Here is a 144,179-nt window from a genome sequence, read left to right on the forward strand (position 1 = left end):
AGGATATTGGCAAATTAGACTTTCATGAAATAACATACTTTGGCTTTGCAGAAAGTTTTGTTTAAAAACTGAAAATTAGCCAAGCATGGTAGTGTACAGTTGTAATCCCATCCCCTTAGGCAAGAGGATGATGTGTTCAAGGCTAGCCTTGGCTGCACAGTAAAATCTTTTCACAGAATCTTTTAGAAAAAATGCAAATAACCTTCTTCCCCAGATGCATATGGACTTCATTTATTTATATTAAATTACATACAGTAAGAACAGTTATGAAACAATCAGGCAAGCCATATGTAAGAGTTACATTCAAAATGTTTAGCTCATTTGTATTTGGCAACCTTGAAGAAAGCACTAGGTATCCTATTTAGGGGAGTCTAAAGTTTTGTACCTAAATCATTCTTTGTCATATCTTGTATTTATCAATTTTTTAAAAGTCTTTCTAGGGCTGAAGAGATGGCTCAGAGGTTAAGAGCTCTGACTGCTCCTCCAGCTGGCCAGCTAGGTTAACCAAATTTGTGGGCTCTGTGTTCAATAGGAGACATTCTTCTCAAAAGAAGGTGAAGAGGGGTTGATGAAGACATCTAGTGTTGGCCTGGAGAGGTTGGGCTCAGAGGTTAAGAGCACTGACTGCTCTTCCAGAGGTCCTGAGTTCAATTCCCAGCAACCACATGGTGGCTCACAACCATCTATAATGTGATCTGATGCCCTCTTCTGGCCTGCAGGTGTACATGCAGGCAGAGCACTGTATACATAGTAATAAATAAATAAATCTTTAAAAAAAAGAAGAAAGATGTCAACATCATAATCTCACAAACAAGGATGCTGGATAGATTTTCCACATTGCGTTAGAGTTTGCAGGTCTAGAAAAGAGTTTGCAAGTTTTCATGTGATGCTTTTTAGAGATTTATTCCTATTAAATTTATTTGTGAGCAGAGGCCCACAAACCACAAAACTGAAAAGTCATCAGATCTCAGATGGAGCTAGAGATACAAGTAGTTAAGCCCCACAATGTGGGTCCTGAAAATTGAATTCAGAACGTCTACAAGAGCAGCATGTGTTTAGGTGAAAAGCCATCTTTCCAGCCTTCAACGGGGAGCTATGTATGGATGTTTGTAAAAGAAAAAAATGCAAGTTTTTCTATGCCTACCCTTGCTCTTAATAATGACATGGCGACCTTTATATTCAAAAAAGCTTTAGGCAGCTGGGCGTGGTGGCACATGCCTTTAATCCCAGCACTTAAGAGGTAGAGGCTGTGAGTTCAAGGCCAGCCTGGTCTACAAAGCTAGTCCAGGACAGCCAAGGCTACACAGAGAAACTCTGTCTCAAAAAAAAAAAAAAAAAAAAAAAAAGTGATGCCAAAGTCCGGACTGCAATCAGATCTCTGGGTACAGAAATCAGCATCTGAGTACTCCATGCCTTGAGCTACATTCCTAGCCCTGCTTTGCTGTTTTGTGCACATTGTCACATAGGTGATGAGTGGCAGAGACTGTTCTTTGAAGTTCACGGCGGATCTGACTGCTCTCATCCCTTGCTCCTCCCTCCCCAACTCTCCCTGCTTCCTGTGGTTGATAAAACATTCTGTCCAAAGGAACTTGAGGAGGAAAAAGTTTATTTGTCTTACCAGTTACAGTCCACCGTCAAGGGAAACCAAGGAAGAAAGTCAAGGTGGGTCCTGGGGATCAAATTCAGGCCGTCCAGCATGGTGGCGGGGGTCCGTATTTCTCCATTCTTGTGACCCTCCATAGGTCGCTCTGCAAGTGCAGACCCTTCATCCTACCTGCCGAGTATATATTGGCACCAAAGAACCCTTTCCGAAGCTATTTTAAAACAGGAAATCTACAGCATTACATAATGTTTTTATCAATATGATATGACCCTTAAATTTGTTTGTTTTTTTGTTTTGTTTTGTTTTGTTTTTCGAGACAGTGTTTCTCTGTGTGGCCTTGACTGCCCTAGAGTTGCTTTTGTAACCCAGGCTAGCCTCGAACTCACAGAGATCCACCTGCCTCTGCCTCCCAAGTGCTGGCATTAAAGGTGTGCGCCACCACCGCCGCCACCACCACCAACCAGCCTGACCTTTAAATATTTTATTACATTTATTTCTTAACATGTTGGGGGAGGTGTGCATGCGTGGAGGTCAGAGCAAAAGTTTCAGAGTCTGAGTCTCTCCTTCAATCATGCATATTTCAAGGACTGAGCTCCCATCAGGAGGCTTGGCAGCAGGTGCCCCTACCTGCTGAGCCATCTTGCAAGTCCTTGTATGATGTTTTAATTATAGAAAACAATATCATATCCTCCCGAAAATGGGCAATTTGTATAATCAAAGCAGCTGAGCTGATGCAAAAATAGGGTAGGCAGAATTATCCAGCAAGGCTTCAGCTTGGCATCTGTTTCATTAAAAATATCTTTTTAACTGATTAAGGCACCAATGATATAATGGTTTATTTGAAGCACAAACAAGATTTCTGAGTCCTATTCCATTGGGGTTGTCAATGTGCTACCTAACCACATTTTAAAATGAATCTTTAGACATGTCTAATATCATGTGAATATCTCAGCATCGTATACGCACCAAGATGGGTACAATATCTTCACCCACAATTGGCCAGAATAACATTATGTGGTCCATGACTACTTTTGTGTGTGTGTGTGTGTGTGTGTGTGTGTGTGTGTTGTGTTTTGTTTTTTGTTTTTTTTCAAGACAGGGTTTCTCTGTGTAGCCCTGGCTGTCCTAGACTCACTTTGTACACCAGGCTGGACTCGAACTCACAGCAATCCGCCTGCCTCTGGCTCCCAAGTGCTGGGATTAAAGGCATGTGTCACCACCGCCCCACCCATGACTACTTTTATTGTGTGCTGTGTGAATGACACGAGGCAGGAATGTGTGTCACGGTACACATGTGGAGATCAGAGGACAACTTCATGGAACTTACACTGTCCTTCCATTTTATTTATTTATTATTTTTGGGTTTTTGAGACAAGTTTTCTCTGCGTAGCCTTGACTGACCTAGACTTACTTTGTAGACCAGGCTGGATTTGAACTCACACCGACATACCTGCCTCTGCCTCCTGAGTGCTGGGATTAAAGGTGTGTGCCACCATGCCCGGCTCCATCCTTCCATCTTTAAGTGACTTCCATGGCAAGTGTCTTTATTCACCAAGCCATCTCAACAGTCTCTATCTTTATACTCACAGAGATCCGCCCGCCTCTGCCTCCCGAGTGCTGGGATTAAAGGCGTGCACCACCACGCCCGGTTTATCTTTACACTTTTAATATTTCTCATTGGGGAGATGGACATTGTGGATGGGAAAAACTTCAGGATGCCTTAGGATATTGTTTCATGGCTTTATAGGGACAGATTAAGGTACTGAGTAAGGAGAGGGTCTGGTCACATCTCTCTGCATCAAGGGTCTTAACTTTTCCTCACAAAGACATGGTAGACTTGGAAGCAGGGCAGAGTTCTAAGCAAAGGAAGTGTGGTCATGGGTAGCCATTCCCTGTGTGCCAACAGCAGATCAGCATAATTAAGAAAGAGATATGAAAGCTGGGCGTGGTCACCCACGCCTTTAATCCCAGCACTCGGGAGGCAGAGGCAGGCAGATCGCTGTGAGTTCAAGGCCAACCTGGTCTACAAAGCGAGTCCAGGACAGCCAAGGCTACAGAGAGAAACCCTGTCTCAAAAAACCAAACAAAGAAATTATTAGAAGCAGATGGCATGGGATTGGGGCAGGGATCCCATACCTGCCCTACTATGGGAAGTAGTTTAGGGGATTAATATCTGCTCTGCCCCAGGTTAACTGAGGCCATTTTAAAATATAACAGGTGTCTGTGTCTTGATTGATTGCTAGCAGGTTAGAAAAGACTGTGGTAATAATAATTATAAGCCCAATAATAAACGTTATTAGGCCATACTGGCAAAATAACCGCAATACTCTGCTTAGAGTGAACACATGCTGTGTCTGCAGATGTGAAGTGTAGGATGAGCTCTGACAGAGGCCCATAATCTCACTCAGAACCCTGAGATGGTACATGATGTGACGCCCAGAACATACCTAACAGCACGGCGCGGAGCCTCCTAATGGGGCAGGGTGCCTTTGTCACTCTATTGTTTCCACTCTCACAGCCTTTGGATTTCAAAATGACACTTAGGGGGTTGTGTACCACGGAAATAAAGACATTAAGGAGAAGGTGATAATGTGCAGAAGAGAAAATATTTCGTGACAGTCGAGACCAAAACATGTCCCCAAGCAGGCAGGGACACAGATCGTTTTCCTGGCCACAGCAGACTGGAGGTCACTCTCGGAAGTTCTTTGATGTAGAATTGCTTTGTAAAAAGGAAGATGGAAGCCAAGTTCCCTCCGTGCATCTGGGGCACCAAGGGTGCCTTACGCCTGCCTCAGCTCTCACACAGCTTCTCCCAGACCTGCCTAAGAATTTCACAGAGCTGCCAAAATAGAAGGAGAAGGAAACAGTCATTTGAGAGCATCTGCTTGCGCCGTGATTGGCATTGCCAGGTGCTGTGCTCCTTAATCTTTCCCAAGGCAAACCATGGGAAGGAGCAGGCGGGGTGCTGTGCAAACAGGAGGAGGCGCAGAGTGACAGTGGCACATGTGCTCCGTGGTGTGGGGGGGGGGGTGGGAGAGAGGGAGGTTGGCTGACACTTGAGATTTACCAGCTGGGTATTTTTTGTTTTTGTTTTGTTTTTCTTTTCTTTTCTTTTCTTTTTTTTTTTTTGTTTTTTTTTTGTTTTTGTTTTTTTTGTTTTTTTGAGACAGGGTTTCTCTGTGTAGCCTTGGCTGTCCTGGACTAGCTTTGTAGACTAGGCTGACCTCGAACTCACAGCGATCTGCCTGCCTCTGCCTCCTGAGTGCTGGAATTAAAGGCGTGCGCCACACCGCCCGGCTCAGACGCACACTCTCTTGTCAGTTATGAAGGGAACAGATGTGAAGCAGGAAGCCCACAGTGGGCGGTTCTGTGGGGCTGATGGATTTGCAAACACCTTGGCTTGAGCTGTTCATGTTCTAAAACCCAGCTTCACTCTTCACAGGCACTACTAAAGATGGCATTAGACATCTGACTCAGAAGTCAGTCAACCTCCTAATGCTGCACCCCTTTAATACAGTTCCTCATGTTGTGGTGATTCCTCGCCCCCCACAATCATAACATTATTTCCATTGCTGCTTCATAGCTGTAACTTGGTTTTTGTTATGAATCGTAATGTTGTTGGAGACAGGGGCTTGCCGAAAGGGTCATGACACACAGGTTGAGAACTGCTGCTTCTGAGACAGACTTGGGAAAGGTCTGATTCTCACAACCCGTCGAACATGCTACCCCCAAACATGGCACCTTAGCTTCTAAAGCAAGAGCAGGAGCAACAGCCACGGCCCTGTGTCTACACCGTTATCCCCACGAACAAATTCCTTAGCCTCCCTGCAAAATAGGTGGTAAGACCTTTAGGCACCCAGAGGTAAAGAAATAATGGGCCAGGCATGATGGCATACATCTTTTATTTTAGCACTCAAGAGACAGAGGAAGGTGAATCTGTGGATTGGAAGCCGGCCTGGTCTACATCCAGATTTCCAGGCCAGCCAAGGATATATGTAGTAAGACCCTGTCTCTCTCAAAAAAAATTTTTTTTTAATTTTTATTGATATGTATGATATGAGATGCAGAGATCATGATGGGGGGGAGGGAGGATGCTGGGGGGAGGGGCGTGTGCATGGAGAGACAATCGAAAGTTACAGGCACTTGTGAGTCATCTGACATGGGTGGCTTTTAACTTTGACATGCAAGCACTTGTTTGTTTGTTTGTTTTGTTTTGTTTCCTTTTGTATTTTGAGACAGGGTTTCTCTATGTAGTCTTGGCTGTCCTGGGACTCGCTTTGTAGACCAGGCTGGCCTCGAACTCATGAAGATTCACCTGCCTCTGCTTCCCAAGTGCCATGCAAGCACTCTTAACCACAGACGTATCTCTCCAGCAGATTGGCACTGCTGTTACAAATATCCAGTGGACAGAAAGCTGCTGTGCACACAGTGAGCAAACCAAGTCTCTTTTGGTTTTGAAACATCAAGTTTATTGATATGTTTAGAAGGACCCAATTCAGGTTGAACATCGACTTAGTGAGCAACATTTTGTAGGTATTTTTTCACTAAAGTTAACACTAAGTCTTTCCTTTGGGGAACAGGATGGTGACACCACCTCGGTGTGCAGTTTTGTCTGTTCTCCTCAGTGGCTAGACAGTGGGGAAAAGCAATTACAAAAGCAACATGCCAGTGCACCCACACTTGGACCTTTGCCCAGCATTGCACATACCATTTCTCTGCATGTTCTGTGCATTTTGCTCGGCTGTGTACATGGCGCATGTAATGGACAGATACATACAAAAACCTTCAGGATCTCACTTCTGCATGTGCAGCAGCTGCCAGCCCATGGCAAAGCAGCTCCATTAGCACCCTCACACCTTTGTGTTGAAATTCACGGGACAGTTGTCCCTGGTAATGAATTTGTAATGACTTTTCATTCCATTGTGCTTAAGCACTGCATATTCTGTACCTGTTTGAAGGTGGAGAAAAGGAAGGAAAGAGTGCCCACATGTTTATATTTACTGCAGACTTCAGATCATAGCTGGTGCTACATTTGCAATTTTTCTTCCTTCTCTGTGTGTGAGAAGAGTGTTCATGTATGGTTACATGGGTGTGGTCACATGTGCATGTGTATGCGGAGGCTGATATTAATCTTCCTTATTCGTATTAGGAGCCAAACAGCTGTTCAGGCCATGGTCCGTGTAGTGACCCCTCACCTCTCACAGATGCCACAGGAAGCCAGCCTATTTTTTTTTTTAAATAAAGATTTATTTACTTATTATGTATACAAATCTTGTTATAGATGGTTGTGAGCCAACACGTGGTTGCTGGGAATTGAACTCATGACCTTTGGAAGAGCAGCCAGTGCTCTTAACCTCTGAGCCATCTCTCCAGCCCGAAGCCAGCCTATTGAGAGGTCCGTCTGTGAATTACTGCCCCCCCCTTTGCTAGAAGGGAGGGGCTCGTGAGGTGCCACACCTCCCTTAGGAGGTACAGTCAAGTAACACTGTCTGGGGGATGGAAATGTGTTGGTTCAGGGGTTTGTAGAAAAAAGAATTATTCTTTAAAAAATTATTCTTTCTATATTAAATAATGCAGTAAATTATTACAGCAGTTTTCTTTAACCAGCTAGTTCCCCAGTGACTGACACAGAGAGACTATGATTTTTTTTAACCTGTAAGGCTTATGCTGGGCAGATTCTGAGCTACTCTAATGCTAGTACCTTTAAAACCCATATATGGGCTGGAGAGATGGCTCACTGGTTAGGAGCCCTGTCTGCTCTTCCAGAGGTCGTGAGTTCAATTCCCAGCAACCACGGTGGCTCACAACTACACATATAGATAGAACATTCATAAAAAACATAAATAAGCTGGGAGGAGTGGCACACACCTTTACTCACAGCATTTAGGAGGCAGAGGCAGGAGGATCTCAGTGAGTTCGAGAACAGCCTCACTTACAAAGTGAGTCTAGGACACCCAAGGCTACACAGAGAAACCCTGTCTCGAAAAATCAATCAGTCTGTTAATACAGCCGCGTGCTCTGTGCTGGCTTCTTTCTCTCTCCTCCCCTCCTCCTCTGCCTCTTCTGTTTTCCTCCTCCCTAGACTGAAGCCCCAGCACCTAAAACTCTTCTTCCTTCTCTTCTACCTGGCCGTAGGCTTCAGGATTTTATTTAGCCAATCAAGGATAATTGGGGAACATTCTAGCCTCATCTACAAAGTGAGTCTAGGACAGCCAAATCTAATACAGAGAAACCCTGTCTTTGCGGGGGGGGGGGGGGGGCGGGAAGCACCTCACCCATGCTCATGAAAGTAGCTCTAATTAAACGCATCCCTTCACTAACAAATGCTTTCTTAAAAAAGGTGGTGAATCTGTCAACTTGTAAATATGTGAAAATCTACAGATGTCTCTTGGGTATAGAGTAGTTATGACACTTTCGGGCCAGTGTCAGTTAGGGCCTGCTGATTGGACTGACCTGAGAGGGGAAAAGGGGTGACAAGAAGTGATGTTTTCAGATTTGCATATTGAAAGGCACTAGCACACGTGCATCGCCTGAGGTGCGTATTTAACATGCCAAAGTGGACTTGGCCTCCAGGTTCTCCCAGCATCCCCCAGTCCCTACCTGTTACAGGGCATAGCTAGAATACCACGCCTCTACGCTGAGTTCTCCAGCCCAGGGGCTTTTCTATATAATCCAGACATTTTAGTTCTCTCTCTCTGCATTTTCCCTCTCTGTGCCCACACAAGCTCTTTCTCTCTTTCTCTTTCCCTTCCTCAGTCTCCTCCCTCCCCGCCCTCACCCCCACGGCGACTTCCCTGGCCTCATTCCTTGGGACCCTTGAACCCTCCAGAGAACTGCATCCGGTAAACCTGCCTTTATACTTTACTTTGACTTGAACTGGCTCATTTCATTGCTAATGCCCTATCTGTCTACCTCTGATAATAAACTCTGAGAAATGCCACACCGAGTCTAGTCTGTTGCTTTGTGCTTCCCTCTAAATTGGACATTAAGAAAATGCAGAGTTTCAATGGGAACTCTGCCAGTAATTCTAGCTAGAGGCTTATTGACATTTTTTGTGAAAATTCTATGGCCAAGGAAGTCAGGAATACAACGTTTCCTCCCAGATCCAGTGGGTGTACAGTGTTATGGGCTATCAGAATACCACACCGCTGCTGTTATTCTGAGTTAGTGAGTTAGTGAACTGGTGAATACTTGGTGTTTGGGAAAGCATGCCACACACTGCACCAGCTCAGGAGCTGTGTGTGAACACTCCTCCTCCCCCCTCCGTCTCCATCTCCTCCCCCTTTTCTCTCCATCACCTCCTCTCCCTGCCCCTCCCCCACCTTCTCCATAACACCAGACTCCCTAGACTCTTATTTCAGGAGCATTTCTTCTGAGCAACTAGAGTTTGTGGTTTTCCACAGTGCTCTATTCTCACTTCTATTCCAAACATGCCTTCCCTCATATGCTCACAAGAGATCTTGGGTTTTAGGCAGGCAATCTTGTGTGGTGTGAAACGGGCATCGGGGACACAGAGAATTCTCCAGAAGTTTAGAAATGGCACTGACTGTGGTTTGGATGGCAGTCTTCCAAACTCTAGATTTTTTTTTTTTCTTTAATGTATTTTACGAAGGGCCATGCATCTGCTCACACGAGTCATTTCTCCTCCTACAAGTGTGTCCTGTGGCTTGAACTCAGGCATCTTTACCCACTGAGTCATCCTGCTGGCTGGGCGTGGAGAGCAGGTCTCTGCTCTGTCCTTCCTAAGGTGGTCGGCAGCTGTCAGAATGTTAATCAGGGTTCTCACTGCATCAGGAAACTTAACCAGAGGCAACCTTGAAGCTGGGAAGCAAGTCGGTAGCTCGAAACAAGTCACTATGCTTATGAAACACTTAATGTGACTTCTTATGTCTGATCATCTCTATGAACCTCATTTTCTCTGGGTCGTCGGCGATAACTCTTGTTTGAAAATGCAACCTATGATTTCCAAGGGCCTGCCACTTTTACCAGCCCTCAACTGGCTCTTTTCCCTTCTTGGGATATTGTTCCAAAAGGGCAAAAAATAAAACCAGGTAACACCCAGAGCTGTCTCTGGATCCAGTGGCCACTTCTGTTACTATTGAAAAGAGAAAGGGAAAACAAGACGAACATTTTTAGTCTTTTTTTTTTTTTTTTAATAAAGATTTATTTATTATTTATACAACATTCTGCCTGCATGTGTGCCTGCACACCAGAAGAGGGAACCAGATCTCATTATAGATGGTTGTGTGCCACCATGTGGTTGCTAGGAATTGAACTCAGGACCTTTGGGAGAACAGCCAGGGCTCTTAACCTCTGAGCCATCTCTCTAGCCCCATTGTTTGCTGTTTTCTGCAAAGCCCAAGAGTGGAAGAGCCTACGCAGTCCCCAGGTTAGAGTCATACCCAAACCTCCTTCAGCATATGCTTCTATTAGTGAGTGAATTTTCATATTAAAGAAAATATATCTGGGCCTGGAGGTGTACTTCAGTGGTAGGATAGTTGGCTACCATGCACAGGGCCCTGGGTTTCACCGACAGAACAACCAAAGAAAGAAAAAGAAATATTTTTTTTTGTTTTTTTTTTTTTTGAGACGGGGTTTCTCTGTGTAGACATGGCTGTCCTAGACTCACATTATAGACCATGCTGGCCTGGAACTCACAGCGATCTGCCTGCCTGTGCCTCCTGAGTGCTGGGATTAAAGGTGTGTGCCACCACACCTGACCCCCCAAATTTTTTATATTTATTTATGTATTATTTACATAGTATTCTGCCCTCATGTATGCCTGCATGCCAGAAGACGGCACTACATCTCATTATAGATGGTTGTGAGCCATGTGGTTGCTAGGAATTGAATTCAGGACCTTTAGGAAGAACAGACAGGGCTCTTAACCCTTGAGCCATCCCAGGCCCAGGCAAAAACAATCTAAAATTAGTTAAAGATGCACATTTAACAAACAATGGCTGGCAATAACACTTGGTGGTTTAAAGATACTGATTATAATTTACACCTGTGCTTTCCAATCTCAGTACTATGGACAAAACTGGTCATTCTTTATAGTGACGTCCATGACACAGGGGATGGTGGTGGCAATTTCGGGTGGAAGGGAATATTTGCATGCTACAAACTATTTAAGAGCATCTCTGGCCTCATTGTGGAGGGAGAGGTTGAGACAGAGTTTTGTGTAGCTCAGGCTAACTTTCAGCTCACTATATAGCTAAAGATGAGCCTTTGGCTCCCATCCTCCTGACTCTACTCTATTTTCCAAGTATTAGAACTATGGGTACATCCCCACACGCAGAGATTCTAGTCTCTCTCTCTCTCTCTCTCTCTCTCTCTCTCTCTCTCTCTCTTTCTCTTTCTCTCTCTTTTCCCCTCCCTCTCTCTCCCCCTCTCCCTCTCCCTTTTGGTTTTTCTCAAGACAGGGTTTCTCCATATAGCCCTGGCTGTCCTGGACTTGCTTTGTATACTAGGCTGGCCTTGAACTCACAGAGATCCACCTGCCTCTGCTTCCCCAAGTGCTGGGATTACAGGTGTGCCCCGTCCCCCCAACCCCCCCCCCCACCTGGCAACTCCAGTCTCTTAATGCTAGATGCCAGCAGCAACCTCTCATTTGAGGCAACCCAAAATGCTTCTAAGTGTTGTTAAATGTCCCTTGCTGAAAAGCAGAGCTGTGTTTGATAGGGTTACAAATACAGGCAATGGCCTCCATGACTCTTAACCACATGTGGGATGGTATGTGGTTATGCTTAAACAAAGTCCTAGAATAGGCATAATGAATCTAGAGTGGAAACCAATCCAACAGGGCTTGTCCTTAGGACAGAAGGACTAGGGTTGATTGGACAGGACACAATGGAACATTCTGGAATGACAGCTTTCCATAGCTCTATAGACACTTGGGCTATGCTGGTGTATGCACTGGCCAAACTTATTAATATTGGTGAAGATGCCTGCTGCCAAGCCTGAGCACCTGAGTTAAAACCCTAGAACTCACATCGTAGAATAAGAGAACCAACTCCACGAAGTTGCCTTCTGACCACAACTCCACGAAGTTGCCTTCTGACCACAACTCCACGAAGTTGCCTTCTGACCACTGTGGCATGCATGCATCCATACATAAATAAAAGAAAAAAAAAACATAAAAGACCACATGTCCATTTTATTTTACTAAAAGGAAAGTAAAACTGGGGAACAAAAGAAATTGAGATGTATTCTCAAGTATTGAAGTAAAATACAGTGGTGGTTTTATTTTGTAAAGAATTGAAAAGTAAGATAGCAGCCTGAGCCAGGTGTGGTGGTGCACAACTGTAATCCCAGCACCCAGGAGGCAGAGGCAAGCGGATCTCTGTGAATCTGAGGCCAGCCTGATCTACAAAGTGAGTCCAGGACAGCCAAGGCTACACAGGGAAACCTTGTCTCAGAAATAAATAAAAGGAAGAAAGAAAGAAAGAAGAAAGGAAGGGAGGAAGGAGAGAGAGAGAGATTGAGAGAGAGAAAGAGAGAGAGAGAGAGAGAGAAGTAAGATGGCAACAGGGCAGTAGAGGATGGAAGGGTAAAGCCGTTTGTAATAGAATCTAAGCAGTACGTATGTGGCTTTACTATAGTTCTCATGTTTTATAAATGTTCAGCATTTTTCCCTTATAACACACTGGAAGGCAATCCATAGCTGATGACCTCAGCCAGCACTTCCCACATGTTCACATGGACAGCCAGCCTTGTGCACTTCTCTTCATTCCATCCCTCAGGTCACCTACCACCTACAAGTTTGGTAATGTTCTTCTATTGGCAAAGTTGGGTTTGGCTCTGGGTTCAATCCTCAGCACTGAGTAAATTGGGTGTGGTGACACATACGTGTGTTCTTAGCACCTGAGATGTACAGGCAGGAGGATCATCCTCAGCTACCACAGTGCTCTTGAAACCAGCCTGGGCTTCATAAGACTTCACCTCTTAAAACAGACGAACAAGAACGCCTTATCAGATCAGTCAACCTACAGCCCCTTTTGTTTCCAGCATTTCCCGTCTCTAACATTGTCTTCTGAATTATATTTCTTTACATAGCCTGACTTAAGTCTGTCATGCTCTGACCTTGGACCATGTGAAGTCAGACTGAGCGTCTGCTTTATGCGATACCAGCTCCTCAGAATCTAGAATGATGTCTGGCGTACCCTAGAGGTTCAATAAAAGATTTGCTAAATGAAAAAAAAAATGCTGAAAGATGAAATGTTGTTTCATGAGTCTTTGCTGTGTGCAAGATGCTGTGCCAGGCATACACAGCAAGATTGGATCTAACCTCTGTGCTCTCTTCTCAAAGAGTCTTCAAGCTAGGTGGATGGTTCAGAACAAGATTATTACTACAGTACTGACGATTACAGGAGCTTAGGGAAAAGGCCAACAGCAAAGCGCTGAAGGATAAAGCAGAAAGGATCTGCTGGAAGAGACCACACGTAAGTTTCACCTCAGGGAATAGTAAGGGCTCCTGTTTGCCTTGGGTGTTACACCCATCATCACTCTACAGTGTCACATTGGAGTGTAACGGTCTACATCTGTCTGTCTACAGTAACACTCTGGGGTGCTCCACGTCAGGGATACAAGGCGCTTGGATTGATAGGCACAGGGTAAGGCTTTGGGTGTTTCCACATCTGGAAAGTGTCCATGAGAAGAATTTGAAGGCCAGAAATATCTAATAGGACGGGGTTCAGAAGATGGACAGAGCATGATTTTGATCATGCTGTGTAGAGAAATTGACCTGAGACAGGAATTTTATCCTTCTGGGCCTGGAGGAAAAGAAGATGCTCTGACGTTAGACTTAAGTAAATGGAAATTAAGAATAATGTTTTCAAGACCAGCCAGAGCTGCAAAGAGAGACCAGGTCTCAACCAACCAACCAACCAACCAACCAACCAATCAACCAACCAAGCAGTAAAAAGCTAATGGTGTTTATGACTTCACTTGCCTTCTCAAAAGATGTGGACCCTGATGGAGACCCAGGTGTGCAAGAAATGGTTAGAGATAACACACTGTGTTGAGAGGTTCTGCAGACAGGCTGGCCGTGTTGTGGTTAATCTGGAGCTGCTATGTATGCAAATGTTAATTACTGTCCCCCTCCCACATTCTGGCTGTACCTCAGATGAACAAATTTTCATGTACACCAACTAATACAGTGTAACTTTGCCTCCCAACGCATGCCTGATTGGCTAAATAAAGTGGCCCACAGCCTGGACTGGGCAGAGGAGAGGTAGGTGGGGCCAAGGTTGGAGGCCTTGGAGGTAGCAGAAAGACCATGAGGCAAGAGGAAGGAGAAGAAAGGAGCAGGTCGACATGGGTTAGTATGAACCAGAAGCACTTGGCCAAGAGCAGCTTGGTCTATGGACTGGCCTCATGGAGCAGAAGCAGCCCACTTGGAACATGCCCAAGTAGTTATGGGGCTTCTGACTGGGAAGCAGCCGGGGTAGGAATGATTAAAGGAAATGGCATGGGATGTGTGGCTGGGAGCTGGTAAAGTAGCTTAGGGGGTTATATCTGCCTTGCTTCAGTGCTTTGTAAAAATCTAGTAGGTTTCTGTGTCTTTTATTTATATAATAGTAGGTTAAGGAATAACTGCCGCTGAATTAGCAATCAGGGCTAATTACTATTATTAGTATGATTAAATCCACTTATATATGTATTAGTTAATAATCATTTCTACATGGGTGTGGTGCCTCACTCCAGAATCTCAACATTTGAAAGGTGGAGACTCAGGAGTTCAAGGCCAACTTCAGTTCAGCTAGCTAGTGAGCCTGAGTCCAGATTGGGGTACCTGAGATTTTTTTTTTTCCCCAAAGGAGAGATTCTGCACGTAGGTGTCTGGATTTGCATTTCAGTTTGAACTCTGGCACTTGGTAACTGGGTGGCCTGCTGCAGATTACATCACTTCCTTCCTCACCTGTAAATTGGAGAGGAGGCATCAAAGTATCCCCATTACAAGGCCGGTGTGAGAATTGATACATGCGTGACCAGCGCTTTGACAAGTCCTTGGCACAGTGAGTGTGTTGATGGAAGATTCCCAGTGAGCTGAGTGAGAAGCAGGAGAGAAAGGAAGTGAAGAGGGGGCTGGAGAGATGGCTCAGAGGTTAAGAGCACTGTCTGTTCTTTCAAAGGTCCCGAGTTCAATTCCCAGCAACCACATGGTGGTTCATCACCATCCATAATGAGATCTGGTGTCCTCTTCTGGCATGCAGGCACATATGCAGGCACATATGCGGGTACTGTACAAATAATAAATAAATCTTTACAAAAAAAAAAGTGAAGAGGGTTTCCAGTGAGGCCTAGGAAGCTACAGGCTGAAGTGAACTGCTGGACTATAGGAAACCCTTCCTGCTTCCCATGTGGCCTGGTTAAGACAAAATGTCTCAAGGCCAAGAGTGAGTGCCTCTTTTATTTAGCCCCCACCAGGCAGATCCAAGACGGCCACTTGTAGCAGACCCTAAATCCTTTTATACTTCATCCACTAACTGAAATCCTTAGTGCCATGATAGTTGATCAATGGTAACCACCTGGAAGAGGGCTGAGCCATGGTTCAGTTGGTAGCAGGCTAGCCCAGCATGTTCGAGGCCCTGGGGTCCATCTCAGCCAACATAACCTGGGTGTGGCAGTGCTTCTTGCAACTTCAGAATTTTGGAGGTGGAGGCAGGAGAGACAGGCACTCAAGGTCATCCTTGGCTACACAGTGAGTTTAAAGACAGCTTGGTCTACCTGTCTCTAAAAAAGAAAACAAGATGGCCCTGAGAGATGGTACAGTGGTTAAGAGCACTTGCTGTGCCTACAGAGGACTGGGGTTTGGTTCTAAGCACCCACTTGGTGTTTTACAACTATCTGTAACTCCAGTCCCAGAGGATCTGATGCCCTCTTCTTGCCTTCGTGGACACAGACATGCAGGCAAAGCACCTACACACATAAATAAAAATAAGTAAATTTTTTTTAATTAAAATAAGTAAATGAAGGGGGTGGCTCTGAAATACCCAGAAAATCTCTGCCCTAATCTCTCTCTTTTTATTCTTTCTTTCAAGACAGGGTCTTACTGTGTTGCCCTGAATGGGATAGAGATCAATATACGTGCTCAGCTGTCCTCAAATGCAGATACAGCCTGCCTCTGCTCCCAAGTGCTGACACCAAAAGCTTGTGCCACTACATTCACTGCCCTCATCCTTTATTCTGTACCTTCCAGCAGACTGAGGGGGGGGGGGGGAGCCTAATCTCCCTCATGCCTAATTTTTGAGACAATGCCTTGTTATCCATGGGTCTGGACTTGGCATATTGCTGATGACTTTAAGTTTTCAAACTGTCTATACCACACCCCCCCCCTCCATCAGTCTAAACTACAGTCTGCCATAGGCTGAGCTCTGAGCCTCAGACTGCTTAACAGGAATTCATCTGTGACAATGGTTGAGTCACCAGGATGGGAGGAAATCACTGCTATTCCGAGAAGTTTCCAGTAAACTACCATTATCACGTTTTGCATTTAATTGTCTAAAATGAAGTACTGGAGGATTTTAAGTTTCTCCAAACATTGCCATAAGTGAGGTGGACCCAAATGTACTTATTCTTTCTAGTAAAACAAAAATATTCTAAGAATAAAAATGGATGCATTAGCCTATTTTGAGAATTTGGAAAATGTTTACTGTGTCATGTATTTTATCTAATCTATAAATGAAAACATACTTTGACTAGCATGGTTCCTGGTTTATATACATCTGTCTGGCAGCCATTGCTTGCTCTTCTCTTTTAATTAGGCCCCAGGAGATACAAGTGTCTAGAGCTGGGGGGTGACTTGCCCTTTCTGGGTTATCACTTTCCTGGTACTGTTCCATGTGTAGCAGCACCTGGAGATTTCAATTGAGTATCTTTCTTAAAGGCTCACCTTCTGAAATTGTGGTAAGTTTTGTCAAGTGTAAACGGGATTGAAAGTTCAGATTTGAGCCCGGTGTGGTGGCGCACACCTGTAATCCCAGAACTAGGGAGGCAGAGGCAGGAGGCTCTCTGTAAGTTTGAGGCCAGCCTGGTCTACAAAGCGAGTCCAGGACAGCCAAGGATACACAGAGAAACCTTGTCTTGAAAAGCAAAAAACAAAACAAAAAGGAAGTTCAGATTTGTACAGAAAGTTGAAACCTCAATGGAGCAGTCCGTGCAAGGCTTCTGAAACAGCAGGAACAACAAAAGCTTCTAAGGAAAGCCATTGTGCAAATGAGGAGCCATGAAATGCCTATAGAGTCATAGAAATAAATGCCAGGTCCTGCTCTGGAAGAAGAGAGAGGCATGATGTTTTTGTTTTGAGGGGTGGGTTTTTTGTTTCTGCATAGGTCACCAGCCATTTGGGTCTGACACTCTTCCTTACACCAGCCCAGAAACTTTGTCTGAACCACCAAGACAACGGCTTCTCTTGTGAGGGACGGTCAGCTTGTGCTCAGTTCCATCCCTCAGGTTTGTAGTGAGGAGCATGTTGGCTAGCTAGACCCTGCATGTAGACTCCTGTGGAGTTACAGACCAACAGACTATTCCTAGAGCCATGTCGGTGCAGTCATACAGAAATGACATCACGGGCAAAGCTTGGTCACCACAGGAATGGTTTTTGTTGTACTGTAAGTATTATTATTTTTGTTTTGTTTTGTTTTGTTGTTATTTTTCTAGACAAGGTTTCTCTGTGTAGCCCTGGCTGTCCAGGAACACACTCTGTAGACCATGGTGGCCTCAAACTCACAGAGATCCACCTGCTTCTGCCTCCTGAGTGCTGGGATTAAAGGTGTGTGCCACCATTGCTCAGCTTAACTTTTTTTTTTTTTTTTAATAGATGTAGTTTTGATGGGGAGGAAAGCGGTTTGGAGTATTGGTAGCCAGGTGTCCAGTTACCCCTGCTTAGACTTGATTAGGTTTTCTTCCTTGCAGGCAAAGGATACAAATGAATGCATTCCTCATTCAATGCTAATTTCTATTGGGTGCAGAGGTGCCTGACTACAGCACTACCTCTTAATAAATCCAGGCAGGAGGCTTGCTGCAGCCTAGAGTTCCAAGGGCAGCCTGGGAAATATAGTGAGATTCTGTGTCTTTGAACAAACAAACCAACCCCACAAGTTTAAAAAAAAAAAAAAAATGTCAAGTTCGGTAGTTCACTTCCAACCTTAGCACTTGTGAAGCTACAATAGAGGCTCTCCAGTTCCAGGCAGCCAGGGCTATGTAGTGGTACCCTCTTCCCCAAACTTAAGCAAGGTCTGACAAGATGGTTCAGTGGGTAAAGGCACTTGCTGCCGAGCTTGAAGATCTGAGTTCAATCCCTCCCCACATGGTGGAAGAGACTCCTGCAAAGTGTCTTCTGAATCCCATAATTGCAAGGGTACATGTGTACATGCTTGTGTGTGCACATACATACAATACATAAAATACGTGTAATTAAGGGGGCTGGAGAGATGGCTCAGCGGTTAAGTGCACTGGCTGCTCTTCCAGAGGTCCTGAGTTCAATTTCCCAGCAACCGCATGGTGGCTCATAATTGCCTATAATGGGATCTAATGCACTGTATACATAATAAATAAATACATCTTAAAAAAAAAAAAAAAGGAGGGATGGGTGGCACATGCCTTTAATCCCAGCACTTGGGAGGCAGAGGCATGTGATTCTGAGTTTAAGGTCAGCTTGGTCTACAGAGTAAGGTCCAGGACAGCCAGGACTACATAGTAAGGACTTGTCTCTAAAAAACCAAACCCACCCAGGTCATGTTTTCCTTTAAGAGTTCATTAGCCCAGCCCCTTCTCCTAGCAATGGAAAAAGACACACCTTGTTGGTAGTGTTGTTCTTTTTTTTGGGGGGGGCGCATTCAAGACAGAGTTTCTCTGTGTAGCCTTGGCTATCTTGGACTCACTTTTGTAAACCAGGCTGGCCTCAAACTCACAGCTATCCGCCTGTCTCTGCCTCCTGAGTGCTGGGATTAAAGGCGTGAGCCACCACACCTGGCCAGTGCTGTTCTTTTATATCAGTCAGGGGCAGAGCAGATGGCAGTCCTTTGCTCATCCTAGCTTGATGCCTGGCCAAACCTGTCTTATGCCTAGGACACATAAAAATCCAATCCAATCCAATCCAGTGCAGAGCAGGAGGAGGAAGACAGACAGGGAGCTTCAGACTGCCATGCCACCCACAGACCTCCGGTGCATGGCACAGGCAGGCCATAGCCACCTGCTTACTGCCACTCCATGCATTGTGGGTAGAGGATGTCACCCAGGGGCCCTCCAGCCAAGTGACCAGCCTATAGTAGGAGCCAGCACAATGCGTTTGTGGTGGACAGGTGGGAGAGGAGGAGAGGAGGAACAGCTGGAGCATTGTGACGAGAAATGGAGCTGGAGACTTGAGGGTGAAAAGGAGTAGCATGTGAGTGGCGAGCCCTGTCACCATGGGCCATGCGGAGGTCCCCACCTAAGCTGCAGAGGCCAGTGTTGATGTCTGTGACCCATATTACCACTAGAGAAAATGGAGATAGCTCTGGTTGGGGCAGCCACTGAAGATCACATGGATGGAACCAGGGGTTGGGGTGGTGGTGGTGGCGGCACTGTTCATAAAGTGGCCCGGCTCACTAGCCCTGGTGGTGGGGATGGGGATAGAGAATTGGATGGGGTGAGGGAATTGGGGAGTGGAGGGTAGGGGTGGGTGGATGAGTTGGTCCCAAGGGTGTGAGTATGGGAGAGCTGACCCTAACCCCTCGTCAGCTGTGGGGTGGCACAGGAGCAGAGAAAAGCTTCCCATGGGTCATGAGGATTGGGGAACTGTCCTTGCTCCTCATTGGCCGCAGCACTCACCTGTGCCTATGCAGCACAGTAGGGCTGGCCCTGGTCGAGGGCTGGCTTTGCTACTTGTCTGTTGTGAAGTGGTGTGGGTGCAGGACCAATGCCTCTGAAATGCAGCAGTGCAGGACTGATGCCTCTGAAATGCAGCGGTTGGGAGAGCTGGTTCTGGGGCTGAGAGTGAGAGAGCTAGCCCTGTCCCTCGCTGACTGCAGCACACTGGAGAGCTGGCCATCCACCTCACCTGGGATATACAGTGGAACTGGCCCTGACAGAGAAGGCACAGGTGAGCCAGCCCTGAGCATGTGAGAGCAGGAGAGCTAGCCCAGACCCTTGCAGGCTGCAGCACTTGGGAAGAGTGGGCCCTGCGTTTGACTGGGTGACATGGGAAAGCTGGCTCTGGAGGCATGGGTGTGGGCAAACCAGCCTGGATCGCAGGAGAGCAAACCCTGCTTCCAACTGATGGCGGTATTAGGTGGCCCCGCCAGAGCACTGCTAGAGAGCTTTCCCTGGTGGTGTGGGTACAGTCCAGAAGAAAGCATTGAATCTCTTTGAGCTGGGGTTATAGCAAGCTGTTTGGTGGCCCATTGTGGATGCTACGAGCTGATTCAACTCTTCTGTAAGAGCATTAGTTTAAAAAGCTCACCAGAGGGGCTGGAGAGATGGCTCAGTAGTCTACAGCACTTGTTACTTTTGAGGAGGGCCTGTGTTTGGTTCCAAGTACCCATATGGTGGCTCACAACCATTCATAACTCCAGTTCTAGGGAATCTGAGTCTCTCACCTGACCTCCATGGATTCTAGATATACAGATGGTATACATATATGTATACAAATAAGGCATTCACACACATAAACATATTTTTTAAAAAAGAAAGAAATTCATGCCAGGCAGTGGTGGTACATGCCTTTAGTCCCAGCACTCAGGAGGTAGAGGCAAGTGGATCTCTGAATTCAAGGCCAGGTCAGAGTTCCAGGACAGCCAGGGGTACACAGAAAAAACCTGTTTAGACCAAAAAAAAAAAAAAAAAAAAAACCCAAAAGAAACTCACCAGAAGCTAGCCATGGTGACACATGCCTAGGAGGCCAAGGCAGGATTGCTGTGAGTTCCAGGCTAGCCAAGGCTTTTTTTTTTTTTTTTTTAATGATATCAAGAGGTTTATTATATGAGCATCAGGAGAGAAAAGAAGGGGAGAGGCCCAGAGAGAGAGGGAGGGAGGGAGGGAGGGAGAGAGAGAGAGACAGAGAGAGAGAGAGAGAGAGAGAGAGAGAGAGAGAGAGAGAGAGAGAGAGAGAAGGAGTAAGGAAGACAAGACTTGTAGTCCTGGCTGTCCTAGACTCGCTTCGTAGACCAGGCTGGCCTTGAACTCAGAGAAATCCATCTGTCTTACCTCCTGAGTACTGGGATTGAAAGTGTGTGCTACTACGTCCGGCTAGCCAAGGCTGTGTGGTAGGACACTATATTAAAAAACAAAAACAAAACAAAACAAAAATAAATCCTCAGCAGAGGATTCCTTAATATGGCAGGGTAATAGGGCATCAAAGATTAGCATGGGGCAGAAAGCAATGGCAGAGGAAAACCTGCTCCCATGCCCTGCACTACATGTAATGAAACTACATGAGCAGAAAAAGCCTGAGAATTCCAAACAGGAGATCTTGGATGCTATGCAAATGACTCATATGGGCTCACCTCACTCCACACAGAAGGTCACTACAGCTCCTACTTGTCTCAGCTCTCCAGGCTGCTTCCCTTATTGAATTGATTAAACTATCTCTATTTCTAAAACTATCCACATGGCTCTGGTCCAATTCTTTGCTCTAGGATACAAGAACCTGGACATCTCAGCAGATGCCCTTTGGGCTCAGAACCATGCCTTATACATCTATACAATAAACTCGTTTCCTCTTTGCTTTTAGATTAAAAGAACATTCCTGGGAAATCCAGGCTTTGGAACTGTCTACTCTGAACAAGGAATGTGAGGAGGTAAATGCCACACTCTGATGAGAGGAATAGCCAATTTTGTTCTCGTCAGTCTTCTGCACCAGCTGTGCCTAATTAAATGACCATAATAACTGGTTCTGTGCATTTAGAGAGTTGAGTAGGTGAAATTTGGAATTTAAATTAAATTGCTAGCGCTTCGTTTGCATAAACGTCATACCAACTCCAAGCAAGTAAACTGAAATTGCAGTGTTAAACTTCAAAACAACTTGCTAGCATTGGAGAGCTGGTTCTATGCTATAGAACACTTGCTGCTCTTTGAAGACAACCTGGTTAGGTTCCCAGGGCCCAGATATTCACAGAAGCTTTCTATTCGGAGAACTGACACCTGGTTCACAGCTTGTTATTTCCTTCTTTATACTCATTCTCCACTTGGCTTTATGTGGTTATCAGAATATTCTATATTTAGTGTAGCTCCTTCCTGTGAGAGATTGGGTGACATTACTGAGGATTGGAAACTCTTGCCAGATACACTAGCGTTGCCTTTAGTCTCTTATTTATCAGGAATGCCGCTGCGTCTCCCTTTCTTAGCTGTTGGGGTGGTGTGGGTGTTGTGGATCAGACCAGAGCCTTGGATCTGTCCCCTCCCCTCCCCTCAGCACTGAGCAAGAGTCCCAGCATGTTTTCTAGTTCACTTGCTTTTACTGTGTGTGCATGGTGTTGTCCCTACAAGTCTGTCTGTGCACCACATGCATCCCTGAGACCCAGAGGTCAGAAAAGGGTTTGCTATAGATGGCTGTAAGCCACTGGGCGGGTGCTGGGAAGTGAACCCAGGTCCCTGGAAGAGAAGCCAGTATTTTTAACTGCTGAGCCATCTCTCCAGCCCATTTTGTAGTATTTTAAACTTTAAAAAAAAAAAAAAAAAAAAATCACTACTGATTTACTTATAATTTCTCCTAAATTGTGTTATATTTAAAAACATCCCTATCGCAGCTCCCTCCTTCTTCTTTTAGCCCCACCCTCTCTCTCACTCTCTTCCCCCTTCTCTTCTTAGAAATGGGGAATGACCACCAGGCTCCCCACCCAGCATATCAAGTCACATCAGGACTAAGTGCATCCTCTTCCACTTAGGCCCAACAAGGCAGCCCAGCTAGAGGAAAGTGACCCAAAAGCAGACAACAGAGTCCATGTCAGAAACAGCCCCCAACCCTGCTCCAATTGCCAGAAGACCCACATGAAGACCCCCACAATAAAGCTGACCTTAACTGAAGAAATTAAATTCTGAATTGCACATCAAATAGGGGATAGCTTTTTTGGGAATTTAAAGTTGTATATATACTTTTCATTTATGACAGAAAATGCCATGTACATGTGTATGTGTGTGATAGAAATCTTTTATATCTATAAATATATTCAGTGACCCATAGAAATAACTACAGGGTTTCTCTGTGTAGCTCTGGCTGTCCTCGAGCTGACTCTGTAGACCAGGCTGGCCTCAAACTCAAGAGATCTGCTTGCGTCTGCATCCCAAGTGCTGGGATTAAAAGTGTGAGGCCATCACCTGGCCAATAACTACTTCTTAAAGATTTAAATTTATGTGTTTGTTTGTGCCTGGGGAGGCTAGGAGAGGGCTTCTGATGGCCTTGGACCTGAGGTTATGGTAGTTGAGAAATCTGAACTTGCTCTGTCATTCATTTGAAGACATGCAGACTGCAGAGCAATCTCCTGTCTGCAGAGACTTGATGATCGTCAGGTGTGGAATAGCAACAAATCCCACTGGACCTTCTTGCAACACTACACCAGAGCATTCCAAGTCTACCCAACCCCCTCAGCACTTGTCTAGTAGGTATGACAATGTCTTAATGCACTCCTTTTGTTGTTGTTGTTTGAGGCAGGGTTTCTCTTTGTAGACTTGGCTGTCCTGGGCTCACTTTGTAGAACAGGTTGGCCTTGAACTCACAGTGATCCTCCTGACTCTGCCTCCCAAGTGCCGGGATTAAAGGTGTGCGGCACCACTGCCCAGTGCTTCTGCCACTCTTAATATTCCTTGAGAGAGTTTCCTAAATGTCTAAGGGTAATCACAGGGAGCACACTTCCTGGGGAGACAATTCTCCTTGGATCCCTAGTTCTGTTAGGAGCATCACCCATCCTTCACCTTCTAATTGCCTTTGGGAGCAGAGATGCCCACTGTCCAGTGTCACAAAGTTAGCATGGAGGCAGAAAACCAACTCTCATGTTAACCTAACTTCTACATGGCGTACATGTGAGTGTGACACACACACACACACACACACACACACAACCAAATAAATAATTAAAATGTAATTTAAAAGCTTTTAAAGCTGACCTCTGGCAGGTCAGAAGGTGCCTGTCAGTGACCGCAATGCTCAGCTTGAGTGCTCTATTAAAAATCGGTAATGTGGGCTGGGAATGTGGCTCACCTGGTAGAGTGCTTGTCTAGCATACACAAAGCCCCAGTTACATTCCCAGCACCAAGTAAACCAGGCACAGAGGCACACACCACACCTGCAACCCCAGTAGCCAGAAGGAGAAGCGTCAGAAGTTTAAAGTCATCCTTAGTAAGTTGGGGACCAGAGTGGGCTATATGAGACCCTTCTCAAAAATGAATGAATAGATTGGTGCCAGTCTCTGGCTGGGTTCCAGCTCCTTTGGGGGCACCTGCATATATGGGGTACACACATACACACTTAAAAATTTAGTAAAATCTTTAAAAAGCAAAAGCTACTTACCTTTCCCCTCAACTTTCTGAAAGATTTTGGCTGGAAGACACATTAATGGCAGCACTAAAGGAAAGCTGCACTCTAGCACCCCCATGTGGTTATGGCTGGTGTCAGGAATCCCTTTTATGGCAAATTCTCAGACATTATACTGTCTTCTTTTCTTCTTTGTAGTCTCATCTTGCCCAAGTCCCCAAAATACACCTGGATCATCTCCTTAGGGTGACTTCAGCTCCGCCTTCACCTCTCTCCTTTCTAGTCTGTCTGCATTCCTGTTGTCTCCACTTGCAGTCTCTACAAAGGCTCCTACACAAGCTTGTCAGTTTTGCACTGAATTCCCACTAATGGAAAAACCAGCACTGGTAGTATCCTCTTCCTAGCTATACTGGAATCAAGAATTAGGTTTGGCTCCACTGCTCTTACTGTGGGGCTCATATACACACCTGGAGAATGAATGGGAGGATTTGGGAAGCCGCCATTAGCTTACAGCCATCTGAATGATCTGGCTTAGTCTACAAATACACTTCACTTCCTTTCTGCGAAGATATTTTTTGCTGAGTTTAAAACTGTGGCTAAGGGCTGGGGGTGTAGTTCAATCTTGGCTTCATATGCTCTTTCAACATATGCTGTATTTAGTCTAATTCTTCTTCCTCCTCCTCTTCTTTTTGGTTCTTTGAGACAGGGTTTCTCTGTGTAGTCTTGGCTATCCTAGACTCACTTTGTAGACCAGGCTGGCCTTGAATTCACAGCGATCCACCTGCCTCTGCCTCCCAAGTGCTGGGATTAAAGGCGTGCACCACCACGCCTGGCTAGTACTGAGGATTTTAAACTCCAGCCAGGTAAACTAGCTTTGCTTTAGTCTCTCACTTATGACAGAAGTGAGAACAATAGATGCACAAAGCCCTGGTACCGGCCCCAGCACTGCAGAAACTGGGTGCACTGATACCCGAAGGCCTGGTACTGACCCTAGCACTGCAGAAACTGGGTGCACTGATACCCGAAGGCCTGGTACTGACCCTAGCACTGCAGAAACTGGGTGCACTGATACCGGAAGGCCTGGTACTGACCCTAGCACTGCAGAAACTGGGTGCACTGATACCCGAAGGCCTGGTACTGACCCTAGCACTGCAGAAACTGGGTGCACTGATATCTGAAGCCCTGGTACTGAGCCTAGCACTGCAGAAACTGGGTGCACTGATACCCGAAGGCCTGGTACCGGCCCCAGCACTGCAGAAACTGGGTGCACTGATACCTGCCTGTAATATTAGCACCTGGAAAGTAGAGAGAGGGGATCAGGAATTAAAGGTTATTCTTGGCTATACAGTAAGCTCAGAGCAAATGTGGGGTGCACAAGACCTGCCACATAAAACAACACGCCGTTCAACCTTTCAGACATCCCACTGGCTTGTACTATGTTTATGAAGCCATCTGTCAGTTGTAACTATTGCTGCTCTTCTGGAGCTGACTTGTCTGCGTGCATGAGGTCCCATGTGCAAGTACTGCATGCAGGCAGTTGAGGGAGGAGAGGCACTTGCCTTTGGCCTTGACTGTCTGTCTGCCTTTGCCTTCCACCTTGAGCATTTTTTCCAGGATACATTCAGACGGAAGTAACATGATCTGACATCACCTAGAAGCCTGTGAGGTTCTCCTACCACTGCCTATATTCTTCTTCTTCTCTTTCCAGACTCAACCTTTCCCCCCAGTTCTTTTCTTGGCTTGTTTCAATCTGCACATTGCTGCTGACTTACAGGTCTTGTCTTCCAAGTACACTAAGTCTGTGCCTGTCTCTAAGCCTCTTTTTTGAAGGGAGCAGACCCTGGGAGAACAGTCCCCTAACACCAGCTTGCCAGCTCAGTGCTTTGCTCTGGACTTCGGTCCACTAATCCTAGACTCACAGGATACTGCTTTAGAGCTGTTTCCTGTTCAGCTCAGAGACTGTACTTCTCCCCAGCAGGAGGTCTGTGGAACCGGCACCAGAGCCTTCCCATGGGGGAAGGGCGAAGGCCAGACCATGCAGACCTGAACTCAGCATCAGACAGGACATGTGCAAAGAAAAACTTCACTTGCTCTTCAAGAGCAAAGGCCTGCTTCATTTTTGAACAATGGCAATGAAGCTTCCACAGGAAACTAGGCTGGTGCCTACTGTACATGGTTGACATTTATTTTAAACAAAAATATATTACGTCCTCACAAAGCCAAGTTTTAAAAAAGGCATCTAATAAATTTATACAGTGAATAGTATGTCTTTATTCTATTTACAGTAAATTTGTTATAAATATAATACATTTTTGAAAAGCTTATTTTTAACTTGAGTAGATTTATATTTTAAACAGATCAACTTAATTGTTAAAGTTATATAATAAAGAATATGATTTAATGACAAAAATCTTATTGTGAAATAGTGTGACAGTAAGAGATGAGGGAATAAAGTCAAACTCCTTCCAAAACTATGTTCAAAGCATCAGAAAAGCTTTTCTTTTTACAGCTATGTATAAGCCATCGGGACACCAGACTCAAGTGCGAATGCCCGTAACCAAGTTCAAAACCGAGCTTACAGAACTGTATGGGGCAAGGCAGGAAAATCTGTATTTAACACTCTATAGAACTTCACAGTAAAGGTAGGATCTTCAGACTAATGGCTTAATGGGAGTATTGCCAGCAAGGCCTTTCCTTCTTCAAGACCACCTCCTAAGAGTCACAACCATCAGATAAACTGCAACAGCAGACTTTGACATTTTTAAAGACACAGCTTAATAATAAGGTGTGGATATGTTGAATTCTGTATTATAAGTATGTAAATATTATCAGGTTTAAAAGGGGAAAAAAAAAAAAAAAAGAATCTAAGCATTCTCAGCCCAGCATTCCATGTGTCAACTAAGCGCCAAGTCCCTGTATTTTGCAGTGATCAGAGAACTTCCTTAACAAGTTGGGTTTTTCAAACGCTGCTGTGAAATTAATTCCACAAAGTCAGACTGATTCTGTGTCTCTCGGCTGTCACGCGTTATTGATGATAATCAGAGCAGGCATGGAGTTCTGCTGACTTGTTTCAAATACTGTAACCTGGTCCGATAATCTGGCGAATACCCTTGGAGTCCCAAGGTTATAAACACCTGTATGAACAAAGCATGCCTTCAGCTGCAAACTGTGTGTCTCTTGGCTTTTCAGCTGGAGTTTATACTGTGTCTGTCCAAGCCACGTGAATGATCCATGAGTTTCCAATGCCTCTGGACTAAAAGAAGAAGAAAATTGTAAGTTATAAAATTTTTCCTTTATACTGTTTATGGGTTTTGTTTGTTTTTTGTTTTTTCGAGACAGTTTCTCTGTGTAGCTTTGGCTGGACTTGCTTTGCAGACCAGGCTGGCCTCCAACTCAGAGAGATTCGCCTGCCTCTGCGTGTCGGGTTTGGTGTGAACCACTGCATCTGGTTCTTCCTTTATGTGTTTTTGTTCTGAAGCCTTACATCTTTCTTTCATCAAATCCTTTTGTTTCTAGAAATTACTTATGAGATGAACTATTATTAGTAGCATTACTGTAACAACCAACCATGCATTAACAGTTATTACTATTTTCTAGGAACAATGCTAAGAGTAGATTATTCCATTTAGTGTCTATAAATGATATCTAGTAAACAATGGAGCCTGACTTAAAACTGAGCTCTTAACCTCTTGGTTATCCAAATGGAAAAAGCAACTGCATGTAAAAGAATGCCCATGATATTAAACTTTATAAAACTAGAAAGTGAAAACAATCCAGTGCCCAACAACACAGCATAATGTAATGAGTTCGTGATATAGTACCATACAATCTACTGTGCTTAGATTTTAAGGTGCCACCTGAAGTGTAACATGCTAACATGCAGTATACACTTCAGATGACTTGGTACCTGCAGAGCCAGAAGGTATCAGAGCTGCTCTGGAACTGGAGTTACAAAAGAAACGGTTGTGAGCTACCATACAGGTGCTGGAACTAAACACAGAACCTCTACAAGAGCACCAAGTGCTCTTGACCACTATGCCATTTCTCCAGCCCCAGATTTATTTTCTAATACAAAAATGCCCAAGACAAACCTGCTGGCTCTAGGAGAATTAAGTACTGCAATATAATGCAGACACCTTTGTTAAGTTTTTTCTTTTTTAAAAATAGCTTAATTTTATTCTATATGCATTGGTTGGAAGGTGTCAGAGTCCCTGGAACTGGATTTACAGACAGTTGTGAGCTATGATGTGGGTGCTGGAAACTGGACCCAGGTCCTTTGGAAAAGCAGACAGTGCTCTTAACCGCTGAGCCATCTCACCAGTCCCTGTTAAGTATTTTCAAGTCAAGGGAAACCCTTTCGCATTTACTACCTCTGCAGTACTTCTCTGACACCATACAGACAAATCTAGGGCATGTTTGAGTTAACTCCATTCATGTTAGGCAATGATCTGCAGAATTTCAAAATACTCAATCACTTTACATGATACTAAATGCAGGGCTACAGAACAACCGCTCATAAAATACATTTTTACCTTGTTGTTTTATGCCGGAGATCAACTATTACATCTACGTCAGCCTTAGAACAGTTAGAAAGTAAAAGAGTGACTGGTACTAAACAAAGGCTGTGGAACAAAGACAAAGAAAAACATCAGTCATGCACTTTCTTCTTAGAAACAAGTTTCTTAAACTTGATAGAACACAGTTGGGTTTTTTTTTTTTACCCCCTTTTTTGGTTTTTAAGACAGGGTTTCTCTCTATAGCCTTGGCTGCTCTGCACTCTCTTTGTAGACCAGGCTGGCCTCAAACTCACAGTGATCCACCTGCCTCTGCCTCCCCTGGGATTACAGGTGCCACTACACCTGGCTCCAGAAAACATGTTTAAAATAAAATTCAAGTTAAAAAAAGAAAAAAAAAAAGCTGAGTCACAAAATCAGTCTAGGTAATTTATTTTGAAAGTAAAATACATGAATAAAACCTATCCATACGCCAAGAAGAGACCTGATACCCTATGAGCATATAAAGGGGGAGGAAGTACCCCTCAGTCACAGCCATAGGGGAAGGGAGTAAGGGGAAAATGGGAGGGAGGGAGGAATGGGAGGATACAAGGGAGGGGATAACCACTGAGATTAACAAGAATAAATTAATAAACTAAAATTAAAAAAAAAACCTATCCATACTAAGTATGAGAATGTATGCTTCCTATAAGCAACACTGTTAGTATAAGTGTTATCTCTAGATATGAGCATGGTTTAGGATACGCTGGTGGCTAGGTCCACTCTGCAGCATTTCCTTCAGTTAAACTACAAATGTGTAACTCACAAGGCAATGCAAACACCCAGGAACTAACACTATTCTGGTCCAATATGAACTTCCAATGCTAAATGACTCACACCTTACTTAAATGCTAACAGAGAGAAGAGATGTAGACATCTGCATGTCTCCTGGTAAACGTACAGCACCGCTCACTTCTCCTGCTGCCCATCTAATCCTCAGACCCTATAAACACATGGTCTACTGAATATTAGGCCTTTCTGGGGCATTTTAAACTGTTAGCCCTTTTCTCTCTCTAACTACCCACTGTTGAGACCTGAATTTCGCCTTGGCCTTCCTTCCTACTCAGCTGCCCTTTCCAGCTGTTTTCAGGTGTCCCTTCTCCTTGGCTCACTGTTCACCATTTCTTGTCCATCTCATCATCTCCCTCCCCAGCTCTACCAAGGGTGACTTCTTCTCCAAAACTGTGAACATCAATTGCCACATACACACTGGGTCCAAGATCATTTCACTCCATTTTACACTTGCAAAGGGGCATTTTCAGGTGTCATCAGATTTAGAACTTTTTACTTTAAAAATTGTGTTTATACATTAAAGTTGTTTGTCAAAATTACAAATAAATAATTCCCTATGATAGATATATAGTACTTAAAAATTCTCCAGGTGGGGGTTAAGTTTGCAAGACAGTTCAGAAGGTAAAGGAGATTGCTACCAAGCCTGACAGCTTGAGTTTGATACCTAGGCTTCACGTGGTAGAAAGAGAAAACTAACTCCTGAAGGCTGCCCTTTGACCTCCACACAAATGCTATGGAATGTATTCATACATATATACAAACAATGTAAACAGATGTAAAAAGATATTTTAAGGGAATGAAATAGTCTAAATCTCATTGTAGTCATGGTGTAGGCTTGATTTGTGTCTAAACCAGAATAATAAAAAAATTTCCCCCTAGTTTTTGAGTTTATAAGAAAACCTTAAAGCTCAAAAAGAAAGCTTTTGATAGGGAGAGAGGGAAAGTGGGGGGTGAGTGGAGAAGAGACAGAGACAGAAAAAGGAAGGGAGGGAGAAGATGCACACTCACAAATGCTAATATAGTAAAGGCTAAATCATTTAAGACTCAGTTAAATTTCTTTTGGTGTACGGGTTAATGCTGTTACCAAAATAATGTTAATTTAAATTTTTTTTTATTTTATTTTTTTCTTTTCTTTTGGTTTTTTTGAGACAGGGTTTCTCTGTGTAGCCTTGGCTGAGCTGGACTCACTTTGTAGAGCAGGCTGGCCTCGAATTCACAGTGATCCTCCTGCCTCTGCCTCCCGAGTGCTGGGATTAAAGGCGTGCGCCGCCACCACCTGGCTATTTTTTTTTTTTTTTTTTTTTTTTTTTTTTTGAGACAGGGTTTCTCTAACTAACAGCCCTGGCTGTCCCTGAACTCACAGAGATCCACCTGCCTCTGCCTCCTGAGTGCTGGGATCAAAGGTTAATTTTTAAGAATGGCTGTCTGTACATGTACATAGGAAAATTTAATAAAAATACCGTCAAACCTTTTTTGATGAAAAGGATGATGAAATGATTCTGGGTAGTGGAGACTTGTTTTAATGAGATTAGAAAGCTGTTCTACTGATGGTCTTGTGGAAACTGTAGTGTTTTCTGGCCTGAAAAACTTTAATAGTTCCATTTCTGGTGGTTCCTGAGAATAGACAAAAAAGATTAATAATGAAACGATGCTTTACAAAACTTACGGCATAAAAACTATTTAAAAACCAATGAAGAGAACCTAATCATGAAGAGTATTTGCTATTATTTAAACTAGCAGCTGCTGTCATATACAATATAACCTGGGATACACATTAATTTCCCATTTACCTAACAATTCCACACATGAGCTCTGTGATCTTACATAATAACTTTAAAACTTTTCTTATATGTAAATTTGGGTTGCATAATAGATCATTTCAATAGTTGATGTAATTATTTTTTTTTAATTCAGATATTTATTCTGCAGTCAAGTAAACCATAGCTTAAAGCCACAGCATTATTTAAAGGAAAATTTCTGGTGTAGCTGTCTACATCCCAACACTGACAGATATTCTCTTTCCCATAATGGAACAAATACAGAACTTTTCACTAAAGATCTAGGCAAGGCAAATAACTCTTTGAAACAAACTACCCAATAAAGAGAGGCAGATGGAAAAATCCCACAGGTAGCTAACTCAAATTCCCATTTCACACGCCTGACCTCTGGCTTTTGTCTTTCTCCTGTGGTTCCTGCTTAGACAGTCCCAGAGGCCCTGAGTACTGACTGCTATCAGTGAGCTCATGAGCAACTTTCATCCAGGTGCTCCAGGGAAACTAAAGCTCAGTGTCATTTCCTTAAACAACAGTTTTAACTGTAAAATGAGCTCTGACATTTGACAGCCACCTGCATCTCATACACAAACCAAAACATTGTACCCTTAGCTTTTCCCTCTTTACAAAAATGGTAAGTATACTATTCAAGTAGAAAAAAAGAAAAGAAAAACAGAAATAATGAAAAATGAAGCTTCATAGGGTTTGTGCCACAAAGTAACCCAGCCCTCCATAGGCTGATTCATTTGTTTTGGGGCTGTGAAGCCATGTAGAGGATGATTAGGCAGTAGATGGCCCCTTCCACAGTCAGAGGTATGGTCAGAAAGGCCTCATGTTAGGTGGATGGGCCCACCACAGCCTTCTCGAAGAATTTCTGGAGCTCTGCAATTTTGTTCTTCCCAGCATAATCATATCCTGTCACACTGGAGGTCAGTTTAGTCAGTGTGGCAAATATGACAGGTAGTGCCTCTGGGAAATAGGCTTTTACCCCTGCGGACTATAGGCTTCTAAAGCTCAAGTTCCAGCCAACTTCTGTGTGAAACCACTAAACTTGTACATGTTGGCTGAGCCCAACTTCACCCTGCCAACCACCCTAGAGAAGGCGCTGGTATTCTTATCCAGTAGAACTGCTTGGCACTTAGGCCATGGATATTTAATTGTACAGCACCAGTTTTAACAGCTGAATCAAGAAGTGACTGACAAACTATCAAATGTACTGTCTCAACTATATCACTTAAAGGATAATAAGTACTAAGGAGACAGCTCAGCTACTGCAGCGCGTGCCTGGCATGCCTGGGTTCAAGCCCCAGCACTCCATCAGCCAGGAACAGAGGTCCCACTGTGATCCTTCAGCCTGGATAGTGGAAGCAAGAGAATCAAGAATTCAAGGTCAACCTCAGCTACACAGCAAGTTGAGGCTACTGTATAAGGTATCTAAGTGTTCTGTTTTTTCTTTTCGTTTCTCCTTCTTCTTTTTTGGTTTTTGAGATAGGGTTTTGTTTCTTTTAAAGGAGGAAACTGAACAACAGCATCAAAATTACCTCACAATGATCGGAAATACAGCTCTACTTATTTCAGAGCTTCATTAAAACAAAACAAAACAGGGCTGATTTTACCTACACTGTACACAGGACTTGCAAGGGCCAAAGGAGAATAACAGCAACACTGTGTCACATACAAGCATCAAGCCAGCAAGTGCTCTCTCCTAAGCTGTGGACACTTTTACACCTGGTAACATAAGGTCTTGCAGCTGACCTTGCATTCCTCCTCCCTCAGCCTTGGAATGAGTCACTGTTCAGGAACACACTGTTCTTTCCGTTGGAAAACAATTGTTTCTACACTGAAATGGCCATTGAAAATTAAAGAGCTATGATGTGGACAGGTCTCGCAAACATGCCTGGCCTGAGGGACCATGACAAACAGGCAACTTAGATCATCTGCACATATTTGAAACTAGAAGCTCTGGTTTAGCTTCTTCTTCTTCTGTTGTTGTTTTGGTTTTTCGAGACAGGGTTTCTTTTCTCTGTGTAGACATGACTGTCCTGGACTCACTTTGTAGACCAGGCTGGCCTCGAACTCAGTGATCCGCTTGCCTCTGCCTCCCTAGTGCTGGGATTAAAGGCATGCACCACTACCACCTGGCTCTGCTTTAACTTCTAAGTCAGACACATAGTTTAGCTTAACCAGGAAGACAGAGCAGAGGAAGTCAGGAAGAGCTTCTGGGGAGCTACCAGGATCTTCTTTTAGGTTGGAACATATTTCCATTTGTAAACTATGCTTACGATACTTTTGATTTTAAAAGTTTAATAAATGCATTATTAGGGATGGAGGGATGGTTCAGTGGTTGAAGAGCACCATATGTTTGCACTTCTAAAGGACCCCGTTCATAAACAACCACTCAGAATTCCATGCATGTGGTGCAAGACACAGTCCTTGGGCACTGCATGCCTATGTTGTTCAAACATAGTCTACGGACATTAAGCATGCACACAGTGTACAGACATACATGCAGGCATTATAAAAATTATAAAAATAATACATATAATTTAAAAAGTTAAATACATTAAGTAATATATTCAAGTCATCTAAAACAACATGACTTCCACATTATACTGAATAAAAGCTAAAGGTATAGCTTAGTGGTAGAGTGTGGGCTTATCAAGCGTCAGGCATAGGTTCAACCCACAGCATAAGTTTCTACATATCACCTGGCAGAAGAAAAGACATAAACAGTAGCCAAAGAAGGATATTTAGACAAATCAGGCATGTGACGCATGCCTCTAACTCCAGGATCAGAGGCCAATCCAGAGCCATATAACTAGACCCTGTCTCAAAATTGAGAAGACATGGGCAGAGAGGGTGAGAAGCACGGCACAGAAAGACCATGAGCACGGGCAAACACAATGATGCACACACAGAACGCCTCGCAGCAACCGTCTTACCTGTTTCTGAGAATGGGAAAAGGCTTCTTTCCCAACAGTGTGAAGAACAACATGATGCTGGCCTTCTAAAATAAGCTGCTTATTATCTTCTACAACGTACGCCTGAAAATGCAACCAACAGAAATGTCACCTTTCACTCACGGTAGAAACCTCAAAAGTAACCATCTCAACATTTGGTAGGGAGAAAATATGACCTGTATCTATCAATTATCAATAACCTCACTTCAACTTTTATCTGTCTATTCTATCAAAAAAACATCTACCAGGTGGGAGAGACGGCTCAATGGTTAAGAGCACTGGCTGCTCTTCCAGAGGACTAGGTTCAAAGGCAGCTCACCACTGTCTGTAAATCCAGTTCCAGGGAATCCACCAATGTGCATGAAATAAAAATTAAAAAACAAAAACAAAAACAAAAAAAAACATCTACCCCTCCCTCGCAATCTATATGGGCTTTTATAAAACCCAACTGACCTAAATATTTCAAAGAGACAAACCTTGAGTGTTTTTTCCTTGTTTTCTCTATAGACTTTCAAGAAACTTCAAAGAAGCGTGCCATTAACACAGGCCTTTTGTGTGTGTGTGTGTGTGTGTGTGTGTGTGTGTGTGTGTGTGTGTGTGTGTGTACACACACACCCCTGAGAGCTGGAGCTCAACATCTACAGTCTTCCTCAGCCACCTCTCTCACTGAACCCGGAGCTGCAAGGATCCACCTTCCTCTGCCCGACCCTGCACAAGGGTTTCAGATGCAGGCCAGTACCTGGCTTTTTCCCGGTGCTGGGGATCTGAACTCAGGGCCTGTGCTTGTATAGCAAGTGCTTTAGTGGCTGAGCCATCACCACAGGCCCAAGAAAAGTTTCTTAAAGTGATCTCAGTTAAACATCAAGAAGTGACGTATATATAAGCTTCTTTACTCAATTGCCAAAATACAGGTGACTATAATTGAATCCTGTGAGTGAAAATGTCATGTTTTATCAGACTGTATAGTCCAGGGTGGCCTCAAACCTGTGATTTTCTGTCTGCACTGAGTGCTAACATTACATGTGTGTACCAGCATGTTTACTTTAATCTACACATGTGCTTTTCATTTTGGTCCACTTTTCCAAGATGGGCTCTCACGGGCTCAAATTGAATCTGCTATGTAGCTCAGGCTGGAATCAAATTTAAGGCTTCTGAATGCTAGAATTACAGGCACATGGCACACATGTTTTGGATACACAAGGCTTTTTACTACTAGCAAATAGTAAACTGAATTAATTTATTTTAAAATATTTGCTCCAATTTACAATTTTTCTGTCTGTTGAATTGACTGTTTTAGAGAAATATTTGTCAATGGCTTTGATTTACTATAATTATATAAATAGGCAAGTTTTATCCTTTTTGTTTTTAATTTTATTTATTTTATGCGCATCAATATTTTGTTAGCATGCATGTTTGTGCACTGTGTGCATTTCTCGTACCCGAGGAAGCCAGAAGAGAATGTTGGATGCCTTGGGATTAGAGTCATAAACCACCACATGGGTGCTAGGAATTGAACCTGGTCCTCTGGAAGAACAGCCCAATGCTCTTAACTGCTGAGCCATCTCTCCAGTGCAGAGTTACTTTTTAAAAATAAGCCCAATTTTCTTTAGATTCAAGAGAGTGCATCAGAATGCTACAAGAATCTTAATGCTAAATGTTAAATTTCTGTATTTACTCACCAGTGACAGCTTGTCATTTGGGGTCACCCACTACTACTGTCCTAAGGCAGGCACAGGACCGCCAGCCCACAGCCCACTCAGCTCAGAACCCAGAAGTAAATAAGTTGAGCAGCTGTTGCCTTAACCTTACAGGAGCTCACTGATGAAGTCATGAGACAACGCTAAACATCTAAACAGACTCTAGGCCAACCTGAGCAACATGAGACTCGGCCCAAACAAAACAAATCAAAGTAATTTGACGCTCAAGGTAGGAGTTTGGTCCTGAATAGTGTTTAATTCACAAATCCTCCTGTTCCTGTGCATGCTATCCCACAATTAAGATGACTTTACAAGGGTTTAGTAGCTAGCCAGGTGTGATAACACAGGCCTGTAATCCCAACAGTTGGGAGGTATGGAAAGAATCAGGAGTTCAAGGCCAAGCTTGATTATACGAGATCCTGTCAGAAAAAGAAAAATCAAAACAGAATGGAAAAAGTAATTTTTGTTTTTGTTTTTCAAGGCAGGGGTTCTCTGTGTAGCCCTGGCTGACCTGGACTCATTTTGTAGACCAGGCTGGCCTAGAACTCACAGCGATCTACCTTCCTCTGTCTCCCGAGTGCTGGGATTAAAGGCATGTGGCACCATGCCTGGCTTGAAAAAGCATTTTTTAATTCTCTTTAATTTATAGACATTTTCTGAACTCAATATAAATGGAGCTCCAGGTATTAATTACACAACAAACTCTGTATCCTATTCTTCAATGCATTCACACCTCTACATTCCATCAAAGACTATACTTTATGTTTTCTTTTACATGTGGCCACTGCACCATTTTTGGAAATGTAAAATTTTCTTCCCACCCAAGGTCATTTTGGACTTGACAGTTGAGTACAGATGGTTTCAAAAATATAAACTATTTCCAGTAGCAATAAATAAAGGGAAAAAAAGAAGAAAAGGCACACAAAAAAGATGGAACACAGACAACAATAAGCCATGGCTACTGGAACCATGGACTGTGCCCCCCATAGACTCACAGAGCTATTTCTTTCTTGACAGTGTCTGGACATGCTAATGATAACAGAGAGTTGTATTTATTTGCTTGTTTTAAATTTTTTTGAGACAGGGTTTCTCTGTGTAGCCCAGGCTGTCCTGGACTCACTTTATAGACCAGGATGGCCTCAAACTCACAGAGCCACCATGCCCAGCTGATAGAATTTAACGGGACCTGCTCTCACAGACCTACATATCCACAATATTCTTGGTGACACACAGAAACAACACTAACTCACAGAAAAAAGCCATCAGCTTTTATTGAATTCTTCTTTTTAGATAAAAACATCCAAAGTCATTATGGAACCACTAAAATTTGTAAAAAAATTTCGATATTGAAGCTGAAAATTTTAGCCAGAAAAATATAAATGAGTTTACATTTGTTCTTCAGTTTGAAAATAAAATATTTAGGCCTGAATGCAGTGCCATAGACCTTCAATCCCAGAAAGATGGGTTTCTGTAAGTTCAAGGCCAGCCTGGTCTATATAGCAAGTTCTAGGCTAGCAGGAGTACGTATTGAGACCGTTTCAAACAAACAAACAAACAGGAAAAAAAGAAAGAAAAGGCAGGCAGGCAGGCAGGTGTGCAGGCCAGGTGTGATGGCGCACACTGTATTTCCAGTACTCGTAAAGCTTTATCAAGAGTACAAACAGTCTGAGGCCTGCGCTGCAAGAAAAACCCTGTGTCAAACGCAAACGAAAACCAGACAGAACTTTCTTTTGTTTTTTTCTTTTTTGGTTTTTTTGAGACAGGGTTTCTCTGTGTAGCCTTGGCTTTCCGTAAACTCTCTGTATAGACCAGGCTGGCCTCAAATTCACAGAGATCCGCCTGCCTCTGCCTCCCAGAGTGCTGGTGTTAAAGGCGTGCACCACCACGCCTGGCTCAGACAAAGCTGAAACGTCTCTAAGTGAGGTTTGCTGAGGACATGGAGTGCCCTACCTTCCATAACACGACAATGTTCAGGTCCACCTCACTGCACTTCTCAATCAGCCTCACAGCATCCTCTGCTGCATGCTTCTCAGGATGTGCAGAAAGCTCATCATGTGGTTTCTTCAACTCCGAGGATAAACTTCGGTAAAAGAAATCTGCACATGGACTTGCTGAACTTATTATCTGTTAAAAGATAAATTACTTGTCTACATAAGTGTTTTAACTAAATGCCCTGTCAAAATTTACTGTCAGTCATTTAAGTATACTGTCCAAAAATTAACAACTCTAAAGCTCAGGTTCAATTATTAATTTCTTGTCTGTACAGTTGAATATGAGAAGGCCATTTGAATACCTAAAAGACTTAGTGCAAATTACTCAGAACCTGAAAAGATGTTACACCAAAACACTTTATGCTCCCATGATTCTCCAAGCGTCCAGGGAGGACGAAGAAAAAATACAATTCTACACTACAAATGTGCTTCTCATTCTGTTTAAATCCATAGAAACATCAGTCAGACCTTTGAATTGCACCAACACTCATTTCATTGTGTCTGTTGTTAAATAATTTTGTGTGAGGTTTCTGGCTGAATTAAGAATACACTTATGAGGATACTATCCAGGAAACATCTAATGAAATGACACACACAACCACAGACATTAATTTGCCCTTTGTATTTACTTGAAAGAGATGTAAGAAAAGATTCCAATCTATAGGATTTCTCCTAACAGATAAAATATGCTCTTGTAGTAAAATCTCTACATTTACCGTTTTATCAATTACTATGCATATATCATTTAGATGAAAAGCTTCACAATACAAAGTAAATATTAAATGTTAACAAGTACATGCTGGCTGGCAACACCCAGCCTACCTCAAAGAAGATGATGAGCATCAAAGAACCTCTTCATGGAGATGGCTTCAAATGTGGCAAACAAGCCACTGGGCAAAATGTCCTCATTTCTCCCACAGACAGAATTCTGCCTAAAAATGGGCAAGCTTGGGTGCAGGCAGAGTCGATGGCCAAACTCCGCCATACAGGGTAAGCAAGTCCTCAATAGTTCCTGCCTCACAAATATGTCTGCCAGATACATTGGGCCAGAAGGCTGAAGATGATGCTCCAGCATTATAGAGAGTTTTGGGTGACCATTCAGGCAGCAAACTGTCTCTGTCATCTTCTCATTTGGGGAGCTGCTAATCTGCACTCCCTGTCTACTCAGGTAATTAATTTTATTCCTTCTCAAGTCTCTGATGTGGTTGAAGACCAGATATTTTAGTTTTACAATTAAGCTTAGTTGTTTAGGGGTTAAGATATTTTTAGGTCTAGATAGCTGTTTTAAGTTGATAATGATGAGATATGATAGATATGGATTTACATTCAGAATTGTAGATGTACTGAGAAAGGAAAGATGTTTTCTTCAAGGCTGTCAAATACAAATAGCCAAAACACTATGAATGTAACATTTATATAATTTCTGATTGTTTCATGGTTCCTCTTGCTGTAAGCAGTTTATTGTTTACATGTGTAATAATATAAATGTACATGTAAAAAATAAAAATAAATATTTAATAACAACTGCCCCCAAAACTATTTTGGATTATAGCAAAAACCAGCCAGGAGCCCATGTGCTTTATAAATGCAAAATTAAATATTTAATAGACTACAGTGATTTTTTTTCTGTTTAAATTGACCATTTATAGAGATATTAGTTGCTGTTGGTTAACCTAAATGATAGTTTTATTAGTATAAATGTTATCATTTTATACTGATACTATTAAAAATTATAACAAATTACAGAATTTGAAACTAATACTTTAAACTTTAAGGAACATGAGTTAATGAAAACAAAAATAGGGTTGGAGAGATGGCTCAGAGGTTAAGAACATTGACTGCTTATCCAGAAGTCCTCAGTTCAATTCCCAGCAACCACGTGGTGGCTCACAACCATTTATAATGTGATCTGATACCTTCTTCTGGCCTGCAGGTGTACATACATACAGTCCATTGTATACACAATAAATAAATAAATCTTAAAAAAAAAGAAAACAAAAATAATGGGCATTTCAATTTTTTAAAAATAAAAATTATTTAAAAAAAATACATGCTGGGCCAGAGAGATGGCTCAGCTGTTAAAAGGTAGGTTCTCAACCGAAAATAAAAGTACGACTCCAGCCATTTAAAAAAAAAACAAAAAACAAAGCCAACCAACCAACCAACCATTTTTTCCCCTTCTGATGAACCTTTTCTGGTAACCTCATAGTTTTCTTATTAATCTGTACTACCTGCTGTTATTCAACCAAATACTTCAAAAAAGGGTCTTTGTTTCTGCCTTCTTTTGTGTTTATATACAATATTATTTAACAACATATACAATAAAAGTTGCAACTTTTAATATAATTTAAGGGTCCTACTGATTCTTCTAAAATTTTTAAATATTTTAAAATAAAATTAAAAAGTGACCCACTAGGTCTGGTGACAGGCCTATCATCCCAGCAAAGACAACTTAGTGAGAGTCTTCTCAAAGTAAAACGTGGGGTGAGGCTCTAGCTTAGTGGAGAGTGCTTGCCTAGCATATGGAATACCCTAGGTTCAATCACCAGCATCACAATAAACAAACAAACAAAAAGACAGTAAGGAAAAAGAAATGATGAAAATATACAGGTATAGACTGGAAACAGTGCTAATTCTAACATTTAAACACACACATGCTTTGCAATTATCAGGCCTTTGTAGCTTTCAGATGTTTAAACAGCTGTTTCCTCAGATATTGTCACAGAAGGTAAGTCAGGTGAAAACTCTTGATCAGAGAAATGCAACACTTCTAGAGAAATCTGGAATTATTAAAGAGCATGAAGAAGTAATTTCTTTTTTTTTTTTTTTTTCGAGACAGGGTTTCTCTGTGTAGCCTTGGCCATCCTGGACTCACTTTGTATACCAGGCTGGCCTCGAACTCACAGCGATCCGCCTGCCTCTGCCTCCCGAGTGCTGGGATTAAAGGCGTGCGCCACCACGCCCGGCTAGTAATTTCTTTTTTTCTCCTTTCTTTCTTTGATTTTTTTTTTTTTTTTTAAAAGATAGGACTTCTCTGTGTAGCCTTGGCTGTCCCAGACTTGCTTAGTAGACCAGGCTGGCCTTGAACTCAGAGAGATCCACCTGCCTCTTCTGGGATAACAGGCGTGAGCCACCATGCCTGGCATAAAGAACTCATTTCATTAATAATACATACAATAATACAGGAGGATAGTGTGGCTCATTAGATGACCTCTCCAGAATACAGCAGGGCTGATGGTTCAACAATAATAGCATTTGTCATACACGCTTGGTGACCCCAAGTGGATCCCTAGAGCCCACATCTTAGTCCCAGCATCCTTATGGAAAAGTGAAAGTACATATAGATGCAGCCCAAAACTTGTAGGCCAGCTAGCCTGGGAACATATAGAGTGCAGCAGCAGACACAAGGGAAAACCCTGTCTCACACAGGGAAAGAGAACTGACCTCAGAAAGTGGTGTCTCTCTGACCTCTACAGATGCACCACGGCACACAAGTACAGTATGAGAGCACACGCAAAATTAAATTAATTAATTTAAACAAAATGCTAATGTGTATTCCGAGCTGAGACATAGCTCAGTTGGTAGAGCAAGGACATAGCATATACAAAGCTTTGGGTTCAACCTCCAGCTCCACATGGAGAGCCAGACATGGTGACATAAGCCTGTATTCCTAGCACTCGGGATGGAGAGACAGGAAGATGAAAAGTTCACGGTCAGCTATACAAACAGTTTAAGGCCAGGCTGAACTACAAGCCCAGAAGGTTTCTTACCAACCATCAAGAAAACTTAAAAACAATCGTATTCAGAAGTGTGGGGCAAAGACTTTATCCCAACAAAATTCTCTACATCTTGATATCCAGCCTTAGGCCTAAAGACTGGGCTGCACTGCAGTCGACAGCATCACCCAGAAACTGACAACCACACAGAACCTCAGCTCCACCACGGCCCTCACACACCCCAGTGCACACCTGTTCCATGTGAAGGGCACTGCTCCAGGGGACTCACGCATATTACGATCAAGGGTTATGAAAAACTTTCAAGTTCCAAGATAGCCTGTGCACCCAGTGTTTCTAGGTCTCGGAACCATGTGGTATGTCCAAGTTTGAAGGCGATAGTACAAGGAAAGAATTTCAAGCACACTTAGAGGAGAGGAGTCCAGTCTACACGCTATACTATAGCCACTTTTCCTAACCCGAACAGTTTCCTCAAGTAATTATGGCTTTTGTAAAATCCCAAGTACTGCGCCTATTTCTCTGGATATTTTTAGAAGAAAGCAGCGCTGTTTAAGTGAAGAGCACACTTGGAGTCTCTTAAGGACTAAAGGTGGGTATAATAAAACTCAGTAAAGCTCAGATGCTCACTATTCAGAGACAGTTATTAGTGACACTACAATACTCTAAAACTAAGGTATTTACACCACATGTTACTGTGCATCGTTGCATACCTGTTCATTTCCAAAGATGATATCTGCAAAAGTGTATTTCTCTGAGGACTGTATAGCATCTAAAAAAAAAAAAAAAAACACATACAGGAAAACAAACTAATCATATCACTTTTGTGGGATATAAAATGGACATTTAAGAAAGTATAAAAATAAAACAAACTTACCTTCTTTTTGTTTACATCTTACTGCCTTGAAGCAAAACTTTCCCTTCTCCCTACTGGCAAGTTTGGCATCTGGGAATAAAAATGTTTCTCAGGTTACAAAACGTGTAAAGCCTAATTCATTATTCAGACTTCCTAAGTCAAAAGAGAAAGCAATTATTAACTATAAAGAGGTTTCATTTGGCTGGATGTGGTGGCGCACGCCTTTGATCTCAGAGCTGGAGAGGCAAGCCAAGTTGATCTACATGATAAATTCCAGAACAGCCAAGGCTATACAGAGAGGCCTTGCCTCTAGAGGGAGAGGGGACAGAAATTTCATTAACAAAAAAATCTTTGCGAGCTAAGCGTTGTGGTGCCCGTCTGTAATCCCAGCACTCTGGAGGCAGAGGCAGACAGACCGCTATCAGTTCAAGGCCAGCATGGTCTCCAAAGGGAGTGCAGGACAGCCAAGGCTACACAGAGAAACCCTGTCTTGGAAAACCAAACCAAACAAACCAAAACCGAAAACCTTTGTGTTCTTTTCAATGAAATGAATATTAACCATTTGAAAAGCTTAAACCTCAGAATCTTAAGATACATAAGCATATGTGACTCTATAATTCTCTCTGTGTGTATTTGGTATTTGATGTTCTAAACAAAAAGTTCGAAAGGGAGCCAGGCATGGTGGCACACGACTTTAATCCCAGCACTCCGGAGGCAGAGGCAGGTGGATCTCTGTGAGTTCAAGGCCAGCCTGGTCTACAAAAGGGCTACACAGAGAGACCCTGTAAAAAGCTGGAAAGGTTGGAACCTAAGGTTCTAGGAACCCATAATCTTACCGCTTGATCATATCCTTTCAGTTTTTTTCAATCATTATCTTTTAGTATTTTTGCACATCTATGACTTTTACACATTATGACTTATGCAAATTATATTTTTGCCATGGTGTATTTCCCACCACTATACCTGGCTTTTAAAAAATGTTATTATAGCCGGGTACAGTGGTGCATGCCTTTAATCCCAGCACTTGGGAGGCAGAGGCAGGGGCGGACAGCTGTGAGATCCAAGCCAGTCTGGTCTACAGAGTGAGTTTCAACAACAACAACAACAACATGTTATTACAGAGCCAGAGAGAGCCTCAATAGGCAAACGTGCGTGCTAACAAGTGTGATGACCTGAGCTAACCCTGGGATCCGCATGGTGGAAGGGAGAACTGCCCCAAACCGCCCTTTGAGCTCCACGTATGTTCTATGGAAAATGCATGTGCACATGAGCACAGACACAAAAACAAAAATAAAAAAGTTAAATTTAAAAAATTAAATGCCAGGGCTAGAAAGATGGCTCAGTGGTTAAGAGCACTGGCTGTTCTTCCAGAGGTCCTGAGTTCAATTCCCAGCAACCACACGGTGGCTCACAACCATCTATAATGAGATCTGGTGCCCTCTTCTGACATCAGGCACCATGCGGGCAGAATATTGCATATTAAATAAATAAATAAATATTTAAAAAAAATAAATGCCAATGAATCTTACTGGCCACAAAAGTCAACATGAGTAGCAGCATAATTTACGATGAAACCATAACCATTTTTCTGAAGTAAACATGAGTGTGCCGTGTACTCAGAATATAGATTTTTCCGTATGTTCAGTTAATTCATATTCTTCAAATATGAAATACCCCCATTGCTAGTTTGAACAAGACTGGGGGCAGGCCTTGCAGTCTTATGCCTATCTACTCTTCCTCCTGGCTACAGATGCAATGTGACCAGCTGTGTCAAGCTTCTGCCCCCACACCTTTGCTGAAAGGATGACTGCATCCCTTCAAACTGTAGCCAAAATAAGCCCTTCCTCCCATAAGTTGCTTCTTCACATGTTTGGTGATTGCAACAAGAAAATGACTGACACAGTTCCCCAAATAAAACTCAGTGTGAGGCTAAGGGTACAGACCTTTGTTTTCCGAGATGTTCACAGACTTGTGTAGCTGCCAGTACTTGCTACTGCTTGACACCTGCACCATGTGGAACTCCTTAACCCCTGCTTCACTCTGTCAAAGACACACAAAAGTTACTCAAGTTTAAGAGCACTGAGTGAAATAGTCCCGTGAGGACAAAATCATGCTACTCAAGTCAACCAAAATTAACATTAGAGGGCAGGGGGAAGCTTGCCTCGTGTGAAGATCCCTGTTTAACTTAGTACAGGAAAAGGGGGGGCAACCCTCCTAGATTTGGGGGCTGAATAAATGGCTCAGTGGTTAAGAGCATTTGCTGAACTCCCAGAGGACCTAAGTTTAGTTCTCAGCACCGAAATGGCAGTTCACAATAATCTATACTTCCATTTCCGGAGAATCAGCCTCTTCAGACTTTGTGGGCACCAGGCACACATGTAATGCACTTATGTACAAACAGGAAAAAATTTCATACACACAAAATAAAAAGAACTCTTCAGAAATATATATTTGAAATAATTCAACAATATAAATTTCAACAAGTTATTCAAATCCCTCTCTAACATCTTTAGGTTACAACAAGAAATATATTAGCTGCAATTCATATCCATTCATAAAGTTATTAGAATCTATTGTTTCTAGTAGTATTTAATAATCAAAATTATTTGTAAGCCAGGTATGGCAATTCATACCCGTATCCCCACACTGGGAGGCTGGAGCAAAAAAAAACTACTGTTTATAGACTATGTCTCAAGCTTCAGGCTTCCATGTGTTACAGAATGAGACCATGACTAAAAGAGAAAACAAAACCAAAAGCCCCATCTGCTGTGGACTTTTAATTGAAACTATTCTGACACTTTCTGAGTCAGAGTAACAGCTCGCCCAGCATTCCTGAAGCATTCTATGGACCAGATTTGGTGACACATGCCCATAATCTCAGTGCTCAGGAGGAAGAAGCAAGGGCTGGAGACTGAGTCTGAGACCACATATCTCTCAACAAAAAAGGTACGACATGTTCTTTTATTTCTTCTGATGTTTCTTTTCATGAAATATTCTCATTAATGTTAAAAAAAAAAAAAAAACCCCAAGCAATTAGCTGGACACAGTGATGCAGGCCATAAACCTATAATCCTGCACTCAGGAGGCTGACAAGTTCCAAGTTACTTAGACTAAAACGTAGTAAGACACCACAGAAGGGAGGACAGAGGAAAGGATGGGAGGGAAGGACACTTATACACATAAAACATTTATATACATAAAATGAACACAACTCTTCAGAAATAAAAACATTCGATGTAACATGTATTTGAAATAATTTAAAAATATGTAATATATATATATATACATATACATATATATATATATATATATATATATATATATACATATATATATATAACAACAACAACAACAAAAAACCCCTCTCAAACCAGTGTGTAATTTAAATTGTGCACATGTACACTGGTGTGTGTGCGTGTACATACAGGGTTTCTCTGTATAGCCCTGACTGTCCTGGAACTCTGTAGACCAGGCTGGCCTCCAACTCTGCCTCTCACGTGCTAGGATTAAAAAGGCATGAGCTACCACCATGTGGCTATTGTATATAATTTTTATGTTCTCCTAAATGAGAGATAATCCGACATTAGAAATTTCCAACTTTTTTTACTCAATAATGAACATTGTCTTGTAAAAACCATCAACATTTTAGCACAATAAACCTCAATCTTTCCTTCTTTTTTTGTTTGTTTGTTTGTTTATTTTTTCAAGACAGGGTTTCTCTGTGTAGCCTTGACTATCCTGGACTCGATTTGTAGGCCAGGCTGACCTCAAACTCAGTGATCCGCCTGCCTCTGCCTCCTGAGTACTGGGATTAAAGGCATGTGCCACCACACCCGGCCTCTCAATATTTCTTAAAAAGTGGTCTCACAGATTTATGAGGCTAAAAGCAAGCATTACAAAAGTAATAACATTTGATAAGTATCTGAACTCATTACCTTGAGGCTCTATAAGCTTTACAATCATATTTTTAAAAAATATATTTAGAGTGTTCTGACACAAATGCCTTATCTACCTGCACACCAGAAGAGGGCACCAGATCTCATTATAGATGGTTGTGAGCCACCATGTGATTGATGGGAATTGAACTCAGGACCTTTGGAAGAGCAGGCAGTGTTCTTAACCTCTGAGCCATCTCTCCAGGCCCAGAAATGTCTTATCTAAAGGGAATGGCACTGTCAGAACATGTGAGCACAGAATTATTATCACTAGAGAGAGTGAAGTCCTTACACAACTATACACACTTCATTACCATCCTATTATCAGCAGAGCTTTCCACAAAATCAAGGCCAGCAGAGAATTTTAGGATGTTTCCATACTAGTCCATGTGTATCGCTCTAAATTCCTACTTAGGATAAATTGTGGGGGAAAAATTACTAAAAACAAATGTTTCTAAATAATGTTGAAAACAAAATTAAGCTTTAAAATAACTTACAGTATTGGTATTTTCCACATCCACGAAGACTAGCATGTTGCCTCCCCTGCCTTCTTCATCTTCAAGTGAATTACTTCTGCAGACAGTTGCTCGCACATTCAAAGACCGGCTAGTACAAATAACTGCAGTGTGTCTTAATACTCTGTGTCTGAAGATTAAAAATACATGCAAACTGAATCTAAGATTCTCTCCCTGTGTTACAAATCTCTAATTTAAACAAAGACCAGAAACATGGAACTTCCAGGACTGCATATAACCAGAAAAACAAAGAATACAATGAGGTAAAATTATAGTTAGTAAGTTCAGTTCAATTGTTTCTCCTCAATCTGGAAGGAAACTAACACTATTCCTGGCTCTGGGCTTTTCTCCTGCCCCTCAAGCTCAAGCGTATCACAGTGAAAATAACCTTCACATAGCAACAACTATAGCTTCTCTCTTAAAAAGGGTTCCAAAGATGTCCCAGGAGTACAGTGAGGCATGTCTTTAAACAAGGCAAAGGTTGAAAGATCTCTGTAAATTTGAGGCAAACCTAATCTACATTGAGTTTTAGGCAAGCCAAGGCTACATAGTGGGATCTTATCTCAAAATAAGATAGGTCCCAAAATTAAAACTACCAGCACGGTGGAGCAGGCCTGTAATCCAAGCACTCGGGAAGCAGAGATAGGCAGAGCTCTGTGAACTCGAGGCCTGGTCTACAAAAGCGAGTCCAGAACAGCAACACACAGAGAAATCCTGTCTCAAAAAACCTAAGTAAGTAAGTAAGTAAGTAAATATTTAAAACTACCAAGCTAAACCCACAACTTTTAAAGGAAATTTGTGTGTGCACACCATGTGTGTATGGCTAGGTGTCCAAGAAAGCCAGAAGAAGGCACCAGATCACATAGAATTAGACTACATGCAATTATGAGACACCAAATATGGAGGCTGGGATCCAAACACAGGTCCTCTGGAAGAACAGTAAGAGCCCTAAATCACTGAGGCACATCTCCCCAGGCCCAAAACCTCAACTTTTAACTCGATGGTCAAAGCTGTACATTTCAAATGTTATGTTTTTAAAGCTAAAGCCTTGTGTAGTTCAGGGTGGCCTTCACCCTGATTCCAGGCACGTGCTACCCCACTGAACCCCACTGAACCCTACTTGACTTCTTTCCTACAATTTGTACCGTGGCAAAGCATTAGTGCTTATTTTCTAAATGGTACACTGTTGTTGACAGTCAAAGCTACTCATTGGGGTGGCTGGTTCCTATCCATGTGGTTTTTACATCTGAGATTTCTCCTGCCCTCTGAAGCTCATTTCACTACCACAACATTAGGAGTTTCTCTGGCCAGAGTGCTCTCTTTCTATCTATCCTCTTAAGGAGAATGCACATTACTAAGGACCTAAGATGTACCATCACTTTAAGTATGTTCCTGTTTTTGCCCTTTCACAGGACATTTAGATATTCTACAGAATAGAAAAATATTGATTTTATAAAGTTGATAGTAACATTAGAATAGTCCTGTGCGACATGCAGGCCTGATGTACAGAACAGGGAGGCTGCACTTCTTAAGTGATTGTCCACTGGAACATATCACCACACACACATTTCTCACATCTGCCAAAACCATAGTCTTACAAAAGGATGGCTACTTGGGAGAAGACTTCTCATACAAATGACACCGCACATAAGTCTATCAAAGAATCAGTAAGTTTATAAACTACAAACAACTAAGTTTTGTTTATTTGCTTTCATTTTCTGATAAAAAAAATTCATAAAGTTAATTTTTTTCTATTCTTTTATTTTGGGGGGGTTACTTTGTTTGAGACAGGGTTTCTCTGTGTAACATGCTTGGCTGTCCTAGACTCACTTCATAGACCAGGCTGGCCTCAAACTCACAGAGATCTGTCTTCCTCTGCCTCCCCTAGTGCTGGGATTATAGGCGTGCAATACTTTGCTAATATTTTTTTTTTTTCTGAGACAAGGTTCCTCTGTGTAACACCCTTGGCTGTCCTGGACTGGCTTCGTATGCCAGGCTGGCCTTAAACTCACAGAGATCTGTCTTCCTCTGCCTCCCAAGTGCTGGGAGTAAAGGTATGCCACCATGCCTGGCTTTGCTCTGACTAATTTTTTTCCATTCTTAGCTACCTAGAATTAAGTTATAATTATAACAAGTTTAGATACATAAACATCATGCATAATTTGGAATATTGTTACTTCTTAGTAAGCAATGATGTATAATATATTAAAGTGAGGATCTTACGCTTTAAAAGGCTTAAATTACCCACCGTCTTTTAGGTTGCTTTTTAACGCTTTCATAGTAAAACAGAAAGTTAATCTCATGAACACCCTCTTCGTCAGGCCCACGAAGCCACATTGGCAGCTGGACAGAAGCTCCAGGGAGCAGCACAGAGTCAGGAAGTGGGACAGGAATGGCCTCCAGCTGCTGTCCTGTGCCGGTCCCAAAATCCACAGATGATGCTGATGATACAAGTGCTGTGCCCGTGGAGGGGGAACCTGTCACAACTGTCTTATAAGCACTGCAGTGTTCAGATGTGGAAGGGCTCAGTGGCGTTAGAGCATCAGTATTGCCACCAAAAGTGAAGAACTCTGGACGCTTAGACACAACTTTCAATCCAGTCAGAGGACACTTGCTGACATTGACAAATTCTACATATGCTTTCCGGATTTCTCCACAGAGGAGCCCTGTAGGAAAATGTATAAAGAACACCTGCATTGGAGGGAAAAAATATTATTACACTGTTAAAAATTCTGAACCTCTAATAAGCAACTCTGTAAGAGACTGCATATCTTTTCTAAAAGAACAATTACTTCATAACTCTATCTTTTTTGTTTGTTTTTTGTTTTTCGAGACAGGGTTTCTATGTGTAGTCCTGGCTGTCCTGGACTTGCTTTGTAGACCAGGCTGCCCTCGAACTCATAGAGATTCACCTGCCTCTGCCTCCAAGTGCTGGGATTAAAGGTGTGTGTCATCAAGCCTGGCTTATAACTCTATCTTTGAATCAAGTATCTAATGACATTCTGAATTTAAAATACAAGAACAACATGAGTAATTTACCAACTGGCACTATGTAGAGTATGGACAAGAAACAAGCTGTAGAAAGTAGAGGAAAATTGGTCTTATAACCTTCATCATAGCCAAGTTTAAAATTAGCTAACTGCATGAGTAAATTCTCACGGCTCTCACAGGAGAACATAGAAAACCATGATTCAAAGTCCAAAAGGCTCCACAAAACCCCAGGCTTTTAGAAAGTCAATGGGGCAAAACTAGATCTAACAAATTGAGGGTTTTCAACCTGTGAATTAAAGTTAGGCGTAAGTCAGACCACCCAACAACTGTCTTTGTGCTCATACAATGAACAGAAATGCTAAGAAACAAAAACTAGAAACGTAGTTAATGATGTCTCAATGATTTAGCAGACAAAAAACAAAAAGAAAGTCTCAAAAAACACATCCACCACTCACAAACAGCCTCTGGTCCTCATGTCCACCCTAAATACGGATAAATGTTGGTTCTTTACAAGACTTTTGTTTGGTCAGCCTAAACCCTAGTTGTTTCTATGTAGAGTAAAGCTGCCCCTTTTCAATCACATCACCCAGGTACAGCAGCATCGATAATAATGTTCAAACTGCCAAATATAAGAACAAACAAGTCATAGCACAAGCAGCTCCAAACACAGGAGGGATAGAATTTGAAGGCCACTAAGTTCCACAAAATTGAAGCCAACAGCAGTACCTGGTTCACATAACCACCTAGCCAGTCAGGAGCGTTCTAAGGTTAGACACTTAACAATGGAGCTGAGGATAAAGCTCTGGCTATAACCATGTGTCATCTTAGAGCAACTGTTGCTGCACCTCCTACACCTAAAGCTTAGGAACCATCAAGGGAGAGGGGGGTAGAAAGACTGTAAGAGCCAGAAGACCAGAGGGTCGTCTGTTAGTGTTTTCTACGTATGTCAGGGAAGACGCGCCCATGAACTACCAACAAGGTAGTTGAGCAAGATCAACAAAATGACAGCACCAGCTGATGTGAAAACAAATGCTGACAGGTGAAAGTCTACATGATCCCACTCTAGATGAAGAGCTACAGATGTTATTGCTGATAAGAAAAGAAACTGAAGGAACTCTCACATAGGTCACACCATACTACGTAGTCAGCCCTAGACAGAAACATACTAGCAAAACTGGACTCAAGTTTACCCAGACACACGCAACAATAATACTGTATTTTTCGGACTATAAGACATACCTGACCATAAGACACACCCAGTTTTTAGAGCAGTAAAACAAGAAAAACAGTAAAAACAGCAATCAGACCATAAGGTGCATCCTAATCCCTGCCCCCCTTTTTTGGGGGAAAAGTACGTCTTACGGTCTGAAAACTACGACAATTTTAAAAGAGGCTACAAATGTGGGAGGGAGGACAAGAAGGAGTGGGGGGAGCTGGAGGGGAATGATGGAGATGTAGGGCTCATGTACGAAGCTCTTTCAAAAGTAAAATTATTAAATTAAAGAAATACCAAAATATACTCCGCCCTGCTTTTGATTTTTTTGAGACAGGGTTTCTCTGTGTAGCCCTGGCTGTCCTGTAACTCGCTCTGTAGCCTAGGCTGGCCTCAAACTCAGAGGTCTGCCTGTCTTTGCCTCCTGAGTGCTGGAATTAAAGGTGTGCATTACCACTGTCAGGCTAGACACACTTTTAACTACTTTAATAACGAAGGAACATTTCAATTATATGGTTTAGCAAAACCTGTGAACTAGTAGAATCAAGTATGTCTCTACTAATTTATTTTGAAAACTTCCTATAGTGATCAGAATATCAGCTTTTTAAAAAAGATTTATTTATTTATTTTTTATACAGTGTTTGTTTGTTTACTTATTATACAGTGTTCTGCCTCCATGTACACTTGCACACTAGAAGAGGACATCAGATCACATTATAGATGGTTGTGAGCCACCATGTGGTTGCTGGGAATTGAACTCAGGACCTTTGGAAGAGCAGGCGGCGCTCCTAACCGCTGAGCCATCTCTCCACCCCCCAGAATATCAGCTTTTAAAAGTAAGCCTCATAGATAGTTCCCTTTATAATTCCAGACAAACATCTATGATTTTAAACTTTAAAAGAGAACAGACCTAACATGACATTTAAACTCTAATCTGTCTCAATTCATCTCCAAGAGCTAATCTTACCTAGAACTATGTAATGTTAATGAATTATTATTGAAAGAACTTGACAAGCCAGAATAGGAAAGTGGGAGAGTCGGAGATTAACATGGCAAGCCCAAGGGCAGGACACATGCAGAAATAAGGAAATACTGCTGGATCAAGTGGGCAGCACACAATGGCAAACAAATAGCCACACGTGGTGGCCTATGTCTTTAAATCCAATACTCAAGTGGCAGAGGCAGGCTGATCTCCGGCCAGCCTGGTCTGTATATCCAGGTCCAGACTAGCCATGGCTACATGATAAGATCGTACCTGAGCAAACAACAAAAGCTTTCAATAAACCAGAGTGGATATTTTCAGAATATCAGCAAACAGACAGCACGACGAGCAGCAAACACTCTATTGAGAGGACCAGAAACAAACTTTGGTCATCCTCCTTTGACACTCAGGAGAATACACAAATGTGACAGGCAGGGTGCCCAGGTACTTGGTGCACAGCGCTGGGAAGGCCAGCAGTCCCATGGGACTGCACGCACAGGTGGCGAGAGAGTCAGCAGGTGACGGTATTGGTAGGAGTCCTGCTCTCACACTCACACAGCAGGAGACAAGCAACTGCCCTTCACTTCACACGCACACTCTAGCATGAGCACCCAGACACTCACGCAGAATAAATAGTGTGAAGGGAAACACCAGAAACAAATGGAAAGAGTATGTTTTTTAAAGCATACAGACACTAGTAAATAAAGACATAGCTGGGTCAATGGCAGAATGTCCAGCACATGTCAGGCCCTGGTTTGATTCCCAGCATCACAATCACTCAATCAAACTTAACTTAATTAAAAGATTTTAACTAGAAGAGCCAACATAGAACAAAGAAACAACAAATAAAAGCTATATAGTCTAGATAAGTAAAATCCCTCATATGGACGAGGCTACCAAATAAAGTTAAAACACTCATTTAAAATATTATCAACAAACAGCCGGGCGGCGGTGGCGCACGCCTTTAATCCCAGCACTCAGGAGGCAGAGGCAGGTGGATCGCTGTGAGTTCGAGGCCAGCCTGGTCTACAGTGAGTCCAGGATAGCCAAAAGCTACACAGAGAGACCCTGTCTCAAAAAACTAAAAATAAATAAATAAATTAAATTAAATATTATCAACAAGAAAATGATATTTGGGCTTGTAAACACCCTCCCCTCACCCTCTGCTGCCATTTAATCCTGCCCCCTTTAAATGCATTAGATCAGAGCAGAATATATACAGCTCAACAATGGCTTCCCCTCAATACACGTCACTACTACCACCCAGTCATGTGGCATGACGCTATTTATGACAAACTACCAATACTATAGTTAAGATCACAAGGTCTAAGAACATAGACACCATTGTAGGATCACACTACAGGCACCTTTTGAAGAAAGGTGGTCTCCTGCCAACTTCCCTAATAGGCAAAGTGGAAACTAGCACACACAGCATTAGGTCTCACCTCAGCACCTTTCCTTGATTCTCTCATCTTTTCCCCCATTCCCCTAGCCAGCCCTGTACTCTGCCATACCCCGGCACAGACTTTCCTTTTGCACATTACATCCTATTGCTTTACCTTCTTTTTTGACACCTTTTTCTCATGGTCTCCTTGCTACTGGCATAGCCTGGAGACCCCTTCACCTACACACACACACACACACACACACACACACACACACACACACACACACAAACACACACACACACACCAGGTCATTTTGTCTGAGTCTGGGTTACTCTCCAGACACATCCATCCACACATACTTGTATACCATGTAGATTGTCTATGAGCATTAACTCACATATTATTTTTATAAATTGCTAAAGGGTCATAGAGTTCAATAACCAAAATGCTGAGTTTTAAATATTTCCCCAGTTTCTAATAGTGTTTTAAATATATGTTACAGCATGAATGCCAATTTGCATACGGCCTGACTCCTGTCAATAAGAACTACTTAGCTAGTTTAACAGTGCAGTTCAAATCCTAGCACTCAGGAGGCAGAGGCAGAGGCAGGCAGATCTCTGTGATTTCAAGGCTAGCCAGGACAACATAGAGACCCAGTCTTAAAACAAAACAAAACAACAAAAACCCACTACCATCACCACCACCGACAAAAGCTGCAGTTCAATGTACTAACAACAATGTCAGCCTAAAATTAATTTCTGTGAACCATCATCTGGTTCTGCAGTCTTTAGGCCATGGCATGGGAAGAAGTGTGATACCTCCAGCAGTGGCATCTCCTCGGTGACTATAGGGTCTAAACGTCGGTCGGGACCGTACTTAACAGACGTCTTCTCTTCCTTTGTGTTGTTAAGTCGAGGGCCTTGAATTTCTAAATCCTGTCTCCCTCGGACCGACATAGTCAGAGAATGTTTTCCTGAAATTAAAAAAATAAAAAGATAAATCAATACTCTAAACATATGATAGGTTTGATTATTTAAGTTAACTTAACTGTATGAATACTACAGATTTTCATAAATGCTAGATTCCAGGCAGCTGCTGAGTAACACACATAACTACAGTGGTACGGATACTTTAGTTCCATGTTTAATATCATCTATGGTATGCTATTCAATTTCTTATTTTCTTTTGGATTTACTCATATTGCATAAAGCTTACTCATCATTGGATAGAAGTCTTTAAAAACCATGTATCTTATAAACCACAATCCTTATTCACCAAAAGAAAACCCCCAAGAACTACAATCCCACTATTGACAAGGCCATGAGGAAATATTAAGTCAATACATAACACCTGTCAGCTTTTTACTTTTATTCATATCAAATATGGCACTAATTTGACCATGCGCAGCTGACTACGTCTTCTCAGAAGGCTGAACAATGAAAGTTGTAATAGTTCCCTCTAACTTCTTCAGTATCTATGTGAGGCTTCCCCACGGCTTCATACAGTGTTCACACAGGGGAAAGGGCTAGCATGGGTGTACAGCTCCATCTTTGCTGACAGGTACTCAGGGCTTTTGATTAATTTGACAGTTCCAGATTAGTGTTCCCACAAATTATTATGCTCAGATCCCTATGAACATTCTGCATGAAAAGAACCTACACTAAAATGTCATGAAAACTCTTTAAAAGATGAGACTTACTTTAATGGTAATTCAAGGTCACTGTCACACACTAGCATAAATTATGATCTTTAATATATCTGTTTTATCACCCTATTACCCTATTAGCTGTATTTTATGGCTACCATAACTCTGTGGTACTAAATTAAGAGTTAAGTACCAGTAAGAAAGGAGAGTAAAAAAATTCTCAATACTCACTCACACTGCTTTTAAAATGCAATAAATTAGTAAGACTACTTACAAACGATCTGTCTAGCAATTATTAAAGAGGAAGCATAAATATTGTAGTGATACTCAGAAGACCACATTCAATTTTTGTTTTTGTTTGTATTTTTTTTGTCCCTAGTGATTCACCCTTTCTATTTAAGTTTCTTGTCTGTTCAAGGGGAAGTGTTAATTACAAGTATAAAGTTCACCAAGTGTCCTCAGAGATCCCCCTGTTAGCAATCAGCTTTTATTAATGTTAAACTCACACACATCAACTCCGTCCAATTTTAAGTTGTTACAAGATATCTACTAAAATAAATTCTGGAACTACAGCATTTTATTGCAAACTCCCTTCTCAGCATCTTTTCAACCTAAACTCAACCAACTATACATTAAATATAAGGTAATATTAGCATCTTGTAGAGTTCTCCAAATTATTTAAAAAACAAACAAGACTCAACAAGCCATGCACATATATCTTTAGTTTTCTTCAAAGTTTGCAGAGAATACTGTTTAGGGCACCAAGAATATCAGCTTAAAACTACATCTGCTCCTTTTGGGTACAGAGATCAATATTTCAAGTGACTTTTTTCTGTTGTTGGTCTATACTGGAGACTGAACCTGGAACCTCATGCTAGTCAAGTCACTACCAGAGAGGTACAAATTTTATCATTTTTATCTTGAGACAATGTCTATATACTTCTCAGGCTATCCACTTCTCCTGTCTTAGCCTCCCAAGTGGCTGGAATTATGGGCATATGCTGCCACAGGTGGCTCTGAGTACTATCCAATGAGAAAACAGTTTCTTCACTATGTTGTTTTATAGAAAGGAAACATTAAAAACAAAATATACTAAAGTGGTTTTGTATTGGCAGCGACATTTCAACATATAAAATTTATTTAAGGTAGAATTTGGTAAATAGAGATCAATAGCAAAATATTATCAAGAGAATAAAATCCCTTACTTTTAAATCTATGCCAGTAGTTAGAATAACCTAAATTGCTTACATATGCCTAGATGCCATTATATAGCAGGTTTGTTCAGCCTGTAGCCTAACACAAAATTATAGGCTTACTTAAAATATTATGAAATTTTTCTGGGCAGTATTTTTAATTTGACTACAGTTCTCAAACTGGAACTTAGTAGATGACAACATAGCATGGGCAATGTCAAAAGGCCGGATATATATGTTCAAAAGGCACATTAGACCTATTTAGGAAAAACCGTTTGCTCACTCATTGTATTCTATGGGATGGTGAAGCTTGGTTTTTGTTTTTTGAGACAGGGTCTCTCTGTGTAGCCTTGGCTGTCCTGGACTCACTTTGTAGACCAGGCTGGCCTCAAATTCACAGCCATCTGCCTGCCTCTGCCTCCTGAGTGCTGGGATTAAAGGCCTACACCACCACACATGGATAGGATGGTGAAGTAGTACGTTTTAACTGCTTAGCAATGTTATAGCTTTACCTGTGTGATATCCAGGAAGAGCACCAATGCCATCTACTGTCACGGAGCCCTGGATAGTGCCAAGATTATACACAACTCCCAGAATGTGCAGTTCCCCTATGTGATGGGGAAAGAGCTTCAGTCTTGCCTAAGGAAATATTGAAGTCATTCTTATTGTTTTCATAGGATCTTAAATAGCACAGTACCTCAATTTTGGAATGTTACAGAATTAACTCATGATCTCAACTTTAAAATGACATTTTTCTTATGGAAAATTACCCTTTTATTTTAATTTTTACTTCAGGGGAAATCACAGGGGCCAGCAAATCCCAAGTGCAATGGGAGAGCACTGGCCTGGGAAAATCATTTTCTTAGTCATAGTATCTCCTCTGCTGGATTAAATATGGAAAAGCATCTTTCTTAGAAAAAGAGCTATAAATTCAGTAATTGTTTTAGTCCCCCTCTCTTTTGTTTGTTTTGTTATTGAGATAGTGTCTCACCATGTAGATTTGGCTAGTCCGGAACTTGCTGGCCTCAAACTTATAGAGATCTACCTGTCTCTGTTTTCTGAGTGCTGGGACTAAAGGTATGCACTACCACGCCAAGCAAAAAAACAAACAAATCAAATATTTTTTGTCTCAATCCTTAAAAATATTATTTTTTCTTTTGTAATACTGGGACACAAATACATGGCCTTGCACAAACTAAACAAATCCCAGCCCTAAAAGAATGCTTATAATTAAAAAAAAAAAAATATTGGCTGGGCACACATTTTTTAAACCCAGCACTCAAGAGGAAAGCCAGGTGATCTCTGTGGGTTCAAGACCAGCCTGGTATACAAAGTGAGTTCCAGACCAGCCAAGGGTACACAGTGAGACAAGAAAAGAAAGAAAGAAAGAGAAAAAGAAAGAAACAAAGAAAGAAAGAAAGAAAAGGAGAAAGGAAAGAAAGAAGGAAAGGAAGAAAGAAAGAAAAGAAAGAAACAAAGAAAGGAGAGAGAAAAGAAAAGAAAGAAATCTGTACATCTAACTAAGTGTCTGTTATGCACCTTTGTCATATTAACACCAGTGGTCAAAAGTCTGTACCAGGCTTCTCCAAAACTTAATCAAAGATAAACTACTATTTTCTTGCTGGTTTTTCTTGAACAAATCCAGTTTTTTTAATCTTTCAAACTTTAAACTTAAAAAAAAAAAAAAAAAAAGCTAGAATATGTAACAGCTGTTGGAATTAACCTGGTCTTTTAAATTTTGTTTTCAGTTTACAAGTTCAGAAAGGTGAAAGATAGAAAAATGATCAAAACAATTACCACTTTAGATTCTTCACTGTTAATTAAGAATTCTGAAATAACTTCAGTTCCAATCATTTCAGGTTCACCTGTAACCTAAAGAACAAATTATATAATTTTAAAAAATAAACATACTAATGAGTAAAATAACAAATTATTAACTGGCCAAATTTACAAGAGCACCATCAACTGTGTGTTTTCCATGCCCACAGTAGAGCCAAGCTATAGAAGGCACTTGATGTATAGTTTTCATTTTGTTCAGTCTGATTCATCTATAGCAGATAAATGATCTATTCAAAGACGCAGTCATCAGAGGACAAGACCGGAAGAGAAGTTCAACTGCTCACAGTTAACAATAGCCAAAATAATGATTTAAACGCTGTGCACAAAAACACCACAGAGTATGTGAGTGTGGCCTGCCTCACACAGAAGGGGCCATAGGTTTGATCCAACATTCTACCACAATTTAAATTTAAAAATTCACCATGGAATTATTCTGATAGTAAGCATGGAAACATTCAAACCAACTAGTAAATGACAGTAAAATAGTCTATGAATCATCCATACAACAAGTTATTTTTAAAATGAAGTGATTTTTAACACTAGAAAACACATCCTAAGCAGCATAAGCAAATAAAGCAACATGAACAGTAGAAGGAAATCCATAACATGAGCAAAAAACAACAAAACAAAACCATACAAATAAAAAAGTCAATATAGAGACACACAGCAAAATGTTACTGTGGTTACTTCTAAATGGCATAAAAAGTAGTTTTAAGTTGATGTTTTTCTGTACATTTCTGTTACATTTCAAGCATAAGCTCATGTGTTTTTTATAACTAAGGGAAACTAAGTGAAAAAAGAGAAACAGCAACAAAATGTCAGGCCGTAGCTGAGACACCTGTTAGTAACTTACTCGTTCTCTAACTTTTTCAATGTCTTTTCCACTGGCATCTTTAGGCTGAAACTTCCAGAGCAATGACAAATCAGACAGCAAAAGTGGGACTTTTAAAGGGTTTCTAAAAGCCACTTCCACTGTAATTGGCTCTACAAAAGAAAAGGGCAACATTTAATAACTTTCTCCAACCCAACTCTGCCTCTCTATACATCTTCTGTGAGTTGTTTTTGTTTTTTGCCCCAACTGTCTTCTGTCACCTTACAGAACTGTTTGGAAGTGACTTAGATGTGTCTAATGTAACTCTCTTGGTATTCCAGCACCATGTCACATACATGGATATTAGAGCCCCACCATGTGTTTATAAATGCAGCTCAGTACATAGTGAGTTGTCCTCATGCACATGGCCTCCAGTAACATGACATATCATAAATTATCTAGAATTTGCTCTAAGAACAAAAAGCCATAAATAAACATCCAAGCATTGGGCTGGAGATGGCTCAATGGTTAAGATCACTCGCTGGTCTTGCAAAGAACCCACAGGGCAGCTCCCAAGCATCTCTAACTCCAATTCTAGGAGGTCTATTACCCTCTTCTACACACTAGGCATGCATACGCTACACATACACACACGCAGGCAAAACTGTCATCCACATATTTTTTTTAAGTTAAATTCTATCACCTTCCACAACTGCAAGTGGAAATCTGGAGTTATCGGAGTAACTGTTCAAACAGTACTGTGTAGGGTAGAAACTGGACGGAATCACTCCTTTATTAGCCACAGCTACAGCATGCTCCTCCAGCTCTCGCCACTGCTGGGATGACTCAGAGTCATATTCCTGATCAAGACTTATGTGAGTAGCCGCTTGCTTTTCACCTTTAAAAAAAGAAAAAGAAAGCAAATTTCACATTTAAATACACACAAATACCTGCCTCATAAAATGGTATTTCAAACAAGAACCAGAGGTATCAAAATAAATACACAGACACATATATTTTCTTGCCCAATTAATTTCTAATTCTGTGATCAATAAAGTATCTACTCGTTATTCTTAGCCCAACTGCAACTTTGCTTCTAACACTGATATCCCCTCTTGCATGGCTCAGAAATAATGTTATTTTGCCTAAATTCCACAATTTTTACATAAAATATTTCAACATACAGAAAATGGATAAATTGCTACTTAAAGATTAAAATGTTGTTTTTGATTCAGCATTTACTCGTAGCTCAGGTTAGACTTGAACTAGCTATGTAACTTAAGGATGATAGAAACTCATCTTCCTGCCTCCACCTCCCAAGTGCTGGGATGAAAGGTATGGACCATCACTCCAGGCTCATATCTTTATTTTTTATTTAGTTTAGTTTTGGTTTTTCAAGACAGGGTTTCTCTTTGTAGCCTTGGCTATGTAGACGAGGCTGGCCTTGAAGTCAGATACCCATCCACATGCCTCTATCTCCCAAGTGCTGGGTTTAAAGGCCTGCACTACCACTGCCCAGCTTTCTTTCTTTCTTTCTTTCTTTTCTTTCTTCTGTTTTATTTCTTTGTTTGTTTTTTGTTTTTGTGCTTTGCTTGCATGTTTGTCTGTGTACCATTTGTATACCTGGTACCCACAGAGGCAAGAAGGTTTTGGAAACTGGGATTACAGAAGTTTGTGAGCTACCATATGGATTCTGAGACTCGAACCTGGGTCCTCTGGAAGAACAGGCCGTGCTCTTAACCACTGAGCCATCTCTCTAGTCCAACTGCTTTTATCTTAACAAGTTTCTTTTAAATTACATTTATTTATTTATTTGTTGATTTGGGTGGGTGTGTGGGTGTATACTTGGCACAAGTGTGGAGGTCAGAGGATAACTTTTGGGCACCAGTTCTCCATTCCCACCATGTGGCTTCCTGGGTCTGAATTCAGGTCGTCAGGCATTGCAACAAGTGCCATTACCTCTTGAGCTATCAAGTGAAACTCTTATCTTGAAATTTTTAAAAGTTAACTTTCATTTCGTGATCCTGACTTTTTTTTTTAACAGAGAGAGCATTATAATCAGTCAATACCCTTTCCTCCCTATCCTAACACCCCCATCACTCCCACTGGTATCACTTCTCCTCTCACTTTGATCCTAGCACTTTCAGGCATATTTGCATATTTTTCTTGCAAACTTTATGAGAAGTATATACCCAAAAATACATAAAACTGGTTTCTGTATTTCAAATTTAAGCTGTAAATAACTTTTTTTACTCAACATTATGCTCTATTATCTGAAGTTAAACATGTAGCAAGAGTTCATTCAGGCCCCACAGCCTATGTATGCCTTATGTACACATATCAAAATCTTTCTGCTATTAAAAACAATCATGATACAAAGTTGATTTTGACTTAAAGTAGAAACATGTTGAGCTGAAATGTGAAAGTTATCTATGATGACAATGCATAGCTCACCACTCATCAAGAACAGGAACACATCCAACTTTTGGTCTAAGAGTGAAGGCCTTTTCAGGCCTCAACTCTGAGGAAAAGACCCTGTACTCATTTAAAAAGGAGTGGTGACATAGCTTAGTCAGAGGGTGCTTGCCAGAACATAAACAGTGCTAAGTTTGGTCCCTAGAACCATATATAATTAAGCAAGGTGACTTATGACCTGTAATCCCAGCACCTGAGAGGAGGATTGGTTTAAGGCCTAAGGTACAAAGTTTGAGGCTAGCATGGACTACATGGAATTTTGTCTACATTTTTCTTAACCCTAAAATCTTACAAGCAGAGGAATAAAATATGTTAAAGACCTTAAGCGGGGTGTGGCAGTGAACAACTGTAACTTATGCTTAAGAGGCAGAGGCAGAAGGTTGGCTCCAAGTTCAAGGCCAGCCTGGTCTACAGAGTTTCAGCTACCTTGGGGACCTTGTATATGGACAGAAAAATAAGATAAAAATAAAATAAAAACTAAGTTTTATACATGCTCATCAAAATATGATTTTATACAAGCTAAACTCGGTCAGTACAGCAAGGATTTAAAGGTGTTTTATATGCAGTGAACAGAACATATAACAAACACTAAAGATGCTTGCCACGGTGAGAGAGTAATAAGCACTTCTCATGTGAGAAAAGCTGCTGTAATGGATCAAAACTGTTTGCTTTTTATTATTTTTATATTTTTGGACTGGAAAGAAAAAAACAATAAAGTAGTGACTATAATTTCTAATTGGAGAAAGAACATTTCAAAGAAATAGTCATTAGGTAACTAGGCCAAGTGAAAGTTTACTAACCATCTGCTGGTCGTCTGTCATGGCCAAAGAAAACCCGTGTTGCTGAACTGTTAATGTACGGTAAGGGAAGCTGTGGTAAAGGGCCATCTGGTGACAGCTGATTTACATTCTGGGAGAAATACAAAAGAAGGAAAAATAGTTTTAAAGAAAACTACATTTTTTCATGTTTCCTAATTTTTTAATACCCAAGGTATCAAAATGTTATGCAAGAAAATTTAGACACACAAGTACTAGTTTATGTACTATATCAGAGTCATAAAAATGTACAACTAAGAATTTTAGACATAATTTACTCTACCTATAGAAAACCATGCTAGCCAGGCCTGGTGGCACAGACCTGTAACTAACTCCAGCTACTCAGGAGCCTCAGCCTCAGGGCAAGTTCACAGCCAGCCTGAGCAACTCAGCAAAGACCCTATCTCAAAACACAAAGTCAAAAGGCCAGGAGACAGCTCAGAGCAAGAGTGCTGTCTAGCAGGCACAGGGCCTGGTTTTAAGTTCCAGTACTACTTTTAAAAGTAGAACCTTCCTGGAGAGCACTCAACTATTTAAGTTGGTTTTTGTTGTTGTTGTATATTTAACTTCCAAATTGTACTTCAGTGTGACTTTTGCTTCTTGTTGACTCATTATAGCATTCTATCTGCCAAATTTTTAACTGGTCTAATTTTAAATTAGTCTAAAAGAGGTTATCTCCTATGAGGGAGCTGACATATTCACCCTTTTATAGGCCTTGAAGAGGAGGGTGAGACACCCTAGCTTCCTACCCAGCAATGATTGTGATTTCTATCTTCCTAGATCACAGTACACCTGCTATAAATCCGCACTTCATCTTTCTTCAGGAAAACAAAGGAGCACGTGCATCTAAGGTGATAGGAGAATCCATTATTTTGTAATATCAGCTGCAATCCTATAAAAATGTGATAAAATAGGTCCAGCACATGCCCACACTCCTGCATTTGTGAGGTGAGAGGCTGGAGAATCAGGTCAAGTTCATTCTCAGATATACAGAATTCTAGGCCACCCTGAGCTACGAGACCCTGCCTCATAAACAAACAAATAAATAATCAGTCAATCCAGAAATCTTAAGGTATTTCTTGTAAGGATCCAAAACAGTTTCAAATTAAAGGCATCTGTAGGTGGTGCACACATTTAACACCAGTACTCGGGAGGCCTGCAGGAGGGTGAGGCATCTGAGGCCAGCCTAGCTACAGAGTAAGGCCTATCTCAAAAGAGAAAAGGGGCTGGAGGCAGCTCCACAGCAAAGAGCACCAACATTCTTCCAGAGCACAGGGTTTGATTCCTAGCACCCACATGGTGGCTCACAACTATCTGTATCTTCAGTCCCAGGGGATCCAACATTTCTTATGGCCTCTGTAGGCCATACATATTTACATTAAGTAAATAAATAAATTTAAATTAAAAAATAATCAAAGAAAAAGAGGCTATCAATTTGAGAGGAGGGGCTACAGGAGGGATTCAAAAGAAAGGAAGGTCACAAAAAAATGTTAACTAAAGTATTAAAATTCTCTTTTAAAAACTATGTAAGAGCCATGCAATACAGATCTATGACAAAAAAAAAAAAAAACAAAAAACAAAAAACAAAAAACCAAAAAACAAACAAACAAAAAAAACCCTTCCACAACTTTTTTATGACCAGTAATTATTATACTCTAAGGGGCTAGAAGTAAGCATGTTTTTTCCTGAAAATAATAATTTTAAAACAGGTTGAATGTTCATTCCTCAAGAGAACCACTTACCTTATAAACATAAAGGTACTCTCTGAGAAAGGCCCCTTGCTGAGCAGCAGACTGCTTGCTCTCATTGATTAAAATATGTCTAAAAGCAGACACAGCATTGTCCAGCTGCCTCAGAGTATAGGACTGGCGCCCAATGGTGAAGTTGATGTGATCCTCTGCCAGAGACCAGCCTTTCCCTTTGTAAACTTGCATGGCTTGACAATAGCAGCGCAAAGCATGCTTTTTCTGTAGGAAAATAAGTGACATATGTATTAGTTTAACTTTTTCTTGAACTGGAAAAAAATAAACACAAACACATGCAGAGACATACATAAATAAAAACAAGTAACTGGCTTATCTGTCAGAAGAAAATGTGATGAAGAAAATGAAGCTAACAATTAGATCATCTCATGATTACTCAGCTCTATGTGGAACCATAGGTTAGGTCTCCTCAGCCATCCACAGTGTGAGTGTGCATGGGTTTCTGTCTGTTCTATTCCTACCCCTTATTTCCTTAAGAGTAACTTCTGAGGAAAACATTCATCACTCAGTTTGGCTTTATTTATTTCAAATTCTTCCTATAAACAGGTAAGGTACACTGGTTAGCTTTCAATGGACTTACATTGTATTTATGGAAACACACCTCTGAGAATGTCTATGACAGTATTTCCAGAAAGGTTTAGCTGAGGAGGGAAGATACACCTTGAATAAAGGAGTACCATTCCAAGGGGCTTGGGCTGCTATCCTGAATAAGAGCGAGGGGACAGTGAGATGGCTCAAGGAATAGAGACTCTTGCATACAATACCACAATACCATGTAACCTCACACACATACACTAATGACACTAAATGAAAAATTAAAAATTAAAAATCAAAACCAAGGCACAAAAGTTAAGTAACCACATTTAAACTGTTTAAACTTTTATCTGTTGAAATCCAAATCAATGTATTATCTGAAAGCAAAATTTCAACTTTTAGGATTAAATCATAAAAAGTTGGCAAGCAGGGGAGGGCGGGTAAGAGTCCTCAGTGTCGGACTCTGCTGTTAAGACCAAAGTCTGGCATTACAGCAAAGGCCCTAAGCTCAGTGCTAAATGGCAGACTCCCTTCCTCAGCTGGGTTCCCTCTGCTCCACCTGATAACACAGCCCTCAGGGAGATCACAGGCCCAATTGTTTCCCCTATAAGAAACCTGTTCAGTGTGCACCTGGGGATTCCTAGAAAGACACTCCCCTATGAGATGTCTTGGTACCTTAGCTTTCAACCAATGACCTTTTTCCATACCTCTAACTGTTCCTGGAGTTCTTTCCCCATCCCTGCTGCCCATAGGATAATTAAGTACTGTGTTCCCAGTCTCAGGGCTGTGCTGCTGCATGTAAATGAAGTATCCCCTGGCTCTCCTAGCCCCAGTGGATAAAATGCATTCACCCCCCAAAAACTCCTCCCACTGCCCAAGGTTTGTAAGTCCCTGTTTTACATGAAATAAGGGACCAGTACCATCTACTTCATCAAAGATCATCTGAAACTTGTGGCTGTCTGTTCACAAAGCTGGGTGTCCTGTTGCCACCGGGCTCAGTCTCAGTGCCCTGAGCTTTGGAACCTGCATTCCGGCTGTAAGCCAGCAGGGAAGAGGTGGAAGCTCTGACTCAGCGCTTCACCTTTCCACCCAGAACCCAAAGCATTTGACATATGCAGAGAAACACGTACTCCTAGCACTGCACTCAGCAGCAGTGGGAGATGCAGAGCAAGACTCAGAAGGTAAAGGCTGCCACCAAGCCTGACAACCAGGGTTCAATCCCAGGGGGCTCACGCTGTAGGAGGGTAAGAACCATATCCTGCAAGGGCACGCACACACAAACGCATGAAGGAAGGAAGAAGGGAGGGAGGGGAAGAGGGAGGAAAGGAGGGAGGAGGGAAGGAGGGAGGGAAGGAGGGAGAGAGGGAGGGAGGGAGGAAGGGAGGGAGGGAGGGGGAGACGGGGAGGAGTGTGACAAGAATCCCAGCAGGCAGAGAGAAAGGCAGGCAGATCTGAGTCTACAGAGAGAGTTCCAGGACAGCCAGGACAACAGAGACATCTTGTCTTAAAAAAACAAAACAAAACATACATATATTTTTTGTTGTTTTGTTTTTATATATTATACATATGCATACATACAAATAAATTGTAAAAATTTTAAAAATAACAATAACCCTCTAAGAAAGATTTGCCTTCACTTTTAATTATGTGTGCACACGTGAGCCTGGGCTCACAGGTGTCTGCAGGCACCTGACAGTCCAGGGAAGGGCACCAGATCCCTGTAGCAGCTGTAGCTACAGGTAGTTGTGAATGACTCAGTTGGGTGGGTGCTGGGATCCCAGCTCAGGTTCTCTGGAAGAGCAGCAACAGCTCTTAACCGCTGAGCATCTTCAGGTGGCAACGACCTTTTACAGAAAATGTGCTTACCTGGCCTGCTTTACTAAACCGGTGGCCTGCCAGGATCATATGAAACGCATATTTTCTAACCATGGGGCTCTTCATGTTTATGAAGCAATGTGCAGCCTGTTCCAAAAGAAGTGCACTTCGGAGATCAGAATCCTGTGTGTGTAAAAGAAAGAGCAGTTAGTGCCAAACGTGAAAGTGAAAGAGGTTTGGTTTTGTTCCCTAGTATACAACACAGCCAATGTGTAGCTTGGAGTAAAAGAGGGCAGAGGTGAAAGGGCAAACAAATCTCAATTCTTTCTCCAAGCAGCATACATTTTATTTAAAAAGTCTTTGGAAAAATGACCTCTTCTTGTTCCTTTTAATAAATCCAAATGGCCAATGATGATGTGCACTGTGTACTAAATCTCTGAATAGCTGCAATCCCTCTCAGCAGTTACAAGTGAGCAGGAGAATACAAACTGAGAGTCAAACACAGGGATTCTAACTAAAGACAAACTCAAAAACACCAAACACAGAGAACAGTTCTATCTGCCTAGTTTCTCCGGCTATTACCTGGTGACTAATAGCATATTTAATGTACACCCCTCCCCAAAGAATACAGGTTAGATTATGTGTAGATTATGATGTAAGCTGATTTATGACATTATTCTCTTTCAAGAACATTTATTTAAATGAAGCCTCATTTTTTACTGAAATATTGAAGGCTTGCAAGACTCTCTTCACAGGCTCTTGTGAATCAGAGCAGAAGGACTGCAAGTCTTCCCTGACGGGCCCTGCCTACCCAGGAGCTGTGGAGCTCACCCTCACTGCCTCCCCTCCTGGGAAGCCATGCTTCAGATATAAGGGAGAAAGTGATGCAGGTTGCTGATTAACAATCAACAACTTTCCCCAACTTTCTCTAAGTCTCCGCCTCAAGCTGAACTTACCAGGCCCTTCCATGTGTTCTGGTGCCATTATTTTCCCCAGGGAAAGTTGAAAACAGAAAACATTGACTTTTAAATGCAATTGTTTCAACAGATTAGTTACATCAAACAAACCACTATTATAAATTATCTTTGTAGCAATCTTAAAGTCTTAAAGACATCCTTATTTTATCTTTTATCAGCATCTCATTACAAATTAAAAATCAAACACTACACAGTCCAGTACCTCGCTTGTCAACCGTATAAGAAGAGCTGCAGCCTCTGAGTATTTGCTTTGACTTTTTAAAATTTCGGCACTAAGCAACACACATCTTTCAGCTAACACCATATTCCTAAATGAAAACAAACAAAAAAAGTCAGCATCATAGTAATTCTTCAGCACCTCGCCGTTACCATGCATTCAAAGAGTCCACTAGCAGATCTGAGCAGACAGTCTGCCCTGGCGGCTGCTTGCACATTTTCACAGCTAAGCCGGTGCCTTTCCCATCTTTCTAGCTCTCTCTTTTTTTTTTAAATACACACTACAGTCTTATGCATGCTTACTGCCAACTCGACAACCTCACTTGCTCTAAGAACTCACCCTGCGCCCATGCAGCCCCACCCAGCTGCTTATCGATCTCCACAGCTGAACCTGCCTCTCTTGGACTCTAACTCAAAAGGAAAGGCTATCTCTTCCTCGTCTTCTTCCAGTACCTTCCAGTTTGCCTCCCTTTCTGTCACTGTTATAAAGTTCCAATAAAATGATCAAGATTTTTTTTAAAAAGTCACTTTCTACCTACTTATTATTTTTTTTTTAAAAAAGCAATTCTCATAATCTTTAGTCCATTAGAGGTACTAGGGATCAAGCTGGGAGCCTGGCAAATAAGAAGCGTGAGGCCCAACATTTTTCGCATCATACAATTTTAAAATAAGAGCATAGCAAGTCTGCACATAGTGGTGTGCACCTATAACCCCCCATCAAGTTTTCCTTGGCCTCCGTACGAATCCATGGTATGGCCATACCCAAATACTCAGAAACACACAACAAAAAATTAATGTGCTGGAGGGTTTTTACTCTCAACAAGTATTGTGGGTTGGACATAATATCACAAGCCTTTAATCCCAAAATGTGGAAGGCAGAGGTAGGAAGACCTGTGAGTAGGAGACCAGCTTGGTCTATATGGTGAGTTCCAGGCCAGCCTGGGGATACAAGATGAGACCCTGTCTTTTAAAAGAGAAAGTCACAGCAGGTCCCAGAGCTTACACGTGTGAATCTAGCACTCCAGAAGTAGATAGATGATCAGAAACTTAAGATCACTTTTGGTTACACCCATACATAATCCCTCAAAACAAATACTTTGATGATCTTTCATACTTTCCACAATTTACATTTTTTTTTTTTTTTTTTTTTTGGTTTTTTGAGACAGGGTTTCTCTGTGTAGCCTTGGCCATCCTGGACTCACTTTGTAGACCAGGCTGGCCTCGAACTCACAGCGATCCGCCTGCCTCTGCCTCCCGAGTGCTGGGATTAAAGGCGTGCGCCACCACGCCCGGCTGCCACAATTTACATTTTTAATCAGGTATTCTTGAACAGCTAAATCTGCCTTAATAAAAACAAAAGATAAACTTGTAATGTTCACCACATATCTCAGGTTCCTAAATTCTATAAACTGTTAACTTTTTCCCATTAATTAATTAATTAATTAATTTAATCACTTTACAGCCTGATCCCAGCCCCTCCCTCTAAACTGTTACATTTTGAATAAATTATTTTACTTGCATCATATATGTTTTTTTGTGTATATTCACATGTGGAGGCACAAACGCCCTTGTCATACAGCACTCATGTGGAAGTCAGGGCAACTGTCAGGAGTCAAGTCTCTCCTTCCATCCCAGGGTCCAGGTATCAACCACCTTTAGCCACTGGTATCTTGCCAGCCCTAAGAATGCTGGGGTTTTTCTGTAAGCACTGCTATTACTATTACCTCTAAATGAATGATAGGAGGCTCAAAATTATATTTCTACTGCTGTTTTCCAATGCATCCATTCTATGACAGAAACACTAGAGTGCAAGGCATGTAAACCAGTGGGTAAAATTCTTGTTCAATCTAGCAGTCTCATTAACTTAGTAAAAAATTGCTTTTATAGTGATGAACGTCTACTCAAATGTACAGTAATTTTCATTCACTACAATGTAAGCTTTAATACTAGCTTAAAAAAGAAATGACAGTTAAGGCTCCTAACATAAGTTTATCTCCTACCCTTTCGAAATCTATCCTTCAGTATTTTCCATATACATAAACTGTCCTATTCGTGTAACGCACAATTCTAGAACAGTCTCCATGGCTGTAAACCCTTAGCCACACTGAGTGTAAACCTACCTATCAAACACCCAGGAGCCTTCTCCTGATAACCTCGGGTGCAGTCAGCCTCCCTGTGAGGACCCTAATAACAGGACTCACTACTCTCATTTCTCCCTGAGTCTGTATTATTAGATTTTTTCATGCTTCTGCCTAATTACCAAGAAACATTCAAAATGGCTAATTTCTGTAAGTAAAATAGAAAAAGCCACAAAACAAAACTTATCCCAAATGTAGTACAGTACCTCAACACTACATAGATCTGCTTGTCATCCACAAATGCAACCCAACTGGGAACTGAAAAGAGACGCACTATTTTCACTTCAATTTGTCTCTAAATTAACTTCATTTGAGAATCTAAGGCATAAAAAGCAAAGAACTACTCAAATCAAATCTGTCTCAAAATGGGCAAAATCTAATATTATAGGCACCTACTTGCAGATATCCCTGTATGTCTGAATTGCTGTGTCCATGTAATGAGCAGGATATGGCCTCGGAGCTCCTGGCTGAAGAAAGGCTGACACTGCTGCCATTTCCTAAAAAGGAAGAAGAAGGAAAAAAAAAAAAAAAAAACCCACCAGTATTTCAGGAGAAACATTCTCATAGTTAACACTCAGTAAAGCTAAATACTGGAGGTCTCAGAATATATAAGTATAAATTACAGAGTTTAATTCACTCAAAACAATAATTTGTTTTGTTTTGACTTAAAATTCTGGTCTTTGCTGGGTATGATGGCCACTGTTAATCTCAGGATTTGGAAGTCTAGCCTGGTCTACACAGTAAATTCTAGGCTAGGCAGGCTACATAGAGATCCAGTCTTAAAAAAAAAAAATGAGAACACAGAGTCATACATGATAAAGGTATATCCTTCATGTCCACAAGAAAGGTAAAACCTGAAAATTTCGTTGTGAGGTGATTTTGTTGTACAGACATCAGAATATGCGTATATAAACCAAAATGACTATAATATCAGTGAGGTTTTTAGTTTTTGTTGTTATTGTTGTTTTGTTTGGTTTGAGTTTTGGTTTTTCAAGATAGGGTTTCTCTGTGTAGCCTTGGCTGTACTGGACTCACTTTATAGACCAGACTGGCCTCGCAGTCACAGAGATCCACCTGCCTCTGCCTCCTGAGCACTGGGATCACAGGCATGTACCACCACGCCCAGCAGAGAACATTTTAAGAAATAATTTTGTTTTGTTTTTTAAGATAGGGTTTCTCTGTACAGCCTTGGCTGTCCTGTAGACTAGGCTGGCTTGAACTCAAGAGATCCTCCTGCCTCTGCCTAAGTGCTAGGATTAAAGATGTGTACTACCACTATCCAACTTAAGCTATAATTTTATTGGAATGCCATTATATATTCAGTCTATTGTTACACATTTAAACAAAAACAAAACCTATGCTTTATGGCTGTACAATTTTCCCATTTTTATCTATATTTGATAAATATTGCAGTATCTAGTAGCAGCTATATGGAGAAGAGTTTAGTGCAGAAAATGAGGTGTATTTATTATAGCATTATACATTCATAACTGAAGATACCTGTAATTTATAAGAGCTATTGTAAAAGCAATAAATCTGAGAGGAACAGTTTTGGAACAGTCCTCTTGAAGCCTACTCATTTGTGTAATCAAAGCACGAACAAAACCATCAACTGGTAACTTGGAAGATGACCTACATAACTTGATGGCCAGCTTAGCATGGCTAGAGGATACAATGTAAATACTGAATGTTTCCTCCCAGTGGATAGAGATGAAGAGGAGCTCCTAACATGAGGGTGGAAGAGGAAAAGAACTCTGCTTTGAGCCAAGAACTGTACAAAGAGGAAGAAGACAGCAGATACTTCTCTGGAGAAGAAATCCATGTCCACAAGTACTGACAATCAACACTAATTTTCTAAAATGCACCGAAGGTTTATAGGGATATAGCCCAACAAGACACAGACAAGTGCCTAGCCCATGCAAGGTCCTGCACTTGATTCCTAGCAGCACGAAATATATGAATGAACAGGACCAACCAAGGCACCAGCTGCATAAAGCATTGCTTGATCATTAAGAAAATCCTTCTTTGCAGTGTGATAGCAGCTGTAAGCCAGATCATAATGTTGCACCAAAAAGCACAAGTCAGCCATTTTCCTGATCTGAAGCTCAGGTGCTTCTGGAGGATACCTAGGACATAAGAAATAATTTATCATTTGTGGTACATCACACCATCACACATAAAATGTATAGTAAGTTACTCAACTATCCAGAACACGAATTTGATCTGTTTTATACAATCTATCTTCAAGGAAGAATGTCAATTTTCAAAACTATTTGAAGTCAAAAGTTAATTATATGTTTAAGTTATAGCCCTGCAAACTTTTCACTTGCAGACAAACATTTGCCCCTTGGACAAGTTATAAAGTAAATAATTGGTTAGTACCAGGTAACTTATTTATATAATACACACACACACAAACACACACACACACACACACACACACACACACACACACATACACACACACACACACACACACAGACTCAGTCATTTTCCATTAAAGAAAAATTTGTTTGTTTGTTTGTTTTTCGAGGCCAAGTTTTTCTGTCCTGGACTCACTTTGTAGACCAGGCTGGCCTCGAACTAGCAGAGATCCACCTGCCTCTGCCTCCCCAGTGCTGGGATTAAAGGCGTGCGCCACCATGCCCAGCTAAAGCAAGATTTTTTTTTAAGAAACAAAATTTGCTAAACATACTCTTTGTCTTAGAACATCAGGCCAAGGAGCCCAGCACGGTGACACCAATGCTTGGGGCCTAAAGCAGGAGAGCGCCAAGTTGAAGGATGAGTGGGGCAATTCAGCAAGAGCAAAGCATTTTAGACAAAAAGGGCCACTACTGAGTACCCAATCAAATTCCATGATCTTATTAACAGAGAAACAGGTTCAAAATAAAATGACATTGTGAGTTATTTGAGCTTTGTTTGTTTTTGCTTATCATCGCTCTAGGCATGGGCTGTTGACTACCGTATCAGGCATGAATACATCTTGGTCAAGCCTCAAATCCAACTTAAGAGCAATTAATTACACATGTAACATTGATGCCACTACTGGAGCAGTAGGGTGGCCTGGCAGATGGCTACTGTGACACCCAACACCCCCTGCTGATCAGAGGACTGATGACTTTCTGGCATTAAGAGAGCTAACCACCAGGGAGTAAACTGTCCCGATCACTTCAAGTCTGCTTCCTCAGGGTTCTGAAATCAAATCACTGTGGAGTCTTCAGCGATAGTTATCGTGAGTGAGCAACTAAGAGCAACAGCAAAAACCCTTGCTGTTTCGGCTGAAGAATTTATTTTCCAATGTCCAATTAAGCAAATGGCAGTAATTCACACCAGAAAGCCCAGTGCTTGGGACACTTAAATAGGATTATTACAAGTCCCAAGCCAGCCTGGGTTCAAAGTCAGACTCCATCTCAAAATATAAATTAATTTAAAAGTCTAGTAAGAATTTTTTTGTGTTGGTTTTTGGTTTTTCAAGACAGGGTTTTCTTCTGTAGCCTTGGCTGTTCTGGACTCGCTTTGTAGAACAGGCTGGCCTTGAACTCACAGCGATCTGCCTGCCGGGATAATGCACCACCACACCTGCCAAGAATTGTTTTTTAAATCAGAATTTAATTAGTGTCTCTCTTAGATATCTGAGTTTTGACCAATATGAAAGTAAGAAACTAAAAAGGTAATCACGTTTTTGTGGTCAAACACACAAAGTTAAACGCAAAGAATTAATAAGTACTGTGACATTTTACTCACAACAACCCAGATGTACTCTTCAGCTCGTTAATGCTCTTTTCTGGAACTTTGCTGCCACTAAACCATTTCTTAGTGGCAGAAAACAGAGATCGACTCAAACCTTTCCTTGATATTAGCTAGGAAAAAAAATTAACAGATTGACATACATAAAGGCTTGAAATATTTTTTATTAAAAAAATTTAAGCTTAACTAATGAGTAAACAATCTTTTTTTTTTTCCCCCCCAGGACAGGGTCTTGGACTCACTTTTTTTGTAAAACAGGCTGCCTGCCTCTGCTCCCAGGGCTGGGATTAAAGGCATGCCTGCACCATGCCTAGTTCTGTAAACAGTCATTTCAATAACACTAATTTAAAAATATTTAGGGGCTGAGGAAATGGCTCGGTAACTAATAGCACTTATTGCTCTTGCAGAGGACCTGTGTTCGGCTCTCAGCAGCACATAGTCCCTCAAAACTAACTGTATCTCCAGTTCTGGGGAATCCAACACCCTCTTCTGGGTTCCAGAGGGACTAGGCATGCATGCGATACAAATAATTACACAGGAAAAACACTCATACATATAAAATAAAACCAAGAACAGTTTTTTAAAAAAGATTTATCTATCTATCTATCTATTTACTATGTATACAGTGCTCTGCCTGCAGGCCAGAAGAGGACATTAGATCACATTATACATGGTTATGAGCCACCCTGTGGTTGCTGGGAACTGAACTCAGGACCTTTGGAAGAGCAGGCAGTGCTCTTAACCTCTGGAGCTATCTCTCCAGCCTAACAGTTTGTTTTTTAAATGTCTAATATAGGCTGTAGAGATGGCTTGGTGGTTAAGAATACTGGCTGGCCGGGAGGCAGAGGCAGGAGAGGATCATTGTGAGTTCAAGGCCAGCCTGGTCTACAAAGCGAGTCCAGGATAATCAAGGCTATACAGAGAAACTCTGTCTCAAAAAACCAAAAAACAAAACAAAACAACAACAACAAAAAACACTGGTTGCTCTCGCAGAGAAGAGAAGTTCACTTCCTTGCACCTACATGGTGCTCACAACTATCAGTTACTCCAGTTCCAGGGCAGCCAATGCCCTCTTCTGTCCTCTGTGGTCACCAAGTACAAAAAGAATGTATACATTATTATATACATATACATTATTATATACATATGGGCAAAACATTTATACATATAAAATTAAAATCGATAAATAATCTTAAGAAAATAACCTAATAAACTGAAAAAGTTGCAAATGAAAATGAAAAGAACTTTACCACTGATACTAATTTCAGTTAGTTTTCACAACTTATTGCAAAACACAACTTTTTTTTAAAGATTTATTTATTATTATATATACAGTACTCTGCCTGCATGTACACCTGCAGGCCAGAAGAGGGCACCGGATCTCATTATAGATGGTTATGAGCCACCATGTGGTTCCTTGGAATCGAACTCAGGACCTCTGGAAGAGCAGTCAGTGCTAGTAACCTCTGAGACATCTCTCTAACTCCAAAACAAACCTTTTAACAGTTTTACACTCAGACTTAATTTGAAGATTAGTAACCCCAAAAACTTAAGTCTTACCTGATCATTTAACTGCCGAATTGTTTTTTCTATATGTGGCAAAAGGCCACGGAATGTAAACTCTTGTATAAACTGTCGAATTCTATCATGATCAGTAAGTGTTAAACAAGCACCACGAGTCACTCCAGTACTTGCTTTCTTTGTTTCGTGTACTGAAGAAGCAGACTTTGCATGATCTGAGCCATCGGTATTAAGAGGGTCACCACACTGGTCTAATTGAAGTGGATGAACTCTGAAGTTATTTGGTAAGCCATCTACTGAAAAACAAAACTCTCTTTTACTCTCAGAACGCAACGGAAAACTTAACAAAACTACCACAGCATTAAAGGAAAAGATGCTGAAGCCCTTTTCTCTGTATGTACTGAGATGAAATACCATTAACATTTTCCTATGCTAAATTAAGTTAAAGGCTTGAATTGGTGAGATGGTTCAGGGAAAGCTCTCTGAAAACTGAGTTTGATCCCTGGACTCCACACATGAACAGAAAGAACCAACTCCCTACAAGCTGTTCACTGACCTCCACATACATGACACTGAGCCCATATGCACATGCTTGTACACACACAATTAAATGTGTGTAATAAAGGTTTTTAATTAAACTAAAGCGGCACTTGAGTTAATAACTGTTGCCTCTACACAAGACTCTAAGAAACTCAGTTTTATAATACTACATTGAACCACCTTATTTTTTGGAGGACAAATAAGGTTTTACTGAAAGGCAGAGTAATAGCTACTGATGCAGGGAGGGTCCTGAAAACAGGCTATCTTATACAATGGATTGCTGTTAAATATCATAGCTGAGATATAAAAAATTACAGCAATTGCACACAGTGGCACATGCCTACAATCCCAACACCTGGAAAGCTGAGACAAATGGATCTCAAGTTCAAAGGCAGACAGTGAGTTCCAGGCCATGCTGAGCTACACAGTAAGACCAACATAACAAAACCAAATAAATTTTAGAGCTATCATTACCAAAACTACAGTTTAAAATATAGGAATGTAGTACTAAAAAATCATATGAATTTGGGAAATTATGCTGTATATTACATTTCCCTAGCTTTCTGAAAGAAAAACCTAATAACACTGTTCTCTTTTTAATGTGATATTAGTAGTTTGATTGAACCGGCATGGCCATTTTTAAATGTTTTATTTATTTGAGTGTACATGAAGCCCCCAGAGGCCAGCAGAGGGCATTAGGCTACCCTAGAGCTGGAGTTAAAACAGTTGTAAATAATTTGGTGTGGGCACTGAGATCTAAATCAGGGTCCTCTGGAAGAGAAAAAAAAACACTGAGCTCTCTCTCTAACCCTAGGGATCTACTACTCTCCCCACCCTGACAGGGTTTCTCTGTGTAGCTTTGGGTGTCCTGGACTTGCTTTGTAGACCAGAACTTACACCCATCCGTCTATCTCTACGGCCCTGCGCCAGCCCAGTGCTGGGATTAAAGATGTATGTCCCCATGCCTGGCTTTGACCTACTATTTTTATAACACAAAGTTTTGAATGTAAACAACAACAACAAAACCAGAATTCAAAGGACTTCATAAAATCAGGAAAAACTCTTAACATCTGAGCCAGGTATGCTGGCACATGCCTATCTCCCAGTACCTGGGAGGTAGAGAAAGAGAATTTTAAATTCAAGGACAGCTTATGCTATACATAGAGATGCCTGAAATTCCAGCTACTTATGAAACTGAGACAAGAAAATGCCAATTTAAAGCATAGTCTAATAACTTAGTCAAGACCTCATCTTAAAATTTAAAAAAGGAAAAGGTGAGAGCTGGAAAGATGGCTTAGTAGTTAGGGCCATGAACTGCTCTTGCAGAGGACCTGAATTCAGTTCCCCCCGCCACATCAGGCTGCTCACACTACTGTATGTAACTCTAGCTCTAAGAAGATCTCATGCTTATGGTCTCCTCTGGCAGAGCCAGAAACACACACAACTTAAAATAAATCCTTTTTTAATTTTTTTAAAGAAAAGGTGCTGGGGATATGTCAGGGATAGAGTATTTAACCAGTATCTGCAAAACCCTAAACTTAATCACCAGCACTGAAATGTGTGGTGTTGAACATTTACTCATTCTTTTGTTTGTTTTTGTTTTGTTTTTGTTTTTTTTTTTTTTTGATACAGGGTTTCCTTGTGTAGCCCTGGCTGTCTCAGAAATAGCTCTCTAGCTTTGTAGACCAGGTTGGCCTGGTCTCAAAGAGACCAGCCTGCCTCTACCTCCCAAGTGCTTGGATTAAAGGTGTGCACCACCACCACCCAGCAAGAGAGCTTTAATAACAATAAATACTTTCAGCCAAAAGAGAACTTAGAGAAAGTATAACAAGACCTTTAACTTCGTTATCTAGTCCATCCAATGAAAGCAAGTTACTATCAGAATTCTTACTGGAGGGCAGAGTACAAGGGCCATCTTCATATGATTCCTAGCAAAATAAAACGCAAAGCATTAGCAATAAAATTAGTCATATTTAAATACTGCCAAATATAGTAATACCTATGCCTCTCCTGCTGAATGTGGCTTCATGGACTTGCTAAAGCACTAATCGTCTCTTCTGGCCATCTATTCCATAATGATCCATAATGCAGTGTTTTAATCTTTTTTCATACTCAGTTGAACTATGCTAATTCTTCTACATTCAAATGACGTCCATCTCAAATGTATCTCAATATTCATGCAGATAGTTACATGGGCACATAAATATGGCCATGAATCCTAAAAAAGTAATGGCAAAGGAAAAGCATAAAAGAGTAAGGCAGGAGGAAAAAAAAACAACCTCAAAATCTCCCAGGTTGCTGGGCGTGGTGGTGCATACCTTTAATCCCAGCACTCGGGAGGCAGAGGCAAAGGCAGAGGCAGAGGCAGGTGGATCTCTGTGAGTTCGAGGGCAGCCTGGTCTACAAAGTGAGTCCAGGACAGCCAGGGCTACACAGAGAAACCCTGTCTTGAAAAACAAAAACAAAACAAAATCCCCAGCTCACAGACATTAGGCTAACAGGAAGGGCTGTGAGAAGTACCCAGCACAGAGCTCCGCTCTATAAAGGTACTGAATTCTCAGGTCACCCCTGAGCCTACAGCACCACTCCATGACATGATCATTAAAAAAGCAAAACAAAACAAAACAAAAGCTGTTTTGCATCCAGTTGGTTTGGGTTCCTTTACGTCTAAAGCCCATCATAATATGAAACAAATTCAGCATTATTTTTTATTTTATTTATTTATTAATTCATTCATATTACATCTCAATTGTTATCCCATCCCTTGTATCCTTCCATTTATTTCAATATTAAAATGAGTAAAATGGGCTGGAGAGATGGCTTAGCGTTAAGAACACTTAGTGCTCTTATAGAAGAATCTGGTTCAGTTCCTAACACTCATATCAAGTGGTTCTTAACTACCTATAGCTGCAGTTTTAGGGTTTCCAATGCTTGAAGACATTCACATTTTAATAGTAAAATCATTACACCAATAAATCTTAAAAATAAATTAGTAAAATATTAAATACCATGCCCAGATTAAAAATTCTACATGACAGAAAGATATGGAAAAAAATTTTTTAACTAACATTTCTATTAGAGCAATAGTTTATAAACTTTTAAAATGGTTTTAAAATATCACATAAAGAGCAAATAAAGTAGTGTAGCTATACAAAATAAAATTTCCATTTATTTGAAAAATCCTCCTTTTAGGGGCTAGAGACATGGCTCAGAGGTTAAGAGCACTGCCTGCTCTTCCAGAGGTCCTGAGTTCAATTCCCAGCAACCACATGGTCGCTCACAACCATCTATAATGTGATTTAATGCCCTCTTCTGACCTGCAGGTGTACATGTAAGCAGAGCACAATATCCATAATAAATAAATAAAAATATTAAGAAAAAAAAAGAAAAATCCTCCTTTTAAATGAAAGAATCAAATCTTGTTGTTGTTTGTTTTTTTCAGGACAGCCTGGCTGTCCTAGAACCCACTCTGTACACCAGGCTGGCCTCAAACTTAGAGATCCACCTGCCTCTGCCTCCTGAGTGCTAGGATTACAGGTGTGCACCTCCACTGCCAAGCTAAGAAAATCAAATCTTTACTGATCAAATAAACCGAAGACTCTTGGCATCCACTCTACCAAGGTGCACACAGTGTTACTTGATTATGTGAAAGAAATTTTACAACTATCCACTTCAACCAACAAATAACCAACACTAGCTTAAAACTCAAGAAACTAACAAGGGAGGAAGAAATAACACATCAAAAACTCAAGAACGGAGACCAAACGACAGAGCAACATCCACCCACTAAGAAAGTCAGAACGTAGGAAGACAACCCCAGGACAGGGAAAATAATAAAGGACAAACCAACAACATTGTTAATTTGGGGGATATAGGATGGGGCTGAGGTAGGGTCTGAGGCACATACCAGTCTGGCTTTGAATTCATAGAAATCCACCTGCCTCTGCCTCCTGAGTGCATTCTTGCTTAATTTAATAGATAAATCCAAATGTCGATCTCTATATGCCTGACAAGTCTTATTCAAGTCTTAGTATATGCTCTGGTGTGAATGAGGAATGTCCCCATAGGATCATGTTTTAGGGTATTTGGTTACCCCAGCAGAGTTTTGGAACTTTTATGAGGTTGAGGTTTACTGGAGGAAAAATATCACTTGGGCCAGCTTTTGAGGGTTTACAGCCTCAAGCCACTTCCTGCTTGTTCTGTTTCCTTCGTGTAGACAAAAAGTGATCTCTATGCTTTCTGACTACCAGGTCAGCCTCAGACTCCTACTTCCACGCTTTTCCCAGCATGATGGACTTCATTTCTCAGAAACTGTAAGGTGAAATAAACCCTTTCTTCATGGTATTTATCAAGCAACAGAAAGTAACTGATTCAGTACATAATTCACTTTTGGAAAACATAGCTCTCATATACCCCCAGGTGCTGTACTTGATTAAAAACCACTTTTGAACCATTTTATTTAAGAGCTCACACTAACGGATCAAAGCTCGCCGTGTTAGTACTTGTTGTCTTAGCTAGCCACCGTGCAAGGTGGTACCTTCAGGGCAGCCTCTTATGTTGATGTGCCTTCACAGTAGCCTCTTATGTTGATGTGCCTTCACAGCAGCCTCGCCTTTATTTTCAGTTGAAACTTTAAGGTGCAAGATGAGAGTGACCAGAAACATTTCTATCTGTTACTTTAGCCTTGTCATGTGCTCCATGATCTGAGGTGAGCATGCCCAACAACACATTTGTCTGTCCTTTAAGTTATGAGTTAAACTAAGCATGCTTGGGAAGAAACACAACAGAGAATGGTTAGGAATGGCCCAAATGAAATCCTCATGATTCCTCTGATCCAGGGTGCTGCTGCTTTAGAAATAACTCCCCTGTCCGCCACGCCTGCTGCATGTAAGACACTTTCTCCCCTCTTGTATGTCTTAGCTATGCTTGCTTTGGCTTTGCAAAACCACTATGTTCAGTTACAAAACTAATAAAAATATTTTGGACCCGTGCTAGTGCATATCAAAAATTTCAACACCGAGCTGGGCGTGGTGGCGCACGTCTTTAATCCCAGCACTAGGGAGGCAGAGGCAGGCAGATTGCTGTGAGTTCAAAGCCAGCCTGGTCTACAAAGAGAGTTCCAGGACAGCCGGGGCTATTACACAGAGAAATCCTGTCTTGAAAAATCAACAACAACAACAAAAGTCAACACGTGGGATGTTGGCATCCTGCTGGGGCAGGATGATTCAGAGACGGAAACAGACAGCCTGGGCTACAAAGCAACTTCACACACCGCTTGCCTATCCTATATGTAAAGAAAACAAAAAGCTAGCCAGACCTAGTGACACACACCTTTAATCCTAATACTGAGGTGGATCTCTTTGAGTTTCCAGCCAGTCAGGAATAAGGACCCTGTCTCTATCCACCCCTCAAACAAAATAAAACAAAAAACCCCCACAAACAAAAAACTAAAATTTTTTAAAAATAAACTTACAAACTGTCTCTGTCATTTTCTCACTTTGGAAGCTGCTAACCCGTAATTCCTATATACTCAGGTAATGAATTTTATTCCTTCTCAAGTCTCTAATGGGGTTAAAGACTAGATAGTTTAGTTTTACAATTAACCTTAGTTTAGGGGTTAAGATGTTTTTAGGTCTAGATAGATGTTTTAAGTTGATAAAGATGAGATATGATAGATATGGATTTACATTCAGAATTTTAGACACACCAAGATAGGAAAGATGTTTTCTTCAAGGCTGCCAAATACAAACAGCCAAAACACTATGAATATAACATTTATATAATTCCTGATTGTTTCGTGGTTCTTCTTGCTGTAGGTAGTTTATTGTATATATGTGTAATAATATAAATGTATATGTAAAAAAAGAAAAATAATTTTTTTTAAAAGTGGGGAAAAAAGAAGCTTAAATACAACCTTTGTGGATTGGTTTGGTTTTTCCAACGTACCTGGTTTTGAATACTATTTTTCTGAAGATACTGACTCCAAGGATCTGGTATCTGCTCATCTGATGCTCGATTCGGTGCTCGAGAGTTAATTTTAAGTAAATAGCAACCCTGAGTTCCATATTTCTGTTTCATTTCTTCATAAATTGATTCAGCTCTAAAGAAAAGAGAAAGAACTTTGTAGTAACTCTAGACAGACCTTAATTTGACGTTTATTTGTCCATATATTACCTTCCTATTTTCATTTATGTGTGGAGGCTAACGACTCATCCCACACTGCATATGGGAACATCAGAGAACCATTTACAGGAGTTGGTTCTGTCCTTCTAGCACATGGGTTCTACACACTGAACTCTGGTCATCAGCCTTAGCGGCAAAAACCTTTATGCACTGAGACATCCAGTGAGCAAGGACAACAAATTTAATTTTATTTAGGCCTTTTTAAATGTATGTGTATAAACCTGAATGGATTTGATGTGCACTATCTGCATGCTATAGCCCAAGGAGTCCAGAAGAGGGTGTTAGATGTCAGATCCCCTGGGGATAAATTACAGGCAGTTGTGCACTGTCATGTGGGTGCTGGGACCTGACCCTGAGTCATCTGCAAAGGTGGCAGGTGCTCTTAACCCTGACAACAGACTGCAAATAACCCAAGAATAACCCCCAAAAGGCAAAACAGAACATTAAGAGAATATAAAAATGTAAAATAAAAACTCAGATCTTAATTAAAACTTATCAAATCTGTTGCATAGGCAATTCTGATGGCCAAACTACAGAAAACAAAATTAGTTTCTTTACAGTACAGACCATCTGTAGCCCTCCACATGCTATAATGCAGATTGCCTACTTCCAGAGCTACTTCAAACAGATTAGCAGCTTCCTGTCAACTGTGGGAATTCATATTCAGAAAACATAATTTGAGAATCTTTTAAAACCATTTGTTAATAAATGAAAAAAATTATAACATCAAAAAATTTATAGGACAGGGAAGGAATAAAAGGAAAGAAAACTATACCACAGCAGATGACGCTCTCACTGCACAAACCTATCCTTTGTTCTTGAAATTTTTGATTAGCTGAAGCCTTGAGCTACTTCTCAGATTAAAAAGGAAAATCTTTCCATATTTTGAAAATACCATACACACCATCTTGGACTACATACCAAGTTTGAGCCCAGCTTAGGCTACATGAAATCCTGTTTCAAAAAGAAAGGAAGGAAAGAGGGAGGGAGGGAGGGAGGGAGGGAGGAGGTAGGGAGTTACTAACTATGCTAACTGTTGATAAGAGAAAATGAATTGAAATGTGACAACCTAAGAAGCAAATAGCTCAACTATAAGAAATTAAATTCTAGTGCCATTGGGTTTGGTCTGCTTGTTTGTTTATAATTTTTTAAATCTTTCAAGGCTAGATATTGAACCCAAGCCAAAAAAAAAGAAAGAAAGAAAAGGATAAGCTATATCCCAGAGCTACACACATATCTAGCCCCAAGTCTAGTTTAAATAGGTATCTTTAGTCAATTGACTATCACGAGTAGACGGGGACACCGGGAGAATATGAAGACTTATTCACAAGCAAATGCTGATATTACACAGATAACACACACACACACATAATAAAATTATTTTAAAAATTAAGAATCACTGGCCTAATTTTTAAATGCCTATTGGACATCCTTATTACAACTATTCAATAGAAGAAAATCAGTGTTCAATTGACTCAAAGAAATTTTAATAACCAGCTCACTCTATTTTCTTTTTAACTTACACTACTCTTTATCCAATGAGCTTTGGATTTTTTTTTTCATCATAAAGATGAATACTCTAAAAGAAGTATTTGTTGTTTCTGAGTTTAATTTTATAGGAAATGAGAGAGAGGGTGGAGTTATTGCTCAAAAGTAGACTGTGCTGAGGATACAGTAGACAGCATGCTCAATCTCAACTACTGATATCATTACCAATATCTCAATCAGTGATTACGTATGTTCAAAAATAAGGATTATAAATTTTTAAAAAAGATTTATTTATGATTTATATAGTATTTGAGCCAGCAGGCCAGAAGAGGGCACCAGACCTCATTATAGATGGTTGTGAGCCATCATGTGGTTGCTGGGAATTGAACTCAGGACCTTGGGAAGTACAGCCAGTGCTCTTAACCTCTGAGCCATCTCTCCAGCCCCAGGATTATAAATTATAAGTCCTAAATGGCAGTCAGATAAGAACAAAATAAAACAAGGTTAATTTGACCTACACCTTCAAACAAATGCCAAAGTAAACTCTAAAGCATAAACATAAAATTATTTTTGTTTATATTACAAGAATTCATTTTAGGGGCTAACAAAACAGCTCAGTAAGTAAAAGCATTTGCCACCAACAAACTAAGTTCAATCCCCAGGCCCCCAAGGTAGAAGAGAATCAACTCCTAAAAGGTGTCTTCTGATCTCTACATGTGTGCCATGAGACATATGCATATGCATGCAAGTGCGTGCTCCTGTGCACACACTCACATGTACACACACACACACACACACACAGAGACACAGATATTTGATTCTTTTTTTGTTAAAGTAAAACAATTAAAGTATAAAATGTAACACTTACCTCTGCTCATCTCCTGAAGTTACATCATGCAAAAGCACATAATATTTAAGTGTATTTGGGATAAACCATTTAGGGTAGGAATAATCACTGTTGTGCTGAATTCGGTGCTGTTCTTGTGACAACTTTGAAAACTGTTCCATAGGTTCAGCTTCACCAGACGATGCCACCAGCATACCTTATAACCACATTGTCAGGGAAATTATTACACCTCTCAATGATAAACACCGCCTTATTTATTTATTTGATTGGTTTTTCTCGACAAGAGTTTCTCTGTGTAGCTTTAGCTGTCCTGAACTAACTAGCTGGCCTCGAACTGAGATCCACCTACCTCTGTCTCCCGAGTGTTGGGATTAAAGGCGTGCCCCACCACACCCAGCAATACTGTCTTATTAATATAAATTTTAGAGGAGATCTTCTAGCCATGACTCATGGCACAGGCCTGTAATCCCAGCTATTCAGAGGGCTGAGACAAATTCAAGGCTGTCTCTGCATTACAGTGTGAGTTCAAGGCCAGCCTGAGCATCTAAGGAAGACCTCTTCCTCTGACCTCCATGTGCACACACACTTGCACAGCCACATGAGCATACAGCAATACAGCACACATATTCTCTCCCTCTCTCTCTCACACACACACACACCTCTTAACTACCCAGATCAAAACGTCTAAAATAAAGAAAAATAATTTTGAATGTGATATCATTACCAATAAAAAATTAATTTCTCCGGGATGGATGGTGGTGTGCACCTTTAATCCCAGCACTTGGGAGGCGGAGGCAGAGGCAGGTGGATCTGAGTTCAAGGACTGTGTGGTCTACAGAGTAAGTTCCAGGTCAGCCAAGGCTGCAGAAAAACCCATCTCAACAAATACAATAATGATAACAATAACAACAATAATAATTTCTCCATTTTTATAACTTCTCAACAGTTTTGTCTTTGTTTCTATGATTAATGACTTCCTGCCTTTCAGATGGCTTAAAGGATACATGCTAAATAGTGGTTCAGGAACTCATGATCTGATGCTGGCATGGACTGCAGAAAGGTCTCTCTGTAAGACTCAAACCATGGAGTAGTAGCTAAAATTAACAACATACAAAATGAGTAAAATTCATCAAAATCAGGTTATAAAAGACACTAACTTCTAGTAATAAACAAGTATTTTTATCTGTACTTTAAGATACATTTGATATCAAGGCAAACAACAATTTCTCTCATTTGTAGATGCCACATTTTATATAAATACATCAAATCACCGACACGAAGAGATACAGCATACATGTCATACATTTTACACTATTCACGCAAACACATAATTACTGAGGTTTGTAGAAAGACAGTGTCACTCCTAAGCTTGTGCTGCATCCCCAGAACTATGTACTTACTATATCAAAGTAACTAAACGTTAGGTCCCTGTAGCAGTCACCTCATGGTCACAAACAGTTCCTGTTCATAAGAAATAACACGTTACAACACTGACTCTCTACCAAGGTTGATTTTACCCCTCAGTAATAACTGAGAAGTACTGGAAGGTAGTTTTGGTTGTCACAACAGAGGAGACATGACTTCTGGTAGTAAGGGGAAGAAGTCAGAAACTCAAAGACATCTAAAGAGTGCACAGAGCAAACCAGTTCCACATACACAAAGAATCAACTAGCTCAAAATGTCAAGATGGGTATGTGGTGAATTCTACAGCTTGATGACTTGAGCATGACCACAACAAAGCCTTTTAACATTTTTACATATTACCATCCCCCCTTCACACACACACACCCTATGCAATGTGGAGGGTTTTTTTGTTTGCTTTTGGTTTTTCAAGACAGGATTTCTCTGTGTAGCCCCGCCTGTCCTGAACTTGATTTGTAGACCAAGCTGTCCTGAAACAGAGAGCCACCTGCCTCTGCCTCCCCAAGTGCTGGGATTATAAGCGTGTGCCACATGTCCGGCCATGGGTTCTAGGAACTGAACTCAGGTGGTCAGGATGCAGCAACAAGCACCTCTACCCACTGAGCCATCTCACGAACCCACCACAGCCTTTCTAGAGAGAATTCCAAAAGATAATGACTTTATCATCAAGCCAACTTTTTAGCAACCAATATCGTTATCTTAGTGTTTTTAAAAGTTGAACATACCTGGGGCTGGACAGATGGCTCAGAGGTTAAGAACACTGTCTGTTCTTCCAAAGGTCGAGTTCAATTCTCAGCAACCACATGGTGGCTTACAACCATCTATAATGAGATCTGGTGCCCTCTTTTGATGTACAGACAGGCACACATTTAAGCAGAATACTGTATACATAATAAATAAGTAAATCTTAAAAAAAAAAAAAAAGTTGACCAAACTTAGAGTTAGTTGGGCATTGTGGCTCATGCCACTAATCCCAGCGCTCAAGAGATGGAAGCAGGATGATAACAAACCTGACAACAGCCTGAGCTACAATGTGAGATCAGGCCTCAGACAATTGAGTGAACGAGAGAGAGCAAGGGAAAAAGTAAGGGTGCTGGGCAAAGCCAGTTAGGCAGGCATAGTGGCACATGTCTGTAATCCTAGCATTTTTAAGGTGGAGGCTAGAGGACCAGGCCTAAGTGACTAGAAAGTGAGAAGAAGGAAAAAAAAAAAAAAAAAAACTATACGCATTGGCCAAATACCATATCTCATCTAGTGCCAAATAAGTTTCTTGTTGTTTGCTAAATGTTTTGTTTTGAGATAGGATCTCCCTATGTAGCCCTGTCTAACCTTTGATTACGTGTGTGTGTGTGTGTGTGTGTGTGTGTTTTAACTGCAGCCAGGTGTACATACCTTTGATTCCAACAGTGGGGACACAGAGACAAGAAGATCTCTGTGAGTTCAAGGCCAGCCTGGTCTACACAGTACTATACAGAGAGACCCTGACACACACACTTCCCAAAAAATACTAACTACAACAAATATTCTACAAGAAATGCTCATACTGGGCAGTGGTGGCGCATGCCTTTAATCCTAGCACCCATGAGGCAGAGGGAGGCATATGTCTGTGAGTTTGAGGCCAGTCTGGTCTACACAGTTCCAGGACAGCCAAAGCTAAACAGAAAAACCCTGTCTCAAAAAAAAAAAAAAAAAAAAAAAAAAAAAAGCTGAAGAGATGGCTCGGTGGTTAAGAACACTAGTTGCTCTTCCAAAGGGCCTGAGTCCAATTCCTGCAACCACATGGTGGCTCACAACCATCTATAATGGGGTCTGAAGCCCTATTCTGCAGGCATGCATACATACATAAATAAATAAATCTGGAGGAAAAAAAAAGGTATTTTGGGGCTGGAAAGATAGCTCAGCAGTTAAGAGCACTAACTGCTCTTCTAGAGGAACCAGGTTCAATTCCCAGCACCCACATGGCAGCTCACAATTGTCTGTGACTCACAGATCTGAGACCCTCACATAGATATATATGCAGGCAAAACACCAACACACATAAAATAAAAATAAGTAAATTATTAAAAGCAAAGAAATGCTCATATTTGGAGTCTGGTTAGGAAGACATTATTATAACATTTCCCAGCAAAACTATATTCTTCATGTAAATGGAGAATGAATAACACAATTGTATGCATTTGTCACAATAGGAAACTAATTTTCTCACCAACCAGAACAAATTCTTCCCTCCAAATCAGTTAAAAATAATCTCCAGCTAAAAAGTTCATGTGTGTTTTTACTAAGTAACAAAGTATGTCACAGAAAATGGCTCCCTTCACAAAATGGCTATATACCATAACAATTTTGATTAATTTGTTCACCTTTGTTGCCTTACTGTTGATTAAAAATTAACAAAATAAACAATAACAAAAAGAAAAAAACTGTAGTCACAGGAAAAAGTTTATGTTTGGTAGTAATCTCCCAAATTTCCATGCCATAATATATTATCTGTATTAGCGGATTTTAGCTGGGTGTGACAACAAATACTTGGACTCCTGGCAACTAGGAGATAGAGGCAAGAAGATCCAGAGTTTGAAGCCATCCTGGGCTACATGATCAACTGTACCAAGGGGAAAAAATTTAAGGAAAAAAAAGTTATGCTAAATTAAAAGTCTACCCATTAAATAGTACACTATGTAAACTACATACAGTCCATCCATTAAATGGTACACTAGGTAAACTATATATGGTCCAACCATTAAATGGTATACTATGTAACTAAAAGAGAAAGAGGAAACTCTCTCCATAAGGCTGTGAAGGAAAATGAGCAGCAGCCAAATCTAGGCATGGTGTCTCATCCTAGAACCCCGGCATTACAAGTCCAAGGCAGCACGAGGATAGCTGTGAGTTCAATGACAACCAACACTGTAAGGGCCAGACTGTGTCTCAAAAAACAAAGTAGCAGCCAAAAAGTACACATTTTGTGTAATAAAAGAAAAAATGTGAAAAGCTACACACATATTTGTTTATATTTTCAAAGACAAACAATGGAGAGATAACCCTAACACAGGAGGGCTTTGGTGTGACGTTTGTTAGCATGCATGAGGCCCTGAACTTGATTCCAAGCTCCCACAAGAGTCTAATCAGTTACCTCTCAGGAAGAAGAAAGGAGAGGGACAGAGGGAAAAGGGAGGGAGAGGAGTGAGTATAGAGCGAGGCTAACTCTGTCCCGTGGGTTTCTTTGGTCTTTTGTTCTGGTGTCTGAGACAAGGTTTCATAGAGACCAGGCTGACTTGAACTCACTGTGCCGAGAATGGTGACCTTGAAGTCCTTGTGGAGATCTGAATGTAACATGTCCCCATAGGCTCATGTATTTGAATATTTGATTCCTAGCTGGTGGCACTGTTTGGAAAGGTTCTGGGATCTTCAGAAGGCGGACCTTGCTGGTGGAAGACACATCCCTAGATTGGACTTTGAGGCTTTCTAGCCTGGGCCCATATTCTCATCTACTTCAAGACTGGCTGCCCTTGAGGCCATTTCTTCCCCAAAATAAACCTTTTCTCTCCTAAGTGGCTTTTGTCAGGGTATTTAACCAAAGCTAACAGAAATTAAACTAATACACTTCTGCCCCCTTTGCCTCCCCCTCCCAAGTGCTAGGACTACAGTGTGTGCCAACACACACGGCTTATGTGGTGCTAAGAATCAAACACAGAATATCATGCATCACAGACAAGCACCCTACCGCTGAGCTACAATCCCAACTGTGTTTCATGATTTGACTTTGGAACTTTATAAACGTAGTTATATATAAAAGTATATATAACTCTTAATTAAGTTGAGGAAAAAAGAAAAAAGCAAGATACATACTCAGAAACAGTTCGTGAGCATAGAGGAAACAGACATTAAGCACGGTTGTGGGAAGCAAGACAGGAATGAGTTTTCATCTCTCAGACAGGTGAACAAGTTTTTAACTCAGCCACGTGTTTTCCTTAGGTGCTGTGAACATGTGTGGTTCCTTTGTCTGCCTTTAACTTTGTTAACTGCCAAACTATTTGTGTTGTAATTTTAAGTATGCTTTTTGTAGGACGTGGAGGAGAAATGGTACTTTTTAATTTTTGTGTTTAACATAAGACTTTAACACTTAAAATGACAGTTCTCTCACCTTAAAAATGCTTGTACATAGTTAGTCACTATCTTTTTTATTGGCAAGTGAAACAGTAGCCATGATACCCTGTGATAGCTTCCTTCAACAAGACAAGCAAGCACTAAGAATGCAGACGATGAGATGTTTAAGGTTATCCTCTGCTACAACAGGAGTCTGGAGACTAGCAGCATCTCTATACAATGTACTTTGCCTTGATTGGAAGGGATAGTACATTTTTCTTTTTTAGCAAAATTAGATGCAGGTCAAACCAGGCTATTCCAGGGCAATGCATGGATTTAGGAAAAATACTATGAACCAAAAAATAAGCACAATGGATAATAGATGATGAACAGGTAAAAGTTTAAAAGCGCCAGAAGACCACTTTCATATATGAAAAATTAAAGACATGTTAACTGGCACAAATATGAAAAGTAGCAGAAACAGAGGCAATGGACAATAAAATAGGTAAGAAGGAATTTGAGAACAATCTGGGGGAAAGACTCATCACAAGAAATTACCTGTATATAACGAGGATTCTTTCAATTTCATTAAAGTGTCTTTCCAATTACTGTACCAATGAACACTAGCTTTAATTGACCGATCTGATGAAGAAAATATGGCGATGTTAAGCCAGGCTTATGAGGTAAATACCTAACATCTACTGCTTAAACAGAAGAGTGAAAAGTATGCCAACTCAGTCTAAAAAACTAGTACAGACAGTAAAAACTAGATGCACACTTCTCAACATATCTAACCCTGCATGAGAATGGATAATGCTGCTTTTAAAATAACCTTCAGTGCCACCAGGGCATGGTGGCACACACCTTTAATCCCAGCACTCAGGAGGCAGAGGCAGGTGGATCTCTGTGAGCCTGGTCTACAAAGCAAGTCTAGGACAGCCAAGGGTACACAGAGAAACCCTGTCTTGGAAAAAAACGAAACAAAACAAAACAAAAACCCTCAGAGTATCAATCTATCATGACGAAATTAGATTCTAACTATTTCAGTAGTACTTCATTGTATTTCATTCCTAGTTTCCAGAGACATAAAACTAAAGCTAAGCTCTGAGGCTGTGGCTCAGTGATAGAGTGCATATACCTAGCATGTGCAGGGCCTGAGTGAGGCTCAATCCGCAGCAGCCAGATAAATAAACTGAAAGGAGATAGCCTAGGTAGTGGAGAAGCTAAAGAAAATGTTTGTTTTGGTTTACCCTAATAATTTTTTGATAATTTGTCTAAACAGGTCAGCTATTAATAGTCCTGCTTTTAAAAGCAAATAGCACATAATACTCTTGAATAAAAATGCTGAAAGGGATCTGAGAATACAAGTAATATAATTAGGTAAGTTTAACAATCAAATAACAACTATTTCTATAAGCTATCTAGAGAAAGTACTTTAAGAAAATACTTAAAACTAAAGCCATTCCTGTTGGTCTGGTTGCTGGCCAAATGAGCAGACTCACATACCCCAAAATGTTTGTAACCTTACCTAAAAACTTACTCCTGTTTGACCAATAAAAAACCAACGCAACAGGACAGGGCAATGGGAAAGGTGTGGCTAAGGTTCACGGGCTTTGGAGACAGAGAGGTTCTTGGTAAAAGAAGCAGTCAGAGACCAGAAGATCTTGGGAAGGAGGCAGGAAGAGAAGAGTTAGGTGGAGAAAGAAGCACATGGCCGGGCGAGGCTGGAGGATTTGGCCTAGATAAAGATGATTTGCAAGTATTTGGGGTTATGGATAGGAGGAAGCTCAGTAGGAATTATTAGAAGCAGATGGCATGGGATGGGAGCAGGGAGATATGGGAGGTAGCTTAGAGGATTAATATCTGCCTTGCCCCAGGTGAACCAAGGGTATTTTAAAATATAACAGGTGTCTGTGTTTTTATTGATTGATAGCAGGTTAGAAAAATACCACTGTGGTTAATTATAGCCTAATAATAGAAAATTATTAAGCCGCTTTTTTTTTTCCAGTTTTTCGAGACAAGGTTTCCCTGGGTATCCTTGGCTGTCCTGGACTCACTTTTGTAGATCAGGCTGTCCACGAACTCACAGAAATCCACCTGCCTCTGCCTTCTATGTGCTGAGATTAAAGGTGTGTGCCACCACTGCCTGGCCATAGTTAACAGAAAGCAATTTTAAAAATCCATCTCTAGAGAAAAATAAATGGCCCCAAAGAAAGCAATTACATATAGTAAGTACTGGAAACCAAACACCTCCAAGTCTACACAGCCTTACCACAATACAAAGAACTGATTGATGAGTCTTCTTTGTGCCCTCAAAGGAGCATCTTAACAACTCAGGGTGAAACAAGAAACCTGCTTTAACAGATACGAGGAACCTTCTAACATGAAAAGAACCAAACAGAAAGAGTATGAAAAAAAAAAGAAAAAGAAAGAGTATGAATGAGAGAAAGGGTATAGAATAAAAGAAAATTGAAAAGTTAACAAGCCACTAGCAAGCCGGTGTGGTGGCGCACACCTTTAATCCAGGACACGGGAGGCAGAAGCAGGTAGATCACTGTGAGTTCCAGGCCAGCCTGGTCTACAGAGCGAGTTCAGGACAAGAAAGGTAACACAGAGAAACCCTGTCTCAAAACAAAACAAAAAGCCACCAACAAGTAATTAAAACTGATTTTTAAATATCCTGAGTTAACATTTCTTTTAAAAAAAGGAGTCCTGGCTATCATGGAACCCACTATGTAAACGAGGCTGTTTTCAAATTCAGACAATCCTTCTGCTTCTGCAGGAGTTAAAGGGCATGTGCCACCACACTTGTTTTCAAAGAACTATTGTTTTTAAGAGACAGGAAACAGTAAAATCACAATATAAGAGGCAATATAAAGTAAAAATGACAAAAACTGCAATATTCATGAAAATGATCAGAAGACTGACTATCCATTAAAATTCCACATCCAACTAAAAATAGTTCCAAGGGTGGAGAAGTGGAGAACAACTTCAAATAAAAAAAGAATTCAAGACTCACAAGACTAAAGACCACGCAAGACCAGATGGCTATTATTGCTCACTGCAGAGAGCTCAGAAGCCTTAAGTGGCCCAACGTGCATCTCAAACAGCAGGGCAAAGAGCCTCTTCTGAGTTATTTAAAGCTGAGAATAAGTAGGTTTCTTAAGAGCAATACTAGAAGCTCCTAAGAGGGCAAGTATCAAATCTGAGGGAAAATGTTTCTAATTGGTTCAGATAAATGATCGGTCAACTGCAAAATACATTTTCATTTACTTCTCAAAAATCTTAAAGAGAGATGACTCCATGGTTAAAAGAGTCAGCTATTGTTCCAGAGGACCCAGGGTCTGTTCCCAACATCTACATGGTGGTTCACAAGTATCTGTAACTCCAGTCCCAGAGGAGCCGACACCTTCTTCTGGCCTCCACAGGCACTGCATACATGTGGTGCAGAAATATACATGCAGGTAAAGCACCCATACAAAAAAATAAAAGGAAAGCATTCTAAGAATTTTTTTCCTTAAAAAATATTATTTTCTATACATCCCTCTCAGAAAGCTACTAGGAAAGACTCCTCCATCAAATCAAGAAAAATTCACCAAAAAAGATGAGAATGAATCAAGCTGGTTGCTCTTGCCTATGATCCTAACATGCAAGAGTCAAGCAGGACAAGTCAAGCAGGAGAATTCAGTCCTGAGGTGGAGGTGACCCAGAGCCAGTGAGCTCTAGTGCAGCCTACATTATAAAGAAGAATCTGTCTATATGAGAGAGAGAGAGAGAGAGAGAGAGAGAGACAGACAGACAGACAGACAGACAGACAGAGACAGAGACAAACAGAGAGACAGAGACACAGAGAGAGATAGAGAGACAGACAGAGACAGAGACAGAGGCAGACACAGAGACAGAGACAGAGACGAGACAGAGTGTTGGCTAGCTGGCTCAGGAGGTAAAAGCCCTTGCTGCCTGACACAAGTCTGAAAATGAGTATGGTCCACAGAACCTCATAATGTGGTCCTCTGACCTCCACACATGTGCCATGGTACTCACATCACAGATATACATGCACAATACTAATGATGATGTATTAATAAAGAGAAGAAATAAAAATCTCTAGGATGACAGCTGTGGAAGGTGCCTTCAGTAGTTACAAGACCAGGATGGAGTAGATGAACACTTTTCAACTTCTGTTTTGTTATCTTTCACCAATAAATGTTCTTATGCTTTTTTTTTTTAACAGTGTCTTAGTCTGTATTCCAGGCTGGCCTGGAACTATGCAGCGCAGGCTGGCCTTGAACTGGGAGCAACCCTCTCCCAGCAGTCTTTAGACTTATTTTCCTAACCACTCCTTCCCTCCCATTTTTTTCCCAGCTTGGGGCCATGCACACACTAAGCATGTGCTCTTTCACTAAGCTACACTCCTGACCCAAAAATGTTTAAAATTACACATTTATGGACATGACTCTTTGGAAAAATAAGAACCTTGTAATAACTAAAACATTTTGCCCCCAAAGCAATTTTCAGTTCCATGGGGGATGATACCATCCTCACTGGAGACACCAGTGATAGAGAAAGAAAAGACTCTAGAAGGAGATATTGATAAGAATTACTTGAAATGGGTGAGAGCCTACCCCTGACACTATTAATGATACTCTGCTATGCTTGCAGCCAGGAGCCTAGCAGAGCTGTCCTCTGAGAGGCTCCACCCAGCAGTGTCTCAAAACAGATGTTGAGATTTACAGAGAACCATAGGGAGTCTAGAGGAAAAGTGGTGAGAAGAAGAAAAAACCTGGAGGTGGCAGGAGCTTCACAAGGAGACCAACAGAGCCAAATGACCGTGGCCCAGAGGGACCTGCTGAGACTGAAGCACCAACCAAGGACCTTGCATGAACTAGATCTAGGGCCCCCTACAAAGATGTAGCCAGTGGGTAGCTCAGGCTTCATGTGGGTCCTCTATTGAGGGGAGGCAGGCTCTCTCTGGCATGGACTCTCTTGCCAGCTTTTCAACTACTTTCCCCTGGTGAGACTACCTTGCCAGGCCACAGGGAAGAGGGTGTGCTCAGTCCTGGTGCAACTTATTTTTTCCTTCTTTTTTTTTTTTCTTTTCTTTTTTCTTCTGATGCAATTTGACAAGCTGAGGTGGGGCTCCCCTTTTCTGGGGATTAGGAGAAGGAGGAGAGGGGAGAGTGTGTAGGACTGGGAGGTGAGGAGGGATGGGGCTACCACCAGGACATAAAGTGAATGGATGAAAGAATGAATGAACGAACGGAAAACTGACCTGACAAATTCAAAGTCCTACTCAGGAAAGTTGAGAGAATACAAAAAATTCTGAGCAAAATGATTTTAAAGATGGTTGCTAACACCTGAAAAAAACAAAGGAAGTATTTGGCCCTGCAGTAAACTAGTATATTCAGAAATAATATTGTAAGTAGTGAATATTAACCAGAAATTATGGAAAGTGTACTAGGTGGTACAGAAAGATTAGAGTAAGTAATCATCCCTGTCCTCAAAATTAACTGTCCTTACTGTTTAGATTAGTTTAAAACTATTATTAATTGTTTAATTAAAACTAATGAAGACATGGACACCAACATACAGATGCTACTTATAGCAAGGTGTGGTGACTCACACCTTTAATTCCAGCACTCAGGCAACAGAGGCAGATGGACCTCTATCAGTTCAAAGCCAACATGGTTTACACACCAAGTTCCAAGTCAAGCAGGACTACAGAGTGAGACCCTGTCAAGACAGACAGACAGACAAGAAAATAATGACATAGAAAATGTAACACAAGGCTAGTGTGATGGCTCAATTAGTGCGTAGATGCACTAGTTGTCAAACCTAACATCTGAATTCAGTTTCTAGGACCCACATGGTAGTAAGACAGGAACAACTCCCAAGTTATCCTCTGACCTCCACACTTGTGCATCCATACAGATACACATAAAGAAAAGAAAAGAAATTTAGAAGAGCTAGATGGATGGATGACTCAGCAGTCAAGAGCACCTGTTGCTCTTGCTTGGGTACCAAGTATGCACATGGTCCACAAACATACATGTGACCACAAACACACAGCTAGAGCAGTAGCTGAGAGCTTGTGTTTCGAGAAAACAAGCATGAGGTGGAGAGGATGACTAGACCTGACATGGGCTTTTAAATCCACAAACCTTCCCATTCCTCCCCAGTGACATGTCTCTTCCAACAAGGCCACACCCCATTATCCTTCCAGATAGCTCTACCAGCTAGGGACTGAGCACTCACAATGGGGACTGCGGAGCCATTCTCATTCAGACCCCCACACTAGATCTCCATGATAAGTCTAAAACTTTTTTTGAGAAAATATAACACCATAAAACAAAACAAAAAAATAAAGAGCTGGGCATGGTGGCACACGCCTGTAATCCCAGCACTTGGGAAGAGGAGGCAAGTGAATCTCTGTGAGTTTGAGGCCAGCCTGGTCTACAAAGTGAGTCCAGGACAGCTAAAGCTACACAGAGAAACCCTGTCTCAAAAACCCAAAAAGGCTGGCACGGCAGAGAAGAAAACTGCTTTCTCTCTAAGTGTTTTAAGCAATCTATGTGAATTTATCATTGTTACTAGTTTTGTTTTATTTCTCTAAGTGAGGGGGGTGAAGGATCTTGGAGGCAAAAAATACTTCAGTATAAAATTAGATGCTTTGTACATATCTATAGCCCCAAAAAGCCCAGGGGAGACAGAGGTATAAGATCAAAAGTTGAAGCCACCTTAAACTACATAGTGAGCTGGAGGTCAGCCTATTGGCCTGGAGATCTAGTGTGGCAGATCTCTGTGAGTTTGAGGCTAGCCTGGTCTACAAAGGGAGTCCAAGACAGGACTGTGTAGCCAGAGCTACACAGAGAAACCCTGTCTGAAAAGAAAGAGAGAGGGAGGGGGAAATGAAAGAAAGAATGAACAAACGAATAAACAAACAAACTGGGCGTTATGGTACACACCTTTAATTCCAAGACTCAAGAAGAAGAGGCAGGTAGATTACTGAGGTGCCAGCCATCTAAGGCTACATAGTGAGACAGTGTTTCAAAAAACACAGCAATGGGGTTGGGCAGATAGAAAACAGGAGAACAGGGAAGGGAATGAGAGGGGGAGGGAGGAAGGGAGGAAAGAAGAGGAGGAGTGGGGACAGGAAGAGAAGGAGTAGAGGCAGGAGGGGCAGAAGGAAGGGGTGGAAGAAGAGGGGGAGGAGGTCAGATGGAGAAGGAGAGAACAGGGAGGGGATGGAAGTAAAGGAAGAAAGAATTAATCTAGTCAAGTTCATGTTTTCAGAGATGAAACAAAGCCTTAGTAACGTACCTCAGTTCTTGATTAACTCAGGGTTTACAGTAGGAAAGGTTAACGACACTGGCGTCTGACTTCCTACCTCACTCTCACAACACTGATGACCAAACAAACAAACAAACAAAATCTCAAATTCTACCATTTCTCAGGTAAGTACCTGAAATTCTGCATCACATTAAAATAAATTGTGCAAGAAACTAATTAACCCCGTATCTAAAAATAGAAATTCTTTTGGTTGGTATATCTCAGTGGTGGGCTAGCATGTTTAAGCCCCTGGGATAAATCCCAACACCATAAAATTAAAAAAAGATAAAAACTGAGCTGGAGAGGTGGCTCAGAGGTTAAGAGCATTGGGTGCTCTTCCAGAGGTCCTGAGTTCAATTCCTAGCAACCACACCGTGACTTGCAACCATCTATATAAAAGTCTGGTGCCCTCTTCTGGCCTGAAGGTGTACATGCAGGCAGAGCACTGTATACCTAATAATAAAAAACCTTAAAATAAATTTTAAAAAGATAAAATTATGACATTAATCTATGTTGCTGTAATTGAAAGTAATGGAAAAGAAAGATATGTCAGACTAAAGCACAGTAATTCTACAGATATTTCTTTTCTTTCGTTCTTTCTTTCTTTCTTTCTTTTTTTCCCCTCCCCACCCCCAAGACAGGGTTATTTTGTGTACTCTTGGCTGTCCTGGACTCACTTTGTAGATCAGGCTGTCCTTGAATTCACATCAATCCACCTGCCTCTGCCTCCCTCTACAGATATTGCTGAGCGTGCATCTTACAGACTAAATTCCATGGTGACCTACAAGCTGCCACTACGCTCTCTGTATACAGCAGCAAGATCTGCATTATTGTTGTTGTTGTTGCTAATGAGGGGTGCACGTGTGCCACAATGCCCATGTGGAGGCCAGAGGACAAATATGTAACCACAATTCTCTGCCACATTCCCATGACTTTTGGGGTTCAAACTCCACTTGTCAGGCTTGCAATGGCAAGCATTTTATCAACTGAGCCATCTCATTGGCACAGGAAGATCTTAGCTATAGAATTAGCAAGTATAAAAGTCAGAATATCAATTGTACCAATCTTTTAAAAAATTAATCTGCTGTTGTAAAGCAGTTTTTAAGCTGTTGAGATTGCAATTAGACAATACATTTTTAATATTTTTCTCTTTAAAAATTCACCTCATGCTTCTGGGTTTGTTTGTTTGTTTCTGAAACAGGGTATCTCTGTGTCACCCTGGCTGTCCTGGACTCTGTTTCTAGACCAGGCTGTCCTTGAACTCAGAGATCTGCCTGCCTCTGCCTCCCAAATTCTGGGATTAAAGGCATGATCCGCCACCACCCAGGCAACTCTTGTATTTTTGATAAGTAAAGACTTTTGGACACTGGAAAAAAATCAGATCAAATATTAACTCATTCTACATATTTATGTATTGTTTTCCTTATCAGTCTTATCATGAAAACAGTTACTATCTAAACCAGTGTAAGGAACTTAACTATGTATCTACATCCATTTTATAAACATTTCTAGTTAACACCAAGCAAGATTAAAAGTATAACATGCTTTTCACTTAATAACAATATTAAATATTTTTAAAATCTATTATCTACTGTTAGTTTTATCATGAAACACTGATGACCCTATGTTATTTACTCCAGGTGCTAGAATAAAACAAAGAAGTTCCTGGGAACGCCTTTCAGCTCTGCTCTGTAGGCCCAGCCCCAGTACCCTTTCAGCACTGAAGTACTTGGTTGAAAGGTCTCCAAGACATAGAATTATTTTCCTAACAAAAGGAATTTTCATTTAAAAAATAATAACAACACTTGTTACATACCACTGATGTTAAGGTCATAATCTCCCGCTGTAATCACATTAGCGACTAATCCTTCTGCAGGCTGGCAGCCAGAAACGACATCATTCAAAAGCTTCCCAATGGCTCCCGGCTGAGGTGGTTGGGTGACAATGTTGCTTACTGCTATCTTCAAATTTTTAATTATATGCAGTTGATTATTGGGATCTCTCATGTGAACTTTTAAGAAAGAGAAAGAAATTTTAAATTAACTCAGTATAACGCATCCTAAACTAAAATTGGGTTAATGGTTTTCAAACACAAAAGAAACTCAAATCAGAAACTAAGAACTAAAAGAATAATCTTCCAGAATACAACTGGTTTACATTTTCCTTTACAAATAAAAATACCTATTAATCATAAACTTCTTAGCAAGGCGGTGATGGTGCATGTCTTTAATGCCAGTACTTGGGAGGCAGAGGCAGGAGGATTGCTGTGAGTTCGAGGCCAGCCTAGTCTACAAAGAGAGTCCAGGACAGTCAAGGCTACAGAGAAACCCTGTCTTGAAAAACCAAAAACCAAACCAAAACAGTTCATCCAGATGTAAAGCACATACCTATAACCCCAGCATTCTGAAGGCATAAGCAGGAGGATTATTTTGAATTCCAAGGCAGCTTGGTCTACATGCCATGTTCCAAACAAGCCAGGGCTACATAGTGAAGGACAGATTTCAGAAGTAGAAAAGATTATAAAAAATTAAAATATGGCCAGGCATGGTGGCACATGCCTTTAATCCCAGCACTCAGGAGGTAGAGGCAGGCAGATCGCTGAGCTACACAGAGAAACCCTGTCTCAAAAAAAAACAAAAACAAAAAACACTATGGGCTAGAGAGATGGCTCAGTGGTTAAGAGTGCCACCTGCTCTTCCAAAGGTCCTGAGTTCAATCCCCAGCAACCACATGGTGGCTCACAACCAACTGTAATGTGATCTGATGCCCTCTTCTGGCCTACAGGTGTACATGCAGGCAGAGCACTGTATATGATAATAAATAAATAAATCTTTATTTTAAAAAAAAAATTCCTTATTCCTGAATCAAGCACTCACGCATCTCAGTCTTGAGTAGAAAATGAGGCACCATTTCAACAACAACAAAATTAAAAATAATAATATCAAAATAGCAGATGCCATGAATAGTTGTCTCATTTTGTAGTCTGGGCTGGCTTTGAACTTATAACAAGGCATCCCTCTGAACTGCTTCAGTACTTGAATGGCAATATGAGACAGCAGAGGCATGGTGGTGGAAACAGGAGAATCCTGGGATACTCACGGGCCAGCTAGCATGGCATATGCTGGGGTGAATAAGGAGACCCTAGCTCAAACAAGGTGGAAGGCACAGACAGACACCCGAGATGTTCCTCTGCATACAAACACACCGTGAGCACACTTTTCACATGTATACACACAAGGAATTAAAAAGATGACAAGCTTTGCATTTTCTAGCTGAATAGTGAAGATGAATGTTTACTGTTTTCTCCGCATTTGTCTGTGATTGTTGTTTTCTCATTTAAATATACACAAACCTCTCTCAACAATTAAAACTTCCCATGGAACATGGTATGTAAACCAAGCTGCCTTGGAACTCAAAATAATCCTCCTGCTTATGCCTTCAGAATGCTGGGATTATAGGTGTAATTATGACACAAAAAAGGGAAAGGGAAAAGGAAGGGAAAGAGAAAAATAAAGGAAAAGAGAACAGCCAGAGTGCTACAATGGCATACCTCTGAAATCTTTAGGAACATACTTTGCGTGTATTTTCCTTAAGGTTGTCCCATAATTGTCAAATACTATAAGCAACCAAATATGTAGCACACCTTTCTTTGAGGGTTGGGAGCAGTGCTATGCATGCTTCCACTGTATATGCACGCATTTCAAATCCTCTGAGATGAACTACCTAGTTACATCACCATAGCAGCAGCTGTGATGATTCAGACTATCAATGTGGCAGGCTCTAGCGTCACCAGGAGACACACCTAAGTGTGCTTTACAAGGAGGTTCTGGCTTGGATTGAGAAGTGAGAGGACTCACCGTGAGAGGACTCACCCTGAATTAAAGAGAAAGAGAGCTGAGCATCCCCACCCATCTCTTAGGTGACTGGAAATGTGAGGTGACCAGCCAGCCTCCATCCAGTTCCAGCTGTCATGTCTTCCCATAATGCACTACACTCTCAAACTGTCAGCCATAATAAAATTTTCCTCCTCTAAGATGGTTTTTGTTGTTTGTTGGCCACTGGCCCAGGAAGGTAGGAGGAGCAGAAGGCGAGGTGCAGAGCTTGGAAGGCCAGGAGCACAAGAGAGATCAAACACTCCGGGAACCACTTCAGGAGCTAGTCCAACTTTACTCAGGGAGAAAAGGCTGTACGTCCTTGGGGAGTGGGTGGGGCTTCCAGGATAGGTGTATATAATTGGTTGGAACCAGGCACTTTAAGGATGCTCACTTTGCATTTGGCAGCATGCTCTATCATATGAGTGGGAACACAGTACTTCATTATCCTATAGGCACAGGGAGGGGAAGCTAGCAGGGAGCTGCGTCAAGGGCCATATAACAAGTGTGGTTAGGGGCATCTGTGTCTAAAGACACTCTCCAGATGGAGTCAGGCAGAGCCGGAGGCCCTGCTGGGGAGAGGGAGTCCTACATCTACCTCCAAGCTCAGAGCAGCCATGCGGACTGGAAGGACTGCAACCTCAAACAACAGGGTCCTTCCAACAGTTCCTATCAGGTATTCTGTCACAGTAATTAAGAAAGTAACTAATACGAAACTGACAGCAGAAGTGGAACTTGGGATAAACCTGACCATGCTAGCGTTAGGCCTTTGAGACTCTTCACAGGAAGAATATCAAAGGGCTTAGAACTTTGGGCTTTAAAAAACCCTAGATGTTGTAAAGGGAGTTTAACAGGCCATTCTGGTGGGAATTTGGGGAATGAGATTCACAAGAAAGTGTAACAGTGGAGGCCTTGCTTTGGGGTTTCAAAGAGGAAGGACTCCACTGGGAACTAGGTTAAGAAGCCATTCCAGTTATATTCTGACAAAGAATCTGCCTATAGCCTGAGAACTTCAGTGAGGCCAAATTCAAAGGTGATGACTAATTTGGTTGGCTGAGAAAAAAAAATTTTTTTAATTTTTTATTAATTTATTCTTGTTACATCTCAATGGTTATCCCATCCCTGGCTGAGAAAATTTTAAGCCAGACAGTACCCAGGCTGTGTCTGGATTACTACTTACTGTTTTTATCCAGGTCTATAGTAAGAGAGAACAAGTGGAGCAAAATAGGAAAAGGTGCTATTTGTTAGGAAAGGGAGCTTAAAGCTGAATACAGGAAGCAGCAAGATGATTTGGCAAGTAAGGGCATTTCCTGCCAAGCCTGAGACTGGAGTTTGATCCCTGGATCCTACATGTTGGATCCACCTACACCTGCACGCACTCATGCACGCACGTAAAATCCAAAGTTGTAGATAAGCCATGCTGGTGAGAAAGGAGATGTAATCATTTCTTTAAAGGCACTATTCTAGATAAACCTGAGCTGAAACAACAGGAAAAGTGCCCAGAGTGTGAGACTCCAATCTCTCAGTACTATATCTTGAGAAAATCCAAATTCCCTTAAAGAAGTCTAAGCAATGCTACTGAAAAGGTGCCCTGCTCAAAAACAACTATAAGGAAAATTATCTCCCCAGAGTCATCTTGAAAGGCAGAGAACAGTTCAACTGTGGTCCGGGGCCTAAGTACATCTACCTCAAGCTGGCAACACCTGGCATCATACACATGGTACTAGTTGTTTGTTTGGTTGGTTTTTGTTTGTTTGTTTGTTTGTTTGTTGTTATTGTTGTTGTTGTTGATGTTTGAGACAGAGTTTCTCTGTATAGCCTTGGCTGTTCTGAACTTGCTCTGTAGACCAGGCTGGCCTCGAACTCACAGAGATCAGCCTGTCTCCGCAGTGCTTGGATTAAAGGTGTGTGCCATCACCACCCTCTGGCCATAGTACTAGTTTCATAGGTATAGGAATTGCAAGTGTCAAGGAGCATAGAAGGCTATGGCAAGGTTCTAAAATGCCTCTGAGGCAGGGTAATATGTGACAGGGTTGGACTCCCTGCTAAGAGAGCCTAAGAGATCATTGTGTAAAGTGGGGTAAGTGAAAGCATAAGCTGCACTGAGAGATCCTGGCATGACACAAAAAGGCCAGGGCAATGGAACATCTGCTGAGGAAAGCTACAGGAATGGATTGAACCCACTTTGAGAGACTGTATGTCTGCAGGTGGCAGACCAGGAAGGGTGGGGCTACGCAAGCCACCTGGAGCACAGGGCCAGACACCCAACAAAGACCATATGATGTGATGTTTGTCCTGCTGAGTTTCAGTCCGGCATCAGTCCAAACTGTCCTAGATATACTCTCATTCCTCCTTTTATAAAAATGAGAGTGTTCATTTTGTATCATCCCATATTGGAAGTATGTAATGTGTTGGGGTTTCCCCCCATTTTAAAATAGGGGTTTATGTGAAGACACCAGCAGAGTTTCAGAAGAAACTTTGCATTTAACTTCAGAATAAAGACTTTTAAACTTTGAATGTAGAAGGTTCGGCTTTAAAATGGTATGTTTGGGGAGCTGAAGGGATAGCTCAGTGGTTAAGAGCACTAGCTGTTCTTCCAGAGGACTTGAGTTTTATTCTCAGCATCCATGTGGAGACCCACAACCATCTATAACCCCAGTGCCAGGGGATCAGCCAGCCTCACTGATCCCTGAGGGTACTGTATGCACCTATATGTGCATAGACAAAATTACATGCCTTTAGTACCTGCACTTGGAAGCAGAGGCAGGCGGATTGCTGTAAGTTCGAGGCCAGCATGGTGTACAAAGCAAGTTCAGAACAGCCAAGGCTACACAGAGGAGAAACCCTGGCTTCAAAAAAAAAACAAGGTTTGGTCCCTGAATATCAAAAAAAGAAAAGAAAAGAAAGAAAGAAGTTTAGAACTCAAATATATTTAACCTAAAAAATGATTATGATGGTTATAACAAAAAAGAAAAGTGAGGTGGTACACATCTAAAATGATACAATAAAATAGTATTTTAAATTATTTTTTAAGGTTATTTACTTATTGTATATGAGTGCTTTATCTGCAGAAGAGGGCATCACATTATAGATGGTTGTGAGCCATGTGGTTGCTAGAAATTGAGCTCAGGACCTCTGGAAGAGCAGACAGCACTCTTAACCCTGAGCTATCTCTCCAGCTCCCTATTTAAAATTATTAGAGAACTACCATTAAACAAACAGTAAGGTATGATTAACTCTTTGAAATAGATGGCCAAAGGTGTGCATGGCCACCACGCCCTTAATCCCAGCACTAGGGAGGCAGAGGCAGGCGGATCTCTGTGAGTTCATGGCCAACCTGGTCTACAAATTGAGTCCAGGACAGCCAAAGCTACACAGAGAACCCCTGTCTTGAAAAACAAAAACAACAACAACAAAAGAAAGTAGACAGCTAAGGAGTAAGAGTAAAATACAATAAAAACCAAAGTACAGTAAAAAACAAATCTGTATATGACAAAACAACCAAATGAGAACAAAAAAAAAAAAAGGACAAAAAGCAAACAACCCCATATATAGACACAAAGACATGCATTCTCATACACAGGAATCCCGTAAAAAAAAAAAAAAAAAAAAAAAAAAAAAAACAAAGCTGAAAGTCATAATATATATGTAAAAGAAGAAGAAGAAGAAGAAGAAGAAGAAGAAGAAGAAGAAGAAGAAGAAGAAGAAGAAGAAGAAGAAGAAGAAGCCGCCGCCTTCTCCTTGACTTCTCAGCATGAGACAAAACCCCCACGGATGCTGCAGAGTTGTTTGTACTATGGCTCCAACATCTTTACAGGAGAAGACATGCATTCTCGAGCGTCACAGTGTCCCAGCTCAGTTTTCAGCACCACAGAAAACAAGTATTAGAATCACAAGATGTGTGAACGGTGAAGAAAACTTGGATGGACCACACATCAATAATATATACAAAACCATTTAGTTGTGCTTTATTGGTATTTTCAGTGCATGTAATTTTTCTTAGGTTTTTTGTTTGTTTGTTTGTTTTTGTTTTTCAAGGCAGGGTTTTTCTGTGTGGCCTTGGCTGTTCACGACTTGCTTTTATAGACCAGGCTGGCCTCAAACTCACAGCGATCCGCCTGCCTCTGCCTCTCAAGTGCTGGGATTAAAGGCGTGCACCACCACCACCTGGCTTTTTCTTAGGTTTTAAAAACATGCAAGGAACCCTAAATGGCTCTCTATAATCTGATTACATGCATATAAAGCCTAAACTCAAGGCTTTACAAAGCCTGCCTATACAAAGGTCCTATACAAAAACAGTACTCAAATTTCTTCTAGCACCCTTCTTTTTGGGCTTTTTGTTGTTTTTTTGTTTTGGTTGGTTTTGGTTTTCGAGACAGAATTGCTCTGTGTTAACAGCCCTGGCTATCCTAGAACTAGCTCTGTAGACCAGGCTGGCCTCAAACTCAGAGAGATCCACCTACCTCTGCCTCCAGAGTGCTTTTTTAATTTATTTCTAAACTATGTGTGTTTCTAATGAAATCTAAAGATAAGTCTACTTGACACTGTACAAAGCCAAATTTGATCTCAGAAGTCAGGGCAAATCAAACAAACCTGCAGGCCACAAATAAAATCTAGTCTTTCTTGTTTGTTTGTTTACATTCCTTTGTCTGTAATGTAGGCTACAGAACAGAGATGGTTCAGTAAGGCCTCTGGCTGTTCTTCCAGGGGACTAGGATTCAATTCCCAGCACTAACAGGGTGGCTAACAGAGCCTGTATCTCCAGTTTCAAAGGCTCCAAACCCTTTTCTGACCTCTGCTGCCAACAAATGCATGTGGTGCACAGACAGATATGCTGGCAAAAAAAAAAAAAAAAAAAAAAAAACAACTCATATTCATAAATAAAAATACATAAATCAGCCGGGCGTGGGTGGCGCACGCCTTTAATCCCAGCACTTGGGAGGCAGAGGCAGGTGGATCGCTGTGAGTTCGAGGCCAGCCTGGTCTACAAAGTGAGTCCAGGATGACCAAGGCTACACAGAGAAACCCTGTCTCAAAAAACCAAAAAAAAAAACAAAAACAAAAACAAAAAATACATAAATCTTTAAAAAAATAAAATTTAGAACCAGGTGTGATAGCACAAGCATTTTTTAATTCCAGCACTTGGGAAGCAGAGGCAGGCAAATCTCTGCGTTCTGAGGCCAACCTGGTCTACAAAGTGAGTCCAGGACAGTCAAGGCTACACAGAGAAACCCTGTCTCAGAAAAAAAATAATAAATCCAAAGTATTATTTACCAACAACAACAAAAATAAGGTGAAGTGTTTTGCCAAATTTTTAAACATAATATTTTCCATTAACTGAGAATTTCATATTTATATAGTTCACATTTATATTTCATATTTTATTATACTCAAGCCTTCCACCCCCCTCAGCCCCTCCCACATGTGCCCCAAGCCTCCTCACAACTTCATGTTCTACCAAATTTTTTATGTGGACACTGTAGTCTATATCTCAGTCACCTTTGAACTTTTTCTTTTTTGAGTACTGCAGGCTGGCATCAAGCAAGCACCCCTCCTGACTTAGCCTCTAAAGCAACAGGACATGTATCATGACTGCTTAAAGTTTTAAAATACTCATACTAACTTAGGAAACTTTATAAACTACAAACTCAGTGATCTGGCAATGCAGCCTTTCTCAAGAACTCAGCTACCTCATATTTACCACTAGAAACAAAATCTAAAAGCCCCTTCGTGAAACTCCAGTTTCTCCCCTCCCAGGCATCTCCTTTGCATTCTGTACCCCCAGAAGACAGCTTTCCCGCTGCTCTCCCCTAACCACTAGACTAGAATGCATACCTTCTGACCTAACCATTCCATGGCAGTCTTTTCTTCCCCCGGCCTCCCCCTCCCCCCCCCCCACGGACACAGGGTTTCTCTGTGTAGCCTTGACTGTCCTGGATTCGCTCTGTAGACCAGGCTGACCTCGAACTCACAGAGATCCACCTGTTTCTGCCTCCCAAGTGCTGGGATTAAAGGCGTGGGCCACCACCGCCCGACTTCCATGGCAGTCTTAACTGCAAACCTGACAAAATCTGCAATCACTGAACGCTGGGCATGCCACTGCAGGGCTACCTTGAGTGTGATGGCTACCCAGCTGTAGAGGGAACTAGCTCCTTCAAAGATCCAGGACTGTATAAACAGGAAGAGAACCAGCTCTAATTTGCCGTCATCCTGTTGTTGCTCGACTGTGGATGCAATGTGACCAGATGCTTCAGGGTCCTGCTGATTTCACTGCCCTAATGGACTATACTTTCAGTGTGAGCTAAAATAAAGCCCTTCTCTCTTTGCGCTGCTCTTGTCACTGTCTCATCACAGGAACAAGGGGACCTAGGACACCATTCTACCCTCACTCCTGAATAAGCAGTGACGGCTTTTCCCTTTCTACCATCTGTCAACCACCTCACTGTACCACTTCCTCATCTTTCCCAGGCAGCAAAGGGAAAGGGAAGTGATAGTTCACTGCACTGTCCAATGAAAGCTGTGCCACCTCAGAAGGCTTACTGAGTCCTTAAAAAGGCACCTACTTACAAAGAAGGATATTTAAGTGTAAAAACACTGAATTTCAAAATCTTTGCAATAAAAAGGAATGCAGAACCTCCCAATTTTATCTTTTATATTGGATATCTATTAAAATAAATTTTAGAAATATATGGGTTAAATAAGTTATAGTACTAGAACTAATCCTACCAATGTGGAGAATATACCCAAGTGGAAAAAATATAGTCCAAGAGGTCCCAAGTTCAATTTTCAGCATAAGAAAGACAAAGACAAAGACATTTTCATTTGCTATTTGATTTCTTTATATATTTTATTGTTCCTGCCAAAATTTAACAGCATATATGAGGCCTGACATGGTGGCACATGTTTGTAATCCTAAAATTTAGAACATAGAGGCAGGAACATTAGGAATTCAAGGCCAGCTTGGGTTACATGAGACCTTGGTCTCCAGTATAAATAAGTAATTTTACGCACTTCCAAAAGACGATTGATGATTCAGATCACAATATATTGAGTGACACTACCTGTTTTTAAATCTTTCCTAGGTATAAAGCTGTAGATAAGCATCTCTGTACCTCAGAGTCCTCAGCTACATTAAAACGGCAATAATGGCTAGGTAGTGGCACATTTTTAATCCTGGCACATAGCAAGCTGGAGTAGGAGAATCACTGTGGGCTAGAGGTCAGCCTGGGCTACACAGTGAGTTTAAGGCCAGCCTGAGCTACATACCGATCCTGTCCCAAAATAACAACAATAATAATAAATAAATGGCACCCCAACAAAAGACTCAGTAACTAAAAGAAAAGCTACATGGAAGCCGGGTATGGTGGCGCGCGCCTTTCATGCCAGCACTGGAGAGGCAGAGGCAGACAGATCACTGTGAATTCGATGCCAGCCTGGTCTACAACGCAAGTCCAGGACAGCCAAGGTTAACACAGAGAGAACCTGTCTCGGAAAAAAAGAAAGAGAGAGAGAGAGAGAGAGAGAGAGAGAGAGAGAGAGAGAGAGAGAGAGAGAGAAGCTACATGAAACACCCTGAAGTATTAGCATTACTTCTTTTTCTTGAGTTTCCTTCCCCCAACCCCCACCCCAAAACAGGGTTTCTCTGTGTGGCCTTGCCTATCCTAGATTCATTCTGTAGACCAGGCTGGCCTCAAACTCAGATATCCACTTGTCTCTGCCTCCCTGAGTACTGGTATTACAGGCGTGCACCACTGCACCCAGCTTGTTTCTTTTTCTTAACACAACAGGAAAGTGCACAGGCAAAGTCACACCAACTTCACAGATGTTCATTTTCTAAGAATGTGAGACTGTGGAGGGGCTAGGGACGCAGCTCAAGGAGACAGCTCTTGTTTAGCAAGTGTAGAACTGTGCATTTGAACCTCAGTATGGGAGATGAGGAAACATTTAAGGCTATAAACTGAAACAAGGCATGGTGATACACTCAGAAGGCTGAGGCAAGAGCGTCTCAGTGTTAAAGCTAGACTGGGCTAGAAGGAGACACAGCGGTCAATCTAAGCTAATACTCGGACCTATCAACCCCAATCCCAAAAGAATTACAAATTCTTTTGCAGTTATTCATAGGAACTCTAGAGCAACGGTTCTCAACCTGTGGGGTGCAACCGCTCTGGGGGAATCACATATCACACATCCTGATTCATAACAGTGGCAAAATTATACTTATGAAGTAGCAACAAAATAATTTTCTGGTTGGGGTCAGCATACCAGGAGGAACTGTATTATAGAGTGAAAGCATCAGGAAGGCTGAGAACCACTGTTCTAAAGCCTGAAAAGACTTCAGTAGTGAAGAAAACAGGCCGAAGAGTTGAAGAGAATCCAAGATTCTCGAAGTTTGGGTTAGCCAGGTGTGGTAGTGCATGGACTTGGGGGAGGTCCATAGAGTGCCCTGTCCCCTCTTCCTACCCATCTCCTTGCCCCCCACAGGTGGATCTAGTTCAAAGCCAGCCTGGTCTATACAGTAAGCTCCAGGACAACCAGGATTACACAGATCCTGTCTTCAAAACCCGATTCTTTTTCACTGTTTTATGTGTAGGTATACTACAGCTGTGCACTGCATTGCCTGTGGACAGGGCTGTGCAAGAACGACACTGTTAGACCCTCCGGGACTGGAGCTGCCAGCTGCCAAGCAAGGACACAACCGTGGTCCTCTGCAGAGCAAGTGCTTCAACCACTGCACATCTCTTTCTGTCCCACTAAGTTTGGAGTTTTAGACAGCTCTTTCTTTTTTTTTTTTTTTTTTTTTTTTTTTTTTTTTTTTTTGTTTTTCGAGACAGGGTTTCTCTGTGTAGACCTGGCTGTCCTGGACTCACTTTGTAGACCAGGCTGGCCTCGAACTCACAGCGATCCGCCTGCCTCTGCCTCCCGAGTGCTGGGATTAAAGGCGTGCGCCACCACGCCCGGCTTAGACAGCTCTTTCTTAACTGCGAAGGGAAACTTACAAAGCAGCCAGCCTCCAAACGACTGCCCAGGCATGTAAACACATGAACCAACAGTAAAGCACTATTGTTTTGTGGATAAACACCCTAACCAAATAAATACCACAGTCATTTGATGAACAAATTTGTAAGAGAACCTTTCTTGCTTAACAGTATGTAAATTTCCAAGGAACTTTACCTGCCCTTTTTTTTTTTTGGATAGGTTCTGTTTGAAAGACAGCAGTTAAAGCATACTTCAGCATATACTTAAATAAAAATTTTTAACCTTTTTTTGCCTTGGATTTCTCCCAGAGCTAGAGTTACAGGAAGTTCTGAGCCACCACACACGGGTGCTGGGACAAAACAAATAATTATTAAACATGAATACATTATGATCAATTATCAATAAGAAAAAAGCAAAATGTTTGAACTGACCTAGTCCTATAGATCTAGATAACTTGACGTATCTACATTGTTAACTACAATTTATCCTTTGTCATTTTTTTCTTAACTTTAAACTTTTTATTTTATTTTATTTTTTTCTTTAGATGGGGTCTTATATCCCTGGCTAGCCTGGAACACGCTACATAAGCTGGAAAAGAGTTAAACTTCTTGCCTCTGCCTCTGAGTGCTGGGATCACAGGTGTGCACAGGTTACATGGTGCTGAGAATCCAACGGATGGCTGCTTCCAGCATGCTAGGCAGGCACTTTACCAACTGGGCTCATCAACAGCGCCCATCCTTTATTATTCATGTAGTACTTTTTGCTTGCTTTCTTGAGACTGGGCAAACTGCTGTCTAGCTAAGAACTCCTTTGAATGGTCAAAAGGAAACAAAAGTCAATAACCTAATAGAAGTTCAGACAGAGGTGAACCTCAACGCTAGATGAATGTCATGAACCAGATAACTTTGAAAGACATATGTAATGCTCAATGGGAGGGGACGTGACAGATCGTCACGATGGCACTCCGTTTTGGAGGATGCATCTTTCTACTTTAACTGTCTAGTAATTGCCCAAATTCTGTTCGGTGACCGCTAAAGGCAGTCTCGACTCCCTTGGGTCGGGACTCCGGTTTTTCTTCGCGACTTAATGACCCGGTTCGTCCAAGGAAGAAAAAGAGCCTAGAAACCCGGGCGGTGGAGGAGCGCGCGGTCTTGACAGACGACGCTCGCAGCCCCTAGTCAGTCGGGCCGCCGCCCCTCTTGTCTTTTACTTGCTCCCAACTTCCTTCTCTCGGCCGCGGCTTGGCTTCAGCCCGGGGGAACGAGGAAGGGCACCACGTACCTTCGGAAGTGAGGCGAGAGAAGGGCTTGAGCAGCTCGGCGAAGCTCAGGTGGTTGAGCCGGGTGAGCCGCTCGGCTTCGTCGCTGCACAGCGCGGCGACGCAGGGGACGAAGGAGTCCGGGATGAGCTCCTGCACCGACTGCACGCACTGGGCCATGGCCGCGGCCGGGAGCACGGCCTCCGCCCCGCCTCGGAGCCGAGCTTGCCGCAGCCGCCGCCGCCGCCGCCACCGCCTGCCCGGCCGGGCGCGGCCCCACTCCGGAGGCTGCAGCCGACTGCGCGTAGCCGCCGCCGCCTCGTCTTTTCGGGGCCTGGGCCCGTCCCTGCCTCCGCTCAGCACTCCCCGAGGCTTTGCATTCCCTCCCTGGCAGGTGGGGACGCCGACGACCGCCGCTCAGTCCTCCCTCCGGCAAAGCCTTGGTCACTGTCCGACAGGAACCGCCATGTTGGGCCGAACCCTGACCCGCCGGCAGTACTTCTCCCGGCAGGCCCTGCGAGCGCCCCTCATGTGACTGTGTCAAAGACGCGCAGGGGCGGGACCGGAGCGGATGACTGGGGCAACCCGGAGCGACGGAAGCCTGTTGGAGGATTGGAACCGGAAATACTGTGACGACTGGGTTCCCATGGTTGGGTCTGGGCGGGTCATGAGATGGGTGGGCGTGGCCGAACGGGCTTGGCCAAGTTCTGTGGCTGGTGGGTACCAGGCAACTCTCTGTCAAGGTGATAGTTGTTCTGGCAGACCTGACCTTCTTGATGTCCCCAAAGAGCCCATCAGCCTGGAGTAAGAAACTGATTTAACTCGCGCTACTTTCTAACGGCTCGCTCCGCCTTTCCCTTTCTAGGCGACAACTGCTCGAGGGACTAGAGGTGCCTAGGGGGTTCCCTCTGCAGGTTCCCAGGACAGACTGCGTATCTTCTGAGCATCGTCCTGCTTTTAGAAGAGGACTGCCATGTATGTTCTCAACCACCGAGCAGGAAAGTGTGCTGTTGAAGGTGCTTTAGTTAGCATGGAGTGTGAGGGGGGACAGCATTTTTCTGGATCTCTGGGAACCGATGTGTTTTGTTTTTCAAGACGCATCCTAGGATGTTGTGCGCTTGTCTCTCATACATGAAGTTCTGGCTCGCTGGATGTCTTGGAGCTCCTGGTTCGGTCTCCCAAGTGCTGGGATTACTTACAGGCCTGTGCCACACACACACACACACACACACACACACACACACACACACACACACACACGGCTCTGCTCCTCCCCCTCCTTTTCTTTTTTAGAGTATTTACTTCACAGCGGTGGAGAAGCCAGTACTTATACACTGTGTGGCTGGCCATTCTTGCATATTTCAGACTTGTCAGCCCCATAATAACATAGCTGACAGGGAAATACCAGAGGCTTGCCACAGGCAGAATAGAAAACAGAGAGTTTTACAGGACCAGAGACTGGGCCCTAGAGCTGGCCATTAGTAGAGGCATGTGGATCTCTGTGAGTATGAGATCACCCTGGAAAATGGAACAAGTTACAAGCAGTCAGGACTCTATGCAGTGAGACCCTGTCTTAAGAAAAAAAGGGGGGGGGATGGTATTTTCTCCCTATCCTGCTTAGCTCGTGGCAAAGTGTTATTGGGACTGTTGAACTTAAAAGAGATGACATTACGGTGGGCACCTCAACACTTCAAATGCAGAGTCCAACTATGTATCCTTAGCTGGCCTGGAACTTGCTTTGTAGACCCAACTGCCCTCATACTCAAGAGATCTGCTTGCCTCTGAGTGCCGGGATTAAAGGTGTGTGCCACCGTACCCAATGGTTGCAGATTTTTAAATCAAGAGTGTTGTAACTTCAAAACAGAAATTAACTGGATGTGGTGGCCCACACCTTTAACCCCAGCACTCAGGAGGCAGAAGCAGGTGGATCTGTGTGAGGCCTGGTCTACAAAAAATTCTAGGACAGCCAGGATCAACCATTACACAGAGAAACCTTGACTGGGAGATGGGGATGGGGGGTTGGTCCTAGTTAATGGGGCTGGAGAGATAGCCCAGTGTTAAGAACTATTACTGCTTTTTCAAAGGAGTTCAATTCCCAGCACCCACATCAGGTGGCCCACAACTAACAGTAACTCCAGTTCCAGGGGACTAGGCACTCTCTTCTGACTTTAAGGGCACCTGTAATTATGTGTACACACCCCACATAGGCAAACACGTGTACATATAAATAAAATGTCTTAAAAAAAAAAAAACAAGTTAAAATCAGACATGCTGACACGTGACAGTAATTCCACCCAAGTAATTCCAGGCTGGAATTGTTAGGTGTGGTGGTACACACCACAGTGCCGGAAGTAAGGAGGCAGAAGCAGGTGGGATCTACATGAGTTCAAGGCCAGCCTGAACTACAAATTGAGTTTCAGTACAGCCAGGGCTACACAGAGAAACCCTGTCTTAAAAGCAGGAAAAAAAAAAATCCAGGCTGAAACAAGATTGTCAGCCTGAGCTATACAATGAGATCCTATCTGGGCGAAAAGTGTAGATTGGGCATAGTAGGACATGCCTGTCATCCTAGCACTGGAAAAGTGAAGGCAGACAGATGTTCAGTGTCAGCTACATAGCAAGTTTCAGGTAGTCTAGAATACATGAGACTCCGTACTAAACAACAGCATCAAAAAGTGTATCCCAACAGCTGGGAGACAGAAGCAGGAACATCAACACAAGTTCAAGTCTAGCCCAGTTTACAAAGTGAGTCCAAAACTGTCAAGGCTACATAGAGAAACCCTGTATCGGAAAAACAAAGAAACAAAAAACCAAAAGGTAGCCAGGTGTGATGGCCCGCGCCTTTAATCCCACCACTCAGGGAGGTGGAGGCAGACGGATTGGGTTGCTGTGAGTTTGACGCCAGCCTGGTCTACAAAGTGAGTCTAGGACAGCCAAAGCTATAGAGAAACTCTGTCTCGAAAAACAACAAACAAACAAACAAAACAAAATGTAAACCAGAAGGTAAGGTTCTACCAGCTTAAACAACATACAGGTAGAGGAGAGCTATGGCTCACAGAAAAGGAGGGTGTGCTACACGCATAACCCCAGGCTTCCTCAGCATCTCTGCTTCCTTTTCATGCCTCCGGAATCTCTCTGCCCAGTGTGAAGCCTGCCCACATGGCCAGACCCCACACTCTCATCTTAACAAGTTCATTCCCAGCATCAGTCTGTCCCAGGGATGCTTGTGATTTATTCCACTGAGACCATTGCGTTTCCCTGAGCCACTCAGGTTCTAGGGAGGTTGGCTAATATCGACCAGGCATGGTCATAGTTCTGCAATGTTTACCAGCCATATAAAAATCACAGATCACACCGCAAACTAATCATTGGCTTCTCTATAACCATACATAGCCTTCTTTCGTAGCTGCAATTTTAAGAATGCCTTGATGCAAAATTATCCCTCTTAGTACTAAAAACAGACTCATCTTTTACCTAGAGGCAGCCATGCAGAAGTCTTTATAAGCTGGGCAGAGTGGTACACGCCTGTAATCCGAGCACTCAGGGAAGCAGAAGTAGGTGGATCGCTGTGAGTTCTAGGCCGGCCTGGTCTACAAAGCCAGTCCAGGACAGCCAAGGCTACACAGAGAAGCCCTGTCTCAAAGAACAAAAACAAAACAAAACAAAAGAAATCTTCATAGCCACCTATAACCCAGGGATCTCTGGAGATGTACTTCTTCATGTTCTATGAGCAATAACGTTCTATTTGTTTGTTTATTTCTGAGACAGGCCCAGGCTCCAATAGCATTCTATTTGTTTATTTATTTCTTTTTTTTAAATATATTTTTATTTTATGTATTTTTTTAATTTTATTAATTTATTCATATTACATCTCGATTGTTAGCCCTTCCCCTGTTTCCTCCCATTCTTCCCTCCCTCTCACTTCCCCCCTTCTCCCCTCCCCTATGTCTGTGATTGAGGGAGACCTCCTCCCCCTATATATGCTCTTGGAATATCAAGTCTCTTCTTGGTAACTTGCTATCCTTCCTCTGAGTGCCACCAGGCCTCCCCATCCAGGGGACGTGGTCAGAAAAGGGGCACCAGAGTTCGTGTGAGAGTCAGATCTCACTCTCCACTCAACGGTGGAGAATATCATGTTCGTCGGCTAGGTCTTGGTAGGGGTTTGAAGCTTACTGCCTATATTCTCCTTGGCTGGTGCCTTAGTTTGAGGAGGACCCCAGGACCCAGATCTACCTGTCATAAAGTTGTTCCTGTAGGTTTCCAGGACCCTGTGGGTCCTACTATTTCCCCATTCTTCCATGCTACTCTTGCCTAAAGTCTCAACAGGATGTCCTCCCCTCTGACCCACTTTCCTGGTAAGTAAAGTTTTTCATGAGGACGTACCCCTTGGACTAGTGTCTCGATATAAGTGAGTATATACCATTTGTCTCTTTTTGCTTCTGGGTGAACTCACTCATTATGATAATTTCTAGATCAATCCACTTGTCCACAAATTTCGGGAATTCCTTGTTTTTAATAGCTGAGTAGTATTCCATAGTGTAAATGTACCACAGTTTCTTAGTCCATTCTTCTAGTGAGGGACACTTAGGCTGTTTCCATGTTCTGGCTATTATGTATAAAGCAGCTATGAACATGGTTGAGTATATGTCCCTGTTGTGTGGTAGGGCATTTTCTGGGTATATTCTAAGGAGTGGGATAGCTGGGTCTTGAGGAAGCCCTATTCCCATTTTTCTGAGAAAGCGCCAGATAGCTTTCCAAAGTGGTTGTACTAGTTTGCATTCCCACCAGCAATGAAGGAGTGTTCCTCTCTCTCCACATCCTCGCCAACATGTGGTGTCATTTGAGTTTTTGATCTTAGCCATTCTGATGAGTGTAAGATGGAATCTCAGTGTCGTTTTGATTTGCATTTCTCTGATGACTAACGAGGACAAGCATTTCTTTTAATGTTTCTCGGCCATTTGATATTCCTCTGTTGAGAATTCTCTGTTAAGCTCCAAGCCCCATTTTGCAATTGGGTTGTTTGGTTTTGTGGTGTTTAATTTCTTGAGTTCTTTATATATTTTGGATATTAAATCTTTGTCAGATGAAGGGTTGGTGAAGATCTTTTCCCAGTCTGTAGGCTGTCGCTTTGTTCTACTGACAGTGTCTCTTGCCTTACAGAAGCTTCTCAGCCTCATGAGGTCCCATTTATTAATTGTTGACATTAAGGCCTGGGCTGTTGGTGTACTGTTCAGGAAGTTGTTTCCTGTGCCTATGTATTCCAGGCTCTTCCCCACTTTTTCCTCTAGCTGAATTAATGTCTCTGGTTTTAAGTTGAGGTCTTTAATCCACTTGGACTTGAGTTTTGTGCATGGTGACAAATAAGGGTCTAATTGCATTTTTCTACATGTAGACATCCAGTTAGACCAGCACCATTTGTTGAAGATGCTATCTTTTTTCCATTGAATAGATTTGGCTTCTTTGTCAAAAATCAAGTGAGCAAATGTGTGTGGATTCATCTCTGGGTCTTCAATTCGATTCCATTGATCCACCAGCCTATTGCTTTGCCAGTACCATGCTGTTTTTATTACTGTTGCTCTGTAGTACAGCTTGAGATCAGGTATGGAGATTCCTCCGGAGGATCTTTTGTTGTATAGGATTGTTTTTGCTATTCTGGGTTTTTTATTTCTCCATGTGAATTTGAGAATTGATCTTTCAATATCTTCAAAATATTTTGTAGGTATTTTGATAGGGATTGCGTTGACTCTGTAAATTGCTTTTGGTAAGATGGCCATTTTTACTATGTTGATTCTCCCAATCCACGAACAAGGTAAATCCCTCCATCTTCTGATGTCAGCTTCAATCTCTTTCTTCAGAGGTTTGAAGTTTTTTTCAAATAAGTCCTTCACTTGCTTGGTTAGAGTTACTCCTAGATATTTTATATTGTTTGTGGCTATCGTGAAGGGAGTAGTTTTCCTAATTTCTTCCTCAGCCTGTTTGTCATTTGTATACAGGAAAGCTACTGACTTTTTTGAGTTTATTTTGTATCCTGCCAATTTGCTGAAGGTGTTTATCAGCTGTAGGAGTTCTCTGGTGGAATTTTGGGGGTCACTTATATACAATGTCATATCATCTGCAAATAGGGATAATTTGACTTCTTCCTTTCCCATTTGGATCCCCTTGATCTCCTTTTGATGTCTTATTGCTCTGGCTTCAAGAACTATATTGAAGAGATATGGGGACAGAGGGCAGCCTTGTCTGGTTCCCGATTTTAGAGGGATTTCGTTGAGTATCTCTCCATTTAACTTAATGTTGGCTGTTGGTTTGCTGTATATAGCCTTTATTATGTTTAGATAAGTGCCTTGTATTCCAATCTCTCCAGAACTTTAAACATAAATGGGTGTTGGATTTTGTCAAATGCTTTTTCTGCATCTAAAGAGATGATCATGTGGTTTTTCTCTTTCAGTTTGTTTATATGATGGATTACATTGATGGATTTCCGTATGTTAAGCCATCCTTGCATGCCTGGAATGAAGCCTACCTGGTCATGGTGAATGATGTCTTTGATATGCTGTTATATTCGGTTTGCGAGTATTTTGTTGAGTATTTTTGCATCAATGTTCATAAGAGAAATTGGTCTGAAATTCTCTTTTTTTGTTGGGTCTTTGTGAGGTTTAGGTATCAATGTGACTGTGGCCTCATAGAAGGAATTTGGTAATATTCCGTCCATTTCTATCTTTTGGAATAGCTTGAATAGTATCGGTATTAGCTCCTCTTTGAAGGACTGGTAGAATTCTGCACTGAAACCATCTGGCCCTGGGATTTTTTTGGTTGGGAGACTATCAATGGTTGCTTCTATTTCTATAGGTGGAAAAGGGCTATTTAATTTGTTTATCTGGTCTTGGTTCCATTTTGGCAAATGGAATCGGTTGAGAAATTTGTCCATTTCCCTTAAATTTTCAAATTTTGTGGCATAAATGCCTTTAAAGTAGGTTCTTACGATTCTTTGTATTTCTTCGGTGTCTGTTGTTATGTCTCCCTTTTCATTTCTGGTTTTGTTAATTTGGATAGTGTTTCTCTGTCTTTTAGTTAGATTGGCTAACGGTTTGTCTATCTTGTTAATTTTCGCAAAGAACCAGCTCTTGGTTTTGTTGATTCTTTGGATTGTTCTCTTTGTTTCTAATTTATTGATTTCAGCCCTGAGTTTGATTATTTCTAGGCGTCTACTCCTCTTGGGTGTTTCTGCTTCTTTTTTTTCTAGAGCTTCCAGATGTGTTGTTAAGTTGTTTATGTGGGATGATTCCGTTTTCTTTTTAAAGGCACTTAGTGCTATGAATTTTCCTCTTAGCACTGCTTGCAATGTGTCCCACAATTTTGGGTATGTTGTTCCATCATTTTCATTGAATTTCAGGAAGTCTTTTATTTCTTCCCTTATTTCTTCCATTACCCATGTGTCATTAAGTAGAAAGTTGTTTAGTTTCCAGGTGTTAGTATTCTTTTTATTATTTCTCTTGCTGTTGAAGTCCAGCCTTAGTCCATGGTGATCTGATAAGTTACAAGGTATTATTTCAATCTTCTTGTATCTGTTGAGGTTTGCTTCATGACCAACTATGTGATCAATTTTAGAGAATGTTCCATGGGGTGCTGAGAAAAAGGTATAATCCTTAGCATGTGGGTGGAAAGTTCTGTAGATATCTGTTAGATCCATTTGATTCCTGACATTGGTTAATGAGGTTATTTCCCGGCTTAGTTTTTGAATCAAAGACCTATCCTTGAGTGAAAGTGGGGTGTTGAAGTCTCCCACTACTAATGTGTGGGTATCGATGAGTGGGGCAAGCTTTGTTAATAACTCTTTTACAAATGTGGGAGCCCTTGTATTCGGAGCATAGATGTTCAAAATCATGATGTCTTCTTGGTTGACTTTACCTTTGACGAGAACGAAGTGTCCATCCTCATCTCTTTTGAATAATTTTGGTTGAAAGTCTATTTTATTAGATATTAGAATGGCTACCCCACCTTGTTTCTTGTGACCATTTGCTTGGAATATTTTCCCCCAACCTTTTACTCTGAGGCAATGTCTGTCCTTGTGGTTGAGGTGTGTTTCTTGAATGCAGAAGAATGTTGGGTCATGTCTATGCATCCACTTCGTTAGTCTGTGTCTTTTTATTGGAGAATTGAGACCATTGACATTGAGAGATATTAATGACCAGTGATTGGTAAGTCCCTTCATTTTTGGTATTTGTAACAGTCGAGATTTTGTGAGGTTGTGATTTTGCAATGGTATAGTTACCTATTTCCTATGTAGTTTGGTTGTAGTTTGACCAGTTGGGGTGGAGTTTTCCTTCTAGTAACTTCTGTAAAGCCGGATTTGTGGCTAGGTACTGTGTTTGAATTTGGTTTTGTCATGGAATAGCTTGTCTTCTCCGTCAATCGTTATTGATAATTTTGCTGAATATAGTAGTCTTGCCTGGTATCTGTGTTCTCTTAGGGTTTGTAGAACCTCTGTCCAGGCCCTTCTGGCTTTCATGGTCTCTGCTGAGAAGTCAGGAGTAATTCTGATAGGCTTGCCTTCATATGTTACTCGGCCTTTTTTTTTTTTTTTTTTTTTTTTTTTTGGTTTTTCGAGACAGGGTCTCTCTGTGTAGCCTTGGCCATCCTGGACTCACTTTGTAGACCAGGGCTGGCCTCGAACTCACAGCAATCCGCCTGCCTCTGCCTCCCGAGTGCTGGGATTAAAGGCGTGCGCCACCACGCCCGGCTCTATTACTCGGCCTTTTTCTCTTGCCGCTTTTAATATTTTTTCCTTGTTCTGTATATTTTGTGTTGTTATTATTATGTGGCGGGAAGATTTTCTTTTCAGGTCTATTCTATTTGGTGTTCTGTAGGCCTCTTGTATGCTCATATGCATCTCCTTCTTCAAATTGGGGAAATTTTCTTTATTTCTGAGGCCGACCCAGGCTCCAACCAACTATAGAGTCAAGGTTGACCTTGAACTTCAGGTCTTCCTGTCTGTACCTCCCCAGTGCTAGGATTCCCCCCACTTTACATGGTGCTAGAGATTTAAAGCATTCTATCAATTAAACTATATCCTAGACCCTAATTTTTTTCGAATTTCATTACAGATGTTTATTTGTGTCTGTTTATATGGCTATACACACACATGCAATGATACATATGTGGAGGTCAGAGAACAACCTTTCTCTCCTTCTACAAGTGAGTCCTGGCCATAGGACTCAGGATAGCAGGCTTGGCAGCCATCATCTTCCCAGACACACACACACACACACACACACACACACACACACACACACACACAAAATAGGTGAATTGAATGTAGTCTCCAAAGTCACTAGGTAGTAGAGGTAGACCTTGAACTCCTGGTCCTCCTGTTTCTACTGCTGGGGTTACAAGTATGTAATACTGGTTTAAAGTGAAGACATAGGGTATAGATATAGCGTATTGGTAGAGTGCTTGCTTAGCATGTGCAAAGCCACGGGTTTAGTCTCCAGAACTACAAAATGAAGGGGGTGGGGATCAGATCAACCTGTTGGTTCTTCTGACACTGCTGTGCCCACTACCTTTTTTTTTTTTTTTTTGCAATATAATAAATTGTTTTCTTTATTAAAAGCAAAATGAAGTCATAAAGCTATCATTCAATACTTCCACATCCTCCTGGACCCAGTAAGTTTTAGACAGCACCTATCTCCTAAGGAGACTGGAAATGTGAAGGTCCAGGGTCCTGTTGCTAAATCAAAAGAACCAATGAGTGAAGAGGATGAGTATGGGTCCATACCTAGGTGTCTCCTCCACACTGTGCAGGGAATGATGTGCTGTGCGGGATGTGTTTGCAGGTCTAGCTTATGCTCTTCTGTATCTACGCCTCCTCTGGAAACTGGCTGTGCTTATATTACACATATTTTTGAACAGTTCACTGTGTCCATAGCTTGGTTATATCCTATCCTCAAGGTCAAGAGGACAAAGTTGGTCACAAATGAGTAAACACTTGTTGAACAAAGCTCAGCAATGGGCTACCTTCTCAAAACTGAGTCATTAGGCAAGTCCATCACCGTTAGGTATCACGGAGTGCACTTACACAAAAATAGGTGATATCATCCTGGGGAGAGGTACATAAATGTCCACTATTGCTGATAACCAACTGTCTTAGTTAAGGTTTCTATTGAAGTAAAGAGATACTATGACTGTAGCAACTCTTAGAAAGGAAAACATTTCATTGAGGGCTGGTTTACAGTTCAGAGGTTTATTTCATTATCATCATGGCAGGAAGCATGGTGGCATGCAGGCAGACATGGTGCTGGAGAAGGAGCTGATAGTTCTACATCCAAATCCAAAGACAACAGGAACAAAGAGTGACACTGAGTCTGGCTTGAGCATCTGAAACCACAAAGCCTGCCCCCAGTGACTCACTTCCTCCAAAAAGGCCACACCTGCTAATGGTGCCACTCCCTGTAAGCCTACAGGAGCCATTTTCATACAAACTGCCACACTCACTAAAGAGACTATTACACCAAGCTTGGTGACCCAACAAGTTTATTGAGATTATTTACAGGAACATATTGAAGGGTTCCTTACAGGAGCATAGATGGCTCCAAGGCAGTTGCATCATCAAAATGCCTACCCCAGTGTGGGTGATGACTCAGGAAAGCTGCATCCTTGAAACTCCCTAGACCACCGTCAGTCACCAGTTTTCTGATATAGGAAGTAAACCATAGGCAGTTAACTTTCCAGGAAAGTCAACATGAAGCTAGGAACAGAATTAACTCTGCTTCGTCCCATTGGCTTCACCATGAGGAAGTCACTTTCCCACCAAGTTTCCTTGTTCTGAATACACCTACAGTCATTTTAGCTTGTGCTCATACACAGTGTTTGTACTGGCTAGTTTGATGTCACCCTGATTCCTAGCATCCACATGGTAGCTCACAGCCAGTGGTTGTAACTCCAGTTTCAGAAGACTTGACACCTTTTCTAGCCTTTTCACTCTCCTCTGGCACCACACAGTCTTGTACATAGGATATATATATATATATATATATATATATATATATATATATATATATAGAGAGAGAGAGAGAGAGAGAGAGAGAGACAGTTTTAAAAGAAATATTTATTTATTTATTATGTATACAGTGTTTTGCCTATATGTAAGTCTGTATGCCAGAAAAGAGCACCAGATGTCTTATAGATGGTTGTGAGCAACCATGTGGTTGCTGGGAATTGAACTCAGGACCTTCAGAAGAGTAGCCAGTGCTCTTAATCTTTGAGTGATCTCTCCAGACCCCAACATTTGTTTTGTTTTTTGGTTTGGTTTGGTTTGGTTTTTTTGTTTTTTGAGACATGGTTTCTCTGTGTGTAGCCCTGGAAGTCCTAAAACTTACTTTGTAGATCAAGCGACCAGGCTGGCCTCAAACTCACAGAGATCCACCTGCCTCTGCCTCCCAAGTGCTGGGATTAAAGGCGTGTGCCACCACTGCCTGGTGACATTCTTTTTTTAAGAGAACACTACTATTCTTCCAGAGGACCTACGTTTGGTTCCCAGTATGCATGTCTGAGAGCTCAGAGCCACATATAACTGCAGCTCCAAGGGATCCATCACTATCTTCTGGCCTCTGTGGGGTAACATAAAAATAATCCCTAAAAATATTTTTAAAGATTTTTTTTTTAATTTTTACTTTATATATATGAGTGAGTATCTCTGGTTTCTGCAAGAACTGGTTCTCTTAGCTCCTGAGCCATTTCTATAGCTCCTAAAAAAATTTTTTTTCTGGTTTTTGAGACAGGGTTCTTCTGTGTAGCCTTGGCTGTCCTGGACTGGATTTGTAGACCAGCCTGGACTCGAACTCACAGAGGTCTGTCTGTCTTTGCCTCCGAAGAGCTGGGATTACAGGCGTGTGCCACCACGCCCAGCCTAAAAAATATTTTTAAAAAGGTTAGTGAGGCCAGTGAAATGGCTCAGGATGCTTACTGTAAACGCGATGACCCTGGTGGACGGAGGCAGTCCACAAAGCTGTTCTCTGATCCCAGCATTTGCACTGTGACACACAGTTGCCTGCACTTACACTCACACAGCATATACACATAATAACTATGTTTTAAATTGAGGCTAGATTTTTTTTTTTTATTCACATAAAGGTGGAGACCTAAGTCTTCCCACTTCCCAAAGTCAGACCACTGTAATTACTTCCACTCATTTTGAATGTGAAGATCAAATCTCAAAGCTGTAATGGCTCCCACGCTTTCCAACAGCAGGTGGTGCTGTTGAGTGTTGTGATTAGTGATTGTAAACATCTGTAGTTATCAAACACATAGTGATCATATAGAGGGCACCTCTATATCAAAGCATTGGCAGTTTGGGACCCTGAAAATATTTGTAGATTCAGATTTATTTTGGGAAGCGGTTAAGAGGACTGACTGCTTTTCCAGTGGGACCCACATTCAGTTCCCAGCACCCACATAGTGACTCACAACTACCTGGAACTCCAGTCCCAGGGGATTCAGTGCCTTTGTGGGCACTGCACACACCGCATACAGACATACATTCAGTGAAATCACCTATACTCATAAAATAAAAGTGGAAAAATGTAGCTGAGCGTGGTGGCGCACACCTTTCATCTCAGCACTCAGGAGGCAGAGGCAGGCGGATCACTGTGAGTTCGAGGTCAGCCTGGTCTACAAAGTGAGTCTAGGACAGCCAAGACTACACAGAGAGACCTGGTCTTGAAAAACCAAAAAAAAGGGGGGGCTGGAGGGATGAGTCAGAGGTTAAGAACACTGACTGCTCTTCCAGAGATCCTGAGTTCAGTTCCCAGAACCACATGGTGGCTCACAACCATAATGTGAACTGATGCCCTCTTCTGGCCTGCAGATGTACATGCAGGGAGTGCAGGCAGAGCACTATATATGTAATAAATAAATAAATAAATCTTTAAAAAAAAACTTAAAAAAAAAAAAACCAAAAGTGGAAATTTTTTAAGTTAATTACATCCAAATATTTGTAATATGCTACTTGAAAACATTGAAATAGGAGGAAAATTTAAATCTATAATTTCTGGGGTGAAAATGTAGCTCAGTGCTAAAGTATAAGATATAAAGGCTCGACGGGTGGTGGTGCATGCCTTTAATCCCAGTACTCTGTAGGCAGAGGCAGGTGGATCTCTGTGGGTTCAAGGCTGGCCTGGTCTACAAATCGAGTCTAAGACAACCAGGGCTGTTACACAGAGACACCTTTCTCTTAAAAACCTAAAAAGAACAACAAAATAATGGCTCTAGATTTAATCCCCAATATGCCCCCCATACACACAGGAGAGAGAGAGAGAGAGAGAGAGAGAGAGAGAGAGAGAGAGAGAGAGAGAGAGAGAGAGAGAGAGAGAGAGAGAGAGGAGAGAAGAGGAGAGGGACATATACACACACAAAGCATGTCTATGTAATATGCTTACCCATAGTAACTCTGTACTCTACGTGCTGGTTCATAGTCTTTAACAGTTCTGGAACTCACACAACTTCATCATTACTAGACGAAGCCCTCTACTTCTCTGCTAACCTCAACTCTGGACCATAGCTTTTGTTTTTTAGACAGATCCTCATGTGACTAAGGCTGTCCTTGAAGTCCTGGTGCTCGTTCCTCCACTTCCCAAGTGTTAAGATTTCATAGAGGAGCTGCAGAGATGGCTCAGCTGTTCAGAGCACTATTCGTTCTTCCGGAGCACCCACATGGTGACCCACAGCTGCTGTCACTTCAGTTCCAGAAAATCCAACACCATCTCCCAGCCTCCATGAGCACTATACACAGGTGATGCACAGATTGCATGCAGGCAAATCACCCATACATATAAGATAAATGGGCCTCATATATGTGGGGCTTGAGGTATAGCTCAGCAAATAAGTTAAGAGTGCTTCCAGAGCTGGACATGGTGGCACAAGCTTTTAATCCCAGCACTCAGGAGGCAGAGGCAGGTAGACCTCTGTGAGTTCAAGGCCAGCCTGGTCTACAAAGTGAGTCTAGGACAGACAAGGCTGTTACACAGAGAAACCCTGTCTCAAAAAACAAAGAAAGAAATAGAGTGCTTCCAAGACAGAGTTTGGTTCCCAGAACCTACGTCTGGAGGCTCAGCCAGCACCTGTAAGGGATCCAAGGCAGGTGTTTGCCAATCTAGAGGCAGTGGAACCTGGGAGAATGGAGCCAGTTAAGAGTCTCATGGAATAGGCAACTTAATTCAGAGCATCGTTGGAATTTATAATCTGAAGGCTAAGAAAGGTCACATGAGTTCAAACTATACAACCATAAGGATAAGCCACACATGGCAAAACCATTTTTTCCATAGAGGTATATAAAGAAATAACACTAGTCAGTTGTATTAATGATCTGAAGTAAACTCAATCATGTCTGCTATACTGGGAGGGGCATGAAAACACACTGCAAGAACAACTCTGTGATTTGAAGAAACTGAGATCACAAGAGACCCTTATCTTGTTTTCTTTCAAGCACTCAGAATTCCCCTCAACAACGCCATTCCTGGACTATGTTCTGACATGCAGGCATCTTCCAACACACACATGGCATAATTTAGACACATAGAGATACTGTTATTTTAAATGAAAACCCCAAACATTCCATTTTACCATAAAGACTCAAGAGCCAGATGCTGGGGTAAAAACCTGCTAGTTCAGACAGGCAGAGAAAGCACCCAGCTGATCTTCCTAGCTCAGGACCTGATGGTAAATGCCCAAAAGGCTCGGTAGCTCAGCTGACAACCCCGGAGGAAAAGGCCAAAAACCCCAAGGCCAAAGGCCAAGGAGCTAAAAAAGCTCAAGAGCCAAAAAGCTAAAAGCTAAAAGCCCAAGAGCTCCTCCTCCTTACCCGGGCTCTTTTAAACACCCCTCAACTCAAAGTCCCTCCTACTCTTCAATCCTTGTCAGCTGGCTTCTTGCTCCACCTCTTGATCTAGGGTTGACTTTATTAAATCCAGTGTACAGAAACCTCTTGGATTAAAGGTGTGCCTTAGGGCTCAACTGTACCAAACAAAAGACAGATTTTTACAGTTCACACCTCAGGGATCACAATGGGATCAAATATCCTGCAACAAGATACAATTAGTAAAATAATTTGAATCTTATAAAATTAGGCTAGTGAGATGGCTTAGTAAAAAGCATTGCCATTCAATCAAAAGCCAGACAGTGAAGCACAGACAGATATTTCCAGAAACTTCAAATATGTCAGGTAGTACCACAAACTCTTATTTAGGGCAAGACCAGGTCTGGTTCAGTGGCTAAGAATGCTTGCTGCTCTTTCAGGGAACCACAGTTGAGTTCCCAGCACCCACACAACTATCTATAATTCCAGCTCCACGGAATCCAACACCCTCATCTGGTCTCCAGGAGGATAGGAACATATGTGGCACACACACACACACTCACACACACACACACACACACACACACACACACACACACACATTCAATTAAAACCAACCAACAAACAAAACCTTAGAACAAAGCCAACCATGGCTATCTCAAATTGTGGGGCTTATGTTGGTGCGGCCTGGTGCTGCTATCCATGGTTCTGAACCAGGCTTATTCATCAGGACTGGTGCCTACTTCACTAATGTTCCCTGTGTAAACCCTTCTCCCATGCTGGCAAGCAAAGAAAAGACAAAAATGTCAATAAAAGAAAATTGGAGGGCTGGAGAGATGGCTCAGAGGTTAAGAGCACTGGCTGTTCTTCCAAAGGTTCTGAGTTCAATTTCCCAGCAACCACACGGTGGCTCACAACCATCTATAATGAGATCTGGTGCCCTCTTCTGGTATGCAGGCACACATTCGGGCAGAATACTGTATAATTAATTTTTTTTTTTTAATGTTTTAATGAGGTTTTTAAAAAAAGAAGGAAAGAAAGTGTAAACGCTGGTCAGTGGTGGTGCACACCTTTAATTCCAGTGCTCTGGGGACAGAGATAAATGGATCTCTGTGAGTTCGAGGCCAGGCTGGTCTACAAAAATGACTCCAGGGCAGCCAAGGCTACACAGAGAAACCATGTTTCAAAAAACCGAAAAGAAAAATGGACATGGGTGATAAATACAATGGCTAATCACAGGTTCATGTGAGGAAAAAAAGGGAAATTCACTTTCATGCGATTTTCAAATACTTTTAGGTGTCTAGCCTGGCGTGGTGGTGCACTTCTTTAGTCTCAACACTTGAGAGGCAGAGTCGGGTGGATCTCTGTGAGTGAGACCAGCCTGGTCTACAAAGAGTCCAGGACAGCCAGGGCTACACAGAGAAACCTTAAGCCGGGCGTGATGGCGCACGCCTTTAATCCCAGCACTCGGGAGGCAGAGGCCGGCGGATCTCTGTGAGTTCGAGGCCAGCCTGGTCTACAAAGTGAGTCCAGGATGGCCAAGGCTACACAGAGAATCTCTGTCTCAAAAAACAAAACAAAAAAACAACAACAACAAAAAAGAGAAACCTCGCCTCGAGGGGAAAAAAAAAGACCCCATCCCACCCCCAAAAGAGTTCAAGGCAGGGCCAGGCATGGTGGCTACACAGTTCATCTTCAGCTGCTTCAAGGTTCCCTGATTAACTTTGAGTTACCAATAATAAATCAGTGTTGAGTTAAGGAAAGAAATAAAAGTGAATCCCCTTGGAGTCACTTAGCCAGGAGTGAGTCCAGATTTGAATTCTCTGCTCCACGGCCCCTGTGTCTTCTGTCCACTGTCTGTCTGTTGCAGGAGTCTGAATCTGTGCCTGCATCTACATCTGTCCCTGTGTATCTGTCTGTCCTGTCTCTGTGTCTGTCCCTAACCGAGCATTTCCTCTGTCTTTATTGAACAGCCTAGAAGCATCGCATGGAGACGGAGTGGGATATTTTGCAGAAATCTTTAGCAGAGTTTTACAAGGAATTAAGACATCAATGTTTATCAGCCATAACAGTCGTTATCCATAAATGGTTGCTTTCAACTTCAATACTTTCTGCTTTCAGCAAGTGACACACACACACACACACACACACACACACACACACACACACACACACATACCCATTATCCATGTGGGGCAAGGAAAAGTACATAACTTAAGATTATAGCCATGCATTAGCTATAATTAGGCAAGGTTGTAAAAGCTGAGTACATGAGAAATCCAAGGCAAGTATTGTTGCACTATTACTTGTTATATATTTCTCAAAACAGTTTGAGTACACTAGCAGCCTTGTCTTTTTTTTTTTTTTTTTTTTTTTTTTACTTTTATCTGCATTTATTTTATGCCATATTTATTCCCGTGCCATCAGTTTTTGTTTCTTCAGTTTCTTCTGGGATGTCTTTTCCTTCTGTGCCACCTCCTCCTCTGGCGTTGGAACAATCTGCTTCTTTTCAGTGAGGATCATCTCGATGTGGCAGGGGAGAGCTCATGCATGGGTTAATCCGGCCATGGGCTCTGTAAGTTCGTCGGTGCATCTTAGGTGCCTTGTTCGCCTGGATGTGTTCAATGACCAGGGAATCTACATCTAAACCTTCAAGCTCAGCATTACTTTCTGCATTTTTCAGCATGTGCAGTAAAATTCAGCAGCGACCCTGAGTCCAGCCCCACTGTTTGGCCTGGGTACACCTCCCGACTCTACCACTCCACCACCTGAACAACACACATTGCTTCTTTAAAGTGACATATTAAAAAAAATAAAGTGATATCTTTCAGACACTTGGTGTCTGTTCAGAAATGCATACCCTTCATGGCCTGGGCAGTTTCTGGGGTGTTCTTTAAGTGAACACGAAGATTTGAACCTCTTGATTTGCATGATTTTGTGAGATTTTCTGGATCAAGTGAGTAGTGAACCATCTTCGCAGGTCACCTCTGGCCACTTACAGGAAGAGCACAGCCTTAAGTCTTAAGTGACTACAATGTGTGTGATTAACTCTGGTCGTGAGGTCCAGCAATAGTTCCAGTCTCTTAAAATATAGGAGATATTCTTAGAATACTCTATCTCTACAAGCTACAGGGAGATTGAGGCCAGACTTGGCTATTTGAGACCTTAGCTTAAAAAACAAAACAACAACAAAAACTAGTTTTAGCTAATGTCAAGCTTACAACAAATTAAGTTCTATACCCAATATTCATACCCATAAAAGACTACTGGAGAAACATAATTTTTTAGATGTTTAAAAGTTAATTTTTTCAAAAAACCAAAAAAAAGTTAATTAATTTTATGCTTGTAAATGTCTTGCTGCATGTATTATGTGTGCCATGTCTGTGCCTGTGCTCATGGAGGTCAGCAAATAGTCTTGGATCCCCTAGAACTGGAGGTATAGATGGTTGTAAAACATCATGTTGGTGCTGGGAACTGAACCTGGGTTCTCTACAAGAACAACCAGTGACCTAGTGGTGGTGGCACACACCTTTAATTCCAGCACTCTGGAGGCAAAGCCTCTGAGTTCCAAGCCAGCCTGATCTACAGTGAGTTCCAGGACAGCAAGGCTACACAGAGAAACCCTTCTCAACAAACAGAACAAAACAAAACAAAAGAGCAACAAGTACTTTTAACCACTGAATCATCTCTCCAGGCAGGAGAAAAATATACACTAGACAAAGCAGTGTTAAGACATGTAACTATGCCAGGCATAGTGGCGCATGCCTTTAATCCCAGCACTCAGGAGGCAGATGCAGGTGAATTGCTGTGAGTTCGAAGCCAGCCTGGTCTACAAAGGGAATCCAGGACAGCCAAGGCTACAAAGAGAAACCCTGTCTAAAACAACAACAACAAAAACAACAAAGACATGTAACTACATGAAAATTTAGAGATGTGGTGAATGAGGCACCATATCTGCCAGGTCTTACTGAAATGCTGGAGGCTGTTAATTGTCTTTCGTAGAAATCTTTAAAGCTTTGTGGAAGCCTAAGATGATAATTTATATTTAAATTTTATATGTAAGGACTGAAGAGATGGCTCAGTGGTTAAGAGAGCTTGCACGGGACCTGAGTTCAATTTCTAGTAATTACATTAGGCTTTTCATAATTGCCTGTAACTTCAGCTCCAGGGGACACACTCTTGTTGCCTTGAAGGCTTGAGACAGACTCTCACATAGATACCTCAGGTTGGCCTTGAAGTCCTGATCTTGCAGCCTCTGTGTCTAATGTAGAATCACTGAAGTGTGCCACCACGCCTGCTTTACATAGCTACTTTTGTTGTTGTTTTGAGACAGAGTGTTACTATGTAATCCTGGCTGGTCTTAAACTCACAGCAATCCACCTGTCTCTGTCTCCTTTTGTTGGAATTAAAGGCATGAAATATTTACAGATTCAATGCAATTCCTACCAAAATACCTACACAATTTTTTAAAGACATTGAAAGTTCAATTCTCAACTTCATATGGAAAAACAAAAAAACCCAGAGTAGCTAAAACAATTGTGTATAATAAAAGATCCTCCAGAGGAATCTCCATACCTGATCTCAAGCTGTACTATAAAGCAACAGTAATTAAAACATCATGGTACTGGCACAGCAACAGGCTGGTTGATCAGTGGAATCGAATCGAAGACCCAGATATGAATCCACACATATATGGTCACTTGATTTTTGACAAGGAAGCCAAATCTATTCAACGGAAAAAGGATAGCATCTTCAACAAATAGTGCTGGTCTAACTGGATGTCTATATGTAAAAAATAAAATAAAAATAAAATGCAATTGACTGGTTTCTTACCACACCCTCTCACAAGGACTTCCTGAGTCAAATAATTCCTGGCCAAGAAACTGAAAACTGCTGACTAGGACTGGAGAGATGGCTCAGCCATTAAGAGCACTGGCTGCGTATAAGGATGCCATAATGCCTCCGCGTCTACTCAAATGTACTTTGTTAAAATCGGAGGCTTCTGAAGAAAGTGTGCCTGATTCTTCTCGTAAAACATAACTCTGAATTATTTCTTCCACCAGCTGTTTGATGTGGCCCTCCATGAATTCGGTTTTCTCATTCTTCCGGACATGCTCTTTCTGCAGCCTCACTGCCCTCTCAACCAGCATGGCCTTGTCCACTTCTGGGAAGTTGTCCACAGCAACAGAGGAGCTGGTGCTCTCTGGAGATCGGTCTTCAGCACTGCTTCCAGTATTGAGTGACCCTGAGGAGCTGGAGCAGCTTCCCATACATTGTGTGCAGTGAATGTAAAGGCCTTAAGGCAGTGCTTATGTGTGCACCTGTAGCGCAACAGAACATTCAGTGTCTTCAAATAGGATGTTTCTGTATCTTATTAAAACACGATTATATCTTAATAGCCAAAGGAACTTTGGAGGCAAGTTGTTGTATCTTGTTGGATATGTTGCCAATTGTTTAAAAAAAAAAAAAAAAGAAAAGAAAAGGAAAGGAAAGACCACTGGCTGCTCTTCCAGAGGTCCTGAGTTCAATTCCCAGCAACCACATTGTGGCTCACAACCATCTATAATGTGATCTGATGTCCTCTTCTGGCCTGCAGGTGAACACGCAAAGAAAACATTCATATATATAAAATAAGTAAATACATACATACATACATACATACATACATCTTTTTAAAAAAGAAAGGAAAACTGTTGACTAAACCAGGCAGGACCCATGACAAGATTCTGTAGGAGAATCTCCATGGTTCTAGGAGGAATCATGATGTGGTGCATCTGTTTATGATTGGTATTAACAATAAGTTGTTGTTGGTTTTGTTGTTGTTGCTGCTGCTGCTGTTTTGGGACAGGGTCTCTGGAAGCCCAGGTTGGTCTTGAACTCAATACAGAGCTTGTAATGACCTTGAACTCCAGACTCTCTTGCCTAAATCTCCCAGGTTACAGAGATGAGCAGTGCCAATCCTCAACAATCACTCTTACCACGTAACGCTGAAAACATCTGTTAGCTGTTACTAGGAAATTGATTTTTCTCTTTCTTTTAACTGCACCAGTGGGTTGGCTTAGCAGTGTGTAAAATATTTTTAAGTCATTTTATGCAGGCCACTGTGTTTTGTGCTCGGTCAGGTCACGTCCAACCCCCGGTGGGACATCAAAGGCAATGGAGTCCAGACAGTGCTGGCTGCATGTGGGAGAGATGCAGAGATGAAAAGTGGCCAGGGGGCAGACTGGGAAGAAGTCTGAGAAGGGACTGGTTTGCTGGAAGCATGTAAAATCAGAGTACATAACACTGAGACAGCTCAAGAGGTTCAGAAAAGCTGATGACATAAAGACTGTGTTTATTCTCACCCATCAGAAAACTTTGGAGAGAACAGAAACCTTATACCAAGAATGAAAGCAGCGAAGGCTACAGCCTGCATATATCATGACTTCTTCTTTTTTTTTTTTTAAGATTTATTTATTTATTTGTTATACAGTATTCTGTCTGCATGTGTGCCTGCCCACTAGATCTCATTACAGATGGTTGTGAGCCACCATGTGGTTGCTGGGAATTGAACTCAGGACCTCTGGAAGAGCAAGCAGTGCTCTTAACCACTGAGCTACCTCTCCAGCTCCCATATCATGACTTCTTGTTCAGTGACCAGTGACTTGGATTTCTCAGCACAAGTCATCCCATTAAAGACCCTGAATACAGTCACATGGGTCTTGGTCTCCCTTACAGCAGAGTTTTATGAAAAAGGATGAAACTGTTTTACATAACATTCCTTGTATGAGGCATGTGGTTCTTGATCACGATGCCACTTTCAGTGAAGAACTCAAAAAGCCAAAACCAGACTGGTCTACAAGGTGAGTCCAGGACAGCCAGAACTGTAAGAGAAGCTGTCTCAAACAAAGTGAAGAAAAGTACATGGAAACAGAAAATCCATTTTGCCAATTATTCAATAAATCCAAACTGCTACCCACAAAAGTTATAATGGTTAACAGTGATCACAGAGTAGGTATCTTTGCTTAGAAAGCCATCCAGATACCGTTAAACGGATGTCCTGAAATTGTGGGGCGTTGAGAGAGAAACGGAAATCCCTTGACATCGCTACCTCTTCCCTTCTCTCAAACAGCTGTCTTGACTTTAGAAACCTTGAGTACTATAGGCAATTTAGAAAAAGAAAATGCGCCACCCCTAATCCCAGCACTTGGGAGGAAGAGGCAAGTGGATCTTTGTAAGTTTGAGTCCAGCCTGGTCAACAAAATGAGTCCAGGACAGCCAAGGCTACACAGAGAAACCCTGTCACAAGAAGAAGAAGAAGAGGAGGGGGGAAGGAAGGGGAGGAGAAAGAAAAGAAAAGAGAAAAGGAAAGGAAAGGAAAGGAAAATGCACTAAGCCAAGCATAGTGGCGCACGCCTTTAATCCCAGCACTCTGGAGGCAGAGGTAGGTGGATCACTGTGAGTTCCAAGCCAGCCTGGTCTACAAAGTGATAGTTGGACATCCAAAGCTACACAGAGAACCCCTGTCTTGAAAAGCAAAAGAAAGCTGGGCGTGGTGGCACATGCCTTTAATCCCAGCACTCGGGAGGGAAAGGGAGGCGGATCGCTGTGAGTTCGAGGCCAGCCTGGTCTACAAAGTGAGTCCAGGATGGCCAAGGCTACACAGAGAAACCCTGTCTCAAAAAACCAAAAAAAAAAAAAAAAAAAAAAAAAGCAAAAGAAAATGCAGCTTGAAATTCTGAATTTGCAAAGTAATGTAACAGCAATTTTTAGTAATGGGTTTAAAAATCTACTCTTTATTGCCTTCTCACCAGCTGCAAAAGTGTTTTGTGCCGGTGAAATTTTGCAGTAATGCAGTATAGTGCATTTTCCAACTTTGGATAAAAAATACTTGAATTTGTAAAAAAAAAAAAAAAAAATCATTTAATGCATTTTTAGATTTGATTTACATTTGTGTGGTATGTGTGAGGTGTATGTATGTGTGTGTGTATGTGGAGTGGAGGGATATATGTTGCTTGTATGTGTGTGTGTGTGTGTGTAATAGAGAGATATATGTACTGTGTATGTGATGGTGTGTGTGTGTGTGATGGTGTGTGTGTGTGTGATGGTGTGTGTGTGTGATGGTGTGTGTGTATGTGATGGTGTGTGTGTGTATGTGATGGTGTGTGTGTGTGTGATGGTGTGTGTGTGTGTGATGGTGTGTGTGTGTGTGATGGTGTGTGTTGTGATGGTGTGGTGTGGTGTGGTGATGGTTGTGTGTGTGATGGTGTGTGTGTGATGGTGGTGTGTGTGTGATGGTGTGTGTGTATGTGGTGGTGTGTGTGTGTGTGATGGTGTGTGTGTGTGTGATGGTGTGTGTGTGTGTGATGGTGTGTGTGTGTGTGATGGTGTGTGTGTCTGTGTGTGTGTGTAGGTGAGGGGGGAGAGTTGGGATGAGGTATGGGTGCTATATATGGTGTTTGTGCTGGGTAGTTTTGTGTCAACTTGACACAAACTAAAGTTATCTGAGAAGAAGGGATCTCAATTAAGAAAATGCCTCTATAGTAATAATAAATAGTAAATAATAAAATGCCTCAGCTGTTGAGCATTTTTTTCATTAGTTTTTGTGGTGGTTTCAATAAGAATGGCCCCCATAGGCTCATATATTTGAATGCTTGGTCATTAAGAAGCAGCGCTACTTGTCAGTGATTAGGAGGGGTGGCCTTGTTGGAAAACGTTTGTCACTGGAGTGCACTTTGGGGTTTCAAATGCTCAAGAGTGTCTCTTTCCTTCCTGATGCCTGCAGACCCAGTTGTAGAACTCTCAGCTCCTCCAGCGCCATGTCTGCCCGTGTGCCACCAGGCTTCACTCCATGCTGCTAAGGGAATAAATCCTGAAACTGTAGGCCAGCCCCATTAAATGCTTTCTGTTATAAGAGTTGCCACGGCCATGGTGTCTCTTCACAGCCATAGAACAATGACTACAACAGTCATAGATGTGGGAGGGCCCAGCCCCTTGTGGGTGGAGCTATCCCTGGGCTGGTGGTCCTAGGTTCTATTGAAAGAGCAGGTTGTGCTGGGCATGGTGGCGCACACCTTTAATCCCAACACTCAGGAAGCAGAGGCAGCTGGATCTCTGTAAGTTCGAGGCCAACCTGGTCTACAAAGACACTTTTAGGACAGCCAGGGCTATTATACAGAGAAACCCTGTCTCAAAAACTACAACAATGACAAAGCAGGCTGAGAAAGTTATATTGTGCAAGCCAGTAAGCAGCACGGCCTCTGCATCAGCTCCTGGCTCCAGGTTCCTAGCCTCCTTGAGTTCCTGTCCTGACTTCCTTCGATGATGAACTGTGACGTGGATGCATAAGCTTAATAAACCCCTTCCTCCCCAACTTGCTTTTTGGTAATGTTGTTTCTTCACAGTAATAGAAACCCTAACTAAGGGCCTGGAGAGGTGGCTCAGTGGTTAAGAGCACTAAGTGCTCTTCCAGAAGACCTGGGTTTGGCCAGGCAGTGGTGGCGCACGCCTTTAGTCCCAGCACTCGAGAGGCAGAGGCAGGTGGATTGCTGTGCGTTCAAGGCCAGCCGGGTCTTCAAAGCTAGTCCAGGACAACCAAGGCTACACAGGGAAACCCTGTTTTGAAAAAACTAACCAAACAACAACAAAAATAAAAAACAAAACAAAATAAAACAGAGGACCTGGGTTCAATTCCCAGCACAACTAGATGAGACTCCAGTTCCAGGAGATCCAACACCCTCACAAAGATGCAAGCAAAACACCAATGCACATACAATAAATAAATGAATTGTAAAAAGAAACCGTAGAGCCTGGCGTGGTGGCGCACACCTTTAATCCCAGCACTCGGGAGGCAGAGGCAGGCGGATCACTGTGAGTTCGAGGCCAGCCTGGTCTACAAAGTGAGTCCAGGATGGCCAAGGCTACACAGAGAAACCCTGTCTCGAAAAAAAAAAAAAAAAAAAAGAAACCGTAATTAAGACTGTATGTGTATGTTTATTGGGTGTGGTGTTTGTATGTGTATACTGTGGGTAGTGTGTGTGTGTGTGTGTGTGTGTGTTTAAGTGGACATGAGAACAGTGCCTGCCTGTGGTAGCCAGAAGAGGTGTCAGAATCTCTGGAGCTGGAGCTAACAGGCCGTGGTGAACTGCCAGGTGTGAATGTTGGAGATTACACTCTGGGAGTCTGCAAGAGCTGAAATTGCACTGACCACTTTCTCCAGCCATGGACTGAACATTTATTACAGAACTTACAATATTTGTACCATACTAAACAGCAAGAGCCAAGGTTCCTATTTTAGAACAAAACACTACTTTCTATTTATTTTAAAATTGACATGAAGCCAGGAGTGGTGGCACACCCCTTTAATCCCAGCACTTGGGAAGCAGAGGCAGGTCTCAAAAAACCAAAATAAATAGATTAATTAATTAATTAACTAATTTTATCTGAACTGTTGTTTCTGGGTAAAAATGAGATAAGTTGTTTAGGTGATTTAATTCTTTCTTCTTGCACCTTTAAGGTAGTTTTATGTATCTTAAGCTGACCTTAATTTACTAGGTATCAGCAAGGATTATCTTATACTTCTAATTCCCCTGCCTTTGGGATTACTGGTTTCTCGTGTGTGTGTGTGTGTGTGTGTGTGTGTGTGTGTGTGTGTATTTTTTTTATTTATAGGTTTATGTGGGTGTCTTTGTGTATCTGCCACTTGAGGCCAGGTGGCTCCAAGACCAGAAAATGGTGTTGGGTCCCGTATAACTGAAGTTGCAAGTGGTTGTGAGTCACCCAACATGGGAGCTGGGAACCAAACTAAGGCCCTCTGGAAGAGCAGTACTTGCTCCTAAGTGACCAGCCATCTCTATAGCCTGGCTCCTTTTAACTGATGCTCCCTCAGTTTTCAAAATAAAACAAGCAAAACAGAAGCAAAAAGCCAGCAATGTAGCCATGGTTGTTTGGATAGTTGAGGCCACACAGTGTTGTTTAGCAGGAATTCCATGGTTTGCTTTTCCCACTGCAGTTGTTGGGCTTTCCCTGCTTGTATCCTATTGAAAGATGGGATCATGGGACAGCCTGCAGAGGCAAGTGACTCAGCTCATTCACTTTGGACTTTACCTGACCTGGCATATAAAGCCTCCTTTATAAAAACAACAAGGCTTACAAAAGCAGTAGCAGTGTGTGTAAGGTGGCTCTGGGCCTTTTTTAAAGCCTTTCTTTGAAGATCATGATTTGAATTTTCAAGCAATACTCTGGAGTTATCTGACAACTGGAGGGGAAGCGGGCCCAGGCCGCCTCATTCTTTGCTTGTGCAAGTACCTTTACACATGTGTGTCTAACCTATCTAGGTGTTTTTTCGCTTCTTTGGTTTTTTGTTTGTTGGTTTGTTTGTTTTTTGGTTGTTTTGTTTTTGTTTTATAATGCTCTGCTAACTAGTCTATAACCTGAGTTCTAAGCAGTCTAATTTCATTTACTTACTTACTTATTTGTTTGTTTATCTGAGATGGGGTCTCTATATGTAGCCCTAGATTTCTTAGAACCCTCCAGGTAGGCCAGGCTGGCCTGGAATCCCAGAGACCTGCCTCTGCCTCTGGGATTAGTATATGCCACTGCACCAGGCCTAAACCTCCTAATTTCAGAGAGATGATACTAACACAGGCAGTGAAGTTCAGTAATAAGGTGTCTACCTAAGGTTCACAAGGCCGTGGGTTCAATCCTGAGGACCACAAAAAGCAGACTGTAAAATGTCTGGGATCTTTTTTTAAGTGTTATGAGTACTCTATCTGCATGTACGCCTGCAGGCCAGGAGAGGGCATCAGATCACATTATAGATGGTTGTGAGCTACCATGTGGTCACTGGGAATTGAACTCAGGACCTCAGGATCTTTGGAAGAGTAGTCATTGCTCTTAACCACTGAGCTATCTGTCCAGCTCATAAAATGTCTCCTTAATATCCAGCACCAAATAAACTAAGTGTGGTGGTTTGGGCTTGTAATCTTACCACTGCGAGGTGGCTGCAAATTCAAGGCCATCTTCTGCAACACAGCTAGTTCACTGCCAGCCTGTCTCAAAATAATAAATAAAAAGTAAACAGAGGGACCCGGCAGGTAGGAGCCCTGAAGATGAGGAGTGCGGAGCAGGACCTCCCCGCTGTCTGAGCCGCCATGCTGAGCGCCACGTGCCACGGGCTCGCCCAGGTGCTGCTGAGGGCACACGCACTATCTAGGGTCGCCTGGAGGTGTCTGCTGGTGCCCGGGGCTAGGTCCTGAGCGGGCCAGAGCAAGAAGGCTGGAGAGCCCCGCACCTTCCACCCGACGCTGCTGCGGGTTTTTGGTGTGTCCTCTTTCCAAGAAGCCGCTTAGATATGAAGCATCAACAAATGAATTAATTAATGATGAGTTGGGAATAGCGTATCCCATTGATGGGATCCCTAATATGATACCACAGGCAGCAAGGACAACATGTCAAGATAAGAAGAAGCTGAGCCGCACTAGACCTTGATGGTTGTAACTACAGAGTTCTCTCATGCTGTGTGCCTTTAAAATTGCCCGGGGGAGGGGGGGCGGCGCGGTTTGCTGGGGAAGAACAGTGACTTCTCCACTGCCTGCTGGACTGATCCACTGCTCTTATAAAGCAGGACTGTTCTGGTCTGCCTTTGTAGAGGGGAATTTCTTGTGGGCTGCACCAGCACAGCCAAGCTTTGCTTTTACAGTGTGCCTCTGTCACCTACCATGCCAGTGTGTGTATGCACCTAGATGGGTCTCAACTCGTCGAGCATAGTTAATCCAACCACAGCCGGGATACACAAGAGGTCTACAACTGTGAAAACTGTACACAAGCCCATTTGGCTTAAAAAAAAAAAAAAAAAAAAAAATTTATCTGTCTTGTTTCTCTCAGGTTTAGGTCTAGGAAACAAGCTGCAGAAACTTCTTTGTACATGTTCTATCCTTATTTTTCAAGATTTTCACTTACTACTTCTGTGTCAGAAGAGCATTTCAGTTAACTGTCTCTGTGGAGATTAACACTGCCGGTCCACTAAGGCCTGTTTTCCATCCCAGTCATTTAAAGGTTAGTAATCTGAAACACTGTTTAGCTTCAGTGTCAAGACAGTTTAAGTACTAAGAACATTCTGAGTTCATAAAATTCCCTTCATTACTGTAGCACCATGCTTACATCAATAATAAAACAAGATGCTGACAATGTAAAAAGAAAAAAAAGTAAACAGAGAAGGTGACAACACATCTAAATATACATCAACTTTCTTTATTGATTTAAAAATCTGAGAATAAGAAGTAGTCTCCTGAGCCAAGCATGGTGGCGCATGCCTTTAATCCCAACACTCGGGAGGCAGAGACAGGAGGATCTCTGTGAGTTCGAGGCCAGCCTGGTTTACAGAGTGAGTCCAGGACAGCCAGGGTTATTTCACAGAGAAACCCTGTCTTGAAAAACCAAAATGAAACAAAAAAGAAGAAGAGGAAGAGGAAGAAGGAAAGAAATGAAGGAAGGAAGGTAGAGAAGAAAAGATGTCACAGCAAAGGCCAGGTAGTGGTGTCACATGCCTTTAATCCCATCACTCAGGAGGCAAAGGCAGGCAGATTTCTGTGAATTCTGAGGCCAGCCTAGTCCACAGAGTGAGTTCCAGAAATGACACAGCCTGGTGTGGTGACACATGCCTTAATCCCAGCATTTGGGAGGCAGAGGCAGGGGGATCTCTGTGAGTTCAAGGCCACCATGGCACCATAGAGAAACCCTGTCTTGAAAAACCCAGAGAGCCTGGCATGGTGGCTATTGCATGCCTGTGTGTCAGCACTAGGGAGGCAGAGGCAAGTGGATCTCTGTGAGATCGAGGGCAGCCTGGTCTACATAGTGAGTCTAGGACAGCCAAGGCTATACAGAGAAATCCTGTCTTTTAAAAAAAAAAAAGATAAAGGATACAAACAACTCCTTAAGCACAGAGATAATCCCATACATAGCTCACAGGGCTGAGATAATGGCCCAAAATACGACCAACCAGGCCAACAGGATCCCAACTGCTACTGTAGAATCCCCGACTGGTTGCCTCCATTTCTTATTGCTGTACAACACTGAGATTATTGTAAATGGAGGCTCAGAGAGATTGACCAGACAACCAAAGAACACACATGGGCCACACCTAGCCCCCTACACTTTGGTAACAGATGAGCCACTTGGTCATCATGTGGGTCCCCTAACAGTTGGATTAGGGGCTGTCTTTGACTCTGTGCCTGCTTCTGTATCTCTTTCCCCTAGCTGGGCTGCCTTGCTTGGCTTCAGCGGGAGAGGGTGCCCTAAGTCTTGCTGTGACTTGGATGTGCCAGGGTGGGATGGTAGCCATGGGCGGGTCTGCCCTTCTCAAAGAAAGGGAGTGGGGAATGTAGAGTCAGGGATGGCGGGACTGAGAGGAGAGGGCTTCGATCAGGCTATAAAGTGATTAAGTAAATAAATTAATGAAATAAATAAAGATTGTTGTAAACATTTGGAAAAGAGGTTGGGCTGTCCGACCTCTGTCCCTTGCAGTGTGTTTGCCTTGGCAGTGAGGCACTTTTCTTGCCTTTACCATCTTTATTCCCTTTAACTGAATTTCTGGATAAACAGAGCCTTGTCCTTTGAGACTTCCTAGAGTCAGTCTTTTGCCCTAATGCTGGTATCAGTAGGTCCTATTATAGTTCTTCATTTTTCATAATTTGTGTGTATGTGTGTGTGTGCATGCACACACACACACATGTAATTGTATGCATATAGAAGGCAGAGGTCAATCTCACATGCTGTACCTCAAGAACCATCCACCTTGGTTTTGTTGTTGTTTGTTTGTTTGAGACAGTGCCTCTCACTGAGCTGGCCAAAAAAGTAAAATAAATTTGAAATATAGAAGCTAGCATTCAGATATAAAGTAGTATTGCCGTCACTCAGACGTATAGGCTTCTCTATTCTCCAACACAAAGGGATTGAAATCTGAGAATGTCTCCTTCTTTCCACTTACCGAAGAGTCTTCTGGAATGGCACAGTCTCAGCCACTCCTCTGTGCTGATTTGTGTGTCCGCCGTCCTTGCTCTCTCTGTGTGCCGAGCTTTGCCCTGCGGTCTCTCTCTTCTCTGCTCCATCCCATGCATTTCTTGGTCCCTCCCCCCCTGCCCCCCCCCCCAGTTACTCTCAACCAACCTTCCTTCCTTGTCCATCACTCAGGGCATGTGCACTACTTTGTAGTGTGTTCTAGTCACCCACAAGATGGGCTATATATGGAATATGATTTCTATATTTTCATCCCTGAATAAATGTCTAAAATTGATTTTTCTTTCCCTAGAGAATTGGAGGGTAAGTTGAGCCCAGTCTATTTTAAGAACGTAGTCTCAGAACGTCAATTTCCACAAAGCAGAAACATGGCATCTGTGGTTCTGCAAATAAGCCATGTCTTCAGATTATGTCCTTCAGGCCGTGGGGTATTTGTGCCGCTTATTCTCAGCACCGTTCACCACCAGAAGTATGGATGGGATCACACAGAACGCAGTGGTTAGTGTGGCACTGCCCCTTTAACCTTGCCGCATGTCTGTGTCTTCCCTACATGTGTCTGTCTGAATTCATAACCATTGCAAAGTGCAAGACCCGGTCTCCCTCCTTCCAGAGGTCAACAAGGAACAGGGAATCCTGATCTCCTAAGTGGCACCACAGGCTCCAGTACTGCAGCCAAGTGACCTGTAACCTAACCTTGATGATGGTATTAGCTACTTTCTTGTTGCTGTGATAAAACACCAGGATTGAGCAACTCATAGAAGGAAAGAGTTTTTGGTGTTTACAGTTGTAGAGGTCAAGAGTCCATCACAAGGAAAAAGAAAGCATAACAGGCTGCCAGGCAGAGAGAGCAGGACTCCGAGAGTTCACATCTCTGAATGCAAGCATGAGACAGAGAGAGCAAATGGAAACCGGGCCAGCACCTATGTACTCTCCTTCCAGCATCACCTCAACTGCCCCAAACAGCCCCACTACCTGGGAACCAGACATTCAAACCCCTGAGCCAATGAGGTCACAGAAGGAAAGCGAACACCGAGTTAGCCTCTTAGGTTGAGTAGAACATGCATGCTTGCTTGTGACTCTGCCCTTCCTCTGGACTTTGCTTTCCAGAGCTATGTAGGATGAGAGTGCTGCCTCCTTAGAGATATTTGAAGAGATCAAATTAACCATTATGAATCTTCATTTTTCAGTTTTTCACTTAACTACTTACTTATTTTGAGACAGGGTCTCACTTTGTAGCCCTAGGTGGCCGGGAGCTCACTCTCACTCTGTATACTAGACTGGCCTCGGATCACAGACATCCACCTGTCTATGCCTCTTCAGTGCTGGTATCAGGCCCTGTACTACCATGCCAGTGGGTAAGACTGCTTGCTGCATAAGCACTAAGACCTGAGTTCGAATCCCCAGTACCCACATAAATGCTAAGTATGGTCATCACACACCTGTAACCCCATGGCTATGGAGCACAGAGAAGGGAGGATTTCTGGAACTTGCTGGCTACTAGATTAGCTGGAGGTTCAGTGGGAGACCTTGCCTCAAGGAAATCAACTGGAGAGTGACAGAACAGGATAAACCATAGTCTTTCTCTGGTCTACACACAAGCATATGGGTCCAAGGATCTGAACACACACACACACACACACACAGACAGAGACAGAGAGACAGACAGACAGAGAGAGAGACAATACCAGTCTAGGCTACATGAACTCTTGCTTCAAAAAAAAAAAAAAACCAAAACAAAAACAAAAACAAAAAACAACAACAACAACAAAAAAAAACCAAGCTGGGTGTGGTGGCGCACGCCTTTGATCCCAGCACTCAGGAGGCAGAGGCAGGAGGATGTTTGTGAATTCCAGACCAGCCTGGTCTACAAAGTGAGTCTAGGACAGCCAAGGCTACACAGAGAAACCCTATCTTGAACAAACAAACAAACAAAAAACAAATAGAAAAATAGAGGGCTGGAGAGATGGCTCAGAGGTTAAGAGCACTGCCTGCTCTTCCAAAGGTCCTGAGTTCAATTCCCAGCAACCACATGGTGGCCCTCAACCATTTATAATGAAATCTGGTGCCATCTTCTATCATGCAGGCAAAACACTGTATATTTAATTAATAAATCTTATTTTAAAAAAACACAACAACTAGTGGGCCATCTGTCTATGACATGTGTCACTCCATTGATCAGCAAAATTACTTCAGTTGATCTGGCTGGTTATGAAGGCGTCCTTTCCACATGTATGGTAGAAGAGGACTGTTCTTTGGTGGAAAGTTTCTAGCTGTGCTCCCTTGTAAGGACCTTCAAATGAGCTCTCACTCAGGAGACTAAAAAATTATACAAAGTGAGGAAAGGAAGAAAAGGAGGACCATGGGGAGTGAGGGAAGAAGTTTCAGAATGCCACATAAAGACCCAAATACTAGCAGGCACAGTGGCACATGCCTTTAATCCCAGAAGAAGCAGAGGCAGAGGCAGTGGATCCCTGTGAGTTTGAGGCCAGCCTGGTCTACACAGAGGACAGCCAGGGCTATTACACAGAGAAATCCTGTCTCAAAAAACAAAAAACAAACAAAACAAAAAACCAAATACTAGCAGAGACATTTCAAAATCAGTGTGTGGCCTCCTCATTGCTTATGTAGCAAAATAAACTAACTCTCTTGCTTACAACACGTCAGCCAGGACCCAGAGTCAACCCTAGATCACGTGACGTTGCAGCTTGTTGTTTGTACTTCGTGAAAGGTCTCCTTGTTCAAGGGTGACCTTGAACTCCAGCTCCTGCTACCCCAGACTTTCAAAATCTGGGACTATAAGACTGTATCAGCATGCCCAACTTGTGGCTTCTGTTGCTGTTGTTTTTGTTGTTTGAGAGGGGTTCATGTAGGCAAGGCTGGCTTCCAACTTGCTAGATAACCAAAGATGACCTTGAACTCCTAAGTCTCCAGCCTCTGCCCCAAGTGCCAGGACTACAGGCTCGAGTCACCAAGCGTATGCCAGGCTAGTATGAAGAGGTGACTCAAATGCACCTGTGACAAACACCTGTGACTTTTGATTGTTCTTTTGTTTTTGTTTTTTGAGATAGGATTTCTCTGTGTAGCCTTGGCTGCCCTGGACTCACTTTGTAGACCAGGCTGGCCCCAAACTGACAGCAATCTGCCTGCCTCTGCTGGCATTAAAGTCCTACACCACCATGCCCGGCTGCTATTTTGATTCTTCTTCTTTTTTTTAAATGTATTATTATGTATACAATGTTTTGCCTGCATGTACACCTACACACCAGAAGAGGGCACCAAATCTCATTGTAAGTGGTTGTGAGCCATCATGTGGTTGCTGGGAATTGAACTCAGGACCTCTGGAAGAACAGGCAGTGCTCTTTAACTTTTGAGCCATTTCTCCAGCCCGTTATTTTGATTCTTAATGCAGTGCTTTCAATGTAACACT

General features: G+C 41.9%; 1 protein-coding gene and 3 pseudogenes across 6 annotated transcripts; 1 reads left to right on the plus strand and 3 right to left on the minus strand.

The window, feature by feature from the left end:
* Positions 1–26,846: 26,846 nt before the first annotated feature.
* Positions 26,847–111,167, minus strand: Trappc8 (trafficking protein particle complex subunit 8). Of its 6 annotated transcripts, none has more exons than XM_051163663.1 (30): positions 110,937–111,167; positions 98,624–98,818; positions 84,978–85,067; positions 83,995–84,169; positions 81,402–81,555; positions 77,290–77,383; positions 74,955–75,211; positions 73,392–73,507; positions 71,623–71,773; positions 70,044–70,144; positions 67,496–67,601; positions 67,273–67,290; positions 66,368–66,499; positions 63,947–64,171; positions 62,190–62,298; positions 59,618–59,812; positions 58,957–59,087; positions 58,062–58,136; positions 56,777–56,903; positions 54,245–54,399; positions 49,101–49,543; positions 46,835–46,982; positions 44,346–44,442; positions 42,424–42,492; positions 42,260–42,318; positions 37,775–37,948; positions 34,110–34,211; positions 30,864–31,009; positions 28,583–28,672; positions 26,847–27,303 (listed from the first exon to the last, which is right to left on the minus strand). In XM_051163663.1, the coding sequence occupies exons 1-30, from the start codon at positions 111,091–111,093 to the stop codon at positions 27,069–27,071; spliced, it is 4,326 nt and encodes a 1,441-aa protein (XP_051019620.1). In that variant the 5' UTR covers positions 111,094–111,167; the 3' UTR covers positions 26,847–27,068. The 6 variants fall into 6 exon arrangements, with proteins under 6 accessions (XP_051019620.1, XP_051019619.1, XP_051019614.1 ...); XM_051163662.1 differs by having other exon boundaries at positions 77,347–77,383; positions 110,937–111,152; XM_051163657.1 differs by having other exon boundaries at positions 74,955–75,208; positions 110,937–111,152.
* Positions 31,990–32,226, minus strand: LOC127204714 (cytochrome c oxidase subunit 7A-related protein, mitochondrial-like; annotated as a pseudogene).
* Positions 111,168–128,167: 17,000 nt separating the features above from the next.
* LOC127204390 (60S ribosomal protein L17-like) lies at positions 128,168–128,806 on the minus strand (annotated as a pseudogene).
* Positions 128,807–137,889: 9,083 nt separating this feature from the next.
* Positions 137,890–138,226, plus strand: LOC127204746 (protein preY, mitochondrial-like; annotated as a pseudogene).
* Positions 138,227–144,179: the final 5,953 nt, after the last annotated feature.

This window comes from Acomys russatus, chromosome 20 (assembly GCF_903995435.1).
Source record: "Acomys russatus chromosome 20, mAcoRus1.1, whole genome shotgun sequence".
In the NCBI taxonomy this organism is placed as follows: domain Eukaryota; kingdom Metazoa; phylum Chordata; class Mammalia; order Rodentia; family Muridae; genus Acomys; species Acomys russatus.

Coding starts and splice junctions, on each gene's coding strand:
- Trappc8 (XM_051163663.1), bottom strand. CDS start 111,093: ATGGCCCAGTGCGTGCAGTCGGTGCAGGAGCTCATCCCGGACTCCTTC. Junction 84,170..84,977: donor CCTGAACCACTATTTAGCAT/GTATCCTTTAAG, acceptor TGTGGTTATAAG/GTATGCTGGTGGCATCGTCT. Junction 31,010..34,109: donor TTTCCCATTCTCAGAAACAG/GTAAGACGGTTG, acceptor GTCTATTCTCAG/GAACCACCAGAAATGGAACT.